Genomic DNA, 142,944 nt, shown 5'->3' on the forward strand with positions numbered 1-142,944 from the left:
TGTGACTTCCTCCCCTCTCTTGCTGCAGCCCTAAGTGCTGCTCCTGGGGGATAAGGGACCTCAAGAAAGCTTGAGGGGGGACTTGTGATGGGGGAAATCAGAAAAAGTCACTCTCCTCCTTGTTATCTACAGAAATTCCCCAACGTATCCAAGCTGTTGGGAGTATGGAAAAAAGTTTATATTGCATTTTTTTAAAATGTAAGCTACTTTGAAGACCTTAGGGCTGCAAAATGGTATATAAAGCAAGCCCAGTCACCACCACCCCTATTATCATTTAGGGCAGGCCTTAAAGCAAAGTGATGTAAGAACACTGGTCCGGCCTTTGAGCCACGCTCCAACACCCCAAATCCACATTAAGCTTGAGTATTCTGTCAGTCCTTGGAAGGTAGATCCCCAAGTCCCTCACAGCAAGCATTGGTTGAAGTAACTTTTACTAGAAATCTATACAGTCCAAGTGATCTATACAAATGCATTGGCAGAAGTGACTATTCAAAAGAGGATAGTGTTAATTATAGGGGACCTTTCCAGGATAGTGTCCATTACATGGGAACTGATTAGTTTAGACTAGACATAGTACAGGATGAAATCATTTCATTCTCTGAGGAAAGATACATTCTGAACTGGCTGTAGCTTGCCATCAAGGACGCTTGCTGTAGAAGTGAAAGTAAATACCTTTAGTAGATAGGAGACTATCCCCCCCCCCCGCCCCCTTTGGCTGAGTGCATTGCAGTTCAACATTTTACACACTCGTGGAAACCCAGTATAGTGTACAACAGAGATCAGCACAGAAAAGAAATACACACTTATGGCATGTAGGCAATCGGGCGTACTTGACGTATTCAGTGTAAGCAAAGAGCAAATGTAGTTCACCCACAGAATAAATGGCTCCAGACAACAGAAAGTGAACAAAGTCATACATCAAATAGGAAAAACATGTTTTTATTACTACAATGTGTGTGGCAGATCAATAGAACACAAGTGATCTTCACTCAGCCCTGAAAAACCGGTCTACCACACTTCGGCTCTGTGAGAGAACGTGCTGGGCCCGACAGCTGAACAGATCCACAGGCACCTAGCAGGCCTTGACCACACTCCATATACAGGTCAACAAATGGCAGTTCCTCAGGAACGCTTGTCAAACCGTCCACTTCAGACACCTGCATATAAGAGACAGCAGGAGTTTCAGCCTCTAAAGAAGTTAAACTGTGAATATTGCCAAACATTCATATAGCAGAGATGGGAAAAACCTCATCAAATCTCCACCTCCTCCCTTAGGGTAACTAGTCTTATCCTAACTTGGCAAAAAGATCTATCTATCTATCTATCTATCTATCTATCTATCTATCTATCTATCTATCTATCTATCTATCTATCTATCTATCTATCTATCTATCTATCTATCTATCTATCTATCTATCTATCTATCTATCTATCTATCTATCTATCTATCTATCATTATTATTATTATGGTTGTTTCAGGGTCCATTCTGGACTGATTATTTCCTTGGGGAAGCAAGCCTCTGCCCAGAGAGTGCTGTTATTTTTATTAAGTAGTTGCATTTTTGGAAAATAAAAACTGAAACAAAGTAAGTAACATTCAATTTAAAGTGCCACAAATGCTTTCTGGCCACTAGAAACTAATTTTATGGGGACTAGAAACTAATTGTGGACAAAATGGAGGAGAGGAGAACAGTATAAGCTGCTTTGGGTCCCCTTAGGGGAGAAAGTGGGCTACAAATGAAAAAAATAAAATCATAATAATTCATTTAGATTCCACTCTTCTAGACAGACTGGTGTTCACCCAAAGTTAGTGTTATTATACCCACAATACTGCAGGGGAGTTGGGATGAGAGGAGTGGCTTACCCACAGCCACCTGGTAAGTTCATGGCAGTAGTGGGATTTGAACCAGTGAACAGTTCAATTACTTAACCACTAAACTACTTGCCCGCCAGAGTGCCTGCTTCAGATAAGCCCAAAGAAGTTTTGTTGCAAGTTGCAAGCAGGCCTAATGGGCATCCTTTCATAAGACTTCAGAATACCAGAAGGGAATATTAGTTACAAAATGAGAAAAATTAATTTGTCCTAAAGACATTCAAGCGTCCAATCAGACTGCAATTTAAGGGATCTGCCCAGTATCTTCAGCTGCTAAAGGAACAGAGTGAACAACAGCTATCATTTATCCTGAGTTTCACAGACAAAAGAACCCAGCTGGTTTTGATTTTATCCTGTTATTTTGTAAAAAGTATATCCAAAGCACACTTTCAGCAAAAACTGATGACACCTTCCAGGCATGGTCATCTGGATGAGATCTCTAATCGCCCTAGGTGACAAGGCAGGCAGCTTATTTACATGCACATCTCACCTAGTCTCTTGATGCGTTCCCAAACATTTCACACAGCAGTAGCGAGCCCCGCAGGACACACAAGTGTAGTTTGAGGGGAAGCCACAGACGGTGCAGAAGTGACGCTGGGGCAAGTTAGAAGGAGGGGCACAGGCTGTGAGATAGTTGGGCCCTTCGCTCACATTCAGGTTCTGCAAGAAATGCCAAAGGGGAGAGGTCAGAAAGACAGTGGTGAGCAAGATAAGGAGGGGCTGTGAGTCAGTGGGAGAGCATATACTTGGCATACAAGAAGTTCCCGGTTCAGTCTCCGGCCTCTCCAGTGATACAGATTACCACTGGCCTTCATTATTATTGCTTATTTAAACTTCAATAACTCCCAGGAAGTTTAATCTAATTAAAAATGAAGAGATTTGGTTTTCCCCATTCTGCAGAGTATAAAAATTTTCCTGAAATTGTTAGTAGCGCTAAGGTTCGTCAGCTCAAAGACGAGCTGGAAGGGAGTGGCTCTAGTCTCTCAATGGCAGACAGTTAATTCAGTGTCAGCCCTGACTGTCTGGGAAAGGATAACAAAGATACACACAAAGCAAAAATAGCAACGTTATAAGCTCCACCCAGAAAAAAAGAGGAAGATCAACACTTGCCTGTTCCTCCAGCAAAGCCTGGAAGTTCTTACGGAAACGCAGCTTGAAATGATCCCCACGGGTTTTCTTTTTCTTCTTCCCTGTGAAAAGAGCAGTGAGAAAAACCAAGTGGCATCAGCGAGTTAGTTGGAAATCAGCTGAAAAGTTAAAGCACCTTTAATGAGAAGATAGCTGAGCATCGTTCATAAAGCCAGCTGGACCGGCAACGTCCGGAGAGAGTCTAAAAGGGGAGACTTTGAGACTGGTCCATTTCTATACCAGGGAAAGAGGGGAAAGACCTGCCTGGGTTCAAAGACTGCATACCTCAGCCTTGTGTATTTTCCCAGCGTTCTCTTGGTAATTCTCTTGGTAATCCCTTTCTCTTGGTAATTCACCTGCCCCCATTCAATTCTTCAAAGATTCATTTGCGATTGGCCTCTCTGGCACATTTTTATCCTGTTCATCTTCCAAGGAACTCAGGGTGGGATACACCATTCTCGCTTCACCCATTATATCTTCACAGCAATCTTGTGAGGTAGGCTGGGTGAGAGTGTAACACTCGCCCAGGATCACCCAGCAAGTTTCCATGGTAGACTGGGGGATTGGAACCCAGGACTCCCAAATTCTAGTCTGATCCTCATAGTGATACAGCACACCCGATCTTGTCTGACTGGTGGTGGAGCTGCAAGGCATCCAAGTCCGCACAAGTCACCAGCTCCCACCCCAAAACTTACCTGTTTCAGCATCGTCGTCAAACTGCGGCAGCCGCTTCACAAGCTGGGGCATGTTGGCGTGAGGGTCGTCCTGGAAGTTGTCATTCTCCAAGGCTTCGAGCTGGCGGTTCAGGCGCCGTTGTCGGGTGGCCCGGTCCAAGATGCGGCGCTGGCTGGGATCCTGGGACCGCGCTGAAAGGAAAGGCAAGAAAGGGGGGTGATGCCAACCAGAGGAGATGGCATCATTTTGCCAGCTGATGTTTTCAGCCCTCTGCAGCATTGCCAATCATTCAACTGGCAACACCCCCAAGGGCAGCAACCTGAGGCAACGTTCTTTAAAGAGAACTCACAAGGCTCAATATACATTTTTTAAAAATTTATTTACTGTAAAACTGCCAGATTTTCCCTCTGCTCTAAGGCTTTTAAGAGACTCAAATGCTCCGTACGGTTTTTGATAGGAATTTGGGCAACAATGGATATTTCAGTTGGACTCTTTCACTTGTCCTTCTTTTTCCTAGAAGGCCAAAGGATGCAACCTGATACCAGCTCGATCTGGCACTATTTTATCTATTCCAAACTGCCTGGCATTCAGCACAGCACGTAGACAGGAGACTTTGACCTGAAACACACACACACACACAGACACAGGTCTTTTTTTATTTCATTTTTTAACACCCAGCCTGATGAAGAGTTCTGGAGAACTCAGAAGCTTGCACACTGCCATGAAGCATCGTGGTTCTTTATAATAAAAGGCATTATCTGGCTTATATGTTGGGATTTTGGACCAGCATAGCTCCCTGTAACCTTCCCCACACAAGTTTACGTTGTCCAAATGCCCCATCGTGTGGTGGGAGCTGGTATCACCCACACCACACCAAACACAATAAAGTTCTGGCATGCAAAGATCAACTTTCAGGGCCAGAAAATATCTGAGGGCCAAGCTAGACGTGCAGGTTTCCACAGCCATACAGCAGTTAAAAAGTAAATGGCAGTTAAAAAAAAATAAGAGACCCACATAAAAACAAAAAACACCTGATTTTGAACATAATTACAACAGCTAGGATTTTATACGTGAGACTCTGGAAAATGGCAGTTACCCCAACACAAGAAAACCTGATTGAAAAAATACTTGAGACAGCTGAAATGGACAAACTTTCGAGTTTATTGAAAGATGTTGATATTATAACACATAATGAGATTTGGGAGCCATTGTACACCTGGATACAGAAGACGATTGAAGAAACCTAGCTTATAGTCAAGATGAAGACCTTTATGGACAATAACTAAAAATAAATGGAAAAATAGAAAATAGCTGAGCTGCAGAACATAAAGAGGTATCTGTAATAAGAATCATGAGTTTGAAATATATTAGACTGAATGGTGCAAGGCGTTAACTTTACAAATATATGATTTTTTCTCCCCTCTCCCTTCTATTCTGTATCACTTATCTGTTATAAAAAAATAAAAAGTTTCTAACCCCCCCCAAATAAGACCCCCCCAAATGGCCTCAAGCCATTTCGCCATGTCACAATTGCACAGGTGTGTGTGTGTCCGTTTTTACTGCTCCATGTGCACAGAATATTCCACATGGAGCAGAAAAAAACAGAAGAAAAAAATCCCCTCCCCTGCTACCGATCCCCTCCTTCCCCCATGGAGGCATTCTGGGGCCATTTGGGCTCTCCTTTATTTTTAACAGCTACTCCCCAAAACTGATGTGTAGCTGCAGGGAACTCAAGTTGGGTCTGGTCCTTTTGTTCGGTCCTTTTTTGTCTCTCCTTTACCTATTGCCCATCAACATCACCAGGTGCCTGCAAATTCTAACATTATAGGACAAGGAGGAAAAGCTCCCTCTATCTGCTTTCTCCCACCCGCGTGTAATGGTATAAACCTCTACCATGTCTCCCTTTAGCCCAGTTCTGTCTCAACTATAAAGTCCCAAACTCTCCAGCCTTTCTTCATAGAAAAGGTGCTCTAACCGCCTGATCCTCTTGGCTGCCTTTTTCTGTACCTCGTCCACCTCTGCAATACTCTTTTTGAGATATGATGTGCAGAGTACACAGTATTCCAAATGAGGCCACACCACAGCACTATACAAAGACACTAAAATATTGCAGCAGCACCTTTAAGACTAACCCACTTTACCGTAGCATAAGCTTTCGAGAATCACCGTTCTCTTCGTCAGATGCATGGAGGGTAAGAAGAAACTGGTCAGATCTCTCTCTCTCTCTCTCTCTCTCTCTCTCTCTCTCTCTATATATATATATATAGCTGACCAGTTTCTTCTTACCCTCCACGCATCTGATGAAGAGAACAGTGATTCTCGAAAGCTTATGCTACGGTAAAGTGGGTTAGTCTTAAAGGTGCTACTGGACTCTTTTTGATTTTGCTACTACAGACCAACACGGCTAACTCCTCTGGAACTAAAATATTGGCAGTTTTAGATCCTAGCTTAATAATCCCTAGCATGTGTGACTTGGGAGTGTGACACACGGGAGTTTGTCTTTTTCACCGATGCCACAACTGAGCCAACGTTTTTGTTGAGCTATCCACTCCAACCCCAAGATCTCTTTCATTCTTGGTCTCAGCCAGTTCAGACTCCATATTTATATATATTTAAAGTTATGATTTTTTTTTGTTCTAACGAGTATCACACATTAACTCTGAACTTCATTTGCCATGCGGTTGCCCCATCACCCAATACTGATAGATCGTCCTGTAGCTCTCCACAATCCATCTTGGTTTTCACCATCCAAAATAATTTGGTATCATCCAGCCAGTACCCTGCTCATCCTCAATTCCAAATAATTTATAATGAACTGGAAACTCCTGATTGACTTTCTGCGGGAAATGAAAAAAATGAGCTCATGACCTGTGGATCTGACTTTTAAGAGGATAATTTGGAGAAATTAAAGGAGGGAATATATAGAGAAGGTTAATTTTATTTATCAAGAAGATGATAAGAATATTGTTTATAATGATATTGTTGTAGAGAAATCTGAAAATGGTCTATTATATATGTATTTTCCTTCTCTTCTTTTCCTTATTATTTTTTGTTTCTTCTCTTTTTTCTCTTCTTTTATATACATATACATATACATATACATATACATATACATATACATATACATATACATATACATATACATATACATATACATATACATATACAGTTCCATCTAATGAGATTTTAATCTTTTAATTAAAATAAAAATGTATTACCCCACTCCCAAAAATAAATTAAATTGCACCTAGTCCCAATATCAATCCTTGTGGAACCCCACTGCTTACTTCCCTTCATTGCAAGAACTGTCTGTTTATTCCTACTTTCTTCTTCCGGTTGTTTATCCGATTCTAATTCCAGAAAAGGACCAGTCTCTTATTCCATGAGAGCTAAGCCTAATCATGTGTCTTTGGTGAGGTACCTTAGGTTTTTGGAAGTCCAGGTATATAATGTCTACTGGACCACCTTTATTCTCATGCTTCTTAACCTGCTCAAAGAACTCCAAACAGTTGGTAAGGCAACTGTTTGTAGCAACTGTGGTTATTTTCTTGCCTTGGGCCTTCTGTCTAAAGGTAAACTCTCTTCTTATTTACACTCTTTGTTTAGCCCAAAGTTATGTAGAACTTTTATGCTCTCACAATTCAACTGTCCCTTTTCAATGGTATTGCTGGGTCATCCGTTAAGCATCCCTTTTTCAGACCGGTTGTGCCCCTGTCCTCTCCAATCAGTTGACTCTCTCCTCGCCCCCAGATTTTATTATTGATTCTAACATTTACAACGTATCATATTGACATTTCATTTGAATTACAATATATTTGAGAACGAATTACAGATAATAGGTCATATTATCAGAGCCAATTAAACATACCAAATTTAAGCTAGCACAACAAGTTGCAAATGAGAGAAATATGAGCAATAACATTCTGTTAATGATATCAGTATGTACTTCACAGCTTAACATTGCACACAACAGAGAGTAAACTTAGATCACTTATACTCTCTTGTACATATTCTCTTGCATTGTCCTTATGTGTCTCAGTCTAGGCTAAAATGGATTACGCCATGCTTTGATAAATAGACTATGCCTCTAGCAACATTAGAGCAAAAGGTTCAATACCTCTTAAAGAATTCTGATCCTAAACATACTTATTTTGTTACTCAATTTCTAGAGGTTGCAGAGAAGTGTCAAACAGAGGTGTTTTTAGATACGGGCTTTATTGAAGTTCTTCAGTTCTACTGTTCAAGACTTTGCTCAAGGCTAAGAACAGGGGAATGAAAAGAAAGATTATTTTCTTTCGGCAGACTTTGTTCCTTAAGATGCTTAATAATTATGTCTTTCATAACAGTTTCTACTAAGGAAAGATGGATTAGATCTAGAAGAAGGTGGATTGAAAATCGGTGGGAGGAACATTAACAATTTGCGATATGCAAATGACACCACATTACTAGCAGAAAATAGTGAAGACTTGAAATGACTACTGATGAAGGTTAAAGGGGAAAGCGCCAAAGCAGGATTACAACTGAACATCAAGAAGACAAAAGTAATGACTACTGAGGAACTACACAATTTTAAAGTTGACAATGAGGAAACTGAAGTTGTTCAAGATTTTCTATTCCTTGGCTCAATCATCAACCAACAGGGAGACCGCAATGAAGAAATCAGAAGATTGAGACTCAGAAGAGCAGCAGTGAGGGAGCTAGATAAGACCCTTAAAGATAAGGATGTCTCTCTGGGAACCAAGATCAAGATAATCCAAACTATGGTATTCCCCATTGCCATGTATGGATGTGAAAGTTGGACGGTAAAGAACGCTGACAGGAAAAAAAATGATTCATTTGAAATGTAGTGCTGGAGGAGAGTTTTGCAGATACCATGGACAGCCCAAAAGACAAATAAGTGGGTATTAGATCAAATCAAGCTGGAATTCTCCTTAGAAGCTAAAATGACAAGACTAAGGCTATTGTACTTTGGTCACATCATGAGAAGACAAGATTCTCTGGAAAAGTCAATAATGCTAGGAAAAGTGGGGGGCAGCAGGAAAAGAGGAAGACCTAAAATGAGATGGCTTGACTCAATAAAACAAGCCACATTCTCCAATTTGCAGGATTTGAGTAGGTCTGTTAGAGATAGAACGTTTTGGAGGTCTTTCATTCATAGATCCAGAGGAGTTAGCCGTGTTAGTCTGTAGTAGTGAAATCAAGAAGAGTCCAGGAGCACCTTTAAGACTAACCAATTTTATTGTAGCATAAGCTTTCGAGAATCACAGTTCTGACGAAGAGAACTGTGATTCTCAAAAGCTTATGCTACAATAAAATTGGTTAGTCTTAAAGGTGCTACTGGACTCTTTTTGATTTCATTCATAGGGTCGCCATAGGTCAGAAACAACTTGACGGCACATAACACACACATATCTAGAATGGATATTAGGCTAACTGGCCTGTATGCCCTCCATACCCCTTTTTAAAAAACTTTTTTTCATTTTTAACAGCAAATTTAACAAATATATAACAAGTTAACTTTTTCACAACATCAAGTATAACATTTACAATATTTTTTTGTTATTTATGATTTTAATTCTTTGAAAGCTTTTTGAAGGATAAAGTTCTGTGTTGTGCAGCATTGGGTTTTGTTTGATTGATTGAAGAAGTTTTGGCTGATCATTTGTTTTGTCGACTTAAGCAGTGTTATTAGATATTCTGTTAATTTTGTTAAATAAATGAACAATTTCTCATTGGCAGTGATGAATTCAGAAAATGGATACCAATTCTCTGTGAATGTCGTTGGTTTGGGATAAATCTCAGCTTTGATAAGACGGTCTGTAACTTTTTCAATTATGAAGTGTTCTCATATTTTACTATACCGGTTTGTTAATGTGGGTGCTTTCTGTGATTTCCATTTCATGGTGACTGTTGTTTTGGCAGTATACCTCTTTTTAAAACCTGATGTGACATTTGCCATTTTTCAGTTCTCTGGCACAGAGGTCAGTTTTAATGACCTCATATACTTACATCTTGCTACTTTCCTTCATTTTATCCTTACAATAACCCTGTGAGATAGGTCAGGCCGAGAGTGTGTGACTGGCCCAAGGTCACCCAGCAAGCTTCCATAGCAGAGCAGGGATTCAACCCTGGGTCTGCTAGACCCTAGTCTGACAATTCAACCACTACAGTTTAACATTTGAGGCAAGAGCTGTGACTCCATGGCGCAGAATCTACTTCATATGCAGAAGGCCCTGAGTTCAATCCCTAGCATTTCCATTTCAAAGGGTTAGGTAAGCAGGCAATGAGAAAGACCTCATCCTGAGACCTTGGAGAATTGATGCCAATCAGAGTAGACGAAACCAGCCTTGACTGACTAACAGTGCAATCCTAAAAAGAGTTACTCCAGACTGGAGTAATTCTTTTTAGGATTGCACTGTAAGGCTAATTCAGTGATGTATCCAGTGATGGACCATACTGAGCCCAAGTCAAAAAGAAGCCAAGTTTAACATATCCACATTGCACAAGGTACATCGTGTCACATACAGACAGCTGGATCTGTGCTCTGGAACTTGACAGGGGTTAGTCAGTATGACATACCTGGCTCCTCACTCCAGAAAATGTTCTCCATTTCAACTCGGGTTTTGGATTTATGCTTATTTTCACATTTTCTGGAGCCATCCCCTACTGTATCTGTTCATTGAATGTATTAACAGTTGATCATATTGTATTTCGCTCAGTGAATGTCTGAGCTGTTGATTACATTGTATCCATTGCACTGTGTGATCCCTTGGGTCTCAGTGAGAAAGACAAGCTATAAATAATAATATGTTTGCCTTAGAATTATTTGTGCTCTGTTCCAGCATTTCTTCAACTCAGCATTGGGTTTCTGCTGGTTTTAAATCTTTGCAAATTTAAAGGCTTTTTATTCAGATAGGAGGACTGTATTGTAGGGAAGGGGTCTCAGATGCCTTACTAACAAGTTAGGGACTATAGACTTCACCACTATGTTGCCTTACGTACTATTTGCTGCTTTAAGTATATGCTCCTATGCGCTACCCGTGCTTCAAGTATGATCCTTACGGGTAGCTCTGTGTTGTCTAATGTCAGTCCTGGAATTGCTTATGCTCTGTTCCAGCATTTCTTCAGCTCTATATCAGATTCTTGCTAATGCTATGTCTTTGTAAACTTGTATTTATTTCCACTATGGTGTTGTTTATGGAAATGGCCTTGATATTGATTGTACTAATCTCACACTATGTAACCCGCCTTGAGTCTCAGTGAGAAAGGCGGATTATAAATGACATAAATAAATAAATGTATATACCCTGTTACATGTGTATTGAAATGTCTTTGCAATTGACAGCACAGCACTGACCCACACTGTGTAATCTGCCTTGAGTCTCAGTGAGAAAGGCAAACTATAAATAACAATAATGAGAATAACATTAATAAGAACAATAATAACAATAACAATAACAAAGAGGCCTTATAACAGAATGAATAGTCATTCTAAACAATTGCCTTGAGATCCTTTGGAATGAAGGAAAAAGGGAATGGGTGCTCAAGTTTGTAATAACTGTGTTCTTCTTGAGTGGCAAAGAAAGGATACTCCTTCCAGGCTCCAGCTAGGGTTGCCAGGGCCAGGTTGGGAAATTCCTGGAGATTTTGGGAGTGCACCCTGGAGAGGGCAGAGTTTGGGGCGTGGAAGGACATCAGCAAGGTATAATGCTGTTGAGTTCACTCTCTAATGCAGCCATTTTCTCCAGGATCTCTAGGGCCTGGAGATCAGTGGTAATTCCGGGAGATCTCCAGCCACCACCTGGACACTGACAACCCTAGTTCCAGACCTTCCTCCCTCCCCCTTCCCGGCCTTCAAAAAACGAGTACCTGATACTTTCTTTTCCACCATGCTGCAAGCAAACAAAAGGATCGCAGTCTTCAGTGGGTACAAAAGGAACACGGGCTCCCACTTAGATCCCCCAAAGCAAAATGTAGCCGGCTTCCATCACAGAGATGCCAAGGGACAGAATCCCTGCAAAATCTGGGGCAACAGAAGCGTTCACGCTGTCTCTTGAAGTACCCGCTTTACATGACCCTCGATGCTTTCCGTACTCCTCTGCCAAATAAGGACACAGCTACTCCCCGCAAGGAGCCACCATCTGGCCAGAGGCAAAGAAACTTCCGCCTGCTCTTGCAAGCCACGCCCCCTTTTAAACGTCATAGCACGGTCACCCTCCCGAGACTACGAATGGAATTGTTTTAGCCCACCCGGCACTACTTCGCTGGGTCCTGAGCTCCGCCATATTTAGAACAAGCATTTTCTAATAATGGTTTCTGCTGTGTTGGACTGTAGTAGAAGAGCAAGATTCGGGTCCAGTAGCACCTTACAGACCAATTCAATTCAAGGTGCTACTGGACCCGAATCTTGTTTTTATAATAATTGTGTGCCCCTCCCCTCGTCCCACTTCTGTAAAATAAAGAGGCAGAGTTTGAGTTGAAACGGAGACAGGGTTAATTTAGCTTGTGCGAATTTTTTCCTGCTCCAGCGCTTTGAAGTCACAAAAGAGAGTTCTTCTGAACATGTGCAGAGTGCCTAAAGAGTACTCGGGCGCTATGAAAGGGGGGGGTGTTATCAGGATAGGGGGTTTTCAGTGAGAGTTACTCCAGTCTGACTTTTGATTTCAATGGGCTTAGACTAGAGTAACTCACTTTAGGATTGCATTTATCTGTGTTATCTACAGTTCATCTTTTTCATTGAGACTCAAGGCGGATTACACAGTGTAAATCAATACGATCAACAGCTTGGACATGAAATATACAAAGAACAATGCATTGCAGAAATGTGAAAAGAAACATAAACTCCAATACACGAATACAGAGTTGAAATTTTACTGAAACAGGACGTAAGAAAAACTACCCAGTAGGAGCATATCTACATCAACAGACAGCCCCATCCCTTTACCAAAGCATCTCCTTGAACCGTTTCTTTACAGCGCAGGCAGTCTGTTATTTGCAAAGAGAAGAGCCCAATCTCTATGCAAAGTAAGGAAAATACTAATTCCTGCTAGAGCTGCCCTCCGATTGGGCGGCGGCCAGCGCCACTTTCCCACGGCTTCCATTGATGAAACAAAAAAGGGAGTGGATTCTCTAGTTTGTAGTGACTGCGTTCGTCTCGGGCTGCAAATAAAGCAGGGAACGGTGGATTTGGGGGGCTTTGTCGGGAAAGGAGAGAAAGAAGGATAAGCCCATCCCAAAGACCCCAAACTCTATGCAAAGTTCAATAGATAAAAGTAAGGAAATTCTAATTCTCACGAAGGGGCTTTTATTGAAATGCCCTTGATATTAATAATAACAATAACTGCGCTTATATACCTCTCTTCTGGACAGATTAGTGCCTCAACCAGAGTGGTGAACAGGCTAGTGTTATTATTATCATCCCCACAATACAGCTGGGGAGCTACGGCTGAGAGGAGTGGGCTCTCCAGGGCCACCTACCGAGCTCATGGCAGTAGTGGGATTCGAACCAGTGGAGTGCTGAATCGCAGCCCAGTCACTTAACCACTGTGCTACCGTGGTTGACTGTACTAAATTCACACTATGTAATCCGCCCTTGAGTCTCAGTGAGAAAGGCAGCCTATAAATGACAGAAAGGAAGGTAGGTAGGTGATAGGGAGGGACGCCACCGCGAAACTCGCGTTTATTTATGTATTGCTAAAATAAATAGCTTCCCTTCCTGAATTTTTCACAATAACATTTGTTTGTTTTTGTTTGTTTGTTTGTTTGTTTGTTTGTTTGTTTGTTTGTTAACATTCAAACCCTGCTTGGAGGCCATATTTTTTGGACGCCAGAGGTCCTTATTCCTGAAATCCCATATGTGGTCAAGGGACAAAAAAAAGGAAGACTTGCCTGTATCGTGACCTCATTTCTTCCGTGAATTTTTTTTTAAAAAAAAATCTGGGTCTGAGCACTGGATCCCTCCCCCCTTTGATCCCCTCCCGCTAGCTCCCCTCAACGTCCCGTCCACCTCTCCCTCCGGGTTTCTTGGCAACGTGGCAGGAACGGAAGCACGGCTTGATTTCCACCCCTCTAAACTCCTAAATTGAGATTCTCCCCCCACCCCCACCCCCCGCACCACTTTCTTTCGCTATCCAGAACTTTCTAGATGCCCGATTGGCCCGGAGGGGGGGGGAGCCCTCGCGTCGTGATTGGCGAAACTCTGCTAGAGTTGCTCTCCGATTGGACGGCGGCCAGCGCCACTTTCCCACGGCTTCCATTGATGAAACAAAAAAAAGGGAGTGGATTCTCTCGTTTGTAGTGACTGCGTTCGTCTCGGGCTGCACATAGAGCGGGGATTGGTGGATTTGGGGGGGGCTTTGCCGGAGGAGAAGAGAAGGAAGGATGAGCCCACCCCGACGCCGAGGAGGAAAAGGAGGGGGGTGGCCGCTCCCCTCTTTTCTCCCCCTTCCCGTCCCAGCTGTAGGGCTGCTCCAAGGAGGAGCCTCCGAGCGGTCCACCCCCGCCGATCGCGAGAGCTCAAAAAACCCGGGCGGGCCCCGCTGCCTGCTTACTCCGTGCCCGCTCTGCCTGCACCATGAAGTGGCCAAGGACGCTCGCGGTCGCTTCTGCCATCGCCGCCGCCGTGCTGGCCAGTCTGGTGCTGGGCACAGCGGTCGCCACCGGAGAGCAAGACTCGGTGGATCCCGGTACGATCGCGCGAAGGAGGAGAGATTCTCGGGGGTGGCCCTTGCGAAGGAGACAAGGAACGGGGGGGGGGGTGGCGAGAGGATGGCCGGCTAGAAGCGAGGGGACCACGGAGGGGAAAGGCGGGGGGGAGACTCGAACCAGGCGAACGGGACGCTTTGCGCAGAGCCTGGCACGGCTACTGAAGGTCTATAGATGTGTGTGCCCATTTTAGGGGGCGTGGAAAAGTAAGGAAGGGGGCCGTAGCAAGTTCTCAGTGGCACCGGGAAGTAATGATCTGGTTTGCTCTTGGGAGAACAGGAAAATACTATTCACCCTTTATATTTTATATATTTATATATCCTTTGTATTTTACGCTTAATATGTATCCCTTCATCTGCGTTGGTGGGGGTGGAAAGTGCCGTCAAGTCAGAGCTGACTTATGGCGACCCCTGCTGGAGTTTTCGAAGCAAGAGGCTAGCAGAGGTGGTTTGACATCGCCTGCCTCTGCAGTCCTGGTCTTCTTTGGAGGTCTCCCATCCGATCACTAACCAAGGCAGACCCTGCTTAGCTTCTAACATCTGACAGCAGATCAGACTTGCCTGGCCTCCTCTATGTTGTCTCTATACAACAGCCCTGCAAAATAGGCCAATGTTAGCATTTGCTACATTGTAGATGGGAGAAGAGTTTAGGGTGAGAGAGCAAGAATTTTTAGCAGAGGTGAGATTTGAACTAATGACCTCCCAGATCACACCTCACCCTTGGTGGTCTGCTAGCTCATTAGGTGCCAGATTAAGCTAAGGTGGACAGTGATTCCCAAGTCAGTTCTTATCCCCTGCTGCAACCTTTCCTGGCTTCAATGAGAGCCATGCATCTATCAATGCTGACAAATCAATTCTCCCTCCTCTTTGAGTGGTTGGTGCTGAGAGGAAGAGCTGCTTTGACCTGCTCAGTTTGGCTTGTCAGCCCCCAACCAGAGGATGAGCTAGGAGTTCTTCAGCACCAAGAACTTGTTAAGGCCTGCCTGGATTTCCCTATGCAGGAATTTGTATAAGAGCTGAGAATGCACAGCTGCAACAGGGTGGGGGGTGGGGTGCTGGGAGGCTTTGAGATTTGGCGCCTTCTGTAGCCTGTTATGTGCTGCTGGCGGGGAGACAAATGGGGAAAACAGCTGGTTGCATCAGGCTAGAAGGTCAAGGGACGGGCAGAAAGAAATAGACCAGTCGACAGGATAAGCAAGAAGGAGTAATCAGGACTGTGGGGGGGACACATTTTGGCAAAGAGCACCTGTTGCATCTGGGCTCATTCTTGCTTGCAAACCTTTGTCCTCCAAATTCCCAGCAGGAGTAGAAACAGGTTAGTCGGCTGGAGAGAAGGTGATGCTCTGCACATGCGCAGTGGAACTTGGGTATTTCATGTGTCCTAGCACCAAGCCATGCTGTTGACAATAGCCCTGAAGGCTAAGCTCTGGCTACTCTTGGTGCACCTTGCACCATGGGAGTCAGTCGAAAATATTGGAGTGAGAGAGGGAAAGCAAAAGATGGTTCCTGAAAGGTGACAAATTGTAAACTGGTCATTTGAAGGGCTCGGTACTTGTCCAGGTGGTAACTTGACCTGTCTTGATTCAACTTGCTTTAGAAAGTCTCTTTTTTTTAAGGTGAAGCTGATGCAGGACCGAGGCTTTGTGGCACCACTTCAGTATATACCAAGCCACTGAAAGGATGATGCAATTCTGCCCCGGGATTGCATCACTCCACAATTTTCTGTCCCTGTTTTGCTCTTAGTGCTTTAGAAGGTTTGAGGAAGTGTATTATTTTCATTTTAGGAAGTCTCCTGCCTTCCCCTCGCTGGTATTTGCGATAGAAAAGTTGCAGAGTTGGCGGCATGCGACATTCAAAAAGCCTGACATGGTGCTTCTGGAAAGATGTGTGTCAATGGTGACATTTCCCTAAGTCAGCAAGAGCGTCCTTGTTAGATCGGATTGAGGCCCATCAAGCCCACCTTTCCGTACTGAACAACAGTCAACTAAATATATCTGGGGGAAATCTCAAACAGATAAAGATCACACTCCCTGCTTGTGGCTCTTGAGGATCTGGAATGGATTGCATACTTTCCCCTCTGAGAGGCTGGTGGTTGCATGGTCTACCCTTGAGGCAGGAAGGTTGAGCTGCATGCCTTAATATCCCTTCCAAGGCTCCTCTGGGAAGTCTTCCATTGTCCAAAGAAGAGCCCTGTTGGATCAGACGAGTGGTCCATCTAGTCCAGCATCCCTGGAGGGCCAACAAACAAGATATAGACCCAGAGTTTTCCCCGATGTTGCCTTATGGTGCTGAGTTACAGAGGTTGACTACCTCGGAATTGTCTCCCAAAGTCAACAGCTGTGAAAGCAGCCAGCTATGCTTTTGGCCAATTCACACATGTATATTTAGGGGCATACCTTATGACCTTTTAACTGTACACTTGGAAATGTATACCTAGCCCCAGTTGTTGCTTATACAATGTGATGGTAGAAAGTGCTGTCAAGTCACAGCTGATTTATAGCAACCCAATAAGAGTTTTAAGGCAAGAGACATTCAGTGACTCTGGACTTCCTTAGTGATCTCCTATCCGATTACTAACCAGGTCTGACCCTGTTTAGTTTCTGAAAGTCTCTCTGCACAAGACATCTGACAAGTGAATAACATGTGTCGGGAGATGGAATGGTAGCCAGGAAGGGTAGTTTAAAAAGACAGAGCTGACAGCAGGGCAAGGGCTTTGCAATACACTGGAGCTGTGTGAAAGGGCTATGAAATGCTAGAAGGGAAACTTCAGCCCTTTATAACCTCTCCAGGTCTAAGCCTAACTCCATCCCATTTCCATTCCTTGCTGTCCTATGGTTGCGATCCCAGTTTTAGACTGGAGAGGTGAAATTGACAGAACCTTCAGGGAGGTGAAGATGAAATTAACAAACCCTCTGAGGAGCGATCTCTGCCAGCTCTGTATTTTTAAACTATGCTTCCCAGCTAACGTTGCATCTCCCTACACTTAACGAACATGCACTGAGATGTCTCATGTGGAGATACTCTGAGAGCTGATGAGATTGGGCTGGCCTCAGCAATCCAGGTGAGGGCTTATAAGGTGTATATAGCCGTATACACAGATCTCAGAGCATGGATGGAGGCACATGAGACAGCAGCTCTGCTGGAGCTAAGCAGGTCTGAGCTGGTTAGTATTTGAACATGTGAAGCTGCCTTATACTGAATCAAACACTTGGTCCATCAGTGTCGGTATTGTCTACTCAGACTGGCAGAGGCTCTCCCAGGTCTCAGGCAGAGGTCTTCCACATCACCTACTTATGTGGTCCTTTCAACTGGAGATGCCAGGGATTGAACATGGGACTTTCTGCATGCCATGCAGATGCTCTGTTGTTGAGACATGGTCCCTCCATTTGGATGAGAGTCCACCAGGGAATGCCATGCAAGCTATCCTAAACTTCATGATATAAAACCATCCATTAGGTGGGCAGGATTGCTTGTAATTCTGGGCTCGGGCATGCCACAGATATAAGCCAAATTAGCCTGGAGGATCCTCATGCTCTTCCTTCCCCTTTATAATTTAGTCCTCTGTTCTGCCTCCAAACCAGGATGAAACTGGGGTTTGGGGTCTTGGTTTAGAGGACAAACTGTAGTTTGTGGTTTGGACAGAATGTCCATCTATGGCGTTTTGTTAATGTGGAGGTATTTTATTATTGAGCCACATGCAAAGGGAGGGAGAGCATTCCCATAATAACAAAACCACCATTTGTCATTATGTCCGAACTTAGCCTTAGAGCCAAACTACAAGTGACGTCTTACACAGGTTGGACACTAGTCGGCTTCCCTCAAGTTTTGATGGGAAATGTAGGCGTCCTGGTCTTGCAGCTGTAATGGAGAGCCAAGCTGTAAAACCAGGGCGCCTACATTTCCCATCAAAACTTGAGGGAAGCTGACAAGTGTCCAACCTGTGTAAGGCGTCACTTGTAGTTTGGCTCTTAGTGTATGTCCAGAGCAAACCCAGGTTTTCTTCTCTGAGATGTATGAAAAGGACCTTGGAAATTGGGGTCAAACTGGTGCTTTCCCACCTTTTCTGACCTTCCCAAGCATCACCTAGCAAAGTGATCTTCAGCCTTTCCAGACCCAGAAGTCAGTGACCTGCTTGCAAGCATGTGACAGGAAGTCACAATGACATCAGAGTCATGAGATGGGGAGACGAAGAACCAGAGATAGGATTGCACTGGCGTCATGACACAGCCATGGGCAGCAGACCAAAAGAGCTGAGGACGGGAAGCGCAAGCCAAGAAGACTTATCCTAATGAGGAACAAGACAATGGTTAGAGTCCTCTCCGCCACTGAGTGACATGTATGCAGCAGGTCCTTCCAGTAGGCAGCAAAAATTGGGGGGAAAGGCAGGTCTATAGGGATTAATGGGTTTTTAACCCAACAGTGTCCCAACTCGTGGCTTTCTGTGCCTGGTTTCCAATTTTGCTTGCCATCCAGATAAAATTATAGCTAGGTGCATACCCATTGCCCTCTGTATACTTGAGTGCACTGTGACAAGTGGCTGTTTATGTAGGATATCTGGAAACCATTCAGGAGATTGGGCTGTTCAGCAGGTGGAAACTTTTTTGGTGGCGTCTTCTGCGTTCATCTTGCACGTTGCCTCTTCTGGATGGAGAGAAGTGAAGCGATTCAGCTGGACCGAGGTTTAGCTGTTCGTCGAACCTTCTCGATTTGCTTCGTGTTTAAGGATAGGTCTGGTATCTGCCTTGAGTATTCCAGGGAGATGAATTCTACTTCTGCCTATAATGATTTTTACAGAAGTTGCTGGATAGGATTTCAGGTGGCTGGTGACTTCCGGTATTGCAAAATGTTATCCTGCTGGAAGAGGAAGGTTGTGGACCGTGGAGACAGCTGTCCAGCTTTGGAGAAGAGCCAGCTGTCTATGAATAGAGCACTGGCTGTTTCTTGGCTGGGAAAGATCGGGGTGGGATTCTGGCCTTCCAACCATGCCCCCTTTGGGAGACCCATATCATGCCTTAAGGTCTATGGTACAGGATGCTATTAACTCTTCCATCTTTTTTTTTAAAATGAAAGCAGAATGCTTTTTATTTATCTAGAACATTTTGCCCCCTTCTCCAATTAAGGACCCAAAAGTCACAATGATATTTAAAAACAAGTACTCCAATATATTGTCGAAGGCTTTCACGGCCGGAGAACGATGGTTGTTGGGGGTTTTCCGGGCTGTATTGCCGTGGTCTTGGCATTGTAGTTCCTGACGTTTTGCCAGCAGCTGTGGCTGGCATCTTCAGAGGTGTAGCACCAAAAGACAGAGATCTCTCAGTCTCTCAGTCTCTACACCTCTGAAGATGCCAGCCACAGCTGCTGGCGAAACGTCAGGAACTACAATGCCAAGACCACGGCAATACAGCCCGGAAAACCCACAACAACCAAGTACTCCAATAGTTACACTATTTGAATCCTTCAGCTGGAGCAATTCTAAGCAGGTCTATTCAGAATCAAACTGCCACTGAGTTCAATAGGACCTAAATCTGCATAAGCATGCGTAGGATTGTGGCCATAATTTAAAACAATCCACTTTCAACCCTTTATGACTATTGTTCCAAACTCCCTGAAAACAATTCTGCTATGCACAGCTTTCTAAAAGTCAAAAGAGGGTGAGCTGTTGTAAGCAATTCAGGGATCTTGCTCCAAAATATAGGGGCCACTTTGGAAAAGGCCATGGTAATTTTAACTAGGAGATATACAGGAAGGGGGATCCAAGAATCTAAGTTGACACATGTATTTATATTATAGACTGTGAGTTCAGAAAAAGGTATCTTTCGCTGAGTCATTGGAGAAGAATGTGCTTTGTATAGATACTGTGTTCCTGGCCTGAGGCAACTTGAACATGGCTTGCTTGTAATTGGAAGATGCTTTAAAATAGGGGTAGGCAACCAGCAACCTAAACACTCAGTCTGGCCTGAGGGTCCATGACGCACTCCTGACTCTCAAGATCCTGCCCATAGGAACTTGCCTGGATGTTAAGAGCAGAATTGGAAGGTTTGTTCTGTGCACCCACACATTAAAACCCTAAGAACCCGGCCTGTTCTGTGTTGGCACCTTGCCTATACAATTTCTTCCCTGCAGTAGTGAGCCAGGTTCCTATTTTTTGTTTTAAGCACCAGATGTTAACGTTTTTGTTCTCCCAGACACATGATGATAATTGGGGTGTTTCAGCATTTAGTGTCTGATTTGTTTCTTTGCTAGTTGTAAGTCTCCTTTTTAGCTGCAGCTTCTACTACTGCTAGGGTTGCCAGCCTCCAGGTAGTGGCTGGAGATCTCCCGGAATTACAACTGGTCTCCAGGCCACAGAGATCAGTTCACCTGGAGAAAATGGCTGCTTTTGCGGGGGGGTGGGGGGTGGACTCTATGGAATTATGCCATGCCAAGGTCCTTTCCCTCCCCAAACCCCACTTTCTCCCAAGTTTTTCCAGGTTTCACCCTGAAGATCTCCAGGAATTTCCTAACTTGGAGCTGGCAACCCTAAGTTTCCTGCTGATTTACTTGCTGTTGGCTTTTAAAATTCAGTTTAATCTTCTATGATATATTTGCATTTAGGGGTTTCCCCCCTTCTGGGAGGAACTTGGTTAGGAGGTGGCCTCAAGATAGTACATGATTTCTCCCCCATAAGTAAGCTATGGACAAAGGGCTCTTTAACCTCCTTACAGGGAATGACAGCTGAGGCCTTGGGTGGAGCTCTCTGCTGACTTGTCTCAGCAGCTTACTCCCCTTTGTGCGTAGGAATGAACAGCTAGGGGCATCAAGGGTCTCTGCCTCCTTGGCTGTTGCTCTTCACACTGGGGAGAAAGAGGTTTGAAGAGCCCTTTGCTCATTGTAGGCAGCCGTACTTAACTTGCCATTGTGCCTCTGGCTCTTTAAGCAGAATGCAGCCACAGAACTGGAGGCATCTGTTAGCAGAATTTGGAGGTTTCCTTGTTCAGTAACCCAGCTTTAAATACATGTACCAGCATTTTTGTTTGTATTTATTCTCCTCCACCTTTATGGTCTCCTTGTCTGCGTTCGATTGTATGCTTTTGGGGGGCAGAAACCTCTGTTTTTGCCTGTGTAATGCTAGGAAAAGTTGCAGGCAGTAGGACAAGTGGAAGACCCTGCATGAGACAGATTGACTCCATAAAGGAAGCCACGGTCTTCTGTTTGCAAGACCTGAGCGAGGCTGTCAGTGATAGGACGTTTTGGAGGTCGTTAATTCATAAGGTCATTGTACGTTGGAATTTAGTTTCAGGTGGATAGCAGCATGGACTGCTGTAGAACAGCAAAATTTCAATCCAGTAGCATCTTAAAAGACCAACAAGTTTTCAGAGTATAAGCTTTTGACGATCTTTATTCCTATTTGTATCTGAAGAAGGCAGCTTCGACTCTTGAAAGCTTATACGCTGAAAATCTTGCTGAACTTTAAAGTGCTACTGGACTGAAATCTATAAGCTGGAAGTGACTTAATGGCACACAACACGGAGACTATGCTCTAAGGTACTGTACAGGCAGATCTTCCTGCCTCGGTAATAATCATGACAATATTCTAGTGTTTTCTTGAGACAAACACTGTTTTGTTGTCCGGCTTCCTTGCTCCCGTGGCAGACGTGACCGAGTCCCTCCTTCTCGCTTGCCCATCTTCCAAGCTGATGGTATGACTTTCCTTTCCATGTTCAGCTTCTCCCTTGCAAACTGCAGTTGGAGCGGTTGCTGGCAAGTTCTCAAATATCTGGCGATGGACTGGAGACATGTGGGGAAGCCTTTAGACAGATTTTCCTATGTTTGAGTGTTGAGACATAGTAGCCTGGAGAACTCTGCCAGGAGGGTTGTGTCATGAGGTGTCGGGCCAGGCAGTGACATTGAGGGCCAGGAGAGGAAAGTCTAATTCTGAAGAAGTTCAGGATTCATGAGCTGTGGGTGGGCTTTTAGGTAGCCACAGAAGCTAGTTGGTTTCAGCTGGAGGCTATGTGCTGTACAGTAATTTTGGAATTTGCGACGGGTGGAATGGAATTCTGTAAGGAGGGGCGGAATTGGCAGCTGATCCTTAAGAGGGAAGCTGTGCTAAAGTGTTGTGATTGCTGGAAGCTGCAGGCCCTTTAACTTGGACCCTCCAGATGTGAAGAGCCTAGTTGTGATGAGTTAGTAACGAGAGGTGGGCATTCTGCACACACCCAGAGGCCCATGACGTTTTCTTTTTTTTTTAATAAAAATTTTATTGGATGAGGTAATATACAATCATTACTTAATACAATATATTTATCCAATTTAACTCTTCTACATGTCTATATACCCCACCCCTCCCCACCCCCTTTTCTTTGTTGACTTCCAACAACACTCGAGCCCCCCGTTTATTCATAGATATTATTATTGTTACACTATATTGCTAATATATTGCTAATATTTATACCATGGTATAGATCTTAATATATTTTCTTTCGTTAAAGTCCTTTGTATAAAATTTAAAGTCCCTCAAAAGACTACAATTGCCCTTTAACATTGCATTTCTTTTCCAAATATTTCTTAAACTTCTTCCAATCTTCCAAGAAAGTTTCTGGATCTTGCTCTTTCAGATTTCTAGTTAGTTTGTCCATTTCAGCCATGTACAACAGCTTCCTTGTCCATTCTTGGAGGCCCATGATGTTTTCTATACATTCCAAAAGTGAGAAGAATATTGAAAATGGGATTTGATCCTGAACCCTGGCTCAGATCTGAACTACCTCCTGTTTTCGTGCTCTATCTTTAAATATCCATCCAGCCGAACTCAAATTGCAAACCTACCATGATTCAGAGACAAATCGCTATGCAGATCTCAGGGTTATCATGTGTGGCTTGAAGGTAAAAGATACAGAACTGAAGTTGAAGGTGATGCTTTCTTTGGGAACAGTCTAGTTTGGGACTCAGTAGCTTTTGATAGTCAGAAGCCTGTAGGCTGTAGCTCTGTTGCTCTCTGACCTAATCCAGTTAATGAGATACTCCTGAGATATCTCATAGCCAGTCTGGATGTGATGCAAAGTTGGCTATGTGGGGCAATCTTAATATACCCCCACCCCCCCAAGCAACCCTCTAGTCCTTATGGTTAAATGATGTGGGAGTATAATCTGAGAAGGACTTAAGTGGCGACAAGCTCTCTTGTTTCAACAGCCTTGCTTTGTGGCAGGCGGTCATACCGTTACACAGTGTGCCAGGCTATTGGGGCAGTGGAAGGGTAGAGAAAGACTAGAAGCGTGGCTCTTTCACCTTTCTACCCCCCTTGCCAAAAGCACCAGCTTAACTGGCAAGAAGAACCTTCCCGGACGTGTCAGGTATCTTCGCCAGAATAGCTGCCTTGGCCTTCCCCCAAGACGACATTCCTAAGCGACTGAAAGGCCCATTGAGGAACCGAGTGCCCTGCTGCTGCCTGGCTCTTTCGCTGACCGTCTAAGCCAAATAGAAAGATGAGTGGGATCTGTTTAAAGGGGGAAAATAATCACAGTGAGGCGCAGCCCAGAATATCACGTCTGTTTCTGCTGAGAAAGAATCCCTTGAGCCACGTAGCTGTACGGGGTCTAGGAAGTACAGCTTGGTCACAGAGCTGCCTGAGAGACTGAGAATAGCAAGGAGTCCCCCTGTCAATCTCCTTGCCATGGTGGGGGGCAAAGCCTGTATGCTGCTGTGTTGCTTTACACAATGTGGAGAGAGAAAGATGGGTTGCAGTCAGCGGTGAACTAAAGAAGCTCTCTGCCCATGTCCTGGTTTCTCGTGATCCTCAATTTGGATTTTTGCACATGTTCCAATGTGTCTCAGAGCTAAACTACATGAGACGCCTGATGTGTTGCGTTCCTGCAAGTTTACCTGCGAAGTATAGTCAGGCCCTGCTGCTGGGCTCCCAGAGGAAAACCTGAGCAGAGCAGATTTTTGCCTATTGTCCCTTGCAAAAATCTGCTTCGCTCAGGTTTTCTTCCAGGAGTTCAGGAGTGGGGCCCGACTACACTTCCCAGGTACACTTATGGGAACCTGACACGTGTCAAGCGTCTCATGTAGTTTAGCTTTCAGTGGCTTGCCTACGGGCCAAATGTATTGAATGTGTGGCTCTGAAACAGCAGCCAGAACAACACGTGCAGTAGAGTCAAAGATTTGGAATCCCATTTACTAAATTGTCCCCTTATAATTAAAGAATCCCTTGCAACTAGAAGCGCAGGGAGGGAAGCTAAGCTAGATGCGAGCTTAGAACCTGCATGGAGTTTTGTATGTGGCTATTCAAAGACTGACTCTCATATTCACTTAACATCTGAAGTGGTACCATCTCCCTAGGATTTTCAGTGCAATCCCAAGCAGATTTACTCCAGTCTAAGCACATCGATTTCAGCTGAACTTGAACTGGAGTAATTCTGTATAGGATTGCACTGTTTGTCACATTCTGGAGTGGCAGGAACTGGGATATACCAGGATCTGGTGAGTTTTTTGCCTCAATTTGTAGCTTTCACTGAACAGGCCTCACTGTATATGGAGAGACACCTGCTGCTTTGTTAACATGACCGAAAGATTTCATTGTGCCGCATCCGTGCATAAGGACTTTGCATGCATGCAGAGGGCCAATTACAGTGCTACAGAATCTCTGGAACTCAAGAGATTTAACCACGAGTTTAGAACTAGAGGTGTCGGAATTAGGGATGGATTCTGATAGAGGAGTAGAACTGGTGCAGGGATCTCTTAAGAAAATCTGTTCTCTCTGGTGCGGTCCTGGATGGCTTTGCCTCAGGGTTGTCAACCCTGATCAGTTTCCCTGGAGAAAATGGCGGTTTCAGAGGGCGGATTCCATGGCGTCGCATTCCTGCTGAGCTCTCTCCACTTTCAAAACTCCGCCCTCACCCAGGCTCCACCCCCCAAATCTTCAGGAATTTCCTAACCTTGAGCTGGCAACTATTCTTTTGCCTATTTGTGGTACATGGAGCATAATTCATTTTAACAACCCTGTCACATTCTCAGTCCAGATGGTAAAAAGACGGCTCCTCACCACAGTCTTGGTCTGTGAGTCTGGAAGTGAAACTCCCCAGCAACTATTGTAAATACCCAAGGCGAGAAAGGGGTGGTGATTTTCAGTTGATTAATTCAGAACAAAAGGATTTAGGCTTGTGGCTAACCCTCAGACCTTGGAAACTCAGGGCCAAGCTACACATGACGAATGACACTTGAACAGCAAGTGTATTTCTCCCTGTTCACTTGCCCTCCACTCAATCCACTTGCCGTTCAAGTGTCATTCGTCATGTGTAGCTTGGCCCTTAGAAAGAAGTCCTAGATCAAGGCCTTCCCACAGCTGGCTTGGTTTGGACCAAGGGGGCCCTGGGGACAACAGAGAACAGATTGTCCTCCCGAAAAGGCTGATGTTGCAGTCAGTGCTGCAGCTGTGTGGATTCCCTTCCTGGCTATGGGATGGTGCATGTGCATGGAGCAGCAGCCCCGTTCTCCCCCAAATCTGTCGCATCTGCTTAATCACACAAGGGGGGGGGGGAGTTAAGTGTTTTCATTTCATTCCCCTTGCCTTCTTAGTTGCAGCCTGCTACGCTCATAAAACATGTGTGCCCTTGGAAGGGAACATGAGCGCGTGAGAGTGATCACATCATATTTGCTCCTAAGGATGTGGAGACTGGGGAAGGGGGGGGTCCTCTCTTTTTCTGTTTTCACAACATGCAACAGGCACCTGAAAAACATGCCACCTGACTCCAGGCCCAAACCAAACATTCTCTGGTTAATTGAGTGCATGAAATCAACAGAGTTGCTGTGTTCCTCCTCTCTCCCCTGGATCCCCCGCAGGCCCCCTGTGCCTCCCCCCCCCATCTAGAATAGAAGCCGCCTGCTTTTCAGAGTCTAGCAGCACCTGGATGCCTTGAGGACAGAGAAACGTCTTTTCAACCCCCTCCTGGCCAGGAATGTGATAGCTTGGTATGGTTTGGTGAGGAGCAATGGTATGAGATTGAGTTAAGGCTATATGTTGTAAGAGGAGGCTTTAGAGTCCAGCACATGTCGTCCCCCAGCTGAGTTGCCAGCCTCCAGGTGGTGGCTGGAGAGCTCCCAGAATTACAGCTACTCTCCAGGTGATATACATCAGTTCCCCTGGAGAACATGGCTGCTTTGGAGGGTGGAGTCTCTGACGTTGTATCTTAATAAGGTCCCTAACCTCTCCAAACTCCACCCTCTCCAGGCTCCACCCCCAAATCTCCAGGAATTTCCCAATATAAAGCTGGCAACCCAACCCCCCACCCTAGCACAGAAAGCAGAATTTGGGCCTTGAACTGAAAACTATAAATTTCAGCCCAACAAGATCACAGAATCCAAACTATTTTTGATTTTTATTTGCAGAGTTTTCCCAGGGGATGGGGGATGGATGGGTGGGTAAACTTTCACACAGCCTCAACTGGCTTCCTAGAAAGGCAAGTCTTGTTGGCAAGTCTGTGGCTGGAAAGCAGAAGTCTAGTCTGAAACCCCAGTTTGAACTGAGATGAAAAGAAAAAATGCTCTTTAATCTACATGGGTGTGAAAAGCTAGCAATTAGGGTTGCCAGCTCCTGTTGGGAAATTCCTGGAGATTTGGGGGTGGTGGTGGTGGTAGTGGAGCCTAGATAGGGTGCGGTATGGAGAAGGGGGAATTCAGTAAGGTATATATATATAATGTTATAGAGTCCACACTCCAAAGCAGCCATTTTCTCCAGAGGAACTGATCTCTGTGGCCTCAAGCTCACTAATAATTCTGGGAGAATGCCTCATTCTGCATGGAGGTTGGTAACCATACTATCCATTGATTTCATGCCATCTTTTACGATTGTCCGGCCTATTCTCCAAAGATTTCAAGGTGGTATATTTATCCCATTCTTTTCACAATATCCCTGTAACGTAGACTACCTTATGTCAGTGGGATACTGGCCCAATGAGTTTCATGAGGATTGGAACCAAGATTGTTAACATAGAACTGTTCATCTGGAAAAAGGTTTTCAGGATTTCTTTGCCTCAGTCAAAAACTTTTTAGGAACCTGGGTGACCTGGAGTCTGGGAATCTCGTACAGCTGCTATCCTAGCTCTGATATACATGGAAAGATGTCCTGATCTTCTGTTCTTAGTATATGTGTTTTTGTTGTTTTGTCTCCCGTTATTTAGGAAAGCTGCTGGTATTGACAGCTGCCACGGAAGAGACGGAAGGGTACCAGCGCTTCCTACGGACAGCCAAGTACTTCAACTACACTATCAAGGTACAATCAGCCTCCTTTCCTTGTCCTTGCCTAAGAAACTATATGCAAATCACCAATCTCCTTTTATATTAAAAAAATGGATGGATGTACACAGGGCTTTTTTTCTGGGAAAAGAGGTGGTGGAACTCAGTGGGTTGCCCTCGGAGAAAATGGTCACATAGGTGGTGGCCCCGCCCCCTGATCTCCAGACAGGGGGGAGTTGAGATTGTCCTTGCGAAAAGGCTGGTGTTGCAGCCAGTGCTGCAGCTGTGTGGATTCCCTTAATAAGGGAATCTTAATAAGGTTGTATCTTAATAAGGTCCCTAACCTCTCCAAACTCCACCCTCTCCAGGCTCCACCCCCAAATCTCCAGGAATTTCCCAATATAAAGCTGGCAACCCAACCCCCCACCCTAGCACAGAAAGCAGAATTTGGGCCTTGAACAGAAGGGTGCTGAAAACTATAAATTTCAGCCTATAAACTATAAATGGTCACATAGCTGGTGGCCCCGCCCCCTGAACTCCAGACAGAGGGGAGTTAAGATTGCCCTCCGCGCCGCCAAGCAGCGTGGAAGGCAATCTAAACTCCCCTCTGTCTGGAGATCAGGGGGTGGGGCCACCAGCCATGTGACCGTTTTCATGAGGTTCTGGAACGCCATTCCACCGTGTTCCTGCTGAAAAAAAGCCCTGGATGTACGTGCGTGACCCTGATGAGATCTCACATTTAAGGAACAGTAAAAGAGGTTACAAAGAATGGATTTCCATCAACTGCAACCACATTGCTGTGTGCACTGAAAGCAAAACCCCTTTTAACCGAACTTGTCTAAAGCAGCCTTATTTTAGACCTTTACTCCCCTGCCAATCCAAAATAAACACACTGCGTATCTAGATTTATCCGGCCAAGTATAACATTGTCTCTTCCCTCCCCCTTTTGCTTGTGAGCATACCAATATTTTTACTTGTGGGGGCAATCAGACAAAAAAACAGTTGTCTCCTGCTCAGTTAACTTTTCTCCTTGACTTTCAACTCTCAAGGAGCTTTTAATGTCAGCATCCAATCGTTCCCCGCCCCCCCGAAGTAGTACTATCCTCTCAGGAGGACTATACCACCTTGCCTAAGGGGTTTTCTCCTAGGTAGGATTATCTGAATCAGGGTAAGAATTCTTTCTGGAACCTTGCCTTCCTTACCTGTTGCTCTCCTGCCTTTCAGACCCTTGGCCTAGGAGAGGACTGGAAGGGAGGGGATGTTGCCCGGACAGTCGGTGGAGGACAGAAGGTCCGCTGGCTGAAGGTGGAAATGAAGAAGTATGCCAATGAGGAGGACATGATAGTCATGTTTGTGGACAGGTGAGCTTGGAAACAATAGTCTGGGTCCATCTTTGGGAAATGCAAGGCTCAGAGAAGGAGTGTGATGAGTCTGGGATCCTTTGGGGTGAATCCACAATGCTGATGTTGTGGTTTGGATTCTTTTGTCTAAGTCTACAAATACCTGTCTCAGTAATGGGATTGCAGAATGGCAATTGTCGTGAGCTACCTTGCAGAGATTTTTGTAAGGATGACGCTTTATTTATTGATTCGTTCATTTATCCATCCATTGAATGAAAAATGAAATCGTGCCCTCAAGTTGTAATTGACTTATGGCAACCCCTGGTTTCATGCCAAGGGGCTAACAGAAGTGGTTTGCCATGGCCTGCCTCTGCAACCCCGGTTTTCCTTGGAAGTCTCCCATCCAATTACTAACCAAGGCCAACCCTGCTTAGCTTCTGAGATCTGATGAGATCAGGCTCTCCTGCACTGTCCTGGCCAGAGCACCCATCCATTATTTGACCCCAAACTAAGGACAAGTTAGATGTGGTATGTCAGTGTATGGTTTATAGACATATAAACAATATTATATATAAACTTCAGATGCCTTTGGTAGGAGAGATGGATAAAATTATTGTAAATGAATAAGGAAATAAAATATTACCTGGGTAGGCAAAGGTAAATTGACCCCATCTTGGGACAGTTGTTATCTGTTTGTTGTTTTTATGATGAACTGTTGTTTTATGGTTTTAATATTTGTATTATATTTTTATAATCTGTTGTACCTCGCCCTGAGCCCGCTTGTGGGAAGGGCGAGTTAGAAATGTAATTAACAACAACAACAACAACAACATGGGGTTTATAATGCACTTTTAGAGTTAGGGTAGCAGCCACAACCTGGGGAGATGGTGCATTGCAAAATGATTTGAGTCTGAGGTTTCTTTAGTCCTCATGAGGGATGCGATAAGGAGAAGACAGTTAATTTTTTGCCAGGACGTTTGTAAGAATTTGTCTTACCTTAGTGTGTGGTAACTGGGAAGACCTGGGTACAGATCTCCTGGCTCAGGACAGAGGCTTACTTGGTGGCCTTGAGGAGCCACTAAATTTCAATCTAGACTACTTCATGGAGTTCAAAGCCACTTTGAGTCTGAACTGGGGAGAAAATTGGGATATAATTAAATAAATGCATTTGCTCCTCAGTTGCTTTTGCAGACCCATGTGGCTCTTCCCTCTGAGCTGTAACTTTGCTGCTGACCTTCCTTTGGGCCTGTTCCACTCCCCCTTGTTCTGCAGATTTGGATTATTCAGGGAGGTGCCTTTCCCCTTCTCCCAGATTTAGGGTACCCAGGGGAATGACAAAATTCCTCTAGGCAGGAATCTGTCTTTTTACTATTCTGCATGACGCCTCTACATGGATGGGTCTTTGCAAACAGGAGCTTTTAATCAGACATATGAGCGGATTGACCCTGGGGAACTCTCCACCACAGGGCTTTTGTTCATACGTCTTCCAGAGAAATGCAAGCTTGGTTTAAGTACGCTAAGCCAGATTCTGGATCTGCCCTCTCCCCAGTTATGATGTCATCCTGGCCGGAAGCCCCATTGAACTTCTGTGGAAGTTCCTGCAATTCAAGAGCAACTTGGTCTTCTCAGCAGAAAGTTTCTGTTGGCCAGAGTGGTCGCTGGCTGAGAAGTACCCACCGGTGGCCGAGGGAAAACGGTTTCTTAACTCTGGAGGTAAAATGCATGGGGACGGGGGGTGGGGGGGAATGTGTGCCAGACAAAAGGGTCTGTGATTAATGGTACAATCCACATAAAGAAGTGTGGTGTAGTGGTCAGAATATCAGGCTGAGATCTAGGAAAGCCAGGTTCAATTCCCCACTATTGCAGTTTCCTGGGTAATCTTAGTCCTATCACTCTCTCAGACTGAACACCTCACAGGGTTGTTGTTATGAGGATAAAAACAAATGAAGGGAGAAGGATGTTTTACGCCTTGTTGTGTTCCCTCTAAGGAGAAAAACAGGGCACAAATATATCCTAGGGCTGAATTTTGATTTAGATAAGCATTAAAATTCCAATTGACCATGAACTTAATGTATCCTTAACAGAGTATGGGCAAAGAATGCATGCAAAGAATAGCCCTGTTCATATTTCACAGTGAACATGCCCACATCCTGCCAGTACATATGTACATCTGTAAGAAAAAGCCAATGTGAATTTGCTTTAAAATGAAACCAGAGACCAGCACTTGGATAAATGTGTGGTTTCAATTACATGCTCAGCTGTACATATGTTGAATGTGACATGAGAATTAATACACCCATAAAGATAAAGCAAGTGTACTAGGGTTGCCAGGCCCCCTCGATCTCTCTGCAGGAGATTGGGACCTGGCTCTTACCTGGGGGGGGGGTGCGTGCGCGCAGAGCGCGTGCGTGTGCGCTCCTGCAAGCGCAATGACATCACTTAGCGATGTCACCACGCAGCCTGTTTGGGCGCGGATCGAGCCCGTTATAGGCCCCTGCGGAGCGCAGGAGCGTTCCTGCGCTCTGCAGGGGCCCACAACATGCCCAATCCATGCCAAAATGGGCCCAATCTGCACCCATTTTGGCACGGATTGGGCCAGTTTAAGGCCCCTGTGGAGCATGGGAGCATTCCTGCGCTCTGCAGGGGCCCACAACAGGCCCGATCCATGCCAAAACGGGCCCGATCCGTGCCCATTTTGGCATGGATCAGGCCCATTTTGGTATGGATTGGGTCCATTGTGGGCCCTTGCGGAGCGCAGGAACGCTCCCGCGCTCCACAGGGGCCCCAATCCAGGCCAAAACAGGCCTGATCCTGGCTGCTGCTGTGCGCAGGGGCGCTCAGCCCCACAAGGGGGTGGAAGTTGAAGGTGCACGGCCCCCCCCCCCCCGCTGGCCAGGTAGGTGGGGGCGGGGGTGGGAGGGTGGGGGTGGGGGATCCCCCACCCCCACCCCCACCGGGGGTCTGGCAGCCCTAAAGTGTACACTGTACATGGATTGTATGTGCCTTCCCTCTAACTTGTGAACAGGGCTGCTGTGCCCTTTGGTAACACCCACCTGGATACTTGCTGTCAGGGTTGGAATCCTGATGATTTGTGCTCACCTTGAAACAAAAATAAGTTTCAAGATCTTAAGACTGAAAGGATAACATGCATGAAAAATGAAAACGCCTGAAAACAACAAAATTGAAACCCAGTCCCCCGCTCCCGTGTTGTGACAGGCTTCATTGGCTACGCTCCCACCATCAATCGCGTTGTTCAACTATGGAAGTATAAGGATGATGACGACGACCAGCTGTTCTATACTCGCGTTTACTTGGATCCGGCCTTGCGGGTGAGTAGTTGGAGCAGGGGGTCTCTGTTGCTTCCCCTACAAGAGAGGACTTCTGCTCGGCCTATGAAAATACTCCAATTCACATACTTGCCGGTGTACTTCTTAGCACAATTGATATGTGGAACTGTCATATATGCCTCCTGCATGTCTGTCATGAATGTATATGGGTTCTGCCTCTGGCTTCTGGGAGTGTGGGAAGTTCTTTATTGCTCAATGCCAGTAGGTTATCTTGCAAATGTTTACTTTCTCTTGCTTGCTTGCTGAGCCAGCTTGCAAATGTTTACTTTCTCTTGCTTGCTTGCTTGACTGCCAGCCGAAGCTGACATAATGTGCTCTTCTTGAGAACCAAAGATAAGTTCATCTTTCTCACTGCCCACCCTGTTAATGGTCCTTATCCCAAAGGCAGGAATATTCCCTATAACATTGCTAGCCCTACCCACATCACTTCTGACAATTCCACTGTCTATGCACCTTGTACCAAATGGATCTCTAATAAAGTTACTTCAACTGGAACACCTGTGTGTTAACTGTGGAGAGCTTGGGGACTTAACTGCCAGGGACTGACACAGGAACTCACTGCCACAGGTTGTAGCAATGCCTAATAGTGGCTTTGAAAAGGGAATGGACAAATTCTCTGAACAGAAGTCCATCAATGACTCTCCATCATGATGCAAAGGATCGCCTTCTCCTGAAGGTGAACCAATGGCGATCTTCACCAGAGGTCTTGCTTCAGTGTGCATGTTCGAAAGATAGACGGGTGAGCTCTAGAGACGGGGCCTTCTCAGTGGTGACTCTGTTGCTTTGGAGCTCCTTTCCCAGAAGGCTTGCCTCGTGCCGAAGCTGTATTCTTTCAAGCGCCAGACATTTAAAAAAAAAAATTTCAAGACTTTTAGACTCCCTGCAGTTTGTTTTAGCTACCCCATCTCATTATTGTTGATTTTAGGCATTGGTTTTGTTTTGGGGGCCTTATTAGGATATATTTGTTATGTTTAAATTGGATGTACGTTTTTTGCTTTACTTGTACACTGCTGTTTTCTATTTTTATTTGATGTTTTCTCATTTTATATTTATCTTTTATATTGCAAGTGTCTTCAAATATATTTATAGAGAGAGGCGGGATATAAATAAAAACCCAGATATATGATCTCGGGTGTTTTTCTGAGTCCATGCAAGCCATTGCAGGAAGATGGACCAGTGGCCGGATTCAGTATAAGGTGGCTTTATATGTTCCTAATTTCTGCTCTTTGCTCCTCTGTCTTTGTAGGAGAAATACGGGATCGCTCTGGATCACAAGTCAAAAATCTTCCAGAATCTGAATGGTGCCATTGGTGAGTGATCAATGCTTTCCAGAATAATGTTCCAGATGTTTACAAGAAAGCACATTGGTTTATCATTGGGTTGCCCGCTCTGGGTTGGGAAACTGATCTCTGTTGTCTGGAGTTCAGTATTAATTCCTGGAGATCTCCAGACCCCACCTGGAGACTGGCAACTCTACAAACCTCCTCCTCCTGAACTTTCTCATCACCAAGGCCAGGAAAAATCTCATCCAACCTCAGTGGGAGGGGAAAATAAGACTGTTTGGAGTTTGCACATGGAACACAGCCTCTACCAAATTGTAGCACCCCCCTTAGGTACAGTAGCCAGGGAAAAGGCTCTCTCTTAATGGCATTAACAGGCGTTGTGATAGCAGCAGCCAACTGGCCAATCGTTGCTTTGCTGCCTCTCCTATTTGCATGTTTTCAGTTTTCAAACTCTGATTGCAAAACAGGTGCGCTTCAGGCTTCAAATGTAATTTCCATTTTCTTGGCATCCCTTTGGTAGAATTGTAAAGCCAGAAAGGGGCTCATGGGAATGACCAGGGAAGCAAAGGGTCTGTTTCCTCCTTGAGCAGAGGGAATAAATGCATTGGATCTAGTTTTGCACCCCATATCCTTTTCTTCTTCTAACAGATGAGGTCGTTCTGAAGTTCGAACAGACCCGAGTGCGTGCCCGAAATGTCGCTTATGACACCTTGCCTGTTGTCATCCATGGGAACGGCCCCACCAAGGTAACACTCTTTTTACGGGGGGGTGGGGTGGGGTGAGGAATTCCTGTTTGAATAAGAACCGTCGCCCTGGTTTTCCTGCCCAAGTCCCCTCTGCAGAAATGTATTATTGTTAATGTCCAGTTTTTAACTTATCTAAACAGCATCATATCAACTCTGAAAATAATAATAACATTATTATTAATAATAATAACAATGACGTTCAATTTGTATACCGCCCTTCAGGACAACTTAACGCCCACACACAGCGGTTTACAAGTATGTTATTATTATCCCCACAACAATCACCCTGTGAGGTAGGTGGGGCTGAGAGAGCTCTAAGAGAACTGTGGCTGATCCAAGGTCACCCAGCTGGCTTCAAGCAGAGGAGTGGGGAATCAAACCTGGCTCTCCAGATTAGAGTCCTGCCACTCTTAACCACTACACCAAACTGGCGTTGTTTTTAATCTTATAATTCCATTCTCTGTACATTTCTCTACATTAATTAGGTTAATTGTCCAGTAGTTTTCATGGTCTGCTTCCCACTTGTAAGCTACAGTGTTTACAGAGATAACATTGGGGTCTTTTTTTTTACCCCAACTGCACATTTAATGTGGAATAAACAAAATGTACAGTGACACTAACAAAATTACATATTCTTATTTTCTCCCTGGGGTCTTTGCTGGCAGTCTTCTCCTATGTTGCCAAAAGGAAATACTTAATAAAATAAAGATTATCTTCTCCCCTTCTTGCAGCCGGTATCCGGCTCAATAAAAGCCTCATTAAAAAAAAATCTCTGACCTACTTTGGGGTCTGTCACACACCGGATTAGTGAAGTACATTTCTTTAGTTTGGTTGACGGTCTTATTCGTAACAAAAATGTAACCCTTCCACTCTGAGTTCCACATTAAATATGTGGTTTTTAAGAAATATGTTTATAGTCCTCACGTTTGGAAAGATTTTAGGGAAAGTACCGGAGTCGTGGGAATCCAGTTTTGGAGCTATTTGAAGAAGCTATCCAAATGTTCAACTTGCTCACTTCCCCTCTCCTCTGTCTACACCACAGCTGCAACTGAACTACTTGGGAAATTACATCCCTAATGTCTGGACATATGAAGGGGGTTGTGAAGTGTGTGAAGACGGACTCTTGGATCTGTCCGGTTTGGAGGTGAGTTGGGGAATGGTGAAGAATTTGGAAAGAGGCCCAGTTGGTATTCGCAGAATGAAGTGTAACACAGTGGCAGAGCGCCAAGGCGGTAGAATAACAACAACAATGTACTTACATACTGCTCTTCTAGATAGATTAGTGCCTCACTCAGAGTGGTGAACAAAGTCAGTGTTATTATTATCCCCACAATGCAGCCGGGGAGCTGGGGCTGAGAGGAGTGGCTTACCCAAGGCCCCTTGCTGAGCTAATGGCAGGAGTGGGATTCGAACCAGCAGTGTGCTGGCTTGCAACCCAACCACTTACCCAAGGGCACCTGCTGAGCTCATGGCAGAAGTGGGATTCAAACCAGCAGAGTGCTGATTCACTACCCAACCAGTGGAGGAATTTTATTTTCAGTGTTCCCCTAGATCAATCACCCCTCTAAGTCGAAAAACTAGACCGGCAAACAAATGCTAGGAAAATCTTTTCTCCCTGATGTGCTTATTTTTATTTGCAGGGCATTTTTTTTCCAGAGGGCATGTTAAAAGTGTGACTCTCCCCTCCTGCAGCCCATTTCAACCACCTCATGTGGTGATGGACTGAACAGCTTTGCTTTACTAGGAATCTCTGCTGTTCGATTCAAACGACGTTATCGTTCAAACGTTACCATGTTTTGCAGTCAGGTGACTTATTGACTAAATAGTTCAATCGTATTTGTAACCCACCTTGAGTCCCGGTAAGAGAGGTGGGTTACACATGGTCTTAACCTTTAACGCCTTTAGCAGACTTGGACTAACTTACCTGTGGGACGGCCTCTCACCTCACATTCTCTGAAGGATGCTCTGTTCAGTAGATAAACATTTTCTGGTGATCCCTGGCCTCAAGGAGGTTTGTCTTACCTTGACCAGAGCCAGGACTTTTTCAGCCCTGGCACCAACCTGGTGGAATTCTCTGTCTGTGGAAACTTGGGCCCAGCAGGGCTTGCTATTGTTCCACAGGGCCTGTAAGACAGAGAGCAGTGACAAAAGGCACAGATTGGACACTTGTCAGCTTCCCTCAAGTTTTGATGGGAAATGTAGGCAGCTTGGCGGAATGTTGGACAAGTGACAGTTGAAAAGTCCACTGGACAGCAGTCAGAGAGCCAAGCTGCGAGACCAGGATGCCTACATTTCCCATCAAAACTTGAGGGAAGCTGACAAGTGTCCATTCTGTGCCTTTTGTCACTTGTGGTTCTGCTGAGATATTCACCCAGGCTTATGGTGGTTGATGTGGGCGAATTTCCCAGCTGGCTTTCTGTTGAGGGGGACTTGTGTCCCCCTCCTGGTTTTGTTTTCCACCTAACAGCTGCTACCCCTGTTCCAAGATATTTATTCGAGATTGGGATTGTGCAATATGAAGCGCTCGCTAGTGAACAGTTTTAGCAAAATATGAAATACTGATGATTTTACTCTGTATTATATTGTTGTTTTATCTTTTTATGTGTATTGCTTATTGTTGTAATCCACTCTGAGGCTGTTTGCAGGGAGAGGGGACTATAAATTCAGATAAATAAATACATCGATAAATAAGGCAGGTAAACAAATGCATGTGTAGACCAGGCCTTCGTTGCAGGGCCGGAGGTGTGGGAAGCTTTAAGAAAGTGGAGTGTGCCCTTTTGGGGGTTCTACTTGGAGGCTTTTGGGGTGCACTCATCCTTCCTGTGTCTTCTCCTTTGCAGGATGAATCCTATCCACGCGTGCTCCTTGGCGTGTTCATTGAGCAGCCAACTCCCTTCCTGCCTCAGTTTCTTCAGCGTCTCCTGACCTTCGATTATCCTTACTCTCACCTTAGTCTCTTCATCCACAACCGGGTGAGCAACCCGTCTCTGCCTACTTTTGCTGTACCTGAAACTTAGATTTTTTTTTTTTTGCAGTGGCTCTGAATTTGGGTTGCCGGTTTCTGATCTGGCGTTCCCTCCGCTTTCCCTTGTACTGAATTACTGATCTCTAGTCATAAGTAGGTGATTGTGTTTGGCTGCCAGCCACAAAAAGCTTTGCATGATGATTTCTGCATAGCAAGCTTCTGTTTGAAGACTCAGAGACAGGCTATGTTGGGGACCCAAAGTGGTTTACAACATTATCCCAATCTACTGTTTATCCTCACAACAACCTTGTGAGGTAGGTTAGGCTAAGGATGTGCAGGTTTCCCAGCAAGCTTCCGTCACAGAGTTGGGATTCAAACCTAGCTCCACACATCAGACTTCAAAACTCTAATCCAGTGATGCCCACTGTGGTGTCCTTGGGCACCGTGGCACACACCAGTCTGTCTCCTGGCACCCACCCGTTTCTTCCCCAAAGCAAAGAGCCAATTCTAGATTTTTTCCCACCTCATTAGACCAGAAGGTGCTTCTAATGTGCTGGAGAGAGATCATCTTTGTGTCTGCACAAAACAGCGGTCTCCATCAAAGGAGGGTGCTTGGCTTGAACCTCCCAATATTTTGGGACTGATCTCAGCCCCTGTGACAGCCATTTTATGATATTAACCATTCCCCTGTGTAGTAGCACTCACTCAGTGTTCTCAGAATTACAAAAGCAATAGCAGGCTCAGCAAGGTTGGCAACCTCTCCTCGAAACACTGCAGCATGCTGGCCTGTTAGCAGCTCCACGAATACAGAAGTTTGGCCTGGTTGTGACCTCGGGTTCCCAGGTGCCCGCTGGTGCCCATGCTCTTCAGGGAGCACAATGACATTACTGCCTAAAGAGATGTCATTGTGTTGGCTGCGGGTGTGCTCCTGGGCTTCATGCAGGGCTAATTCTGGCACAGCGAAGCCCAGGAGCACACTTGGGGCTGGCATGATGATGTCACTTCCGGGAAGTGACGTCATCATGCAAATGCTAGGAGTGCGCATGCAGATCATGGACAAGGCACAAGGTAAGTGCCAGGTCCCCTACCTCCCACTGGGAGGCTAAGGGGACCTGGCAACCCTATTGCAACCAGAGATTATTTATTTGTTGTGGTTTTGTTTCTGGGAGGTTGCTGGCCCTGATTCAGACATGCTCCTTTGTAAAAGTAGGATCTTCCCCCACTCTCCAGACACACACCTACACATGGTTCCTTGGCACGCTCAGCGAGAACTCTTGGCATTTGCTCTTTAAGGCTCTTAAAGGCTCAGCGCCCCTGTCCTGTATTGGGTGAATCTGGCAATCCTAGGGCATGTTTTCTCTGATGAGTCTGACTCTTTTTCCCAGGAGGTATATCACGAGCCACACATCCAGGCTGAATGGGAGCAACTTCGGGAGGCCTTTGACAGCATCAAGATTGTGGGGCCAGAAGAGGAGCTGAGTGAGGGCGAAGCCAGAGATATGGCCATGTAAGTCCCAGGGGAGGGGAGGGCAGGGCAATAGTGGGAGAGAAACCCTGGAGGAATGGAATCATGGCCTGTGGCTGACAGAGATGGAAAAGAAAGTTCTGGAGTATTGAAAGCCTCTGGTCCGATCCTGTGGGAGTCTTCATAGAGGTAATTTCCCAGTCTTCAACCTGGGATACGGAATGGTTTGCCTGTAAAAGTTTGCATTGTGCAAATGAACGAGAGTCCGGGGATGGGCTGCGGGGATGGTTAAACAGATGGGGAGCCGGATGTAACAAGATTCCCTACCCTGTCTTTGCAACAGGGATCTCTGCCGCCAGGACTCCACCTGTGACTATTACTTTAGCCTGGATGCCGACGTGGTTGTGTTGAGCCCCGAGATCCTGAAGATCCTTATCCAGGAGAACAAGTGAGAGGTTTAACCCTGACCCCATGGTATCACCTGCAGCCTGGGGTGGATTGGCCCTCTATCTTAATGGGGATGTTCCCTGGAAGGGTGCTGGTAACCAAGGACGAGAGAAGCTGAGCACCGGCAACCCGGCCGCGGTTGCTCAGCATTGACCCTGCCAGGCCATGGTTACAGGGGGCACAGGCTTGCCCATTGAGCACATTAACTTAAAGGGCTGTTCCCTGTGGGTGTTGCTTAGCTTGGCTTGCTCCAGGGTTGTTTTAACAGCCCGCTCGGCCCCTTCTTGCAGCAGCCTCCCCCTGCCCCAGTCCTCTCACTCATATTTCTCGTTCCCGTGACTTCCCTTTTGCTTCCTGCCCTCCCTCCAGGAAGGTGATCGCTCCCATGATGTCCCGGCATGGCAAGCTCTGGTCCAACTTCTGGGGGGCCCTGAGCCCTGATGAATACTACGCTCGCTCAGAGGACTACGTGGAGCTGGTACAGGGGAAGAGGATGTGAGTTTGGGTGGGATCAGGAGAAAGTTCTTTTGCAGCAACACGATTTCTGTACCTGGGACTTCCAGATTTTGTCTAGAGCGACATTCTAACCACTACACGGTGCTGCCTTTCCTGGACTTGAGAGTCCTCTCAGTTGAGTCTTCTGCATATATCATGGCAGCCCCTGCTTCTGGGACTGAACTGTTGCTTTCCTCTTCTCTCCATGGCAGAGGGGTGTGGAATGTCCCTTACATCTCTCAGGCTTACTTGCTGCGTGGGGAGACGTTACGCCGTGAGCTGACCCAGCGCAACGTCTTCACCTTGGATGAAACGGACCCCGACATGGCCTTTTGCAAGAGCGTGCGGGAGAAGGTGAGGAGCAATCCCCAGGGAGCCCCGTTCATCCAGGCCCGTATGGATTCTGCGCTGAAAACTAACAGACTGTTGCAACTTTGGTAGATGTAGGCCTTTATTTGCATCGTTTCTTCTGCTGGACTTCGGGAGTAGGGTTGCCAAGCTGAGTGTGGCAACCAGCAAAAGTGCTGGAGGCGGGGACAGGGGGGCATGCACTCGGAAAAGCAACAGACAACGGGGCTTGCTGGCAGGAAGTCTGGCAACTCTACTCAGGACTGAGTCACGTAGCTCCCCCGTTGGGAGTATCTCCTGGCCTTTCTCTTTTCAGACCTATTTTCATTACCATAAGGACTAGAAACATTTAGAAAAACAAAAATTTTATATATCACTTCCTCCCAGGGGTCATTTCGTAGAAAAAGAGCTGGAGGAACTCATTAGCATAACTCATTAGCATATACCATGCCCCTTGTCATCACCAGAAGTGTGTAATTAGCATAACTGATTTGCATATGCCACACCCCCTGACATCACCTATCCTGGCTGTTTTGGACCCAATCCTGGCCATTCAGGGCCGAAATTGGGCTCAAAATGGCAAAAAAGGGGCTGAAAATGGCCGAAAAAGGGCCCAAAACGGTCAGGATTAGGCCGCTGCTGAGCGGGAGAGTCATCCACCACCTGTCAGAGGCCCAATCCGGGCTGTTTCAGTCCCATTCCAGGCCAAAACGGGCCCCAAATGGCTGAGGGTCAGGTGGGCAGGGCCACCTGTCATGTGACCTCTTTGGGGAACTGCTGGAACTGCGTTCCGGCGCCTTCCCCCTCAAAATGAGCTGTGCTTCCTCCCATTTACGAATGCTGGACTGTAATGGGTTTCCAACCCGCCCCCCCCCTTTCCTCTCACTCCAAATTTGAGCATCTCGTCCTTTTTTAGGGTATCTTTCTTCACATCAGCAACCGGGACGAGTTTGGACGTCTCCTTTCCACCGCCAGGTTCAATACGTCCCGTTTGCATCCGGAGCTGTGGCAGATTATGGAGAATCCCTTGGTGAGTAGCAGGCCAATTGCACAGCAAGGATGACCCCATGATGTATGGGGGGTAGGAGGACATCCAAAAACCACAGTAGCCCCTGCCCCTCCATCTTCAAACACTGTTTCATCTTGGATGCCACATTCTCTTGGACACAACACACAAATGCAGCATCTGCTAAATTTGCAGAAGTCTGGCCTCTTCAAATTTGACAGTGTTAGGTAACAGTGAGAACTAGGTGGGAAATACCTGCCCCCCCCAGTCCCAGAGTCTTAGGCCCACATTCCCTTCACATGTTTCATCGGTGCCATGTCACGAGGAGTAGAAACCTACAAGGCTCTTCACAGCCTCAGTCCAGCATACCTACGGACCGCCACTCTCCCTTTTGCCCCTTCCCGGCAGCTTCGCTCATCCGAACAGGGTCTCCTGCAGGTGTCACCCTGCACATGGGTGAAATTAACAAGTGGCCATACACGTGCCTTCTCTGTGGTGGCCCCTACCCTGTGGAACGGCCTGCCTGAGGAGGTCAGGGGAGCCCCACCCTCCTGCCTTTCCACAAAGGATGCAAAAACAAATTATTCAAAAAGGCTTTTTACTCAGCTAGAAGGGCTATATTGTAGGGAGGGGGGGTTCCGATGCTTTGCTAATGAGTTAGGAATCATATACTTCACCACTATGTTGCCTTACGTAGTATCTGTTGCTTCCAGTATGTGCTCCTATGTACTACCTGTTGCTTTGGGAAGGCCCCTACTGGGTAGTTCTATGTTGCCTAATGTCGGTCCTACAGTTGCTTGTGTTCTGTATCAGCATTTCTTCAACTTCGTATTGGATTTTTGCTAATGTGATGTCTTTGTAAGCTCGCATTTATTTATCCTATGCCATTGTTTATTGAAATGTCCTTGACACTGTGCTAATCTCACTCTATGTAATCCACCTTGAGTCTCGAGAAAGGGGGACTATAATTGACATAAAATAAATAAATGTTTGATGACGGTTATAACCGTGGTGTCTTTTTCTCCTTGGCTTGGCTCAGGACTGGCAGGAGAAATACATCCATGAGAATTACTCGCAAGTGCTGGAGGGGGAACACCACAAGCAGGTGAGGGCACCATTTTTTTTTGCGGGATAGAGATCTCTCGCTCAGTCTTTCTGTTCAAGTTACTCCATTTCCCATCCCCTTCTCCCCATTGCAGCCGTGCCCTGACGTTTACTGGTTCCCGGTGTTCGCCGACCAGATGTGTGACGAATTGGTGGAAGAGGCTGAACATTTTGGCCAGTGGTCCGGAGGGAAGCATGAGGTGAACACAGCGTAGGACTGTAATCTGCTGCAACGCTGATTGTGTTTCTCGCCTTCCTGTCTCCTATAACTCACTTTCTGCATGGCGGTATATCATGCCTTAGAGGGTTTGTTGTTTGCACTGTTCTCTACTTCCATAATTCTAGTCAGGGCTTTTTTTCTGGGAAAAGAGGTGGTGGAACTCAGTAGGTTGCCCTCGGAGAAAATGGCCACATGGCTGGTGGCCCCGCCCCCTGATCTCCAGACAGAGGGGAGTTTAGATTGCCCTCGGTCATCTAAGCTCCCCTCTGTCTGGAGATCAGGGGGCGGGGCCACCAGCCATGTGACCATTTTCAAGAGGTTCCGGAACTCCGTTCCACTGCGTTCCTGCTGAAAAAAAGCCCTGATTCTACTCCTATTGCATTGTTTATTGGTGGCCTTTGGTGTCTGCTTGAATTGTTTTTATATTTTGTAATCCACCTTGAGACCCAGTGAGAAAGGCAGGCTATAATTGTAGAGGGTGTAGATCAGTGGTAGACCATCAGCTTACCAAGCGGAAGGTTCCAGGTTTAATCTCCAGCATCTCCACTTACAAGGACCAGGTGGTTGGTGATAAGAAAGGCCTCAACCTGAGAACCTGGAGAGCACCTGCCAGTCTGGGCAGACAATGCTGCTCATGATGGACCAATGGGCTGATAAGGCAGTTTCATATGTTAATAAATAAAATCAATGCTAGAATATCTTTCTTTCTTCAGTGGTAACATTTCTTAAGACAAGGTTACCGAAGCCTGCCAGAGGGTGTCATTTCTCCCTGTGCCCCTTGGCACAACTTGCTCCTGGGCATCTCTAGCATCCCAGACTGCCCCCTGTGCTCCTCCCACAACACTCAGGAATAATTTTCAAGCTTCTAGATAATTTCTACAGATCTGCCACTTTTCAATTTGGCGAGTTCATCTGGTTGACGAATGCCCCCAAATTCCATCCCACTGATAAAATAAAGCGTCCTTCGTTGAATGTGGCTGGAGCTCTTTGCGCTGACCTCAGTTTCCCTTCTGCTTGGGCTCCGCATGTTCGGGCGAATCAATTTATTTAGGAAATTTATTTGCTGTCACCCCTGAGTCTAGTTGAAGATAGCTAAAGTCCTGTGTGATGAGCTGTTAGGAGGTTAACAGGCCTATTATTTGGAGCAGGAATGTCTTTAAAATGCCTTTTACCTTACTGATTTTTCCAAGTCCCTGTCTGCTCTAGGACACTCGGCTGGCTGGTGGCTACGAGAATGTCCCCACTGTTGATATCCATATGAATCAAATTGGCTACGAGAAGGAATGGCTTCATTTCCTACAAGAATATATAGCTCCTGTCACAGAGAAACTCTATCCCGGCTACTACACCAAGGTACCAACTCCAGGCAGAGGGAGCCAAAGACTAAAGATAAAAGATAAAGATAAAAAAAGCAGCACGGGGAGGCAGGGGAGGACTGGATAAGTTGGTCACCGTAGCCCAGTTCGCACATCACAGTGAATATATGTACTTATCCATTTACTTTATTTAGTCCCCTATGGAGATCCAAAGCAGCCTGCGTCATTCTTCTCTCCTCCATTTTTTCTTCACAACAATCTTGGGAAGTAGGTTAAGCTGCAAGCGTATGATTGGCCCCAGGTCACTCAAGCAAGCTTCCCTGGCAGAGTGGGCGTACATCCAATGGGTATTCTCTTAAGAATAAACTGAGGGCCAGTCCCTTGATAAATGCAGGTTTTAAATAGCACGTTCAGCTGTACATGCATTGAATGTAAGAATTACTCGACACACATGCAAAGAAAACTCTGGTCATGGATTGGACATGCATTTACTGTAATGTGCGTATGGAGCTAGTGAGAGCCTAAAGGGGAGATAACCTAGGCTGAATCCACATTACCTCCACGCGTCCCAGTGTTGCACTAAATGTTCGCTAAACACCCGAAAGTATAGCGTCTTTCTAGCGTGATTCAGAAATCGCGCTTGAAAGACGCTATACTTCCAGGTGTTTAACAAACATTTAGTGCAACACCAGGACGCGCGGAGGTAATGTGGATTCAGCACAGGTTAGAGTAAAGTAGTTACTTAAGTAGAGATTTAAAAAAAGAGATTAAGAGCCCCGTGGTGCAGAGTGGTAAGCTTCAGTACTGCAGCGGAAGCTCTGCTCACAACCGGAGTTCCATCCTGGCGGAAGCCAGGTTCAAGTAGCCGGCTCAAGGTTGACTCAGCCTTCCATCCTTCCGAGGTCGGTAAAATGAGTACACAGTTTCCTGGGGGTAAAGTGTAGATGACTGGGGAAGGCAATGGCAAACCACCCCGTAAAAAGTCTGCCAAGAAAACATCATGATGCGACATCCCTCCATGGGTCAGTAATGACTCAGTGCTTGTACCTTTACTTTTTAAAGTACAGACTAAAAAGTAAGTAGAAAATGTGTCTAGTTCTCTTGATTTAGGGAAACTTGCCAACAGCTTTGCAAGCCAGTCTAAAAAGCAACCACCAAAATTTTTTACTATGTTGGCTGCTCACACATTAGTTAATTGTTGGTGAAAGAAACCACAAAATCTCTTGTCTGTTTGCTTATAGCTTGCTTACTACAGAAGAAACTGGGATCTACCCAATTAAGAACCCCATTTTAGGGGATGTGGGTTTTCATTTGCAAATTTCTCCTTCAGGGTTGCCAGCCTCCAGGGGGTGGCTGGAGATCTGGATCTCCTGACAACTGATCTCCAGGCGACAAGAGATCAGTTCCCCTGGAGAAAAATGGCTGCTTTGGAAGATGCTCTCTGGCATTATACCCTGCTGTGGTCCCTCCGCTTTCCAGGCTCCACCCCAAAAATCTCCAGGAATTTCCCAACCTGGACCTGGCAACCCTACCAGACAAACACTGACACACACTCTCTCTCTCACTTCTCAGGCTCGGGCCATCATGAACTTCATGGTCCGCTACCGTCCTGACGAGCAGCCCTCACTCCGTCCTCATCACGACTCATCCACTTTCACCATCAACATCGCTCTCAACCACAAAGGGCTCGACTATGAGGTAAACATCCCCTCAAAAGGGTGGCTAAAACCTTTGGTAATGAGGGCGTGTAGGAAGGTGCGACGGGAAAGGCTCTTGCAAAGGTGTGTTATCTTTGCAGACAAGAGTAGCTTATTCTTTCATGAAGTGGGGCACTAGGAGGGCACAGCGTGTGTGTGTTCCTTGGAATGCCCTCCCTCACATTCAGTATCAGCGGAGAAAGTTCATTGGACCCCACTGTTGACCGAGGGCGTGTTCAGTCGTGTATTTAGTCTGCAGTTCCTCCTAGGAGCTCACAGGGATATATATGGTTCTCTCTTCCTTCATACTATCCTCACAACAACCCTTTGAGGTCAGTTGGGTTGAGAGGGACTGGCCCAAAATCACTCGGTCATTTTTCTGGCTTTCTGTTGAGAACATACGAGCCCTGCTGGATCAGAGCAAGTGTCCATCATGTCTGACAACATCCAGTTTCCTGGCCTCGCAGATTCCCTGGAAGGCTCAGAGCGGAACTACAAGTGACAAAAGGCACAGGTTGGACACTTGTCAGCTTCCCTCAAGTTTTGATGGGAAATGTAGGCAGCTTGGCGGAATGTTGGACAGTTGAAAAGTCCATTGGACAGTAGTCAGAGAGCCAAGCTGCAAGACCAGGATGCCTACATTTCCCATCAAAACTTGAGGGAAGCTGACAAGTGTCCAATCTGTGCCTTCTGTCACTTGTAGTTCCACTCTCAGATAGAGGCACAGAGGCCCACATCTCCCTGGTTGCTGCCCTCCCCACAGCAGTTGGTGAACTGCCTCTGAACATGGAGGTTCAGTCATAGCTAATGCTGTTTATCCATGAATTTCTCTAATTCCCTTTTTAAAAATCAGCCGAGTGATTGGCCATCGCTGTATCCCATGGCAGACAGTTCCTCATGTTAATTACATCGTGTGAAGCAGTACTTTCGTTTGTCCTGACTTTTGCTCATCAGCTTCAGTGGGTGTAAATTTTAGGATTTGGGGAGAATGAGATGAACTCATAGAATCATAGAGTTGGAAGGCACCTCCAGGGTCATCTAGTCCAACCTCCTGCACAATCCAGGAAATTCACAACTACCTCCCCTCTCCCATAACCTTAGTGACCCCTGCTCCATGCCCAGATGGCAAAACACCGTCAAGATCCATAGCCGAATAGCCTGGGGAAAATTGCTTCCTGACCCGAAAGCGGTGCTCGGCATTACCCTGGGCATGTAAGAAGGGGCCACGAGAACTAAGCACTGATGTAACCCTTCCTGCCCTCCCTCTCACAACCTGCCTAGGTTCACAGAATCAGCATTGCTGTCCGATGGCCATCTAGCCTCTGCTTAAAAACCTCATGTCACTCCAGTCCTAGTTGCACGCACTGACCCCTAGACCCTGCTCGTAGCCTCCCTGCTCTTGAAATGGGATGACAATGGAAGCCTATAAGAATGGAGCTATACAGCTTAGAATGTGACCAAGAATCCTTTCCAGGGTGCCAGAGCAGAGGATGAAATGGAGGTGGGTTCTCTACGGGCAGAACGATTGAAAGTCATTACAGTAAAGCACTCTCCTTACGGACTGTGTCTCTGGCTATTTCAGTGTGATGTAAACAATTGTGTCTTTCTGCAGATTCTCAAGATAAGTTGAAAAATGTGATTTTTTAAAAAAAATTACCATTCATTAACAAAGCCCTGATTTTGCCCACTTGCTACCGAATTCCCTGGGCACAGAGATTCGTAAACCAATTCTCAAGACTGTTATGTCCCTTTCTGTGTTCCCCCACAGGGTGGTGGTTGCCGGTTTATCCGCTACAACTGCACCATAGAATCCCCCCGTAAAGGATGGAGCTTGATGCACCCCGGCCGCCTCACTCATTACCATGAAGGATTGCCCACGACCAGCGGCACCCGTTATATCATGGTCTCCTTTGTGGATCCCTAACAACAGTATTGCCCCTCTTGGTCCTGGGGTGCAGAATGGGCCACGGTGGCCAAAGCCAGAGACTTGCAGGGGAGAAAGGGTCCGCTCCCTGGCTCCACTGCCACTTTCCACAGTGCCTTCGAAAGGGAGGAAGACAGCCAGCCACCGCCTGGCACAGGCACAGGCAGACACAGCCTGGACTTGGGTCACCACTCGTGGCTGGACCCACTGCTGCATTCCAGCTGCCCAGCCAATGTGTGAACCAGGCTGCCCTGCACCTGGACTGAAATTGTTCTAGGCTGGTTGCCTTTTCTGTGAACTCACCATGACCAGTTCTCTTAACAGGGCTCCCCCGTCGAGATTTGCCTCTATGGCTCCACCCATGTTAAGCATCTCTCGGCTTAGCAATAGGTTTCTTAAACTGGCGGTCTTCCAACTGGCCCAAGGTGACTCAGCGAGTTTCAAGGTAGGAATGAGATTCAAACCTAGCACCCAACTCCTTCATGAGCGCAAGTCCTACTGCCTTTCTTCGTTTGAGGAAACTGAAGAAAGGAAAGAACAGGAATGTGTGCCGTCGACCCAGAGAGCAACCAACATGTGTGAATCATGAGTTCTAACAGAGGGGACAGGCTCCTAATCTTACAGGGACTGAAATAAGGTTGTGAGATCCAACAAGATTACTGGAGCCGGTTGAAACATGGAAAGATTCCAACCTTCTGACAAGTGCCTGTTTCTGTTGGAAGGAGGAGAGCTATATCCACTTACGTCCTTCAGATTTTTTTTATCACTCTGATGTAAGCAGTGGGTGCTACACGTTTATCAGTCGCAGGGCCAGAAAGGCCACCCCAAAGTGCAACTTAAGAGCGTGAATGGTGCCTTTGCAATAGTGGGGCGGAGAGATGCTCTGAGGCGCTTCTGTATTCCTTGGTAGAGCCGAACCAAGAAGTACTCGGAGGCAGCAGGGAGTTCTGGCGAGTCTTTTCAACAAGGTGTGTTGCTCAATCTCCCATAATCCTGTGGGCTTTTGGCCCACAGCCTGGTCCGGCTGGCAGGGCAGACGTGTGTCAGCAGCGGCAGCTTCCTGTATAAAGCGTGCGTTAAATTATTGGCACTGCTGTTGCACAGCTCACTGAATAAATCTACATTTTATTCAAGGCTATTTGTGGGTCAATGGTGCTCAGGAAGTGGAAGGGGGGGAAAGAACTAACTACGTGGTGGAGGAACATACATCCCTGGTACTATAAAAGAGCCAAGTTTCTCTTACGGGTTAAAGATCTCAAGGGATGGGGAGGGGGGAGGCTGAAGTTGTAGACAGGCAACTGAGAAACACGATCGAAACCTAAATAGCTGCTCTAGCATGGGCAGAGGTAGCCCTCCATGGTCACAAGTGGCTAAAGGTCTTTCAAGCCGCTGTGTTGAAATGTCAGATGCCTTTCACAAGTTACCACCCCAGCACAAGTTACTTCACCTAAAGTGAAGTGGTGCCATCTACCTAGGTGCCATCTACCATCTGAAGTGGTGCCATCTGCCTAGGATTTTCAGTGCAGTCCTAAGCAGAGTTATGCCAGCCTAAGCTCAAGGATTTCAAACAGCTTAGACTGGAGTAACTCTCCTTAGGACTGCACTGAAAATGGCTTCTTTTTAGAATGTACATGAACCAGGTGCCTGTTAGAAATCCCGAGGGAGATAAAGCGACATCCTAAGAGGTACCTTTTGAAGAATTACGACCAGCAGCACTCATCTACCATTGTTTCCATCATCATTTTTTTTTTGAAAAAACGAACAAGCCATTTTTTTCCCTTATCAAAACAAAAAGACATGACAATCCAGGCAAATATGATACAGAATAAATTAAACGCTTTCTTCCTCCACCCCTTCCGAGGCTACCGGAGCTCTGTAGTGTTCGCTGGGGTGGGTGCAGAATCATCTGCACTGGGAGTGCAGACAGCATTATAGTAATAAATACAAACTGGTCCGTGGCCAGGGGAGGGGCAAACTCCTTAGCTGCAGAAATCTCAGGCTGCCCCATCCAAGGCGGCATGGGTGTGGGCGGGTGGGGCGGAATCTGCTCGGAGGCTGTGGAACAGATGCTAGTGAAATGCACACTCTGGGACCGCTTCTGGACCAAGCCAGCGACCCTTTCGGGGAATTGGAGGCTAAGGGGGAGACGGTCACAAGTTGGAAAGGAGACTCCCCACTGAGGTAGACAGGGCCTTGAGCAAACACCAGGAAGAGCCCGTGAAATACTGGCAGAGATGGCACCAAGACGGGACCCGGCAGGTAAAGGTCACAGTGCAGTGCGGATCCTATATTGGCAAAATGCAAAAGGAAGTTGCTATGCAGCATCGCCAGGTCACCGAGAGGAACTGAGACAAAAAGGCATGGCACGCAAAACGGTGAAGGGCACTCCCGGGAGGCAGGAATCCTGAGAGCCTGCAAGCAGCACCAAGCTTGCAGCATTTGGCTTGGCTGTCGCTCCAAACTTCGATGCAGGAGGAACGGCTTGCACATGCATGCGTATGCACACCCAAATTGCACCTTGCATCTCAGGCAGTGTGTGAGGCAGATATTGCACCTAGCTGCATGATTCTACTGGGGGGGGGGGCGGGAGTGGGAATCGCGCCAATCTATATACAGTGCTAATCTCTGTTGTGATACCAGATGCATTCAGGAAGGACCAGTCCATTAAGTCATTAGGAGACTTCCCGGTGGACTCTTGCCCTGGAGTTCCTCTGGCAGCCATGTAGCAGCTAAGACAACTCCCTACCGTGCAAAGGCCACTTGGTTCATGCTTGGCCAGAGGCAATGACAACAGGTGTGGGCTCTTTTATCATCGCCACTACTGGCTGGATCTGACTCAAGCAGCTCCGGCAGCCCTGCAGCATCCACTCGGCTTGACTTGCCCCAGGGCCAATTTAAACCCTCAAGAACCACCCCTGGGCACACCATTGAAAAAAGGGCACATGCACCCGTTCGGCTTGATAAAGGTATCAATCATTTCCCCCTCCCTGAACACGGGAGAGGAAATGAGGAAGCAGGAGCCAAGACTCTCCGAACCTTGCATTGTCTTACCTCTGTACTCCATGCCTGGTGATTTCGTCACACCAGGGGTGGTTTTTACACCCCCTTCCAAAAATGGCTGAGTTGGTCAAGGCCTGCCCCGTGGTTCCCTGCCCCATCAACCCAGGTAGGAAGCTCATTGTTCCTCTTGACTACTTCCCAAGTAAGGCAGTATCTAAGGAGTCCGGACTAGTTCTTGGGGATAACCGAACCATTAGAAGTTCCGTGTGAAGTGCGGTAGAGCTGGAGATGCTCGGCAGTTGTGGCGATGCTATGCAGAGAAGACATTCATTTGGAGGCCGTGCTCTGGCACCTCCGGTGGCCAATTTATGGCATTACAGTTACTGTTATCTTTGGTCAGGAAGAGAACATCGCTCTACCTCCCTCTAGCAGCCGCTAGTCACATTACAACCACCATCCACTGCTGCAGCTACACTCTCCGACGTCTCCGGGTGGCAATCCTTCTACATCCAGCTGCACAGTCCTGACAGGCTCATGCGTAAGGCTGCACATCCGACGCTCCCAATGGTCACTTTGTGTATCTGCACTCATAATCTCAGGCAGAACTGTACTTGCTCTTGAGGTGGCTGGTGCGTATCAGCTGAAGTTGGCGGGCGGCCTGCAGCACGCGGTACCGCTCACGGAGATTGCGCCGTCGCACGTGCTCATTTGTGATCTCCTGCACGTAGCGAGAGGGGAACCAGCCCTTCTTGCCATCAGCTAAGCGAAGGCCCTCATACCAGCCTGAAAATGGAGGACGGGGGAGGGAGGGAGAAAGGGGACTATTAGCATATCACTTTTTAAACCCTCCTGAGCTGCCAAGTAACTAGATCTTATTGGTGATATTTCACGTCTTGTATCATATGTAAGGGGCAGACAAAAGCACCAGCCGGTAACTCAGAGAAGATATTAAAAGGAAAATACTTTCGTTAACAGAAAGAGTAAACACACCAACCAGCGTTTGCCCTTTCTGAGTTTTCCAGTTGTGTAGAACTTTTAAGACGACTGCAATAAATAAATAAAATATAAAAGGAGTGGGGGGTGGAAATATTTCTGAGCCAGAACTTGGCCTCGGCCCCACTTTCAGCTCTAGACGGTAAGGAAGCTGTGAACTATGGAACTCTGTGCCACAAGATATCAATACGGCCATGCGCACGAATGGCTTCTTACAGAAAGAAGAACAGTGTTAAAATCTAAAAGGCTCATTCAAATCACCAGAAGATTAGTGACACATAAGCAAACAATTGTCTTATTCAGCAAGGAACTCTTTTTTGGAAAAACAGATTTCAGACTAGTGGGGGAAAGGCAGCCCAGGAGAAGCCAGATATTGATGGCAGTGGTCTATAATATGAGAGCTGCTATGAACATGGTACAGTCCCCCTCACACCGTTTCCATTTTCCTCAAAGGATCTCCCAATATTTGTGTTGTGACTCTTAATACTAGCATGGTTTGATTGGAGCAGTGATGTTGCTGTGCTTCCCAAAGGTGTACACGCATGCACAATTACCTTCGTTGGTCTTGCGAAGCACATTGACAATGTCACTGGGTTCTAGGCTTAATTCATCCGCCTGGGCAGCCACGTAAGACTCGATGCATTGCACCTGGGGGCAGTCTGGGAGGAGAGGGAAATATCAACACCAGTTAGGCGGAGGAATAATAATTCCTTATCACGTGCAGAACAAAGTGAAAACTTCCTTTTCATCATTATTATCATCACAATTATCACCACTGTCACAAAGACCAGCCTACTATCAAAGGAATTAAAAACAACAACAACATTCAATTTATATACCACCGTTCAGGATGACCTAACACCCATTCAGAGCGGTTTACAAAGTGTGTAGTTATTATCCCCACAACAACGATTACTTTGTGAGGTGGGTGGAGCTGAGAGAGCTAGAAGCTGTGACTGACCCAAGGTCACCCAGCTGGCTTCAAGTGGAGGAGTGAGGAATCAAACCCGGTTCTCCAGATTAGAGTCCCGTGCTCTTAACCACTACACCAAACTGGCTCTCGGTTTGCTGAGAGATCCCAGTCCCAGAACCTTTTGCAAGTATTCTAACTACTGAGGGCGAAGCACCAGCCATGGAATGTTGAGAGCAGGCGCAGCATAGAAAGTGGGAGGTCCAGCAAGGCCCAGCAAGCTGACGGGGAAAGCTACAGAGAAGTTTTGGGGCCAAGGACAGCGGTGAACACTTGGACAAGAAGGGGGATCAGATTGGCCAGTGAAGCTAAGAGTTGCCTGAATTTCACATATTGATTAATTTTCTTTTAAATGAGAGCATACACTTAAACCAAGCCTCATTCATGGAATCTGAACTGGTGAACACAGAGCCAGCGTCAGCACTCGAGACACTCTGGTTCAAATTCCCTTTCTACCGTGAAGTCCGCTAGGTGCTCTTGGGCCAGTTGCTCTGTTTCAGCCTAACCACCCCTACAGGGCTGTTGTGGGAAGAAAATGGGGAAGGGGAAAACTATGTGAGCTCCAAGGAGGAAAGGAAGAATGAAGATGTACACAGCTGATAGCATCACTCTGGCCTAGGCAATGAGAAAGAGGAGGGTGCATTCGGGCAAGAGGTGCATCCCTCATCGTGGAGGAAACAAAGCTAGCTCCTGGCATGTCTGGGGTTCTCCATACAGAAGCTCAACAGTCCTAGCACCACGCCGTCCGACTCGAGCTAAGCACCAGAGTGCGGACACATTCTGCAGGAGGATGGAGGAAGGAAGCCGAAGGTCTCACCCCAATCCTCGTAGATGGTTTCCTGCTTGCCGTTGGGTTGGGATTCATGGCGGGGGAAGGCACCGATCCAGCGATGCATGTCTGACCTGAAACCAAAGGCATAAACCACGGAGGTTTGCAGGGAAGGGCCACGACTCAGTGGCACAGCATCTGCTCAGCACACAGAAAGTTTTCCTTTGAGGGTAGGATGTAGGAGGTACCAGGACCTTTGACCACATGAAAGTGCCTTATACTGAATCAGACCATCGGTCCATCAAGGTCAATATTCAGACTAGAAGCAGTTCTCCAAGGTCTCATGTCGAATTCTTTCACATCACCTACTGCTGGATCCTTTTAACTGGAGATGCCGGGGATCAAACCTGGGACCTTCGGCAGGCAAAGCAGAGGCTCTTCTGCTGAGCCACATTCCTTCCACATCCTCCGTACCCTTTGAGACACTCTCATTTTGGACCTCACCAACCCCAACCTGACCACTCACTGTGTCGGGGCGCGGCAGAGGCGGTCGCTGTTCCGTCCTTGGTGGTTCTCTACTAGCGTCAGGTAGAAGCTGTTTTCGGCACTGTTGGCTGCAGGAGCGTCATGGCAGCTCTGAGCCTGAACTAGGGAGCGGTGGGCATAATCCAGCACGACAAAGCGTTCTGAACTGGAGAAGAAAGGCGAAGGACGCATGTGAGGAATTGCAACAGATTCCAGGATCAGATATCTGGATGTTTAACATTAAAAAGCAGCTACAGGGATGGAGGAAATTGGATTTGAGTTGGAGCTGCCACACTGGGGCAGGAGGGATTTATTCCCTTATTTCTCCATTTATTTCTTCCTCGTTTCCTCAGGAGGGACTGCTCCCCAATTGCTGCTCCAGAAAGGGAGAAATTTCAACCTCTGCCAGGCAGAGGTTGAAATCCTTCCTTCCCCATGCCACTGCTTCATTCCTTATCCCACTTTGGCTAATTTTTAAAATGTTGGGCGATCCAGTCACAGGTTTCTGACATGCAGTTTGACTTGTAGAAGAATGTTTTAGCAAATGGGCTGTCAAGCCAGCGTATGCACAGACCCCCGTTCCCCTCCAGAGCCAGCAGTCTAAGAATTTGAGTCCCTTCTTTCCTAGTGATGTAAGCAGGACTGTGTGCCAATGACATACTGTTGCAACAGAAATGCAGAAATTATCGTTGGAGACAAGCCCGCACGCAGGCCATCTCGGCTTTCATTACTTTTAGAAGCAAGCTTTTCGCCCGTAAGAAAATCAAGCATAAAAGCATGTGGGCAGCCAGCGACTGATGAAATCTTGGAATGCTCAGCTGACATGGTTAGCATGAGCCAGAGAAATCAACCAGCCTCACAAACGAAGAGCTATATCCTGCAAAGGTTACTGCAACAACTGGATTGCAAGAACAATTAACTAACTGTCGGCTGCCCCAGTAACAGAGAGACCTTCAGGATATATGAATTTTACAAGCAGGGGAAAAAAAGTACAAGAGGCAGGGGGAAACAAGACGAGCATTCAATAAGCTCCGAACAGTAAAAAGTGTATATTACAGCTCCTCCTACAATTCAAATGGACTAAACACAGCCACATGCAGTTTGACTTGTAGTTAATTGCAATGCTACTAATTGCATCTACTCCCCGCTCCCCTCACCACCTATATATATATGACCAGTTTCTTCATACCCTCCTTGCATCTGATGAAGAGAGCTGTGGTTCTCGAAAGCTTATGCTACAGTAAAGTTGGTTAGTCTTAAAGGTGCTACTGGACTCTTTTCTATTTTAAACACACCCAGTATCAGAATTTGCATTCATCTAAGGGCTTACATGTTGTAGCTCCCACTGTGCTATAACCATGATTTACAATTGGATTTTCTTGTGTGGATGAGACAATACCATTGCAAATGAATGCTACAATGCAATAAGCAACCAATGTCCAATGATGTGCAGATGCAGTCCAACATATTTAGAATGGATCAGATTCAGAATTCGGGTTATCCATCACATTTCTCTGCCCCATGGCCAACTGCCCCGTAACCATTCCTCACCCATCTTAACCCTTCTTTCACAGGTACAAATATATTTGTGCTTTGGCCCCAAGGCCAAGCGTACCTGGCCAGCACTCAGTCCCCACCTCACTCCCAATTTAGGATCAAACCAGATGTGTGGTGGGAGTTCCATGTCTAGAGCTCTCCCTGATTATTTTTTAAGTCAGTTCCGAGGTTCATGGAGAGTTCTGGATAAGGGCACATCTGGTTTGGCCCTTTGGCACAAGGAATAGCCACTCACCTCTTGCGTTGGGTGATGAGGAGCAGATCGTTGAAGAGGAACAGGTAAATGGAGACTAGTTTGGGCTTGTTGCCGAAGATGGTGCCCCGATGCACCACTTCCAGCAGCTCACCCTGCTTCAGTAGCTGCCGGCTCTGAGAGATGAGGGGAACAGCCTGGATTATGGGGAAAACCAACAAGGGGAGTCAGAGAAGGTCCCTCAAAGGGCCATCTGTTCTTCCTTTCTGAGGTACAGACCTGGTCCAAAACCTATGCCACTCAAGTCACTATGCACACCTACAGAATGAACGTCCTGGGTCACACATACAAACTGGTGGTTTTAAAAGAGCCTGACAACTGGCAGGAGGGTTAGGAGCAGGGACATAGTGGGGAGGCACCATCATGAACATAATGATGTCACTATGGTAGGTAGCTCTAGGAATCACTGGAAATTCTATGATAAAAACATAGAGTTTATGGTGATTCCTAGTGTCACCCACTGACATTTCCGGGGGGTTCCTGGAAATGATGCCATGCTCATGGTGATGCTAGGTTTTTAAACATTTTTCTTCCACTGCCACTTGGAGCAGCAGCAGCAGCCAACAGGAGCTCAAGGTGGAGGATTCTCTGTCCCCAATGGGAGAGGCTGGCATACCATAAAACCAAACAAGGCCACCAAACTGTAGGGGTACCACCCTTTCCTATGTAAATAATGCCTTGGAGAAAAAAAGAGATCCACTGTGTGTGTGTTTTTGGAGAAGACATCCATGTCTAGCCAGCAAAGAGACTGACTGACCAAAGCACAGACACAGTTGGTCAAAGGGTAGGAAAGCAGAGAAAGGAGAGGGGAAATGCCCACAATAAAAAAAACCTCATAATCATTTCATGTGTTATTGCTATGTTGCTCAGTTTTCAATTTGTCCAAGGCAATGAGCAGGGAAAGAGGGAATACAGTCCAGGCAACTTGGAGCAAACCCAGAGAAGGAAAAATACAAGTCCAAATCCTGACCTTAAGCTTGTCAAACTCGATCTTGCTGGCAATGTGGATCAGCTCCTCCATGTGACGCATGCGCCCCACCTCTGAGTTGCATTCCTCTATTATCTAGGTCAGAAATTGGGGAAGGAGGAAAAGAGGCCGGAGACTCAGATGCTTGTGGGCAGAGGGAGATTTCTGCTTTACTGCCATGGAAGGAGAACACTTGGGTATTGTTGATGCATTATATTTTCTAATAACCAAGGGCTGATCCCCATGAAAATCTGTAAAATAGGGTCTGACCCAGCTACAATTCTGGGCTTGTAAACAGGGCCTGTATTTTTGTATTGTAAGGCACTCTGAGTCCTCATTAGACATGGGCACGAATCACAAAAAAACCCAAACCATGCGGTTTGTGGCATTTTCACAAACCAGGAACCACGAACTCCCATGAACTGGGTGAGTTCATGAACCAGTTCGTGGTTCGTTGGGTTTAAATGCCCCTTTCCAGCCGCTTAGCAGTGGCAGGGAAAGGGGCATTTAAACCCCCGGATCAGCTGCTTGTCAGGGAGATCCCCAACAAGCAGCTGATCATTTAAACAGGGGCTGTTTAAATGGCCAATCCCAGCAGCAGGGAAATGGCTATTTAAACTATGGGTGGTGCTTGGCTGGCTGGCCAAGAGTTCCTGGCTGGCAAGCCAAGCCCCACAGTTTAAATGGCCATTTCCCCACTGCTCCGAGCAGGGGGAACTCCCAGCCGGCCAGCCAAGCCCCAAAGTTTAAATGGCCATTTCCCCGCCGCTTGGAGCGATGGGGAAATGGCCATTTAAACAGCGGGGTTTGGCTAGCCGGCTGAGAACTCCTGGCCGAGCAGCCAAGCCCCGCTGTTTAATGATGAGCTGCTTGTCGGGGATCTCCCTGACAAGCAGTTGATCCACGGGTTTAAATGCCCCTTTCCCTGCTGCTTTGCAGCGGCAGGAAAAGGGGCATTGCTAAAAACAAACCAAACGAACCAATAGACCAGTTCGTGGAAGTTCGTGGAAACGAGCTTCCACGAGCCACTGGTTCACGGACCATGAACCAGGCTGGCTCATGGGGTTTTTTGGTTCGTATTTAGGTTCGTGCCCATCTCTAGTCCCCATCAGGGCAAAAAGTAGCATATAAATGCTTAAATAAATGCTTATAATGTTATAAGCAATGGAGAGAAAAGGCTGGAATTTGGGCAGAAATGATTACAAATACCAGGTAGAGGAGGAAGAAGATAAGGTGTGGGGAATTAAATTTAGCCCGAGTGGGAAGGAAGCAGAGCAGACTCAAAGGGGCAATAGGACTTCCCCTTCCCTCAAATCCCCTTCTCATTATTACTAATGGCCGTTGTTCACTTGCAGCTCACCTTTGAAACGGAGGTCAAAGCTTTCATGGCGTTCTGCTCTCGCACGGAGCCTTCTTCTGTCCGGCGGAGGATATTCTAGCAGGCAGAATAAGATTTGATGAAGAAGGTGAAGGTGGGACGAACCTTTATTTATCCACCCCAACAGGGACCAAAAACAGTATACAACATTCTCCTGTTCTTAATTTTATCCTCACCACAACCCTGTGAAGTAGGTTAGGCTAAGAATGTACAAGCGGTCCAAACTCACTCAATAAGCTTCCATGGTAGAGTGGGAATTTGAACCTGGGTCTCCCAGATCCCTGTCTGACATTCTACCCACTACACCACACTGGCTCTCTTGGGTGGCTAACTTCCCTCTTATGCACTAGGGATAATGATCTTCAACCTTTCTGCCTTCAAGGAATTCCTTGCCTCATCAAAATTGCCAAAGAATCTTTCGGTGTTGCATTGGTTTCCAGGAAGGCCCGCTACTCAGTTCATAATGTTGCAGGATAGGGTTCCCAAATTGTCTTGGCAAATGCCAGGAGATGTTGCAAAAGATGCCTCGTTGAAGTTTGGGGAAAATGTGATATCACTTCTGTGTGATGCTCTAGACTGCTTCTCCTAGTCCTGATGGTCTACCACAAAGACAAGGGGAAATTCCTAGAGCAGCACTATGTGGAGGCCATTTTTCCTCCCATTCCTCAATTCCTTGGGGGCAGGAAATTGGGGCTGGTAGTTCCTCAGCTCAGCTGAATAAATGGATGACTTAGTGCTAGGCGAGACATGGAGACCCTCATCACTGCCGTGTATGAGCTGAGAGTGCATCTTCCAGCACATTGAACACTCTTTCTTCTCCCTCATCATCGAGGAACTTCTGATAAGCTTCTAAAGACCACTCCAGAAGCTGCAAAAGGTAGCTGTAAAAAAAAAATCACTTTCTTCCAATTTACTGTAGTCCAAAAGATGCCCCTCTACCATGGCCAATCTGGCCACCAGAAACCATGCCATAGTAACATCAAGTCTAGACTACTGTAATGCACTCCACATGGGTCTGCCCTTGAAGTCAACTCAGAGACTCTAACTGGTACAGAACAGCTCAGCTTGGTCATTATCAGGAGCTAGATGGAGCGTGTATATTAAACTCATTCTGCAGTCACTCTACTGGCTACCCATCAGCTACCGGATTCCGTTCAAGGTACTGACTATTACATACAAAACACTTCATGACCATGGACCGTGGAGCCTTCATGACCGTGGACTGTGGCTATCTACAGGACTCTCTCTCCTGCTACGCTCCACCACAACAGCTTTGCTTATCTACCACAACAGCGTTGCTATGCTCCACCACAATTGCTATGCTCCACCACAACAGCTTTGCATATCACATCCTGCAAATTGGTGTGATCAACAACTGTTTATACACATGCTTTCTCTACTGTGACCTCCACCTTGTGGAACGGCCTGCCCGAGGAGGTCAGGAAGTCTTGCACACTCCTGCTATTTTTCAAGCTACGTAAAGCACAACTGTTCAGGAGGGTATATTTTTTATAAAGGTAATAACAAAATGGCTCAGGAACATGCTTTTATGAAAAGAATAGGGCTATGAAATATACCACTGTGGATAGTATATTATCTGCTTGCTGTATGAGTTATCCTGCTTTCAATGCTTTATTCTGATATCTGTGTCATATCACTCTCTGCACCGTTTAACATATCACACCTAATGCTTTATGTTTTGTTCCAGGCTACTGTAATCCTAGTCCTGTTACGCTGCTGTCTCATCGTATTGACTGAAATTGATTCACTTTGCATAATGCACCTTGAGGCTCACTGAGAAAGGCAGACTAACAAATCAAGCAAATAAAATATAAATAAAACTATTATACTACATAAAATATAAAACCCAGGGATTCTAGCTGTCAGCTACTGGCTCCCATGCCACGTCAAGATCAGAATGAGGCCCCCCCCCCAAGCCCAAGCCCTTCCCAGGTGGCCGTACATGGGCAGGCTATTGGTTTAGGGCTGCTCCCCACCTCTATGAGCATCTTGATCCGTGTGATCCTCTGGAAAGGAAGCAGCAGAAAGGACATGAAGGGGAGCCGCTGACATTCCGGCAGCTCTTGCAGGCGGGTCACGACAACAGCAAACTGGGGGTTCTTCTCCCTGAAGTGAGAGAGAGAAGGCAGGCAGAGTCAGTGGGTGATGCTCAAATAGGAGCAGAAAGGCTGTGAGGATCACTGCTTGGCATGTACAGTTTAAAGATCTCTTGGGGGGGCTGGGGGGGGGGGGCACCGCCAGGTAGAGTAATGAAAACGAAGCTACATAGACCAAGGGACAGACTTGGTGTAAGGTGGCTTCAGGTGCCAAGAAACTGGATGTGGAATTCTGTCCCCAGTGCCAGCTTCTGTGATTGCAGGATATACAGTATTTCATGAGATGCGTACACATGCATGTGCTGCCATACCGGCAAGCTCTTTTTATTTATTTCAGTATTTTTAACCTACTTTTCTCTCCCGTGAGGACCCAAAGCAGATTATAACATCGCTCTCCCCACTTCCATTTTATCCTCACAACAAACACCCGGTGAATGATTATCCCGAATCACTTGGCAAGTTTCCTTGGCAGAGGACGGGTTCAGACCTGGGTCTCTCAGATCCTAGTCCCACACGCTGACCGCTACATCATGCGGGATCTCTGTATATCTATTTCATTTCCATTTTTGCCCTTCCTCGGGGGAATTTAGAACAGTGTATATGGTCCCCCCCCCAGCTCTATTTTATCTTCACAACAGCAACCCTGCGAGGAAAATAAGGCTCAAGCCAAGTGACTGGCCTCCAGTCAAACCAGTGAGATACATGGGGATTTCAGCTCAGGTTTCCTAAGCTCTAACACTCATGAAGCTGCCTTATGCTGAGTCTGACTGCCGGTCCATCAAGGCCAGTATTTGTCTGCTCAGACTGGCAGCTGCTCTCCAGGGTCTCAGGGTGAGGTCTTTCACGTCTCCTAAAACCTGGTCCTTTTAACTGGAGAAGCTAGGATTGAACCTGGAACCTTCTGCGTATAAAGCAGTGGCTCATCCACTGAGCCACAGCCCCTCCTCTGAGAGCGGAACTACAAGTGACAAAAGGCACAGGTTGGACACTTGTCAGCTTCCCTCAAGTTTTGATGGGAAATGTAGGCATCCTGGTCTCGCAGCTTGGCTCTCTGACTGCTGTCCAATGGACTTTTCAACTGTCACTTGTCCAACATTCCGCCAAGCTGCCTACATTTCCCATCAAAACTTGAGGGAAGCTGGCAAGTGTCCAACCTGTGTCAGGCGTCACTTGTGGTCCCGCTCTAAGTCCAGCATTCTAACCGCCACACCACATCTGTTCCTCAGGGCTCTTCTACAACACAGCCAGATTCTCAAGATGCTAAATTTGGTGAAACAGATCCTGAACTTCAGTCATACCAAATACACCCAGCCCTGGGAATTAGGAGACAACACATCCGGGTCCCCTTGATCACTGAGCGGTGACTGTGAACCCGGCCTTATTTAGACCAAGAACGGGAAAGTTTTCAATTGTCCCCGTTTCTGTGCAGAAGCCTTTCTGTTGTGCAGGATTCAACTGAACGCTTTTCCTGTTGTGCTTTCACTCACATGAGGGTGCTATAGGTCTTCTCTTGGTACAACTGGTTGCGCACGTAGTCAATGTAGACGGAGAAGCTCTGCTTCGAGTGTTCTTCCACAATGTCGCAGACATCTGAGATCTGCAGACTCTCGGCAAGGCGGCCCTCCAAGTCATGCAAGAACCTGAGGAGGGGGAAGATTGGCGTCGGGAACAACCTCAGAAGGGACACACAGATTTCGCTTTCCTGACAGGGAAATGAAATCCCACACCTCCATTTTCACCTGCAAGATGGGCTGAATTCTCAGCCTGCACGGGTTCATAACTGATCAGAAAAATCACATGGTACAGCCCCTCCAGAATGCCCCTGCAGGGCTGTTCCATGCAATCACTCAAAATCTGTATCTCATTCCGTAGTGAATACTAACAGATGGGAACATAGCCCCACAATTCATTGGTCTCCTTTTTATTTTTAAAGGGTGATCTCCAGGGCTGGCATAATCAATGGGGTCAGAGGGGACGGGGAAGAGATGGAGCTGACCTTTCGCTGACCTCCTTGACCTTGCGGATGTTGGAGAAGAGGATACGGTGCTCGCGCAGGAGGATGGTGGCTGCCAGATCTCGAGACTCCATGAAGTGCTCGATCAGCAGGGTCAGCGAACGGAGATAGGAGGCCTCTGACGTCACAACCTCAAAAAGACTCTGGACACGGGGAAGAACAACCATGGAGCAGCTGGGTTAGTGGTCAGAGAAGGGCAGGGGATAAAAGAGAAGGCAGCTAATACTATATCGGCTATTAACTCTACTTTCTCAAGAGCACAAGAATCCCTATGCTGATGGAAGACCAAGACGATCCAGAAAGGTCCCAAAAAACCAAGAAGTTCACATTCATTTTGTTACAGCATAAACCTGTTCACATGCTTGTTTATTTCAAAACATTTATACCACGCTTGTCCCCAAAGGGCTCATGGCAGATAGCAACAGGAATCAACTAGTTACATGAAAACCAACCAAATATATGTAAGTGTGCCTATTCACATTTACACACAACAGGAACCCATAAGGATTTATGGGGGATGACCTCCTCCTATTCTGCTTCCATTCCAGTCTTTGCTATCTGCCCAGTCAGCCGCCCTCTCCATCCTTCTGTTGCTTCTCCCATCAGATCCCTACTTTAAAAACAAATCATAAACCATCTTTGGGATGTTGGGATACCCCAAGATGCCAGCAAGGTTTTAATTTTTGAGACATCTGACCAAGTGCAGACATCGCAGGGTATGTGTGTGTGTGTGTGAATGAGAGAGACAGAGAGAGTTAAGACCCCAATTTTACAGTTCAGTTTTTGTGCAAACCTGGGGGATGGCTAACTTCCGCACTGCAATTTTTTTGTCGTTACCATGAGGCCACCTATCATTATAATACATATGATAAAATAAAAATCCACTCTACTAAAAACTAACTGCTCCGAAAACAGCAATTCCCCCTCTCCAAAATTAATACACCCAACATACCTGAACATATAAACATGGCGACTCCTCGCCGATTATCCTCAATATTACAAAAAAAGCCCTTTTTTAAAAAAGACCTTGCTGAAAGATGGGAGGGTGCTTTGCTCTCTCTGTGACCATTTTGGGGCATGAATAGATCCAGAAGTATTACTCGACAAGGGATTGGATATACTGATTCATTCCCAGTGCAATCCTTTCAAGAGTTACTCCGGTCTAAGCCCATTGAAATCAATGAGCTTAGACTGGAGTAACTCTGTTTAGAATTGCACTGTTAAAGCCTCAGTTTGTGCCTGCCCTTCCTCCCCTGTGTTGCCCCCAAATCTCTTGGCATGTGTAAAGTCCTTTAGGAGTTTCTCTGCATGTCCTGGGAAAGATTTCTTCTGCGTCTGATCACATCCAGAAAGCTCAATTTGCAAGGCACATAGCAACTGCCCCCCCCCACTCTTCCGTGCTTGCCAGAGAGCTCAGGGAGAGACAAGATCTTATCTCACTTGAGCTCAAGTCTGCAGGAGGCAAGAAAAAGCACAGTCTTTTCCAAATTCCAGTGGGAATGAGGTAAGACCTTGCCCATCCCTCAAGCACGCTGGTGCATGTTGAGGGCTCAAGGGAGAGACGTTTTCTGGCACTTCTGCTGGCGCTCAGGGAAATCAAGTGGGAGAAGAAGCCTGGCCTTGTTCACTTGTAGATTTTACTTTCTTCCCACCCTTCCTCCACCTGGAGGAAGGTCCTTTCTTCCTCTGGTCCCCTCTTCCACTTAAGCTTCACAACCACCCTGCGGGGTAGGCCCTAGATCATCCAGTGAGGTTTAGGCAGTGGATGGGAAGGGTGGGGCCAGGACCGGAGCCCATTATGCTGGGTTGCTGTTTCTTTAGGTTGCTTGGACCCCATCTCTCCAGAATCCACCTCAGGCAGCTAATAACACATTTCACTAGCGCTTACCAGGAAAATAGAGAAATGCAACAATACAGATTCTTTAAAAACCATTCAGTTAAACCTCTCTTATTAGCGGTAAATCTATACCGTAAAAATATTAACATGAACATCTGACAGATTAAATCAGCAGTACAGAAAAGGAGACCAGAAGCAGCAGGCCTCCTTGCTTTCCTCTCCATTGCCTGGCAACCTGCTGGCAATATTTTTATTTTTTAAAAGTGGTGCTGCATTGGAATTGGCATCATGTTGTTGGCGATGCTCTAGGATTAAAGCACAATTACATGGTTTCACCATAGAGTTCTGACTGAATCCTAGACATCTCATCAGCATCACATTAGCAATGTGACATCACTTCTAAGTGTTCGTTGGAAGTGACGTCGCACCACTGGCACATCATCATTACTCCTCCAGCCCCCTGTCCTCTCCCAATGGAAGCACAATAGACATAGAAGAAGGCTGTAAGAGCATCAGCAGGTGAAAAACATAGACCAAGGATAAACGTTATCAGCTATGGGATAACTGTTCTAATTAAACACCTGAGGGGTGGAGGGAAATCAATGCCTGTTGCCTAAATGGTAATGAAGCAGGAGTCAAATGAACCTTCAAGGGGGTACCACTAGTGAGAAGTCCCTGTTTCTGGTCACCAGTTGTGTTACTTCTTTGGGCAGAGTACAGAGATCCTAAATTTCTTTCATTACAGCCCATGAGAGCTCAGAGGAGGGGAACATGACTTGCTGGACGGACAGCGGCACTTCCCCTGTGACTCAGCATTTTTATAATGCTCCGACAGCCCAATCTCAAGTATGTTTACTAAGTTCTGCTGAATCCAGTAGGACTAGATCAAGAGGGGTAGCCGTATTAGTCTGTAGCAGTAGAAAAGAGCAAGAGAACAATACTCCAATAGGCCTAATCTCTAATCCCTGGGTTTGGGCATCCGTTTGTAAACGGTCCCAACCTTTTTTATGCACGCCGTGGCTCAGTTCCAGTTCTAGCGTTGCCAATTAGATGATCTCAGGTAACAGGGATTGGGAAAGACCTTCTTTTGCCCAGAGGCCTGGAAAGCTATTGTGCTTGTCAGAACAGACAATCCTGAATCGGATGGACCAACAGTCTGACTCAGCGTGAGGCATGTTGACCGGTCACCTTCTGATCCCTTCCATCTTCTAGATAAGAGCAAGAAAAAGGGTGACTTGCCTCAGAGGTCAGACCAGCTGAATGCTGGATGGAAACGCTCAATATCTGGCTTTAAGTCCTTGCTCGTACAGGCCTCGTTGTGGGTGTGGGAAGCGACAGCCAGTATCAAAGGCAAGACATGAAGAGAGAGGGAAAGGCCATGTGGTGTCCACTGGGTCACTTACCTCCTGCATCTTCCTCTCCTCAGAGCTCATGTTTCCCAGAAGGCCGCTCTCCCGCACAGCAGGCAGCTCCTGCCACAGTGTGCTGTGCGGGATGGGACCCCGAGGCCCAGCGGGACCATCGCTGGGGGACGGTGCCCCGTAATCCGAGCTACTGAAACTGCTGTTGCGAGGGACTGTTTGCCTTTTGATCTCCTTGGAGATGACGGCCTGGCGATACGTTTGGTACAGGGGCTCTGCAGAGGGGGAAAGACGCAGGCACAGTGTTCAGAAAAAAAGAGAGAGGAAAGGTGTTGCATTACAGAGGCAAGACCCAAATATCCATCAAGTCCAGTCCAGCACCAGGAGACGGGATCATTCACAGCGGTACCCGAAAGCAGGTGCAGCTGGGAGACACTTTCGCAGCAGTGCACATGTGCCACCAAAGGGCATTTAGAAGAGAATACCAGCACGTCGCTAAGGGAGGGAAGGGCATAGACTTGCCACCTGTTTCTTACTTCAGGGTTCTCTCTTTCGTATTAAAATACAGTGTTCATTTTCAAGTTAAATAGACAAAAATCCATTATAAGGAGAGTATATGGTAATCAAGCAAGGCATTTTTGGAAGAAGCAGTACGCTGTCCCACCTACTCTTCATTTGTGGCCCGTGCGGCTGTCTCCACCTCTGCCCACCCCCCCGGCCGGGAGCTGGACTAGCAAGTCCTCCTTGCCTTCTGTCCCCCAGCATTCATTGAAAACAGTGCAGCAAGCCATGCGTTTTGCTTAAGCGACCTCGGCACTCAGCAGATTTGCCAAAGCAACTGAAACGGTTGCTGAACTCTCGTGTGAGAACGAGAATCTTGCAAGAGTTCGGAAAGTTCTATAGGGTATGTGTCGCTCTCGGCAATGTTTTCAGAGAGGGCTGGGAAAGAGAAGTAAGGAGGCTTTGCTTTTGGTGAAGCTAGAGGTAGATGGAGGTGATGGTGGAAAGCGGGCTCATAGCTCACTGGGGAGACTCAAACACCTGGAGGGGCAGCAGACAGGATGGTTGAGGGAGACAGCATTTTGCATCTCGCCTCAGTCAGCAAGATGACTCGAACTGCGTTCCCTCCTACCATCAGATTTTATTTCCTGCACCCAATTCTCACTTACCGTCCTGTAAGCAGAGTCCCCAGTCAGGGCCCTTTGGGGACACCACCGAGGAGCACCTGCAATAGGGGGGGGGAATGCAATAGTAAGTAACCAGCAACAGTAAAGACCTTCGAAGGTGGGTTAGACTAATGGCCCAGCATTTGTTCTCAAAGGCTGCTTCCACACCAAGATCCACCCCCCCCCACATGAAACACTTAAGCGCCCCAAATATAATGGGAGCTTCCCTACAACTCGTGGGCCTCCTCGGGCTTTCTTCAAGCTGGAAAAGGAAGAACTTCAGGGTAGTCAAGGGCAGGATGTCGATGTGTCTTTGCTCTTATTTTTAGGCTCCATGGATGATTTTAAAAGTTCTTGATCACTCTCTTTGCAATGTATATTTAATTTTTTTTTTTACTACCCAACCTTATCCTCGGCTGAGGACTGCGGTAACAGGGGTAGAAAAGTTCATTCTTTCCCTATCTGTTTATATCCAGTGCTCTTTCTCTAACCGCGTCCCTTTCCATTGCTTTCATACTGTATTATTTGATAAACTGTTCACTTGCATCAGTTAAGTCCTTGGATCAGTGTCTTCCTAGCAATCCTTCCCAAAGGGGTGGTAAAGACCCAGCTTACCAAACCCTTCTCTGTAAGCAGAGAAGACTGCTAAGCTATCCCCCTCCTGACCCTTCCCCATAGCTCCTGTATCAATAGAAAGTGGAGAGACGGTCTCACACAAGTGCACCTGCCAACTTTTCTTCCAATATTTGATGGGAGCTAGAGGGGAGCGGATGCCAACACACCTGTCCTTTGGAGTCCCTGCGTCAGATTCACTTGTGTCTGTTTCACAGCCACCTGGAGAGAGAAATTCTGCAGAATTAGGGCCAGATTAGAGAAAATGTGCCCCGATTTCTTCCCTACCTGTGTTGGAGGGCAAGAAGAGGGAGAAGGAAGGACCCATTCTTACCACCCACCCAGTATGCTAATCCCTCCCCAAACATCTATGCAGGGGCTTAATGTTTGAAGTATGCTCATGTATGATACATTTTGTATAAACCCAGGTTGGATGGCTGATTCCAAAACTGTAACTAGGAAAGCAACAATATAGTCAGCACACGCATACGTCAGGTTGGACATATGCTTGCCCATTTGTCTGTTACACCCTCTACATAGATGTTCGAAAGCATTAACTCCCTCCCTCTAAACCCTCCCTTCCGCCAGCGTTTAGGGGAACAATCAGGAAACATGTAATCTAATCCAGCCCAGAATTAAGCTTGGTAGAATGGGAGCAGGGTGTGGGGGAGAGATCAGGGAAAGATTATTTTGTCTAATGTTTACAATAAAATGTAGGTAAGAATTATTGCAGCATGGCAAAAGACAAGCGAGTGCCCCCTTTCATTCCATGACACATGGTGGGTAACTCAAACAAGTGAGCCAAACCACAGATTTAACCATGGGGAACGTCACAAATATCTCAACAAATATTATCAAGGGGAGAGAATCCCTTCTTGATGGCCAAATATATGGCTTGAAAGCAAGCCTATATGGCTTGCCTTCAATTGGGGGTGAAACGAAAGGCGGTTGTTTTGTGGATCAGAAGAGCCTGCTGAGAGACAGTGCCATATCCCTCTAAACCCCATATTTGTCCGATATTTCCTTCCCTCACGGAGTGTAGTTGGTACCTTGACACGGACTTTCATCCAGCGACGCGTTGTCCAAGGGTGGCGGGGGCTGAGTTGGTGGTGGGGGCAGCCCCTGCGGCAGTGGAGGTGGTGGCTGGGATGGCGGCGGCGGCGTTGTGGTGGCAGGAAGCGGGCAGGAAGGAAGCAGGTGAGGCTGCTGTGGTGGGAGGGGTGGCGATGCCTGGGAAGAAGGTGGGGGCGGTGGGGGCTGGGAGGGAGGTGGCAGGAGGAGGCTTTCCCCAGCAGAGATGGACGAGATTTCATTGTGAATGTGGTTGGACTCAAGCGGGAACTGCAGCGAACCCCTGCGGGGAAAGGAAAGGGGTCCCAAAGAGCTACGAGGTGGTTTCACTGGGGCCTTTGGTGGGATGGCTGGGGGCACAGGCTCACTGTCAAAAAAGGCAGGGGACCCCCCCTTGCTGCGGCGAGGAGGCTTGGGCATCAACGGGGGACAACGCGGGGGCAGGGGCTCAGCAGTGGAGCGATACCCGGTCAGCACCACACTGCCTTCTGCGTGCCCGTTAGCCGAAGACGGGGCGTCAGGGGGCTTCTTGCTCCGAGGAGAACGGCGAGATTTGGGGGCCCGACCGCCTTTGGCGGGTGGTTTGGCAGGTGGGGGGTTGAGTGCCAAGAAGTGGTGGAAGAGGGGCCCTCCCTCGTCAGCAGAGGACGAGAGATCCGAGGCAGGCCCTTCCTCGCTGTCCTCTCGCCGTACTGGCTGCGAATGTGCCGGAACCCACGTCAAAACCATGCCAGGCCGCTGCTGGTGGCAGACGCAGGGACAGCCAGAGGGGCAGGGAGCTGGAAATTCAACGCCATTCTGCTCCACTGCACCCGATGTGGATAGCGGGGTTCCATCAGTAGGATCTGCAGAAAGAACAAAATTAAAAGGAGCAGGAACTTTGACGGGCCACATGTAAGATTCAAGGAGCTGCTTTTCTGTACGGCAAAGGTGTTCCACCATTGCTATTATCTACCCTGGGCCTTTTGGATAAAGCCTATATAAAACAGAAAATAGCTGTTTCACAATCACACCACAAAATGAAATAATCTTGGCATGTTCAGCATCCTAGGAAATCTTTTGTGAGAGAGAGAGAGAGAGTGTGTATATGCCGTTAAGTCACGACTGACTTATGATGACCACAGCACGGAGCTTTCAAGGCACATGAGAAGCAGAGGTGGTTTGCCATTGCCTTCCTCTGCAGAGTCTTCCTTGGTGGTCCCCCACCTAAATATAGACCCTGCTTAGCTTCTGAGATGGGACAAGATCTGGGTATACCATGCTGCCGTCCTTCCGCTAGGAAATCTTAACTTTCATTTTAAAAGTAAAAGGTATGTTTTCTACTCCTCCTGGCTACCTTTGGCTTTGAAGCACACAGGCAACATTGAGTACAATTTTAGAAGCCAGGACTGGGTGGGGATAATGTTCAGATGTCAATGAGTGGAAGCTTCAGTGCCTTGCAAAGATCAATTTGTCCCTACAAATGATTATGCAAAATAAGCAACAGTTTTCAGACTGACTTTTGCCCGGCGCAGAAATACAGGTTCCATCACAGTTCTCAAAGCAATACAAGGCTGACAGGGCCAGCGATCATCTTCCAGCCAAAGGCAAGACAGAAACAACAGCTAAATACCGCTCACTTACTCAACTGCCCTTGAGCTTCCTTTTCCTCCACCTTCTCCTCTTCCCCGTTCTCTGCTACAGGGACGGGTGCTTGGCTGCCACTCAAATCCATCCGAGTTGACTTGTTGGCCTCTTCCTTCTCCGGGGCCGCATGGTCAAAGCGCACCACGATCTTCCGAACAGCCCCTGAATTCTGCAGGATATGAAGCTGCTGCTGAGCGTTGTGAGAGGGTTCGGAGACCTTGTGGCACTTGTCGTTCACTGGCTCGGCCAGAGATCCCTCCAGTGGCAAAGGTGGCGTGGGGCCACGGGCCAGTTTGCTCGAGTCTGGCCTGGGAGGCAAATAAGGCCGCGGCCTGGTGGGTGGGCGAGGTTTGATGATGCGGGTCGGTTTCTGGGATGGAGGGGTGGCCGGAGGCAAGGGGTCCATGGAGGACATCTTCATAGAGAGAGAGTCACGGGTCGCAGTACCATGATGTCACGTCCTACAAGGACAGATGCACAATATTAGCAGAAAACTCGAGGTAAGATGGGGCTAGACCTACCCCTCCCGTAGCTTAGATATTTTACCACCTCGTGACCTTACCTCCTCTTTCTACTTCATGAAGACCAAGCTTCTCGAAGAGCACTGGATGGACCTATTTATAAGCTACTTGAAGAAGGGGAATATCAGCCTACCACCCTTTGCTCAAAGCATCCTAACTGTAAAAGCAACTTCCTGACCTACCTAACTAGTACATTTTTTATCCTGCCATTCTTCCAAGGAACTCAGAGAGATTGTTTTCTCTTCCCCATTTTCTCTTCACAACAACCCTGTGAGGTAGGTTAGGCTTAGAAAAAGAGACTGAGTCCATGTATACAATATTTTGAATTTTTAAAAAATGCAAATAATTTCGGTGGCATTTAATATGCTATACTGTGTTTAATGATAATACATGATTAAAATTCCAGTGTTTTCAATGTTACAAAGTTTAGCTGAATATCCAGATATGCTGGCAGCCCTAACTATTTGACTCCATGATAGAGTTGCTGTCCAAATAATACACTTTCTGTTGTTTACTACAGAATTTGTTTTCTGTCATTAACTTTTATTTTTTCTTCCATCTCAGATGACAAACATTAAAGATACATGTGCTATGGTAGCATAGTTTGCAGCAATCTGCAACTCTTTCTCAAGAACTTTGTCTCAAGTTCTCAAGCAATGATTCTTACAGAAAAAGAAGATATTTAAATTCCATAAATATGCCGAATAGTACCATTTTATATGCTGAGTAAGTTATGAATAATGTGTCCCTTGTTGTTAAATCAGTAAAAAAAAGCTTTATAGTGCAATCCTAAAAAGAGTTACTCTAGTCTAAGCTCATTGAAATCAACACGCTTAGACTGGAGTAACTGTTTACGATTGCACTGTGTTAAATGGTAAAGTAAGTATTCCATGTATTTCAATTTCCCCTCAAATTTCAAGTTTTTATTTCCTGAGAGGGGGGGGGAATATTTCCTTGCACCCCTATGGCTTCAAGCATTTTCTGTAGGGAAAAAAACCATTTTTTTTCTCCACGGCTTCAAAATTTCCAGAACTGTTAAATCTCCACATGGGACCCTTATCTGTAATCCGAAGACCCCCAACCCCATACAGGATACTTTCTTGCTGGCTGGTTAAATCAGGCATCCCCAAACTCCACCCCAAAGCAGACACACGGTCCTGCCAATGTTTACCCGGAGCCCTGCTCCACAATATCATTCATCACTGTTCCGCATAAAGAGTGCACATCCTGCCCTCCGGGGAAGTTTGCGCACAGCCGCCAGAGCACGATCTCTGGCCAAACGGCATTCTCTGGGGTGCGGCTCACACTTCCAGCTGGGAAGGATATCGCAACAGGCTGGCCCAGCCTGCTCAGCGGTTGCCTCAGAAAACTGGGAATGAAAGAGAAAAGATTTGGAACAAGCAGAAAAAAACTACGCTGACCCCAGTGTGGGATTATGGGGGGTAGAAAGGAAGGACGCTGTTGATCCCTTACACTTTTCTCTTTTGTGTTTGGGCACAAGAGAGTCATATACAGACATGGGTAAATTTCGAGCAACAGCCACTACACTATAGCCAAATTTATAGCTTTTTCTTCCTTCCATTTATTTATTTCATTTTATGTTATTTATGTCATTTATAGTCCGCCTTTCTCACTGAGACTCAAGGCAGCGCCAAAATATCAGTTTTTGACACTGACCCACAGTTACTTCTCTGCCCATTGGAAAAGAGCAAGAGTCCAGTAGCACCTGTAAGACTAACAAAATCAGTGGTAGGATGAGCCACAGCTCACTTCTCGAGATGTGTATCTGAAGTGAGCTGTGGCTCACGAAACCTCATACTCTACCACTAATTTTGTTAGTCTTAGAGGTGCTACTTGACTCTTGCTTTTTCCCACTGCTACAGACAGACTAACACGGCTACCCATCTTGATCCTTCTCTGTCAATGACACCTTCTGAGGGGAGGGGCTGTGGTTCAGTGGATGAGTTTCTGCTTTGAACGCAGAAGGTCCCAAGTTCAAGCCCCGTTAAAAGGACCAGGCGGTAGTTAATGTGAAAGGCCTCTATCTGAGACTAGAAAATACTGACCAATGGCAGCCATGTGTGAACCCAGATCCCATGACCTTCATATTTAGAGCTACACTGAGAATTGCGGGTCATTCGCCATTGAGAACAGCAAAAAGAAAATCAAGTTCCTAATCCTTATGATTGTTACTACATGCCTGAAATGGTTCCAGCATCATTTGACATAATCTCAGATGCTGTAGGGGGGAGAACTGCAGTAAATGGGGATTATGGAAGCTGGATTGGAGCAGCTGGCAGACAGTCTGTATGTTGGATAGAGCATGTCAGACCAGGCCTGCACTAAGACACACACACTCCACCCAGCCAGGAAGGCTCCTGGCTTCAGCTTCTCACCCGCTCTCAACCTACAGTGCCATCCTGAAATTGGTTGGCCAACCTCCAGGTGGTGGCTGGAGATCTCCCAGAATTACAACTGATCTCCAGATCGCCAGCTCATTTCCCTCCTACATCTCCTTCCCCTGATCTCCAGATCTCCCCTGGAGAAAATGGGTTGCCTCTATAGAATTATACCCTGCTGAAGACCCTCCCTTTCTAAACTCCACCTCCCCCAAGCTCCACCCACAAAATCTCCAGGAATTTCCCAGCCCAAACTTGACAACCCTATCCTGAAACCACCTCCCAGGAAGCAAGTGAAATAAAACAAAAAAAATTGCAGCACCTTAAGTAAGCACACTTATTTCAATATGCCCACTTTGTCAGATGGAATAAACCTGAGTAGGATCCCGAGTAGACTTGCTTCAGAATGTATTCCTAACCTACCAAAAATTGGGAGTGCGGAGTGGACTCTGTATACTTCCCTGAACCCTTCTGAGAAAGAGTAGGATAAAAGCAGGGAAATCTATGCCAGACTATTAGTATTTATTAATTATCATTATTGTTAATGCATCCGCATTAATATATCATTATTGATATCGCTATTGACAGTCTTAATAAGAATCAGAATTAATATCAGCCAGGCATGGCTCACCCATCCTCTATGGTTTGGGGGTAGAGAGTGCCCTCAAGTCATAATTGACTTATGGCGACCCCTTGTGGGATTTTCATGGTAAAAGACTAACAGAAGCAGGTTGCCTCTGCTACCCTGGTCTTTGTTGGAGGTCTCCATCCAATTACTAACCAAGAGTGACCCTGCTTAGCTTCTGAGGTCTGACAAGATAAAGCAGTAATATATTAATATGCCATATTAACACCTATTAGCTAATTTTCTTTTTCTTTCTTTCTTCCTTTCTTCCTTCCTTCCTTTTTCTTTTTCTTGATAAAAAAATAGGAGAGCTCTCTGTGTTTTACAGAGGAGATTCAGATATGCAAGTTTTCACTTCAACCAGGACTGGATGTCACTGCTCGGTGTCCTTCTCGTCAGCTCTATATAAAGCGTTCTGGATCCACAACTGGGAAGGGCTGGAAAAATGCTACTCCTCCACCCACCCCCTCCTCCACCCCAGGAGAATTCCCATGCTGACTGTTCTGTTTAAATTCAGCCTAGATTTCAACTCCAGAAAAGCATGCAACACCCGACCACACAGACACACCCTAGCACAATGCATGCACAGGCACACAAAGAGTGTTTTCCCTGAACAACCGTTCTAAACTACGTCCTATTATTCTAGCACCTTCACCCTCTGTGTCCGTCTAATGCCTCCCCAAAACAGGAATGCTAGACATGCAAACTTCATGCGCTCTCATACATGATGTGAATGGTCTGTGATTACCCGGTCAGGCAGGGGGTAGGCAGGGGAGAGACTCACACCAGCTGCCTCCAGACAGACAGTTGGAGGATGTCAGCTGCTGGCTGGATATTTTGGGCCCACCATGTGGGTGGAAAGAGATGGGCTCTGAGCCCAGATAGGGGATCAGGAAATTGAGCAATGAGGGAGGGAAGGGAAAAAACAAGGGGGGGTCACAGAGAAAACTTTGGTCGGCAACTGACGGCCCATGAACCAAACCTGGCCTCTGGGCTGTCTTCGCTTGCGCTGCTATTCACCCACGGCCTGTTAGTGATCACAGGAAGCTCATTTCCTCATGAGTAGCTCTGATAACTGTGGCATTCACTGCCACTGCGTGTAGTGATGACCACTAATTTAGGTGGCTTTAAAAGGAAAATAGCCAGTCTTGTGGAGAATACGTTCATCGGTGGCCATTAGCCACAGTGATTAAATGGAGCCTCCATGTTCAGAGGCAGTATACACATTTAATAGTCATGGGTGCCCCCTCCCCTGCAACATGCACATTTTTAAAAATCCACATAACAGGACCAATCGTGCTTTTGTGACACTGGAAGAAAATCCATGTTTTCATGGGCAAAAAACAAGAAAAGTTTCTTTTAAAAACTAGGGCAGCGGGCATCATGTTTTGGAAGCCCCCTTTGTGCCCAAATTTATTCCAATGGGCCTGAGGGGCCATTTGGGTGAAGCAGAAAGAGAAAGATTCAATAAATTTTCTCTACTCTGGAAATCAGATCTGCCTTGTCACCAATACCAAAAGAGCATTACAGATGAAGGATGGGGAAGGAAACACATACCCATTGCTATGGCAACCCTTCTGACTTACAGCGGGTATAGGGTTGCCAGATCCAGGTTGGGAAATTCCTGGAGATTTTGGGGGTGGAGCCTAGAGAGGGTGGGGTTTGGGGAGGGGAGGGGCCTCAGCGGGATATAATTCCATAGAGTACCTCCTTCAAAGCAGCCATTTTCTCCAGGGGAACTGATCTCTGTGGCCTGGAGATCAGTTGTAATTACGGGAGATCTCCAGCTACCACCTGGAGGCTGGCAACCCTAAGCTGGTACCTTTTCCCCACCTCAACTGAGGCTTCAGGCCTTAAATCACTGCTCGAGAGACCAAAATTCAACAGGCAAGGTGTCCTACCACATAGTACGGCAGTGCAGTCACAGAGAAAGGCCACACACACCAGTTGAATAGCTCCCTGTCAAGCCAACAGTTAACAACACGGAAGAAGATGGCAGCCCTCATTTCTCTGGGCTGTTCTGTCATACTTCCTTTCTTCTTTTGCATGTTCTGTTTCATAGACTCTTATCTTCGTCCACCTTCTACAAGAAAGATCTTGTTCTTCATTCTGACGGCTGCCTGGCTGTCTCCTCATCCACTCTTCCTCTATCTCCCATTTTGCACTACCCACTTGTTTCATGATACTGATAACTGAGAGGGAATAAACCCAATGATGAATAACAAACATGCTCACCCATTAACCTGCCAAATGCCCCTTGCCACATCCTCCTCCAGGGGTCTGGCGGCTCATGTCTCTCCTACCTTCCCTCCCCTAGCCTTGACAGGGCTGCAAGCTGCCTGCCCCACAGCTGAGGATTAATACTCCTTCTAGAGGTTTCCCGGGGGGAAAACCAACCTAAAGTAAAGGATCAAGATGGGTAGCCATGTTAGTCTGTCTGTAGCAGTGGAAAAGAGCAAGAGTCCAGTAACACCTATAAGACTAACAAAATTAGCGGTAGGGTATGAGCTCATACCCTACCACTAATTTTGTTAGTCTTATAGGTGCTACTAGACTCTTGCTCTTTTCTAAAGTAAAGGAGGAAAAGAAAATCACAAAGAAATAAAAAAAGATCTTCTATGACTCCCTTGAAGGAGAAAGAAACCAGCTCTGTGGCATCCACAGCCAGAAACCGGCTTGGCACATCAGTAAACTAACTGAGGCACTCACAATTTGTTACGAAGTGACTAAACAGGGCCGGACCTTGGGCCCATTTGAAGTTGTTCTGTCTACTGTATTCAAAGAAGATATCTCCTAGATATCAGAAAAGTCTTCTCCCGAGAAAACTCTTCTCCTGAGATCCTTTAGCTAAAAGATGCCAGGGTTTAAGCCAGAGGCTCTTTGCAAGCCAAGAATGGGTTCTACCACCAGGGTTAACAACTCCAGTTTAGGAAATTCCTTGGAGATTTGGGGACAGAGCCTGGAGAGAGTGGGGTTTAAGAAGGACCTCAGCAAGGTATAACGCCATACAGTCTACACTTCAAAGCAGCCATTTTCTCCCGATCTCTATAGTTTGGGAAATTGCCAGGCCCTACCTGGAGGTTGGCAACCCTGTCTGCTGCTGACCTGCTAGCCCAATAGTTGGCAGCCTTTTATAACTGAAGGCCCAAACCACATCACAGTTTGCAGCAAGAGATCAACAAAGAGCCAGAATAAGAAAACCCGTTTGTGCAACTGAAACGAAGCAACTCAACATCGCTGATAATTGACTTGTTGACTAACCGTTGATTAGTCCTCAACAAGTTTCTGTAGCCCAAATACTGGTTGTTGTGAGTCCTTTATTAGGAAGGGGCACACACAAGGTCTCAAAATAAATAATCAATATATACAAGGACTACCCTGTGAGATTGTTTCAGCACACTGGCACAAATCTGCGCATGATTCTCGCTTGGATTACTGGCCACTGTCCCCTTCTCTCATTTCCCTTTCTGTGAAGCATCTCTAAAAAGCTTTTCAGCCCCATAAAAATCTTTGCCCAACCATTCCCTCCAAGCGCTGGTCATTCTAGCATCCCACCTATTCCCTCCAGTATACCTCAACTTAGATATTTCATGTTCTTTTTTTTACAGAGCTATTAGCTGTGGTGTGGTGGTGGAGAGTGCCGTTAAGTCTTCGCTGACTTATGGCAACCCCTGCTGGGGTTTTCAAGGCAAAAGACTAAAAGAAGTGGTTTGCCATTGCCTGGCTCACAATCTTGGCATTCATTGGAGGTCTCCTATCCAATTACTAACCAAGGTGGCCCTGCATAGCTTCCAAGATCTGACGAGATCGGGCTCTTCTGGGCTATCCTGGTCAGGGCCCATTAGCTGCAGACCCCTGTTATAGCTCCCCCCCACCAAGATATGGCCACTCCCCATAACGGGAAAGTGTGATACAAACTCCTGAAGCTGTCTTATACCGAGTCAAGCTATTGGTCCACATGCGCTACTCTGATGGGCCACTTAAGGTCCTATACCACAGACTGGAACTTGAGCATGCAAAGCATGCGCTCAACCACCCAAAAACTTCTCTCTTGGTTAAGTAGAATGAAAATTGATGAGAGGTGAAAGTAACTTGAATCTTTTGCCAGTACTGCCTATCATGGGGGGCTTGAAGCAGAAGAGGAGAGGCGGCACTTACCAGTACTCTACTCCAGCCTGTATCAGCTTCTTTCCGCCTCTGGAATCGCTGTGTTTGTGACACGCCAGATTGCAACCTCCCTGAGGACTGTTTGGAGCAGAAAAGCGCATCCTAGCTCCGTTCTGGAAGAAATGCAAAACAGGCCCTCCGCCCGACTGTAATCTGGGCCATGCCCTAGAATCCTGGATTGTTCCAGGTACTTCGTGGGTGATCTTGGAATAGGAGAACGGCTTGGCTTTGTTTGGGTTACGATGCTTTAAGTTCACGCCCCACTCTAGAAGGCTGCAGGTCGGCAAACGTCAGACAAGCCTGGAGTGACTGAGTTGGAATATCAGGTTTAAGGGGCATTCCGGAGCTTGGTTATATGGAATTAAAGGCCCTGGCTTACGTTTTACAGGGTGCTGAGATCCTGTCTTACTGGGAGAACTGTTCCTTTAAATAAGGATAGAGGATCTAGCTCATGTCAATTTTATTCATTTTATTCATGTCACAACAACCAGATCAGAACCAGATAGCCCAGGCTAACCTCATCTCGTCAGATCTCGGAAGAAGCAGGGTTGGCCCTGGTTAGTTCTTGAATGGGAGACCACCAGGGAAGTCAAGGGTCACTGCGCTGAGGCAGGCAATGGAAAATCACCTCTGTTCATCTCTTGCCTTGCAAAACCTATGGGGTCACTGTAAGTCTGCTGCGAGCTGACGGCACCTCACACACACACCAAAACTTTCTAAACTTTCGTGCACTTATCCCCAAATGCCAAATCATTGGCCCAATTTAAAATGCATGGACTCCAAAATGGCAAACAGTGTCAGATACACCCCTACTTCTGGAAGATACTGAACACAGACCTACACCTTAAGCAACACTATGCCTTTTGTACAGAAGCATGTAATATCCCAGATATCATTTTGCAGAGAACATGTTTCTAGTCCTCACTGGCTATGAAATTAAACCTATGATAAATTGCAATGCAGTCGATCGTTCAACACCAAACCGTGGAACACTAGATGCAAGAAGGAGTCCCAGCTTACTGCCAGGGGTCACCAGTCTTAGAAGACAAGAGGAATGAAGGACCCAAGCAAAAACAGAGGGGCCCAACAGTACCTGGAGTGATTCTGCCAGCCTCCGCCACTCCTTTCCAGCAAAGAAGCTGCTTTCTCAGACCACGGGCTGCCTGGAGAAGGGGCTAGATCCTTCCTGACCACAGCCCCTTCATGGATCCTAAGCCCCAAGCCCTTTTCCATAGTGAAGGGAAGTGCGTCTTTCCGGAGGCAGGAAACAAGAAGGCTCAGCTGGGATTTTGCTTGCTATGAAGCAGAGGAAATGCTAACAAAAGTATCGCGCTGGAGGCAAGAATCACACACTCATCCATTTCACCACCACTGTAGAGAAGGGGGACCCTGCAGCCCTGCCCAGATAGCAAAGGGCTGCAGAGGAGAGGCAGACCCAGCGCTATGCGGTTCCAAATGCTGCTTGAACCCATCGCCCTTTGAAAGGCTACATCCATAAAAGGCCAAACACATTCGACATCTGTACTGCCATGTTGGCAATCCGGATGTTATCTAATGGTCTAGTGCTGTGTAGTGGTTAGAACATCGGATTACAGCCTGGGACAACCTGGTCTGAATTCCCCGCTCAACCATGGAAGCCTGTCAGATGACCTTGGGCCCTAACTTCTCCTCCCAAGGTTGTTGTTGTGAGGATTAAGTGGAGGAGGGGAGAACTATGTGAAAAGCCACTTTCCCCGATCAGGAAGAAAAGCAGGATATTTTAAAAGATTTAGCCCTAAAGAGCAACCGCAGAGCCACCCCCCTCCAAATAATATGGAGCAGGGCTGCAAAGGATACCGGGCCAAAATGCTAGTTTAATGTTTCCCCTTGCACTGTTTCTTGATTTTAAAAAAATCTCCCCATTCTGTTCTTAAGCCCTGATACAGGAAACACATATTTTACTTCGTTTTAAAACTCAAAGTAGTTGGTGGGGAGATTTTTTTTTCCACCAGAGAACTGGTACAGGTAGGGAACGGCTAACCCCTCCCCTTTGCCAACACTCTGGCTCAGATCTGTAACAATCCATTCTGTAGCTTTTTAGGACCAAATAACACTCCGCAGTACCACTCACAGGATCCCATCTACAGTTTGATCCTAAAGTCACATCCTACTGCTTGTGGCAATTCAATCCAGAATCACTGAGCCAGTTTGGTGTAGCGGTTAAGAGCAGCAGGTCTCTAATCTGGAGAGCCAGGTTTGATTCCCTACTTCTCCACTTAAAGCCAGCTGGGTGACCTCAAGTCAATCACAGCTCTTTCAGAGCTCTCTCAGTCCCACCCACCTTATAGGGTGATGGTTGTGAGAATAATAATAATAATAATAATAATAATAATAATAATAATAATAATAATAATAATAATATACTTTGTAAACTACTCTGAGTGGGCGTTAAGTTGTCCTGAAGGGCAGTATATAAATCAAATGTTGTTTTTGTTATTAGTTGCCATTCAAGCTAAAAAAAATTATTTATTTTACTTGATTTATACCCTGCCTTTCTCTGAAATGGAGACCTAAACTAGCATACATAATTCTTCTCTTCTCTAGTTCTTCCTCACAACAACTATGTGAGGCAGGTTAAGCTAAGAAAGTGCAATTGGCCCAAGCAAGCTTCTGTGGCAGAGTGGAGATTCGAACCCAGGCCTCCTGCATCCACTGTTCCTTGACACCTCAAAGAGATCACTTCTAGCAAGTCCAACACTAGTTAAGTGATCCAATAAAACATGCCGTTCCCTCCCCCTCCCCCTTAATGTGTGTGCAGGCATCAGTATGCACTTAGTTGCTTTAAAAAATTAAGCATAAGTATCCAGCTCATTTAGAGCACATCGCTGCAATCCCTGGCTAAATCCCAGCTGCGGTCTGCAGTAAAGGGCTTTAAACACACATTACACTTAAATGGATATCTTGAGGAACTGGGCTTTCCCAGCAAGCCTTAATGCCGTTAAGAACGGTCGTGCTGGGCAGGAACATTGGCTTATCTGTGCAGCATCCTGTCTCCTATCAGCAACCAGCCAAGGAGGCTCAGGAGCAGAGCATGATGGGAATATCCATCCCCCCAGCATCTGTTCACCAGAGGTCAGGCTTCGTTGAAATCAGGGCTCAGACTCTAGAACCATCTTTAATAGAGGCACTCCATTCCTGTACTATTCACTGAAGAGTATGTCACATTTCTCCTAATCAGAAATCCAGAGCCAACCCTTCAGCAAGCCTAACCACAGGTATTTATGGGTCTCGGGCACAGACTGTCCAAGGGCCCCTCTATCAGATTCTTTCTTCCCTGCTCCATCACCCCCAACTGTGATCACCCCCCCCCACTTAATGGGAGCGCTCTTCTTCTCCTCCCGCATGGCCACCTTTTCCCCAAGTAATCACAGCTCCCCACTCCACCACCCACTTTATCTTTTTGCTAGAGGGAGCCGAGTTCAGTTTACTCGCACTGCTTTTAGACCCTCTGACATAGGAAGATCTAAAAGGAGCAAGGAAGAATAATTCATCTTTGCCAGAAGTCTCTGTCCAGACTGATTGCAAGGGAAGAAAGGCAGAGCATGACTCTTGGCGCCCTGCTTCCTGAGCTGCCTCCCCTTTGCCAGGCTGCATAACTCAGGAGGAACCCCAACATTGCCATCCCTGAGATTGGCATATCTTGATTAGTCAGGAAAACTCCCAGGGCGGAATGCCTGGCTTTCTCCAGTAAATTGTATCTGGGCTTCCCAGCATCTGGCCATGCAAAAACTTGCTTCTATATACTTATTGGACCCTTTTGAAAAGACAATTTATATTAGTCAGCATTACAATATCCAGTGGCAATGAGTTAAGGGACTGATGATGCTTCATGTAATGTTATTTCTATCCTAATTCTCCTGCCTGTCTATTTTAGTGGCTGATCCAGTCTCTATGAATTCCCCTTTAATTATAGTACTATAAACACTTCCCCCCACCCTGGGGAGCAGCATTTTGAAGTTATTTATATTATAAAACCTAATGTGAATCCATATCCTGCCCCAGATCTTTGCTGGAACCAAAAGTAGGTTACAGACGGCGTTCAGTTCCCCTTTGATGACTGGCCACAATCTCACAACTTCTTTGCTGTTTCTCACAGGGCTTTTGTAAGCTTGGAGTGGGGAGAAGTTCCTATAAAACATGGGCAGGGCACAAAGTTTAGTGGCAGAACATACGATTTGCAAGTATATGGTCCCCGTTTCAACCTGATGAGCAAAGACTACTGCCAAAACCTGTACATGAAACTGTTGTATACCAAGCCAAAACATCACCCAACCTCGCTTAATACTACTGACCCTATTTGCATGTTACAGTAAACGCACATACATCTTGCATGAAAATGTATGTACATCTGTTTGCACAAAACATCAAATGTGCATTCACTTCACAAATGAAACCAAGGACTGATACCTGGATAAAAGTGGGGTTTATATCACACATTCAGCAATCCTTGAGTCATACTTAACACGAGGATTACTCAGTGCACATTTCAAGCAAGATCAAGTGTACACAGATTGTATGTACATTCACTATGACATGTGGACAGGGCTACTGTCTGCCCAAAATGACAGAGGACCTGTAGGCAAAAGAAAAGACTTTCAACTGGAGATGCTCAGAAATAAAGCTAGGACCTTTTGAGGACAAAGTGTGTACTCTGCCTCTGGGAATGGAAGGTAGTGGGCTAGATAGAACAGAGCTCTGATTGCACGGAAGGCAGCTCTTTATTTAATATTTCCTCCACAGGACCAGTTTGGTGTAGTGGTTAAGAGTGGTACGACTCTAATCTGGAGAACTGGGTTTGATTCCCCACTCCTCCGCTTGAAGCCAGCTGGGTGACCTTGGATCAGTCACAGCTCTCTCAGAGCTCTCTCAGCTCCACCCACCTCACAGGGTGATTGTTGTTGTGGGGATAATAACAACATGAGTGGGTGTTAAGTTGTCCTGAAGGGTGGTATATAAATCTAATGTTGTTGTTATTGTTGTTAGAGAAAGATGCCCATGGAGAGGGTAGGTGTGTGTGTGGATAAACAGACAGATAAGCTCTGTTTGGAATAGTCACCCCTAAGGAGTTTTCAAGAGAGGCCTATGAACAGATACACAGATTCAACTTTCTACAGTAGTTCTTAAGAGGATCATTCCTGGGAGGAAAAAAAAGACCACGGGGATAGCTAATTCCAGTTTTCAACTTCAGGTTTTTGGCATTTTGCAGTCCCTCCAAAAGTCCTCCAGTGAAGGTAAATATGATGCTGGGATGGAGCCTCACATCTTTGGATTGCATGCAATAGAACTTAAACTAATCCAAGTAAAAGAGTGCATTAAAAAAAACTCTTTGCTTGTCAACAAAAAGTTGTAATGTTCTCCTAATTCAATTGTTGGATGCATTTCCTTTGTTTTATGCCAGCAATATTTAAGATACATTTTTTTGGTCCTCAATATCAGGTTTTAAGAACCAGTATTTAACAATAGTTCAAATTTTTTAAATGCAAAATTCATGTCATGTGTTCCTTTTGGCACCAGATTTGGTCCAAGAGTAGAGTGGAAACTGACAGAGCTTAAGTGGCATCAGGCCTTGGCTCTCCAAACCTATTTTGTCCCCAATTTGGGTTTATTGATCCGTGGTCACTCTACCCCTAAACCTTGGTGATTTGTCAGAAAAAGAGCATCTATGAGTAGGCTATACACTTCCTATCTCAGTATCGCCGTAATCTCTTCAACAAAATCAAGTATTGGGATTGGGAATCTACATGGATAAACCCTGGTGTCCAAGTAATAAGCTAACCCTTCTCCTCTGCCGCTACCATCGCACCAATCGAGGATACAGCGGTGCCGCCTGCACATTCGCCCTACAGCAACTACACACCAATCTGTCTGCAGGGACGCTACAGAAGCTTAGCGTGCTGCCCAATCCGCAGAGTTCAGCTGCCAGCCCACACCTCTCTTCCTCTTTAAACATCAGGCTATGCATGTATGCAAAGGGAGAAAAAATCTCTCCCATTCATTTTCTGCAGCCAATTCACACCAGCTTCAGCGGAGGGAGTACATTCTGTTGGAGAGGAAAGAAGACTCAGATACTTGGATTCCCATGCAATGAGTTGTCAGATTTACCCAGCTCAAGGGAGGGATTCATTCGGAGACTACAAAGAAGCTTTTTCTTGCACAAAGAGTTTATACCAAAAATTTAAAGGGGAAAGGGACAGAAAGAGAAGAATCTATTCTTGCTGGCCACAAGAGGTTACTCCCAGCTTAAATGAGGGTGAGCAACAGAGCCATAGTACTCATTGACTCTAAAAAAGACTCTCCCAGTTTTTCTAAAGGGAAGAACTCCGCGCAAACTTACCCCAAGGTGAAAGATAGACACAAATTTACTCCACATTCAGATTATTGGACCAACTTACTTTGCTTGAATTAAAGGAGGAAAAAGGGTCCTTCCAGATAAGGACTACTGACTGCAAATAGGTACTCCTGATTTATTCCAAGGGGGGGGGGGAATTAGACCCTGGAATTCCAGTGGAAAGTAAAAGTACAGAGGAAGTCACCAGTACAATAGACACCAAAATTGCTGCTACTGCTTCATACCAATGGGACGGAGAAGAAACTGCCCTGCATGGTTCATACCATGGGATTACTTGGGAGGGGATATCAAGTCCAGCAGCTGCAACAGAGATACTACTGGTTTACACCTAGGAATAATGAGGAGAGTCGGATACATCGTTCCCATGAATTGCTATCTGATTTGTGCAAGAAGCTGGCACATTGCACCATTTAGCTTTGGGGAAATCTCTCTTGCCTCCAACTGAGTGCAATCAGATTGCTAAATGAGATTTTTTAAAAAAATTCTGCACATGCTCAAAAACACGCTTTTTAAATTGCCTCGCACAGCCCTGCTCTTCCCCCTAGACCTATTCTCTTCCTTGCTCAAAAGCTCGAATGGCCATGTGTGCTTTCACAGCATCCTTCTGTTTGTTCTTTCTCTTAATCTGTAAATCAAACGGTTTGGCTGAATCATGAGAAATTGGGACCACATGAAGGAGGCTAGTTTGGAAACCCACAGCAAGCCCCAAATTCCAGGAAAACCTCCCACTTTGATCCTCCCCATCTTTTGTCCTACATGCTTTGTGCCTCTTTTCTTTGGGGGTGGGTGGGAAATGTCAACCCTTTTCCAGTGAGTTCCTCTTTCTTTTGGAGGACATTCCTGCCTTTCCTCCAGGTGTCTGGGGATGGAGAAGGGGGCGGAGCTCCTGTTACTACGGTCTACGGAGAAATGAAATGAGATTTTCCTTTATGCTCTTAAAACATTGCCCTTTTCAAACGTCCCCAGCCCACGTTCTCTAGCTGCTAATTCTTCCAAGCTTTTTCCTGAGACGAATACCTAGGTGGATCAGTTCCCTAGCGAGTGATCGCCACAATCTGTCCCTGAAAATCCTCTTTGACGGATCCGTTCTGTTGGAAAGCAGTCAACGGAATCCTCAGATCTCCTGCCAGAAGAAATCCACCACTGCCCCAGCAACACACACACACACCAGGAGTGTAATGGAAGACACGGAAGAGCAAGATCCGGGTCTAGAAGCACCTCAGAGACCAGCTAGATTTCCAGAGTATGAGAGTTCAAGAGTCAAAGCTCCCTTTTTCAGATACTTTCTTCAGATTTCAGAAGATGAGGAAAACTCTCATCAGGCTCAAACCTCGACGAGGAATCTAATTGCACACTGGCCATGCGGTCTGCCACATGTCAAGAAGCAATGACCCCCATCCCTTGCAAAGAGATTCTCGGGGAGGTCTCTTGGGTGGATCAAATCCCCCCTTTGTTCAGTCCCTTTGTTATACCTCCAGCCATTCCTGTGGCCAAAAAGAAAGAAAGAAAGAAAAGATTGCTTACCTCAGACAAGACTTGCAGACCTCGTTCAGAGCTGTTTCCCCGCAGGACCCATCCATCTTCCACCTCTCCTCCTGTGCTCCGAGAAACCCAGAAGCGATCAGGCAAAGCAAGCCCCGTTCTCAGAGGCTTTGTCAGCTCAAAGGAACACCTCTTTTTTTCTTCCCTCTCTGCTTGGATTGCAGCTTACAACAGCACAGCTACAGTTGCCCTCCGCAAGCAAGGTTCCCTAGCCCCGCTACGCCCGCGGTTTGGTTCCCCTCCTGCCGGTAAAGGCATCAAACCACTCCTTGTTTCCAAGGGAAGAAAAAGAGTTGGCTGCCAAAAAGGACTGTGGCTCTTTTAGAGTTCCTGTTCTGGGAAAAGGGAATGCCTGAGCTGGTGCAGAGGGGCACAAAGGCAGGAAAGGAAGGCAGATGCCTTTGCAAACAGGAACCTTGGCCAGCTGGCATCTGAGTTCATTCAACTGGGAGTGGCAGAAAGAAAGTAGGGCTGCCAACTCTGGGTTTGAAAATTCCTGGAGACTTGGGGGGTGGAGCTCGGGGAGGATGGGGTTTGGAAAGAGGGCAGACCTCAATATAATGCCACAGAATCCACCCTCCTAAGCAGCCAATCCCTCCAAGGCAACTGATCTCTGTTGTCTGGAGATTGGTTGTAATTCTGGGAGATCTCCAGGCTCCCCCTGGATGTTGGCAACCCTATGGGGACAGTAGGGTTTGGGAGGGGAGGTATCTCAGTGGGGGATAACGCCAAAGGATCCACCCTCCAAAACAGCAATTTCTTCCAAGGGAAGAGAACTCTGTAGTCCAGCTATAATTCTGGAGATCTCCAGGACCCACCTGGAGGGTGGCAAGTCAAGATGGGAGCAAAACCATGGGGCTGTTTCAGGAGCCCCGGCCCTCCGACAGCAGAGCAGTAAAAAGAGGCTCGCAGATCCGCATGGCACAATGCGCAGAACTGTGCAAATGCTAGTTTGACTAGCGACGCTGAGGCCATCCAGCATTCACTCAAGCAGCCAGAGTTTATTCAGCAGGGCCGCCCACGCCGGGTTCCAACTTGCTCTGCTACAACGGCAGAGCGTTGCATTCTGAACCTTTGCACAATGCATTGTTATCCCAACCGGATACCAGCCAAAACCAAAAAAAGACACAAGGAAACAGCCGAGCCAACCCTGTTCTGGGAACTCTGTCCCTGGCTACCATAAAGAGGCCTGGCTTCACCTTGGCGAGCATGGCAGGGAAACATCTTGCAAGCACATGGCAAAGATTTCTGTCCTTGCTTCCATGCAAGGGCAAGCGGGGATCCGCTCTGCTTAAACTGGTCTTTGTCTATCTTATGGACTTAAGAGACAACGTTGTATAGTGGTTACAGACTCAGACTAGGATCTGGGAGGTCCAGCTTTGACTCCCCCCTGGGCCACAGAAGCTTGCTGGTGACCTTGGTCCAGTAATACATTCTCAGCATAGGGCTGTTGTGAGAATAAAATGAGAAGGGAAACTTTGGGTCCCTGTCGAGGAGATTGGCAAGAATATAAATGAAGCAAATAAAAATAGTATGTTCCACTCCCCAAGTATACAGAAACTTGTAAATTAAGAGGGGGGATTAATGGATGGAATATGGAAAGTCAGCTAAATGGAAAAAGAGACGAGCGGGAACCGTTGCTACTGCAATTGATTTTTGGACAGCTTATAGCAAAGTGGCTGCCCCAGTGTCAACCATAAAAGCAAAAAAAGCAGCCAACCACACAAGATCTGGATCTGTGCATATTCAGGGGAGCCTCCAATATACAGAAAAATGAGATTGTAAATTAACCTAAAGAAAAAACAGCCATAAAAATGGCCGGATGAGGACTGAGCATGCTCTACTGGGGCCCGAGGATTAAGAACAGCTGAGAGTCAGTTAAAGAGAGAGGGAGGTCAAGCCCTTGGAAACCTAACCAAAAATGGAGGAGGAGAGGGGAGGTCCAAACTGTTGCCCTCTCTTGCTATTTCTTGTCCCCCCACCCCTAGCATTTTTATCATAATTCTTCCTCAATAGCCAGTTTGCTGGTTGCAGGCACTGGCTGCAAAGCCATCCTCCGGCCCCCACCCCCAGTCTTTTGAACTATGTTGTACAAATGTGCACAATCCCTGGCTTAATTTGAGTCTCCATATTGTAGCTCTATGGTACTGCCGATACACAAATGGGGGAGTCACTTATAGATGACGACACACTCTAGCCAACCAACAAAAATTTCCCCAGTCTTATTCATTTTTAGTGGGAGAGTTTAGCTCACCCTCCAGTCACTCTTCCTCAAATCAATGGGACTTTTAAAGGGCTCAACTTTGGCTGGAAGGTGCTCGCACCGATCAATTGTTTATAGAAGCACTTATCCGAGTACAAAGTGGTTTTGCAACTCTTGGCTTCCTTTATCTTCGAGAGCTCCACGGAAAAAATTAACTTAAGGATGTCTGGTGAATCTGATGGCCTGGCAGGGAGTTAAACCTGGACCTCTCTGGTCCAAAGGGTCTGTGCCTTCTACCAAACGAGCCTACCTGTGCATTTTACAGGAGAGCAGGTCGTGAAATATTTGAACCCAAGATCAAAATCAAATGTGCATTGTAATGCGCAGGAAGGTTAAAATCCAATAAATCAATCTTCCTTCAAGATCACCGATTGATTCCAAAACCTCCCACATCCCTTGCCCTACCCCAGATCCCAGTCCACCCCTATGAAATAATTCCCCTCTCTCGCCCCTAGAGGTAGCTTTCCCCCAACGCAGTCTGAAAACATAAAAGTGTTTTTGGAAAATGCAAGCCTCTACAAACACTTTGCAAACTGAGAAGAGTCAAGTAATCAAAAAGAAGCGGTCGCTTATTCAGAATTCCAAGCTGCCCTTTGAAAGGAGAGGTTTTTAAAGTTGATGTATTGTCGAAGGCTTTCACAGCCGGAGAACGATGGTTGTTGTGGGTTTTCCGGGCTGTATTGCCATGGTCTTGGCATTGTAGTTCCTGACGTTTCGCCAGCAGCTGTGGCTGGCATCTTCAGAGGTGTAGTACCAAAAGACAGAGATCTCTCAGTGTCACAGTGTGGAAAAGATGTAGGTTTTTAAAGTCCTCGCTGCGCACAAAAGAGCAACCAAATTGATCAGAAAGTTGGTGCCCCTTCCCTGCAAAGAAAGGGTAAAGGGTTTGGGGCATTTAAGTTTAGACAAAAAAACTTCTAAAGGATGGGGACATGAGAGTATACAGAAAAATGCACTGAAAGGAGAAAGGGGATAACAGTCCTTTTTTTTATTCCTTTCCTATAATAACCAAACTCAAGGTGCCCCACTGATGGGCAGAAGATTCAAGATGAAGCAAAGGAAGTATTTATCCGTGCAGTGTTTGGTTAACTTGCAGGACTCAATGCCACAAGATATTGGATAGCTTGAGTCTAATACATGGAGGGGTGATCAAGCAATGGCTGCAATGTTTTGCCATTTAAATCCAGTGTTCTAAGTACGTCACACATATTTCCTTGTTGTAATCCTTTCCAACAGCCCTGTGAGGTAGACCAGTATTATTATCCACCATATCACAAAGGAGAAGCTAAGGCTGATAAGGAGCAGCTTGCCTAAGGCTCTCCAGTGGGTTTGTGGCAGAGGCTAGAATCAAAGCAAGGGCCTCGCAGATAACAGTTAGTTCCTTCTGCTCCTATGCTGTGCCAGTGGAGAAGTGAACAGAACCTCCATGTTCAGATGCAGTGTACCTCTTGACGCCAGTTTCAATGGAAGGGAAATGGTGGTGGGAAGGGGCTGCTGCCTTTGTATTCTACTTGAGAGTTCCACAGAAACATGTATTAGCTGACTAATGTTGGTTACAGGATGCTGGTAAATCCTTGGTCTGTCCCCGGAGAGCAATATTTACGTGATCAGTCTCACTCTTATTATTCCTTCTATTCACAGAAAGTCAGCTCACAGTGTTGTCCTTTCACTAGGAAATAATAATAGAATATTTTTCTTAATATCCAGGTGATTCTTCATTGTGTACATTTTGTTCTATACCGGGTATTGCCTTGTTGTATTGCACAGTGTTTTCCTGGCTGTTGGCCATGCAGACTACGAATGAAGAGAGTCCCTTTAAGCATGCACAGAGTGCCCTTCACCAGTAAGTCAACACCACCAGTTTCCATGCTCATCACGCTCCAAATGTCTGGGAGTAGGGGAAAGGCCCTCCGCAGTCAGTACAGGCAAGGATCAAGGCCAAGACCATTCCTCTTGTAAATTTGCTGCTAAATGAAGCCACCGCTCAAGTGTCATGGATGGATTTTCTAGTGTCCCCGCCCCTTTTGAAAAATGTCCTGTTTGGGGAGGAATTTGCTTGGAAATTTGCCTGGCAGAGAGCTCATTCGGACATATCCTCCAAATCCTCACTTTCATTTCTGGTCGGCACACGGTTCTTGCTAAAAATACCAAATATTTTTGTTGGATAGAAAAAACACCGCGGGCTCAACTCAGCTGCAAGGATAGGCTCAACTTCCTAAAACCATCTCCACCGACCACTCACAGTGTGTCCTTCTCTAACACTTCTGGTTTTTGTCATCCAGCCCACAGTCTTTAAACAATTATCTTCAAGGGCCAAGATATAAAACCTGTTCCGTGTGCAGAGACAGGCTTCTGCACGCAGAGACAATCTTTCCCTTGCACAAGCGGCCTTACATAAGGGAGAAGGGAATCAAATGCATCCAGAGAATCTAAATATCCCCTGTAGACAGAGATGAATATACTTGACATTAGATAGATTTTGTTTAAAGGTAAAGGTGCAAGCACCAAGTCATTACTGACGTCGCATCATGACGTTTTCTTGGCAGACTTCTGTTATGGGGTGGTTTGCCATTGCCTTCCCCAGTCACCTACACTTTATCCCCAGGAAACTGGGTACTCATTTTCCCGACCTCGGAAGGATGGATGGCTGAGTCAACCCTGAGCCAGCTACCTGAACCCAGCTTCTGCCGGCTCTTATTTTGTTTAAAGCACCAAAAAGTGGGGTTCTTCAGTCTGTGTAAATTAAGAACATATGCATGGTTTCCCTTATTTTGCATAATTTATGCTTATTAGGCCTGTTGTGGGGAGGGGCTGTGGATAAGACCCACCCCCAACCACTGGAATTCTAATTCAAGTACTTTCTTGGCTTCTTTGGTTTACCAGGAGTTGCCCCTTCGAACCAAAACATTGCATCCAAGATGGCTTGAAGCTTGAGAATCTTGGAAAGCTGAATTCCGAGTAATTTGCTGGTTCAAATCCCACCTCCTGCCATGAGCTCAGCAAGGGGCCCTTGGGTATGCCATTCCTCTCAGCCCAGCTCCCCAGCTGTATTGTGGGGATAATAATAACACTGACTTTGTTCACTGCTCTGAGTGGGGCACTAATCTGTCTAGAAGAGGAGGGTATAAGCATAGTTAATTTTATAATAAAAATCCAGTACTTTTTGCGCTCCCACCTCCTTCCGGCTTATGCACAAGGTACACACACACACACACACACACCCATGTTGCAAAATGCACCCATATCTCTGTGTTGCAAAGAGCTTTTGCTGAATTGGTCTCTGCCTTGCGCACATAGATTCTGGTAAAATCAAAAAGAGTCCAGTAGCACCTTTAAGACTAACCAATTTTATTATAGCATAATAAAGCATAATAAAATTGGTTAGTCTTAAAGGTGCTACTGGACTCTTTTTGATTTTGCTACTACAGACTAACACGGCTAACTCCTCTGGATCTATGACCATAGATTCTGGTAGTTTGTCCTTCATTTTAAAACCTAGGGAGAGGGCAGGGAGAGGAGAAGACAGAAGGGATGGTACCTACAAACTGAAGGGTCTTGGTCTATGGGATACAGTAAATACGCTGAAACTAAGCAGGTCTGTGTTCCTGACCATGTTTCCCCATGAAACTTCAGTGGAATCCCTTGTAAGCCAACTTGGCTTCTATGAGTGGTGACAAATAAATATGCATGCCGTTTGTTTGATTTCTTCCCAGCATAGAATCTGGGATTGTTAAAAATCTCTCCTGACTATTTCAAGGAGCCCCAAATGTGCTCACTACAGCAAGCACAGGGCAAAGTCAGCGGTGTGAGGGAGTATGCCCATTTGGGTTATATTTTAGGACACCGGCTATCTGGAAATTAATTAAAAACTGTCCCTGAGAATTCCAGAATGGGAGGCTGATGACTCACCTTCCAGGAAAGGGGAGAGGCCCAAGAGCAGTCTCATAGCTATTGTCCTTTCCATCCCAACGTGCTCATTTCCTCCAACAGCATAGCCTATTGAATGGTAGAGCTAAAGGAACTTCTATGTCTCGAGAGAGAGAGTCTCCTTTTCCTACCTTTGGTAATTATCAATCTACCAAGAAAAGCCAGGTTCAAAGCTAACAAAACCTTTGGCTGCTACCAAATCTCCAAGTAACACTGAAAAAAAAAGCCCTTTAGTGCCATTGACCAGAGCCTCAAAGCAAAATTTCATGGACAGAAAGCGTCCTTTTTTAAAAAAAGACTTTCCCATGTGGAACAGCGCAAGATTCAGGTCCAGTAGCGCCTTAAAGACCTTCTATTTCCAGGGTATGAGCTTTCAAAAGTTCTGGAAATACCTTAGAAATCTAGTTGCTCTTTAAGATGCTACTGGACCCAAATCTTGCTCTTCTACAGACCAACATGGCCACCCACCTGAAACTATCTCCATGTGGGGCAGTACGCATCCTGGTGAGAGAGTTGGCCTAGGATATGGGAGTCCTAGGTTCAAATCCCCCATGTGCTATGGAATCTTGCTGAGTGACCTCGGGCTAGGCACTCACTCTTAGCTTACCCTACCTCACAGGGCAGTTGTGAGGATAAAATGAGGCAGCGAGAACCATGTAGGCCATGCTCAGTTCCTTGGAGGAAGGGCGGATTAAAAAATATGCTAGGTTAGAAAGGTTGTGATGGAAAGAGCCCTGAAGCCATAGCTGACTCATAACAGCCCCAACCCCTGGTGGGGTTTTCACACAAGAGACTAACAGAGGTGGTTTGCCATTGCCTGCCTCTGCAACCCTGGTCTTCTTTGGAGGTCTCCCATCCAATTACTAACTAAGGTTGACCCTACTTAGCTTCTGAGATCTGACAAGATCAGGCTCACCTGGGCTAGCTGTGAAAAGTCACTCATCTATGGGAAATGCTGCCAGAAGTGAGCAGGCCGGTGATTTTTAGCCTGACTTCAACCCAGTTTGCATGGAAGTGGAAAACTTGTGTCTGACCCGTGCTGCTTCAGTTGGCTCTCACTGTTTTCCTCCTAACAACAATAAAACATTTCCTGCACACAGAAAACTAGATGCCAAGGAGAAGGCTGGGCAAGAAGCTTTCCTACTGCCAAGTTCATTTTCAATGCAGAGGAAAATTTTGTATACAGAGGAGGATCGTCGCGCCACCCTCTTGGGAGTCTCACAAGTGGCACTGCCCTGAGATGAAGAGCATTTGAACTCTCAGGCTGAACTTCACTGGTGCATGTTATAACATTTCCAAACAGCTCCTTGTCTGCACCCTTCTTTTTAACGGAGCTATCTGTGCTGGTTAATTACTCTGCCTCATAAATATCGTACAGCAACAATTACCATCTTTCAAGATTTTATCTGCACATCTCCTGACACACTTATCTTAACATCTGAAATCTGAGCACCTCCTAAGAATGGCAGGTGCCCAGACAAGCTGTTTTCACAACGAAGAGAAACTGAAGTACAGACCTGTGCCTGTCCGCATCACTGGAAATACCTGTGGCTTGCAACAATATTAGCCATCTTTCTCAATTTATTTTTAATCTGTCGAAAAAATTCCTATAACTAGAATAATCTGGATCTTACATAGTTACCATTCAAGCCCAGGGAGTTTATGGCAGAGACAGAATTTGAATGCAGGTCCCAATTTCAAAGACTGTACCTATTTGGACATGCTGACAATAATCCAGCCATGCCCAAACCAAGATCTGCAGTATGCCTTCAGCTAACTAAATTAATGACATTTTTAAAGGCTCCCAGGAATTTTTAAAAAAATGCCCACAAACCCACACCTGAGGTTGCCCACTGTATCTCTGTATGATTCCCTGAAGGGCCTTCTCTTCTGCTAAACAGCCTCTGCTGAGTAGATTTGCCTACCACCTCTCTGCATTGGGAGCAACCTGACCGCTACAGAGAATGGGCAATGCCAAAGACTATTGGGGGTGGCAATGTGGCAACTTCCTCAATATGGAGTAATTCAAACCATATAGGTGAGCTTCACCAAGGGATGCTGTTATTAGGCACTGCACAGAAGACTGAAGTCTCCTCCAACCTGACTCCCACCCCCGGTCAGTATCATCTGGCACCCACAAGGCATTATATAACAATGCATAAGAGAATATCATGCTGTGAAAGTAGACGACCAGTCTTCTTTTCCCCCAAAGAAAGCCGCTAGTATGGTTCAGTGGAAAGCTGGGTGCAGATCCTGCAGTCCTAAACAGATTTACTCCCTTCTAAGTTGATTGAACTCAGTGGGCTTAGAGAGCTATAACTCTGCTTAGGGTGGCACTAGGTGCATGCCCTTGGGAGAATCGCAACCTCTCAGATATCACGTGATCCAAGTTTCAAAGAGAAACTGGCTACTTTCAGCATGAATCACTTGCTCTGAGTTCCCATCAAGAAACCATGGCTGGATCAGAGCAGAAACTGTTATAGATACAAGGTGTCCGGTAGGATGTGTGTGTGTTTGTGTGGAATTTTATTCTAAAAGTAAACCTTTTTGAGTGCAAGAGAGAATGGTGTGTCCTGAATGGATAAAAGTAAGTGATAAAAAATATACATTAAAAACCAGATTTTGTTGCTTGATATAGTCAGCTCTTTCTCATCAAGTTGATGTTAATTCAACATGTGCAGATGACCGTAGATTTGGTTTGAAGAGATCATCTGTACTAAATTATTTTAAGGGCTGTTTTAGATTTGAGTTATCCTATGGTATTGTTTATGGAAATGTTCCTGATATGGACTGTACTAATCTCACACTGTGTAATCTGCCTTGAGCCTCAGTGAGAAAGGCGGACTATAAATGAAGTAAATAAATAAATAAAACCTGATTCACAATGAAATCTGAATTTAACATAACCATGTTAATGTCCACACACACATGATCTCTGAAAACTGATGCCAGGACTTTCTATCAAACACAATGAGTGAAAGGCTGATGTTTTCTATGTATAAACCAAGAAGCTTCCCTCCCAAATCTGACTTCCAAAATTCATGCATCAAAGTATGACACATCAGGTCACGTACATTATATCTTCGTACAAACCATCAACATTTAGACTGGCAGCCCAAGAGAATAGGTATTTTATTTTCCAGCTCAAAGGAAAAGAAAATGTTCCGCCCAGATTCTGAGAACGTGCAGCCTGATCTTGCCCAAGATTTCTTGCAAATTCACCCATGCTGTTTCCTACACAAGCCTTGAAACAAATAATCTTGATCTTGACAGAGATAGCCAAAGAGAAATTTGTCTGCAATCTAAGCAGATATTGCTCCCCAGTGTGTGTGGATGACCAAAGATGGTGTGTTTTGCCTTTGTTAGAAAAAGATGTTATTTAGTGGCCAATGGATACTGGTGATGGTAATCACCAGTACACGACTGTTTGGAAAATGCATGAATTATAAAACTGGAAACTTGTACAAGGTTGCTTTTTCTCACAGCGATTTCAGAAGGCTGAGTTACATATAACATGGAAAGCCTGTGATTGGATTCCCTAATGTGTAACTAAGGGACAATTCACACAATACGAATATCATGTCTCCAACGTACAAATATCAATGCAGGCAGAAGCAGTTGCAGCCTCTCTTTCTCTCTCTCTCTTTCTCTCTCTCTCTCTCTCTCTCTCACACACACACACACACACACTTCTACTTCTGCACCATGTGCCTTGGCAAAAAACAGAACACAAAATAAAAAGCTCCTGGCTCTTCCCAAAATAAAAACCTTATAGCTTGTACCTCATGTCTGATACAAAGTCCTCGTGGCAGCCCAGAGGACTTTGTATCGTAAGAATCAGCCTAGAACCTCAAGACGGAGCTATGGCAGGGGCAATGACGTTGATCAAATCAATCCATCAAAGTTTATTACGGTCATAGACCAGAATGATATGGACAGGAGCCAGGACACTGGGTGTGTGTGTATTGCTCTTCCCTTACTTACACAGCTTTTGTGAAGAGAAACGATGTCCCCCACAGCCCACCCCACTGCTGCTTTTAACAAAAGGCAGGCCAAAAATGGGTCTCTGTATTTTCCCCTTTACCAGGGCTAAAAGCTGCTGGGTAGCGCAGTTTTGGTTACGGAACCAGCGCAGGGCGGGAGGAGGAAGAGTTAAAATACTCCCTTCCTTAGCACGAGATCCAGAGGAGTTGGCCGTGTTAGTCTGTAGCTGCAAAATAGTAAAGAGTCCAGTGGCACCTTTAAGACTAACCAGCTTTATTGTAGCATAAGCTTCCGAGAACCACTGCTCTCTTCGTCAGAGGTGGGCTGGACTCTTTGCTATTTTCCTTAGCATTGCAGCTTCAACCCATATCGCTCCCTTCCCCTGGTTTTTGCAAGTATATTGCATTTATTCAAAGACCCCTTATCCTTGGTCTGTCACAGTCAGTATCGTTTACTCTGACTGACTCTTCGGGGGCTCAGGTAGAGGTCTTTCACATCACATCACCTTCTACCTGACCCTTTTAAATTGAGACGCCAAGGAATGAACTTGAGAGTTTCTGCATACAAACGTGATGCTGCACAACTGAGCCACAGCCCCTCCCTCATATTGCATGTTGAAGGATCCGATAAGGGAGCCTTGCCATGTGTCATTCAGTCCGAAATCTCCTTGGAGACCCAGGTTCAAATCCCTTCTCTGCCACACGGCTCGCTGGGTGACCTTGGGCCAGTCAGACAATCTCAGCCTAATCTACCTCACAGGGTTGTTGTGAGGACAAATGGGAAAAGGGAGGGCTGTGTACCATATCCTAGGTTCCTTGGAAGAAAGATGGGATAAAAAATTAGAATGATGTACAGGCAGACAGGCAGAGAGACTGTTTTAAGGACACCTGTCCTTCAGGGTATAACCTGAGCTATAATCTTGGGGGACACTGCTCTAACCATTAACAGTTCACTCTCAAAGCAGGGATGTCTGCCTCAAGATCGTGCTCTGACAGGGCTGCAGTTTACAACCTTCGGGAATGCCTTTGAAACGCCTCCGAAACAGGGAACTCTACACTTCTCAACACTTGTCTGCGACATGCCAGAGCGTTTGTACAACTGCTCACCCCACCGAAAACCACCTGTCTCGCACACATTCAGTTTCACTGCCAGCTGCTCCTATGTGGAAGTTCTTCCAGATTTCATTTCCCCAAAATATAAAGCTCCTGGCTTTCTAAAAAGGGCAGGCCTCCACAGTGGGTGACCTGGGAAGACGAACACCAGGCCCAGCCACGTACAGCAGCCCACAGGGGTTCGAACCATCAGATTGCCATCTTCTTGGGGGTGTTAAATGGGGGGGGGGCGGTTGTTAAGCAGCTAACTGGCCACCTGATATGGCATACCATCTGTGTTAGCCCTGGAGGATCCTAAGGGGGCCAGACAGAGGGCAATTTATTGGCATACAAGTTCATTTTGCAGTACATTTATAAAACCAACATGGAAATGCATGCCACGTTTTGAGCTTGGGTGTTTCTGAGCAACATGCATGGAACTTGGGAGGGACTTCTGAGTGCCTTTCCTTATGGGCAGAGCTGAGGGTTCTTCCTCAGCCATCTCTGACCGGAGAAACTGACTCAGTTCTTGCCCCAGGGTTTCCTGCTGCCTCATCCCATCTCATAACCCAGAATGCCACGACTTTCCCTTTCATACCCCTAGAAGAGTCTCCAAGGCAATCTCTCGCGGCAAGCCGGAGGAAACCTATCCCTCTCCCCACCCCAGAATCGGCTACTCATTGCAGGCTTGTAATAACCACACTACGGAAAATTGCCGCGAGGCACAAGAGTATGCAAAGGGAATTTCAAAACCTGACACACAGGGCACAAGGAGGTCATCTGAGTTTTAACAGAAATGGCCATCCCAAAGAACAAGCACACGGGACACAGTTTTCAATATCTGCCATAACACCAAGTGACGAGTCCAAAGTTATAGGAAAAGACATTCTCGATAGCTCACAGCATTCAGTGGCAGGAGATGGGTATTTTACAGCCAGAATACAGACTATCACATGATTAAAGACATCACAGTGGACTGATCGTGTGAGCTTCAATCCAGTAAACCCGCATAGATTGGTGTGGTGGTAGAGACTGCCCTCAAGTCATAGCTGACTTATGGCGACCCCTGGTGGAGCTTTCATGGCAAGAGACTAACAGAGGTGGTTTGTCATTGGCTGCCTCTGCACCCTTGTCTTTATTGGAGGTCTCCCATCCAATTACTAACCAAGGCTGACCCTGCTTAGTTTCTGAGATCTGACAAGATCAGGCTCACCTTGGCTATTCAGGTCAGGGCACATAGATTGGTATAGGAGTAAAAACGAACAGTTCTGGAACAAACATGTTTTGCTTGTTTTTTAAAAGATATGGGTATGTGTCACAGCAGGCACCATTAGAAGAGGCATTCTCCGCAATGCAACAGAAAAAGAAGAATACCTCTTCTAAGATGGCAGCGCCCACACACATTTTTGTAAAATGCACGCAAGCACACATGCGCATATTTATAAAAAAAAATTTAAATCTGCTCCTTGATTAATCACTAGCAAGTTCTTGTTAAGTATTCACTTACATTACCTTAATCATCCAAACAACACTCTTGTAAGGTAGGCCACAATTATTTCCTCTTTATTGCAGATGTGGGGAGTAACTCAGACAAAAAGCGGACTGAGGTTATACTGTGAGCTTGTGGCCAAGGTGAAAGTTGAGGCAAACGTGAACTATGAGGGAGACTAAACCTACCCAGAAGGTAACAAATCCATCAAGGCAGAGGAAGGCCAGAAGACACACAATGCAATGTGATGTTTTGTCCAATCGTGACAGTTATTCATTCAAGGCCCAAACTGGAGGGGGGGCAGGCCTGTATTCTTCATAAGGCTGACTAGGCCGAAGCCTAGGGGCCGCACAGGGACCAGGGGCCCGTCATATTTTTTTTGCTGAGGCACAGCCCCACATAAATGACAATTGATTCTCTTATATAACCTCTATAAGATAATTAACTGCTTCCTTATTGAAGTGAAACAAATGGTCTCATATTAAAACAATTATCCATAAATTATATATTTTAAATAAATAATAAAAAAAATATTCACTTCAAAATATTACAGTATTGAACAATTATACCCGCAAAATGTGCTTTCCTGAAGAGTTCAACTCACGCAATAAAAATATTTTTAAAACTGTGAATAGAATTCTTCAGGAGACCCTCAAAATGGACATAGGGCTATGTACTGCAGTCTAGTACCTATCGTACCAGGGTCAGGCTGTCAGCTGTAGTGGGGTGAAAGACCGAAGTGTCGGAGGGGGCCTGAGATACCTGAAATCCTAGGGGCCCGGCCATGGGTTAATACAGCCCTGGAGGGGAGGCACAGTTAACACAATCCAGGGCCTGGACCCTGTTGCTACAAGCCTATTTGGTTTCTTTATGACATTTCAAAACCAAATAAGGTTGGATTCTATGAACTTTCTGTTCCCACTACAGGATGGCTACTGATTTACCCAGTTCCTCTATCTTCCTGCTTTGGGTTGCGGTGGATTTTGTTTACAAGGATCTCTTCACCTTCCGCAGGAGGGCTTGTGAGAGTCCAGGGAGGGGGGTGCTGGTGGAAGAGGAAGGTAGGGAAAGATCCACTTCTGACACCAGAAAACTCATTAGGATGTAACCCATCAAATTTTTTATTTCATGGCTCATGAGATGGCCTGTAAGGAATGGGATCGGGGAGGGATGCCCACATCACAGGTTTGCAGAGAGCTTGAGAAATGATGCTCAGACCCTGTCTTCCCTCTCCTTGGATACACCATCCCCCTTCTGACCTCATTTTATGCCAGAAGACCCTTTAATTCCACTTAAGACTTGACTGATGTTACCGTGCTGGTCTGAACTGCTCAGCCATCACAATCCTTTGAGAGTCACAGTATAGTTACCTGGCCTTTCTCAGTAAGCGCGGAACCAAAATAGTATAATCAAATTATCTGGACTTTCCTTGGGCCCCCAAAGTCACCTGTTTTAAGCCCTGGCACCTCTCATTGTAGAAACGAAACACAAAGTAGTATTTCTTCACATATCTGAGATGCTGGGAGATTTCGCTCCTCTGTCTGGGGGGGAATCCTTGCAGTGACAATACAGATCACAGAATCCAAGCTGCTGGAGAGATTGGACAGCGTGCCCAAAGGGGCTCACATCCCAGTCAGCGGGCACAGAAGCCCAGCCTTCAGAGAGAGGCACTGCGCTTGCTTAGAAATCATCTCCTTCTGATTTGCCGTTCTGAAATCAAGATCGGTCGTGGTTACTTAGTGGGGACAGCAAGAGGTACTCTGTACATGCAAAAAGGTAGTCTTTAAAGGGGGGGCGGGAATATGGGTCCACGTGTTGCAGAAGTGAACCTTGTCACAGAAAACGGGGCTGCAGTTGGACAGGCAGCCAGAGTTGGGTGGGATTTGGATACGCAAGTCCCTCATTGTGGGGATAACAACACTAACTTTGTCCACTGCTCTCAGTGGGTACCAATCTGTCCAGAAGAGCAGCATACAAATGAATTGTTGTTGTTGTTGTTGTTGTTGTTGTTGTTGTTGTTAGATGTTACCACAGCCCACCAGAGGTTTGGGCTGGAAGGTTTTTGGTCCTTCACCGACTCACCGACTTCACTGATTTTTTCTAAGAATCTGAGTCAGTGGTGAATCTCCTTAGTATGTGACAAGTTCCAAGTAGTGCGGCTGTTTGCAACTGGCCAGATGTTATCCTGTCTATGCTGATATCACCTAGATGTTTAGTTAGTCCTTTTGGAATCGCACCTAGAGTTCTTATCACTACTATGTTTCTCCCAGAGATGCTGAACTTTAGATCTTGACATTTTTAAATCTTTCCAGTCTCTTTTTCCTCAATTTAACTGTCACCTGGGATTACCAGGTTTGATCTTCTTACTTTCAACCACAGTAATATTCAGAGTGCCCAGGCAAGCCCAACTGTGTCAGATCTCAGAAGCTAAACAAGGTTGACCTTGGTTAGCAATTGAGAGACCTCCAACAAAGACCATGGATTCACACCCAGGCAATGGCAAACCACCTCCGTTAGCCTCTTTCCATGAAAACCCCACCAGGGGTCGCCATAAGTCAGCTATGACTTGAGGGCACTCTCCACCACCAAGGTTCTTGGCTATACAGGTCTCTGAAATTATACGGCACTGTAACTAGATTTTAATTCTAAATTGTTTTACTTGTTTCAGCATATTCCTTGAATTTTCCTTTTAGTGTAACCGTGCTATGTGATTGGTCAAATGACCATAAATAAAGAAATGAATTAAGGTTCTGCCTGCGGTGATCTAGAGAGCCCAGGCAACCCTCATCTTGTCAGATCTCAGAAGCTAGGCAGGGGTGAACTTGGGTAGGGAAGCAGAGGCAGGCAATGGCAAACCACTTCTGTTCGTCTTTGGCCATGAAAACCCCAGCAGGGGTCGCCATAAATCAGCTATGACTGGAGGGCAGGCACCAATATCCAAGGTATGATGTTATACCTTCTTACATTTGGATTCTGAAATCCATCATCATCACAATTGAGGACGTCCCAGGTTTCTCGCAGCCGACTCAAGTTTCTGGGGAAATCCACGGCGCTCCTTCCCCCTTCCTCGACCCAGCGCCTCCGACTCACCTTCTGTCGCCTGCAGGGGCGCAGGAGCCTGGTGCGATCCGCAGAGCGCAAAGCGACCGGAACCGCCTAGGAGAGGCTCGGCTTTAGTGGCGCCGGGACCGGGCAGAGACAACGCCGCCGGGGAAGCCTCGCTGCCCCGGAGCCGCCCGGCCTCCTCGCTTGATCTCCGCCTCCGATCTCCTCGCAGCCCCTTTGTCCCGCCCGCCCCAGCGCTCACCGCCTGCCGGCTGCCGCGTTCACTCGCTCGCTCGCTCGCCTCCTGCGGCGCGCAGTTGGCTGGGGCGGGCCTCCGTGCGCCCCCGCCCCGCTCTGGCCTGGGAGGAGGAGGCGGAGCCAAGGAAGGCGCGATCTCCGCTTCCCGCGGTTCGAACCGCAGCCTGGGACGTCGTCCTCCGGGCTGCAGAGCTCCAAGCGGGGTCGTTACCCCGCAGCACTGAGGGTGCTCCGGAGAGGTAGCGAAAGAAGTCTTCAAGCGCCAGCCCTCCGAGTCTGCGTCTGTGTGGGATCAGCTCCTGGGAAGGTGGGGGGAGAGCTGGGGCTGGGGAGTACAGCGGGGTCGTTACCCCGCAGTACGACGGGTCCTCAGGAGGACTAGTGAAAGAGCCATTCAAGCGACCGGATTTGCGGCTCTTTGGGGTCAGCGTCTGGGAATCTGGGGGTGAGGGTGGGTTTTGTTAATCCGGAGCGGCGGAGAGTGCCCTCAAGTCATAGCTAATCTATGGCGATCCCTGCTGGGGATTTCAAGCAAAGCGACTAACAGAGGTGGTTTGCCATTGCCTGCCTCTGTAGAGCAACCCTAGTCGTTGGAGATCTCCCATCCAATTACTGGCCAAGGCGACCCTGCTTAGTTTCTGAGATCTGATGAGATCAAGTTCGCCTGAGCTATCCGGATTAGGGCTAATTGGGGCTGACCTGGAATAAAACGAGGTTTTTACTTCGCAGCACAACAGGTCCTCTCGAGCGGTGAAAGCCATTCAAGCCAGAGCCCTCTGGATTTGTACCTCTTACTCAGCACCTGAAAATCCGGGGGCAAGGGTGGAATCTGTTCTTTCATTAATCAGGAGTTTTTTAAAAAAGGTTTTGTGGAGTGCATGTGTCACCAGTGTCATAAAGTGTTTTTCCTCCCCCCCCCCATCGTTTCAATGCATGGAAGTTTGGCAATGAAGATTTCAAATCACTTTCCCCCCCTTTTTTAATGGCTTGCTCGATGCCAAAGCTACCGACTACCAGTCTCACCAGTTCTCCACCTTGCAGTGAAATGGTGTGATTTTTGTGAGCGTTTTCAGTTCTGACAGGCATTTTGGACTTCCACAGTTGCCAGCCAGCCTCCAGGAGTTCTCTGGGCATTTCAACTGGAGGAAACCGCAGCCCTGGAGGATGGCATCACGACCCACGGAACTTCTTCCCAAACTTTTGCCCTGCCCGGTCACCACCTGCAAATCTCCAACAATTCCCCAGGCTGAGGTTGGCAACCTTACCCACTTGGGAGGTACCTGCTTTCTGTCTCCCAATGTGTTTGTCCTCATTCTTCTTCATAGAAGCCAAGAATTCTGGTTCCCAGTCCCACCGTGGGCTGCCATCACAGCTACCCGCTTCTCTCCCACAGATACTGGACCCAGGATCCTGGTCCCCCAAATGTTCCTTTTGCTGTCTACTAGATCTCTCAATTAGATTCCTGCACCCCAGACATGTGGGCATAGACAGAATCAGATGGCCCAGCTGCCCCCAAACCCTTTTCCCTACCCACTCCACTAGATTTTTCCTTCTTGCATGACACATGGGTATTTCCCTTTTCCCAAACTTCATTCGGGGCTTTTTTTACTCAGACTGGCACAGTTCCCAGACTGGCACTTGATCCCAGCTAGAATTGCTTCGCCTGGTTCCCAGCCTGGCATCTCCTCCAAGCTGGAAATTGGCCAGCATCTTCCCTTGATAGGCCACTTTCAGCGGCCACCGGTTTCCCTTTACTGGCCACTAGCACTGGATTTCTCCATGTAACATGCGAAGGCCTCCCCTCCTCCGGTGACTTTAATGATTTTACTGTTCCCGGCACCATCCGGCGTTTATCCTAGTGAAATGCAAAGAGGGGGGCACACCCAGATTGCCTGCTGGCTCCTGTTACCGCCTTCCTCTGTGAATTCTGTACCTAAGTTCAGAAAGCAAAAAAAGAAAGAAGAGTTTGCTCTTGCAGGTGTGTAATGTCCGTTGAGGACTTCCGTATTGTCTGCAAAAGTAACTGGCCCAGGGCTGGCATTTCCATTAGGCACACCTGGGCAACCGCCTCGGGCACCCAGAGGGACGGGACATGAAAACTAGCCCTGGCGCCGACCCGCTTACATCATCAGGGTCTGCAGCAGCAAATGGCAGCCCCAAAAAGGGCTGAACAGGGTCTCTGGCAGGTGCCACCTTGCACATGGGCGAAATCAATAGCTGCCCTTACACGGGCTTTCTCTGTGGTGGCCCCTATCTTGTGGAACAGCCTGTCTGAGAAGGTCAGGAGAACCCCCACTCTCCTGGCTTTCCGCAAATGATGCAAAACTGAATTACTCAAATGGGAGGGCTGTATTGTAGGGATGGGGTCTCAGATGCTTCACTAATGAGTTAGGGACCATAGATTTCACCACTATGTTGCCTTACATATTATCTTCTGCTTTTTAAAATATGTACTTCTACGTACTACCTATGCTTTATGTTGTCTAATGTCAGTCCTGGAATTGCTTATGTTCTGTTCCAGCATTTCTTCTACTCTGTATTGGATCCTTGCTAATGCTATGTCTTTGTAAACTTGTATATACATTTACCCTATGGTATTGTTTATGGGAATGTCCTTGACACTGTATGGAAACGTCCTTGATCCTGATTGTACTAAGCTCATACTGTGTAATCCGCCTTGCGTCTCAGTGAGAAAGGTGGACTATAAATGACATAAATAAAATAAAAGAATAAATAAATAAAAAGTCACCTCTGGCCCCAGTGGACAGCCCATGGCTAGCCTGGCCCTTCCCTCCCTCCATTGGTTGGATCTAATTTACACCCAAAGTCCATTAAAAAGCTCAGTAGCGATCTGCCCTGCAGAAATCTTGCCTTCTTCCTTCCAACAGTAGATCTAGAGGAGTTAGCCATGTTAGTCTGTAGTTGCAAAATAGTAAAGAGTCCAGTAGCACCTGACAAAGAGACCTGTGGTTCTCAAAAGCTTATGCTGCAATAAAATTGGTTAGTTTTAAAGATGCTACTGGACTCTTTACTATTTTCCTTCCAAACAACAATCCAGGATTTAGCTTCTCTCTCCCTTATGTTTCACTTTCTGTTAAAAAGAAGAAGAAGAAAGCCCCCTACCTCCCTTATGTTACATGTGAATAAACTTGACATGAATAAATACATGTTGCATCTAGAAACCCATGAAACATTAGTGAAGCCTTCTGCTAATAATGTCCACTAGGGGTCAGCAGTGGACAGGCTAATGACTGCACCCGTTGCACCAGCCTCCAATTCTAGGGTGATGCTAATGACCGTCATTATTCCTTTTGCCTTAATTAAATTGGCGAGTCACAGAAGGGGAAGGGATGCTCAGCTGAGCTGCCATCTGGAGGCAGGGGATGCCAGCTGGCCCCTTCCTCACCTTGGATGCTAATTTGCCGGCTTCTGTTGGCCAGCTGCTGAGCGCTCCTGGACTGGCCCCAACTTCCTGCTAAAAGATGCTTCTCCATTCATCCTCCAATTTCTGCAAGCCGCTAGACTGCAGGGCAGGCAACAGCGGCAGCTTCTGATTTGGGCCTACCCTGGGCTTTGAGAGGGGGAAAAGGATGATCTCTTAGGAGCTGGAAGTCCAAAGGAGGATTTCTCTCTTACCCAAAGAACTTCTAGGCTCTTCTTCCCTTCTCAGTGTGGGGAGCAGCGAACTGTCTTCTAGGTCCGCTAAACTAACTCTCCATACCAGTTAGCAACTCACACATCCCAAAGGTGAATTTGCACGTGGACATTCAAGAGCCTTAGTAAAATATATATTCGCCTCCCTTCATTAGCTCTCCAAAACAAATATACATCCTACTATATAAAAGGCAAGCCATATTGGCGACGACTCACTTTTTATCCTTGCACAGGCACATTGCCGACGACGCTGATCTCGAGGCCTCTGAAGCGCCTGCTTGCTGCCAGAAGGGAGCCCGCCGAATCGATGGTCTAAGCACTCCTCGCCATGCCTCCCCTCAGGGCCCTCCCGCTCTGGCCTCCAGGCCGCTGCAAAGCACCCGTTTGCCACTGGGAGGGGCCCCACCAAATCAGTTTTCTAGATCCTGTTGTATTTTTTTCACACAACGGGCATTGTTTCTAGTATATGTATTTTACTAAGCTCGACTGTCCACGTGCAAATTATTAACACTCCTTGGCATTATATATATTTACCTTATTTAATGCCAAGGAGTGTTAATAATTGACTGCTCTTGCACTTTAAATTTTTATTAAAGCTTTTTACCGCCAGCTTCCTGATTTAATGTTTCAGCATTAAAGCAGTTTACAGAGAATGTGCTTAAGAGAGAGAGAGCGGATTCTTTAATCTGCACCAAAATCTATTAATTTAGCCTGTAGAAATGGTGCTGTTGGATTAGGATAAGAAAGACCCAGGTTCAAACCCCCATTCAACTTGGAAACTTCCTGAGTGACTGTCGACCAATTGCAAAGCCTATCCTACCTCACAGGGTTGTTGTGAGGATAAAACAGAGAGAAGAGCATGTCTGAGCATCTTTGAGGCAGCGAAGGGCAAAAAACGTGATGTATCAATACAGTTCAACTCAGCCGCATCCTTGATGCTCTCTGCCTCCCTGTGGTGTTCATTTTGTAAAAAAGGAAGTGACGGAACTCGAACTTGCCATGAGATATGTTGTGGAGGATGGTGCACTCTGTATATGCTCAGAAAAACTTCTAGAGATCCTGCAGATGTGGGGAGAGGTGATCAGATGTGTTAAACAGGACACTTGGGCTCCAATACCAAGAATGCTTTCCAAGGAGTCCCGATCCGATCCGATCCAAGCCACACAGTCATGTCCGACCCTCAGCTACTCCATAGATCGTCTCCCTCCAGGCCTTTCTGTCCTGTAGCGCGTCGAGAGAGATCCGCAGAGTCTCGCAGTGAAGTTTTTACAGGGTAGTTCACCATTACTTTCCCCAACCCAACACACTTAGCTGTACGACAGCCACGGATGGTAAGTCAAACGTTGCCACCCCCTTGGCACTTTGAGCCAGTGTGGGATAAGGGGGTTTCCAAGGAGTAAGAACCATTTAATAAAATTGGACTTACTTCTGAGTAAACCTAATTAGGGGTGTTGCCTTAATTTCCAGCACCCAGCATTCAGAAGCAGATTCTTGAGTTTGAAATCTGCTTGTAGAAAATTGTCTAGTTGAATCTTCTATTACTTTAGGCACAAAAAAGGCTTTTGCTATATAACATGGATTTGGGGGGTGCTTTTGTTCTTTGAGCTGGAGCTCTCGAATGATTTCATGGTGGCTCTATTTTAAATGTATCTTTCCGGAAAGAGTTTTTTGTGAAGAATCTTTTCATTGTAAACTATTCCAAACTCTGTTGCAGGATATAAATGGCTTAAATAAATCTGGAGGAAGAGTAATAAAGAACTCATAAATACCTAAAATGAGGGAACGCTGTATAGCCAAAGTGGTATACAGTACACTTTGTGCTTTAAAGAGAATTAAAATCTGTGCTTGGAAAGTTGAATTCTGGAAATAGCTTATATTATGCAAATTGGCCTAATTTGCATAATATATGCCATCTTTTCACTCCTTGCTTTCTTCTGGATATCATTGTTCAGAACGGACGACTTTACAACATAAACCAAACTTTTATGCAAAGAAGACCAATTAGCATACATTTGCTTATGTTGTTGCATCACGTGTTCTTCTGGACAATGAGGGAATTAAATGAAGTCCTCCTTCTTTCCCAACTAAAATTGGTCTCAATGTCGTATGAATTCTGCCTCGGTACTTTCACGTCTATAGCCAAAATGCTCAGAATGCTGATTTCTGTGCCAGGTATCCAATTCCACACCTTTGGCATCATCACAAAAATGCAGAATGCACATCTTCCGAAGTGTGTCATTGTACAGAAAAGATGGGAGAAGTGGAGGGATTAGAAAAGATGCCAGCAGAAGCTGGGAGATACTTACATGGAAATATATTAATATTTGATAAGTTTTAGCCAACAGGGAAAGAGATGCAGAGAGTCTCTCAGACTTAGAGCAGAACCACAAGTGACAAAAGGCACAGATTGGACACTTGTCTGCTTCCCCCAAGTTTTGATGGGAAATGTAGGCATCCTGGTCTCGCAGCTTCGCTCTCTGACTGCTGTCCAATGGACTTTTCAACTGTCACTTGTCCAACATTCCGCCAAGGTGCCTACATTTCCCATCAAAACTTGAGGGAAGCAGACAAGTGTCCAATCTGTGCCTTTTGTCACTTGTGGTTCTGCTCTTAGACAGGCAAATTGGTCCAAAGCAAGTTTGTAACACCAGATGGTAAATTTTGGTCCCAGACTACTAGACAACCATGTTTGTCTTTTACAGAAAAGGCTTAAGAAATCAAGCAGCATCAATAATAAAGTACGTGAACATTAATTCAGTCCAAGCCATACTAGCGAGGATGGCAGCACCATGTGGTTTCTGGATAGACCTTTCTGGCCAGGCTCTTTTGGCCTAGGGGAGAAAGCAGATTTATGATCATTCCTCTCTGCATCCTGCCCTTACAACCAACGGGACCTGTTGAACTGGTTCTACTTCCTATCTAATGCCTGCTCAGTACAAATGTTCAACCAGACTTGAGCGAAAGAATTGCAAGCAAATGCAGTTTGAGCAATTCCTTGAATTGCTCTGAAGTGCACAAGGGTCTCTTTGCTTGGCCTAGTCTTTGGCTTCCATCGCTTTCTAGAAGACATGGGCTTGACCACTGCAGTGCAAGCCCTGGTAACTTCCCAGCTAGACTGCTCGCATGTGCTCTATGTGGGGCTGCCCTTGGAGGCTGTTTGGAATTTCAATTTGAGCCAAGTATCAGCCAGATAGATTTCTGGTGTTAGTGCAGTTTACATCACTAGTTTCATATTCGAACCACTGGTTGTCTTTATATACCTTTGGGGCTAAATTGAAAATAGTGGTCCTTATTTTTTACACATTATATTGTACATAATGGATATCCGTGTTGCATCCAAGCATATAGCTGTTTGTATGAATGTTTGCACATTCACTCCAAGTGTGTACTGAAGTATCCTGATACATCCAAGGTCTAGATTGGGGTGGCCAAACTTGCTTGATGAAAGAGCCATATAGAATAAATGTCAGATGTCTGAGAGCTGCAAGACACGATGCAGTGAAGTGACTTCAGAGGAAGAGGCGGGATTGGGGGAAGTGCCCTGAAAGTGACATCACAGGAAGGGGTGGGGTTTTGGTGCAGTATGCTGTAAGTGACATCATTGGAGGGGGGGGCGCTTTCCTTTCCTTGCTCCCTCTTTTCTCCCAGTGACCTCTGGTGGAGGGAAGGAGCTTGCAAGCTTACCTATTTCCTCTCCTTCCCTGCTAAAATAAACTCTACGGCCACAGCGATGCTCAGAGACCTCGGGGAGCTGCACAATATATCTAGAAGAGTCTAATGTGGCTCACAAGCCGTAGTTTGGCCACCCCTAGATCATATGTACTAATGAACAAATTGAATGAATGCAAGTCTGGGTGTGTGAGACTTGGGACTATGCAGAAATACATTACATGGAAAGTGAAAGCTGCTCTTTAAAGCCGTTTGGTGTCCGATTTCAGGGTCTTTGGAGAAGCCTCTTCTCATAGAATCATAGAATCCTAGAACCATAGGGTTGGAAGGCTCATCTAGTCCACCCCCTGCACAATGCAGGAAATTCACAACTAGCTCCCCTTCCCCACACACACCCAGTGATCCATGCCCAGAAGACGGCAAAACACTGTCAGGATCCCTTGCTGAACTGACCTGGGGAAAATTGCTTCCTGACCCCAAGGTGACGATTGGCATTACCCTGGGCATGTAAGAAGGGCCACCCTTCCTGCCCTCCCTTTCATGATCTGCCTATGTTCATATGGAAAACCTTTGGCTATATGAATTTACTAAAAAAAAAGACCCTCAAAAACTCACCTGATGAGGACTTAATATGATGAGGAATGGAATGCTGAGAAGCCCCTGAGAAAATCCACAAAAGGAATGTTAGGGGCTGGGATTGCAGGCCTCCTATTCATGTCTTATTATTGTCATTCACCGTCTTGAGAATCACTGCTTTGAAAGGCAGGCCATTAATTTGCTAAATGGATAAATTTTGGAGCTGTTGCTCAGCCCAAGACAGGTGTGACTCAGTCTATTTTGCTGCCCATTATCCCTAGCATCTTCCTGTGGGCATGGGTATGTCATGTGTGCTAACGTGCCGGTGTTTCCTCCTCAAATATTTTCCTAATTTTTTTCCTAAATGCATCCCCTGTTCCATACATGTGAATGGAACGAGCGCATCACCAGGGTGGCCAAATTCAAATGTTGGACTTAGGCCAGAAAAGACCTGGGTTTGAATTCTCACTTGCCAAAAAGCTCAGTGGGTGACCTTGGGCCATCCATATCATTTGGCCTAACCTACCTCACAGGTTGTTGTGAGGATAAAATGGGACAGGTTCCATATATGCCCCTTAAGATCCTTGAAGGACATTCAGATGTAAATACGAGGGGGAAAATATGTTCAGTTGGGAAAACAACACAGGGGTGGAAATATGCCCACAGCTACTTGCATCACAATGATGTTTTGGCCTGACTTTTGGCCTTCAGGTGAGGGTCCATGTTCTCCTGGAATTGCAATTGATCTCCAGACTATAGAGATCAATTCCCCTGAAAAAAATGGCATCTTCAGAGGGCAAACTCTATGGTAAACCATCGATTGTAGATCCAGAGGAGTTAGCCGTGTTAGTCTGTAGTAGCAAAATCAAAAAGAGTCCAGTAGCACCTTTAAGACTAACCAATTTTATTGTAGCATAAGCTTTCGAGAATCAAGTTCTCTTCGTCAGATGCATGATCTAAACTGGTCAAATACAGAAGAGGAGGGGAGATAGGGGAGAGAAGGAGACATATATCAGAAGGGGACAGGATGCAATTAGCGGGGAGGCAACCAAAACATTCCTTTGCTAGTAAATGTAAACATCTCCTTTTGGTGTGGAGTCAGTTTGCCGTGTTAGTTTGCAGCAGTAAAAGCGTCCAATTCCTATGTAGTATAAGCCTTCGATAACCACAGCTCTCCCTGCCAGATGCATCTGACAAAGAGAACTGTGGTCCCCGAAAGCCCACACCAGGCGTCACTGGGCTCCCCCAGACCACGCCTCTGTAAAGGAAATCTGTTACCTGTGATAATGTGATAACCATTCATAGTCTCTATTCAGTCCCAGCTTGACAGAGTCAAATTTGCATATGAATTCCAATTCAGCAGCCTCCCGTTGGATTTTGTTTTTGAAAGGTTTCTGTTGAACCACAGCGACCTTTAAGTCTTTGGTGGAATGTCCTGGTAGATTGAAGTGTTCTCCCACTGGTTTTTGGACGTTTCCATTTCTAATGTCAGATTTGTGTCCATATATGTCTCCTTCTCTCCCCTATCTCCCCTCCTCTTCTGTATTTGACCAGTTTGGATCATGCATCTGACGAAGAGAACTTGATTCTCGAAAGCTTATGCTACAATAAAATTGGTTAGTCTTAAAGGTGCTACTGGACTCTTTTTGACATTGATTGCAGGTATCCCCAAACCCGCCCCCCAAGCTCCATCCCCAAATGTCCAGGAATTACCCAGACTGGAGTTGACAACTCTCGTTCTGAGGGATGAGAAGAGCTTTGTCCCCTTACTCAAAGTTTTCCCCGTTGAAACCCCTTTGCTCTGTGAACCAAAAAGGACATTTTTCTTACAATACCAGAGGGCTAGAGCTTTAACTGAGGAAATGGGGGATGACAGGCAGCGCGGTGGGGGGGAGAATATGAAGGTCTTGCTAAAGAAAGGAGGGGAAATTGTTTTACCTCTTAGAGGATTTTTCCTGTCAGCTTGGGAACCCCTGGGATTCTGCCACCCTGGGCAGATGTCTGTACTGCTTGGTTGGTTGGACCTTCCTCCAACTATACTGGAGGAATGTTTTTAATGTTTTGGCGCCTGATTTTTTTAGGAAAAAAAAGTCAACTTATCTCTGGAGACAGAAAAATGTGAAATTACCTGTGGAATTCATCACCACACTTCACATGATAGCTTAAGCTTCCCCTCGCATCATCATGCCTGCTTTCATGTCAGGATTCAGCCCTGGAAGGCAATTCTTAGAGAGCTTTTGAGTATGTGGAGAATGACTCTCTCTCTCTCAGCACTAAACACACCCTCTGCTTCCACTCTCATCCGGGGCTAGAGGGCACGGCATCCTCTTATTTATCTTTTAACAGAAATTAACCACTACTTAAGGGGGCAATGTGAAACTCAGGAGACATCCAGTGGGTGAATCAATTCCAAAATACCTATCACACAAGAATGTGATTCATTTGATTGCTCCCTGAGGGACAGAGAGGCATATGGTAGCTGGTCTTTGGCAAGAGACCAGGCATGACCATCACCTTGAATGAAGATGCAAAACAAAAGGATTTTCATAACTGGTTCCATTCTAAACAGATTTCCCTCGATATAAAGTCTCAGAGCAGAACCACAAGTGACAAAAGGCACAGACTGGACACTTGTCAGCTTCCCTCAAGTTTTGATGGGAAATGTAGGCATCCTGGTCTCGCAGCTTCGCTCTCTGACTGCTGTCCAATGGACTTTTCAACTGTCACTTGTCCAACATTCCGCCAAGCTGCCTACATTTCCCATCAAAACTTGAGGGAAGCTGGCAAGTGTCCAACCTGTGCCTTTTGTCACTTGTGGTTCTGCTCTCACTTAAATGAATGGAGAAGATATTCCTGAGAGGCTGTTTTAGGCTGCAGCAAGAGAGAATAGGATGTTTTGGAGGTCTTTCGTTCATTGGGTTGTCAAGAGGCAACTTGACGACATACAACACACACACAAGAGCTCACACTAAGTTTGATTAAACTCTAGTTTAGCCTGATGTCTGAATGCTGGCCATCTGTGGTTAGCAGGAAGGCCCAAATCAGGATTCTCCAGTAAAGTTACGTTCTGGCTTGTTGTGAATTCTAGTTCATAGTAAACGGTTAGTTGGTATGTCCGAATGCAAGGGATCCTGGTTTCATCCTAATTTGCTTGGCACAGAATGGCAGCTGCGAACTAGTAAAAAAAATTGCCACATTTGCTGACTTTAGCAGAAGGCAAAGCAGAATTCTTTGAGTGGACTTCAATCATCCTCTGAGTAACCATGGTTAATTCAGTAAACAGCAGTTTAATTGTGATTAACAGGGACATCAGAATGCAGCCATCCAGCAAACCAAAAATAGGTCTTGGGGCACCTGAAAGACCAGCAGTTTCATAAATCAGGAGCAGGCAACCTTTTTGGCTGCAGCGCCAAATGAAATGCAAAATATCTCCCTGAGAAGATATTAGGGTGCCAGCAACAAAATGGGGGAGGGACGAACAGAAGGTTGGGACGGAGCAAAGTGGTTCTGGCAAGTCACCATCTAGGATGCGTGCCAGGAGTTGGCTAACCCTGGCATAAGCTTTTGTGGGCCAGCCAGGGCTCAAAAATTGAGCCATTTCTACTTGGCAGTGACAGCATGTACCCTCACATCAGCAGCAGTACGGCATGGCATGGGAGAAGGCAGGAACATTGCCCACATGTCCTGTCCCCATACCAGATGCATACACTGCTGCAACCCCCGTTTTTTCCCATCACATCTATACACAAGTATAGACATGGAGATCGCAGTGGGCTCTGCGCAGGTTAACTCCAAAACTGATTTTATAAAGTCCTTTAAGTGCCAGTGTGGAGAGGGAAGCGGGGGGGGGGGAGTCATGCGGATCTTAGCACTGTCATTTTGAAGGCAGAGCTTAGCTCCTCCCCATATTGGCTGTGGGTGGAGCATTGTCATGGTCACTCCACCTGCAATTTCCCCTTTGAGCCAGATCAATTAATTAATTTGATCCAGGTCAAAGGGATCCAGCCCTGGGAGGTCCCATGAGTGTGGATAGTCCCATTTAAATTGGAGTTTTCCTGTGTCCTGTGCCAGGAAGATACCCCATGTGGAAGCAGCCCTTGTCGATAAATGAATTCCCATATATTAATTATACTTTGCATGGAGAAATATTTTCTTTTGTCTATTCACAGATACACACAGCAATCGTCTGCTTTTACATACCGCAAGCAAGGTTTTTGACGTGCTCAGCTGCAGGATGAACATTGGATGCTATGCTAGGGACATCACATTTCAAAGAGGGTCTGAAAGGACCCAAAGCCATCATCCCCGAGTCTTTTGGCAGAGAATTCCCATACATTAATTATACTTTGCGTGGAGAAATACATTCTTTTGTCTGTACACAGATCCTCACGCAGCATCGGCTTGCTTTCCCATAGCAGCAAAAAGGTGTTTGGCATTATCACCTGTGGAATGAACATTGAATGCTATGCTGGGAACATCATATTTCGAAGACAGTCTGAAAGGACCAAAAGTTTGAGAACTGCTGCCTTGAAGACAATCATGCACGGGGAACTTGGAAATGCTTAGGCCACTGCTGCGGCATTGAAAGATTGCGCCTGGAGCAATTAAAAAAAATAATTAGGGGAACATGATAAATGATTCTCAGGTGAGCTGGCAGGATGTCAGACATGTGGCTTCCAAGATGGCCTCCTGCCCTGAGGAGCTGGACTGGCTGCCAGGATGGCCTGACGTGCGGGAGGTCACTTGAGTTTCCCATTCACCTCAGCTCGAGCGGGAAATGAGCTCCAGGAATGCAGAGGCGGAATGCTCAGTTTGGCTCCCATGGGAAAGAGGAAAACGGGGAACCACAAGCCCTGAGTTCTGCCCATTGGTCCTGGGGTGGGTGACCCTTCTTGGCCTTAGAAGAGTAAAGGAGGCTCAGAGCAACGGGAACATGTATGATGTGACTGTTGCATAGGAGTGAATTCATCAACAGTGATACATATGCAGTGGTTGCACCCCCTCTTCCTCCTCTGGTGGGGATGAAGGCAGGACAGGCTGTACCATAAGATGAACCGAAGCAGATCCCTCAGGCAGGCAGTGTGTGTGTTTCCAGGGAGGAAATCAGGTAGGGTAGCCAGCTCCAGGGTGAGAAATTCCTGGAGATTTTGATGGAGGGGATATAATGCCGTAGAGTCCACCTTCCAAAGCAGCCATTTCCTCTAGGCGAACCGATCTCTGTTGCCTGGAAGTCAGATGTGAGTCCAGGAGATCTCCAGTCCCCACCTGGAGGTCAGCAACCCGATTCCTGTCCCAGTGTCACTCTTGCTGCCGCTGCACAGGAATCAGAGCAGTTAATCCTCCTTGCCTTCTCTCCCACCCCAGACCTAGTATTGATGCCAACTTCCTGCTAGGGCCTGGAGATTTCTCAGAATTGCAGCTACGGAAATCAGATGCCTTGGAGAGAATGGCAGCATTGGTGGGTAGACTTTATGGTATCCTCACTGAGCTCTCCCCCCCCTTCCCAAACTTTGCCCTTCCAAGGCTTTACCCCCAAATCTCTATGAATTTCCCAACTTGGACTTAGCAGCCAGACCTAATCATAGGGTTGCCAGCCTCCAGGTAGTAGCTGGAGATCTCCTGGAATTACAACTTGTCTCCAGGCCACAGAGATCAGTTCACCTGGAGAAAATGGCTACTTTGGGGGTGGACTCTATAGAATTATGCCATGCCAAGGTCCTTTCCCTCCCCAAACCCCACTTTCTCCAGGTTTCTCCAGGTTTCATCCTCAAGATCTCCAGGAATTTCCCAACTTGGAGCTGGCAACCCTACCTAACCCTCTTTATAAAAGGTATGGCAAGCCATACGGGCTCTTTAAGACAAAACATTGGGGGACACCCAAGTGAAAAATCTTACAGTTATTCTCCCATTGTGGTGGAAAAGAACAAGAGTCCAGTAGCACCTATAAGTCCAACAAAATTAGTGGCAGGGTATGAGCTTTCATGAGCCACAGCTCACTCCTTCAGGTACAGCTAGAATGTGAGTCCCTCTGTCCTTATATCTTGGAGAGTGGAGTGATTACAGAAGCCGAATGATAATAGTCAGTGAATGACAAAGGCAGGCGTGATTGAATAGGATGGGGTATGCAGAGGGATAGCGGATACACATGCTCCTCCCCTTGTGGATACGCATGTTCCGCTAGGGAGACAGAGTACGCTTGAATATAAGACCACACAGAAAGTAAATCACTTGAGGGTCCCCGCATAAGATGTGTAGAGAGACTCTAAGTCTGCCCAAATTCTTACAAGATTCCTTCCTCTTGCAAAATTTTGGCCACCATTTTGGTTGCCTAAGTAACTTTGCCAAAGCAACCCAAATGATGACTGTACTCTCACAAGAAGAAGGCATCTTGCAAGCTCTACGGGACACGCATGGTTCACGGCACTCTCTTTTTAAAAAGCTGGGGAGGGACGGTGGTGAAAATTTGCTGCTCCGTGAATTCTTAGTTCTCGCGTCCCTTTTTACGTGCTCAGGGTAATGCCAATCTCCACTTTGGGGTCAGGAAGCAATTTCCCCCAGGCTGGGATCCTGATGGTGTTTTGCCATCTTCTGGGCATGGAGCAGGGGTGTGTATGGCAGCGGGGGGAGGTAACTGTGCATTTCCTGCAATTTGCATGGGGTTGGACTAGATGACCCCAGAAGTCCCTTCCAACCCTATGATTCCATGATTCTGTGAATGACAGAATGTGGGTGTGGACTGGGGGGTGCCTGAAAACTTGGTGGCAGGCAGTGCAGATGTGTGGCAGGGCTGCCACTTTGTCACCTCAGGTGACAAAAAGCCAGCACTTGACTTAAGTTCTCCACAGCCACTTTCCCGAGACAGGTCACGTCTAAAACAGTTTCCCACTAAGAACCCAGTAACCCAACCCCGTACATGCCAACTTTCTCCCCACATATATTTGAGCAATATACCAGCTTGTTTATCCTTCAGCTTAATAAATGCCATCATGTGTCAACAATGCTTTTCTGCTCTCTGCATTGGACAGATGAGGCAGTCTTTATGCAAAACAAAATAAATGGACACAAATCTGTCATAAAAAATGGCAGTGTTCCGAAACCAGCAGGAGGACATTTTTATTTTCCAGGGCATACCTTTGCTGATCTAAACATTACCATTCTCCTTCAAAAGAATTTTGAAGGGAGAATCTAACGTGAAAGTGCAGAATTAGACTTCATCAAGAAGTTCAATGCTATTTCCCACCCCCCAGGCTTGAATAAGGACCTTGGCTTCCTCACTTACTATAGGTGCTAATGGCTCAGCATGAACTCCGCTGTGATGTTAAGTAATTCAGCTGTATATTTTTATGCTCCCTGTACTGCCCTGCTGAATCTGCTTATCATGTCTTCCATTGTATTTCCCATAACTAGATTTTATGTTAATCCTACTCTGCCAATTTATTAGCAGCAGGGAGTGGTTCTCACCTACTTTGAATGGACTGATTACTCTGCCTGGTTCTTGTTTTACATTAACTCCTCATTGTAACTCCTCCCTGCTTCCTTTCTCTTTTATGTGGCTTGAATTCTAAGGGCCAAACTAGACATTATGGAAGGAACCTCTGTGGCGGAGGATGCTGTCATGTCTTCTCTGGCCCTTAAACTGCATTAGATGGAGCTTCTGTGCATCCGATGAAGTGAGTTCTAACTCCCAAAAGCTTACACTGGATTTATTTATTTATTTATACCCGCCTTTCTTCCCAATGGAGATCTCCTTCTCTCCTCCATATTATCCTGATGTCCGGGGATGAGCCTCCCCTCCCTCCTCGCCGCCGCCCCCCCCCGGCTCCAGGGGCCCCACAACTCACCTAGCCGGGGCAGGCGCGGCGGCGGACGGGCGTGGCCGCGGCAGCCGGCCCGGCGGCCGGGCGAAGCGCTGTCGCGGCGCCACGGAGGAGGCGGCGGCGGCAGCAACCCGGGCGGGAGGAAGCGACCCGGGGGAAGCAAACCGGCAGGCTGGGCGGCCGCCGGAGCGGACGCCTCCAGGGCAGACGGCCCCAATGCGGTGGCGGCGACGACGGCAGAGGCGAGGCGGCGCAGCCGCAAGGCCCGCGCTTGCGAGGCCGAGCCTCGCCCGGGGCCGCGAGGCAGCGAGGGGGTGGGAACCGGCCCCGGCGTCGGCAGGCGATAGGCCGGCCCGCCCGCCCACCAGGGAGACGGGGGAAGGGCGCCCAATGGCAGCTGGGAGGCGGGAGGAAGGAGCACCAGGCTTCCCACCCCGGAAAGGCTGGAGGCAGGTGTTGCTGCCGGCATTGGGACAGATAATGAGCCTCACCTGGGGCGCTGGCGATTGGGGAGCGGGGCGGGGCTGCCCCTAGCGAGGGAGGGGATAAAAGGGGTCAGAGGCTCCCTGGCCGGGGAGGAGAAACAGGGAGGCTGTCCTGAGGGAAGGACCATCCCTGGGCCCAGAGGCTGTGCTTACCTGTTGCCAGACACGGTTTAACAGCCCTGGGGCCATCTGAGGCCAATCAAAAGGGAAGCTGAGACCCCTGGAGCCAGCAGACAGGCCGCCTGCCCGGCCTAGGTAGCAGCGGGACAACCCCCCCGGACCCGCCGGCTGCGCTGACCGCACCCCCGCCACAACGGACCCGACGGACGCGGCGCCCCCTGCTGACGGAGAAACTCACAACGTGGTGGAGAATGCAGGCATTCGACCGCTAGTGAAGCGCCTCCCCTACCTACCCACGCCTGCGGGGTGGGCCAGCAGCCGGTCTTTCCTCCGTCCGCCAACGTTTCCGGGACCCACCACCACACCGCCTACACCCCCGACAGCTATGGACCAGGGAGGAGGAGGCGGAGGGGCAGCGCCTGCCAACCCCAGCGGCTCGTTTGACTTTGCCCAGTTCGGGCAGTGGATGGCCGAGCAACAGGGGCGCCTGTTGCGCGACATAACCTCGCAGCAGACGGAGCAGCAGGGGCGGATTCTGCAAGACATCGTGGCCCAACAGCGCGACGCCCAGGCAGCCCTCCTCCGGGATGTCTGCCGCACCTTAAGGGACGCCCAAGGCGGCGCCGGAGCCCCAGCTGGCCCGGGGGGCCCCCACAGGGCCGCCCCGTTCCAACTCACCAAGCTGGGGCCAGAGGATGATGTGGACGCGTTCCTGGAAACCTTTGAGCGCACCGCGGAGGCTGCCCAGTGGCCCCCCGCCCAGTGGGCCTTCATTCTCGGACCCTACCTGACCGGGGAAGCGCAGGCCGCGCTCAAGGCCCTCCCAAAGGAGGAGGCGGCCGACTACGCGAGGCTGAAAGAGGCCATTCTGGACCGCTACGCCATCACCCCCGACACGTACCGCCAGAGGTTCCGGGCCCTGAGCTATAACAAGGGTGATCGGCCGCGGGGGTTCGTAACCACCCTCCGGGACCTGGCCTACCGATGGCTCAAGCCAGAGACGCCGGGCGAAAAGGCCATCACGGATCAGGTCGTCCTGGAGCAGCTCCTGAACGTTCTGCCAGCCAAGGCACGATACTGGGTGGCCTGTAGCAAGCCGGCCGATCTCAAGGAGGCCACGGCCCTGCTGGAAAACTTCATGGCGGCAGAGCCAAGGGAGCCCAACAAGGACGGAGCTACACCAGGGCGCGACGGCCGACCCACCGGGAGGGCCCGGGTAGGGCCCTGTGGACCCCTGGGGGCTGATTCCGCTGCCCTCCCCCCCACCGGGGCCAAACCTAGCAGCAGCGGAATCCCGCCCCGCTGGCCGCGACCACCACCACCCAACGTGAAGGCCCCCGGCGGCCCGGCCCCTGCCAGCACTGCCAACCGAGGGCCCTGCTTTCGCTGCGGACAGCGGGGCCACCTGATGAGGGACTGCCCCCTAATGGAGTGCGATGCAGGGTGGGAGGAAGCCCTACCACTGGCCACCCGCGCGGTCCGGCCCCCGCCCCTACTGGTCATTGTTGAAATTGCGGGCCGGCGGCTGTCGGCACTCCTAGATAGCGGCAGTTCCGTCTCAATGATACGGACCAGGCTCTTGCCCGAGGGCCTGCCCGTCGTGCGGCGCACGTCCGTCGCGTGCCTCCACGGACACGCAGAAGAGTACCCGGTGGTGAGAGTTCCGGTGCGCTACCAAGGACAGGAGTGGGAGTTGGAGCTCGCCCGAGTGCCCGCGCTCCCCTACCCGGTACTGCTGGGCCGAGATGCGCCAGGCCTGGAGGTGCGGTTGCAGACCTCGCCAGCGGAGGCCCTCCCCGCCACCACTGACCCCGAGCCCCGTGCCGGGACCTCGGCATCGCCTGATGATCCCTCGCCTCCCTCCTGGGGTGCCGATCCCGCCTTCCGGGAGGCCCAGGCGACTGATGTTACCCTCGAGTCCCTCCGGGACGCCGTGGCGGTAAGTGAGGGGTGCATCCGGGACGGGCGGAGGGCTGGCCGCTACCCCCGAATTGTCAAGGAAATGGGCCTCTGGTACAGGCTGACTGCCAGTCGGGGGGTTGAGACCCGGCAGTTGCTGGTCCCGCAGGCCTTCCGGGCCTCCGTCCTCTCCTACGCCCACGACCACGCCTGGGCCGGCCATCAGGGGGCCAATAATACGTTGGCCCGGTTCCTGGCCCACTTCTTCTGGCCGTCCGTGGCTGCTGACGTCAAGGCCTTCTGCCGCTCCTGCCCAGTGTGCCAGCGAGCCTCCACCCGACCGGCCCCCAAAGCCCCACTGATGCCCCTGCCGCTCGTACAGACCCCCTTCGACCGCCTGGCCATGGACTTCGTGGGACCACTGCCACGTACGGCCCGCGGCTGCCGGTTCCTACTGGTCTTGGTTGACTACGCCACCCGCTATCCCGAGGCGATTCCCCTGCGGTCCATGCAGGCGGCCGGCGTCGCTAGAGCACTGATGCGGTTCTTCGCCCACGTGGGGTTGCCCCGGGAAATCCTCACCAACTGTGGGACACCCTTCACGGCCTCCTTGACACGACAGCTCTGCTCAACCCTAGGCATCCGCCAGATCTTTACGTCCATCTATCACCCGCAGACCGACGGCCTGGTGGAGCGCCTCAACCAGACCATCAAAGCCATGTTGCGGAAGCTGGCACGGGACAAGCCAAACCAATGGGATCTTCTGGTCGATCCCCTCCTCTTCGCCCTATGGGAAACCCCTCAGGCATCCACCGGCTACGCCCCCTTCGAGCTGTTGTACAGCCGGCGGCCACGAGGCATCTTGGGGGTGGTCGAGGAGCAATGGGCGACCCCCCGAGACGACCCCGCAACAGCGGCGCCGGACTACGTGCGGGAGTTGAAGGAACGCCTCCAGCTCGCCCGGGAGACGGCTCAGCGCAATCTGGCTGAGGCCCAGGAGGCCCAAAAAGAGCGCTATGACAAGGGAGCCCGGCTACGCACCTTCCAGGAAGGCGACAAGGTCCTGGTCAACCGGCGAGTCTTTGGCCCGCAACAAGCCGGGGACCCCTGGAGGGGCCCCTTTACAATCACCCGGGTGCTGGGCCCTCTGACATATCTGGTCCAGTGGGGCCCCTCGCGGCGACAAGCCAAGAGGCTGCACATCAACGACATCAAGGCGTGGCGGGAGCGGGAGCCGCAAGCGTGTCAACTCGCCGCCGACCCCCTGGAGCCCGCCGATGGAAACCTGCCCTGGACCCCCCGGGGGGGGGCCCCCCGGAGGCCCCCACGCTAGACCCGGCGCTCCTCCCGGAACAGCGTGAGCAGGTGGAACAGTTGCTGAGGGACTTCCCCCACAGCTTCTCGCGGATCCCGGGATGCACCACGACGGTGACCCATGCCATACCTACCCCGCCGGGGCGGGTGGTCCGGGCACCCTGGCGGCCCTTGCCCCGGAAGCAGTGGGATGAAGTGGACCGCGAGGTAGCTGACATGCTCCAGCTCGGGGTTATCGAGTCCTCCCGCAGCCCATGGAGGAGCCCTGTGGTGCTAGTGCCGAAGCCCGACGGATCCGTCCGCTTCTGCATTGACTTCCGGGAGGTCAACCGCATCGCGCAGTTTGACGCCTACCCCATGCCGCGGGCGGAAACCCTCATCGACCAACTGGGCACCGCCCGATATCTGACAGCCCTGGATCTGACGAAGGGCTATTGGCAAGTGCCCATGGCGGAAGGTGACAAGGAGAAGACAGCCTTCACCACGCCCCAGGGGCTGTTCCAATTTCGCATGATGCCCTTCGGGCTACACGGGGCGGCCGCCACCTTCCAGCGGCTGGTAGACACGGCATTAGCCCAGTGCCAGGGGTTTACCGCCGCCTACATCGACGATATTCTCGTCTTCAGCCCCGACTGGCCCTCCCACATGCAACACCTTCGCCGGGTTCTGCAAGCCCTGGATGCTGCCGGCCTACGGGCAAACCCGCAGAAGAGCCGGGTGGGCTTCCAGGAGGTCAAATACCTGGGATTTATAGTTGGCCGCGGCGTGCTGAGGCCGGTCCCCGAGAAGGTGGCCACGCTGGAGGACTGTCCCCGTCCGACCACCAAGAAGCAGCTCCGACGCTTCCTGGGATTGGTCGGATATTACAGCAAGTTCATCCCGAACTTCGCATCCCGGGCCAGCCCCCTGACAGATCTCCTCCGGAAAGGACTGCCTACCAAGCTCCCCTGGACGGCAACGGCCGATGAGGCCTTCCGGGCGCTCCGGGGGGCCCTGTCCCACGCCCCGGTCCTCCACAATCCCAACTTCAATGAGCCTTTCGTCGTCCACACTGATGCCTCGGACACGGGGCTCGGGGCCGTGCTCTCTCAGGAAATCGACGGGGTGGAGCGGCCAGTCCTCTTCCTAAGTCGCAAGTTGCAGAAGGCCGAGCGGCAGTATGCCACGGTGGAGAAGGAGGCCTTGGCCGTCAAGTGGGCGGTGGGGGCCCTCCAGTATTACCTCACCAATAACCCCTTCACCCTGGTTACGGACCATGCCCCCCTCTTGTGGATGGCGCGGATGAAGGACCACAATGCCCGCATACTTAGATGGTATATGTCGCTCTTACCTTTCAGTTTTGTGACGAGACACCGACCAGGGCACCTGCACCGGAACGCCGACTTCCTGTCAAGAATGCACGAGGAAGACCCACCTGCATCTGGGAGCGAAAGGGGGAGGGCGTGTCCGGGGATGAGCCTCCCCTCCCTCCTCGCCGCCGCCCCCCCCCCGGCTCCAGGGGCCCCACAACTCACCTAGCCGGGGCAGGCGCGGCGGCGGACGGGCGTGGCCGCGGCAGCCGGCCCGGCGGCCGGGCGAAGCGCTGTCGCGGCGCCACGGAGGAGGCGGCGGCGGCAGCAACCCGGGCGGGAGGAAGCGACCCGGGGGAAGCAAACCGGCAGGCTGGGCGGCCGCCGGAGCGGACGCCTCCAGGGCAGACGGCCCCAATGCGGTGGCGGCGACGACGGCAGAGGCGAGGCGGCGCAGCCGCAAGGCCCGCGCTTGCGAGGCCGAGCCTCGCCCGGGGCCGCGAGGCAGCGAGGGGGTGGGAACCGGCCCCGGCGTCGGCAGGCGATAGGCCGGCCCGCCCGCCCACCAGGGAGACGGGGGAAGGGCGCCCAATGGCAGCTGGGAGGCGGGAGGAAGGAGCACCAGGCTTCCCACCCCGGAAAGGCTGGAGGCAGGTGTTGCTGCCGGCATTGGGACAGATAATGAGCCTCACCTGGGGCGCTGGCGATTGGGGAGCGGGGCGGGGCTGCCCCTAGCGAGGGAGGGGATAAAAGGGGTCAGAGGCTCCCTGGCCGGGGAGGAGAAACAGGGAGGCTGTCCTGAGGGAAGGACCATCCCTGGGCCCAGAGGCTGTGCTTACCTGTTGCCAGACACGGTTTAACAGCCCTGGGGCCATCTGAGGCCAATCAAAAGGGAAGCTGAGACCCCTGGAGCCAGCAGACAGGCCGCCTGCCCGGCCTAGGTAGCAGCGGGACAACCCCCCCGGACCCGCCGGCTGCGCTGACCGCACCCCCGCCACAACGGACCCGACGGACGCGGCGCCCCCTGCTGACGGAGAAACTCACACCTGACAACAACCCTGTCAGGTAGGTTAGACCGAGAGTGTGTGACTAAAAATAGAACAGGATCTCTCTAACCTCCTCTTAAGACCACTCATAACAAGGAAATGTCATACAAGGGAAGCAATAGCCTTGCTGCCCAAATCACTTTGGAATCATGAGGCAACAGAGGCTGCCTGTATATATTCTCTATACTGAGTTGTTCCGGCACCACTTTGTAAAAAAACAGCTGCATTCATCCCCCACAAAAATTCGCTACACATTGGTGAAGGTGGTCTGGCAGGTGGCATTCAACCCTATACAGGTCTTTTTTGGACTGCCAGGTTGCATTTAACCCACCCAGGTCTGGATTGGTCTGCCAGGTGGCATTCCACCCACCCAGGTCTAGACAGGTCTGCCAGGTTGCATTCACCCCATTCAGGTCTTGCTTGGACTGCCAGGTTGCATTCAACCCACCCAGGTCTGGATTGGTCTGCCAGGTTGCTTTTAACCCACCCAGGTCTAGACAGGTCTGCCAGGTTGCATTCACCCCATTCAGGTCTTGCTTGGACTGCCAGGTTGCATTCCACCCACCCAGGTCTTGGTTGGTCTGCCAGGTGGCATTCTACCCACCCAGGTTTTATTACTCTGCCGGGTTGCATTCAACCCACCAAGGTCTTGGGCTGATGAGGGTGTGTGTGTGTGTGTGTGTGAGGTTCCACCTGCCTCAAGATCTTATTCCTTCTAGGCATCATACCTATATATCCCAAAGGGGGGCATTTTGTAGACCTTTTCTCACCGGAAAGTACAAAAACATGCTCTCGTTCCAAGCCGTGCACCTGCCCACGATCATTTATACCTGGTGGCCTAGCAAAAGCAGTAATAATCAAGACCCACTCCCCAGCCTCTGTTTAAAATGGAAGCAAAAGAAAAGGCACAGGAAATCAGGTATGATTTGTAGGACAATTTATTAGTCATAGCAAACAATATACATACATTAAGGCCACATAGGGCCAAAATACTTGAGAATACAAAACTAATGCATTCAACAGTACCAAAAATAAATAAAACATATTCCCTTCCTTGAGTGACAGCTTAGGAATTAGACCGGGAGATAGCTGGTGAGCAACCAACCCTGGGATCTTGCTCTGAAATATTCAAGAGGAAAGCAAAGGGTTAACAGGCAGCCAAACCATGGAAAGGGGTGGATGACTTGTGAAGACTTGCTGTGCTTCCTATGCCCTGGAGGCCCAGAGGGTCAGCCAGGAAAGGCTGGTGGGTGGATTGATTGCCGGCCTTCTGCCAATATGGACAACTACTGGGGAAGATTTGAAGGGGGGCGGGAATTTTCCTCTTTCCGCTCCTGCCTGCTTATGACAGGCAGTCATTCGTTTTCCAGAAACGATCTACTGCACTAGTTGGATATTAACTTGCCATTTTTCCCCTTGGAACATATGCAAATATATGGACAATTTTAGAGCAAAGAGAGGTTTCTTCAGTTCTCCCAACCAGAAGCAGCTGGAGTGCCCTTTCAGGGGTAGCATCCTCCATATTTCCATCCCCCCCGCTCAACTTGTTGCAAGGACTTACGGGATAAAGACATTTTCTTCTCAGCACAGGTCAAAGCTGAGGAAGAGCATTTAGTTAATTCCCACTCAAACAGGGGCGCATACAGAAGTACTCGACCACAGATATTACCATGGGATTAAACTATTGATCGACGAAGAGATAGGCACGACCTGATGCACAACAGCTGCACTTGGATAGCAAGCCAACTGTTAAACTCTGGTCTTCGACTGGCACTGAGCATAAATTCTATTTTCAAAGGATTCTTCTCTGAGCTTTGGGTTTGGCAACAATCTGAATTTCGCAAAGTGAGTGAGAAACATCTATACAAATCTTCAAAACATAAGGATTCCTCCCGTCAGCAAACTTCCCATTTCAGCCTCTGCTGCATAGCGTTCATCAAACATATTACATTTGGAAAATTGCTTTACCATTTGGGCTGGGTTTGCCCTCAGGACAATTCAGTGAAGTATTTCTCCTATTTAAAACAGACGGGGAATACAGGATGAGAGCTGGCTTGCCCAAGCGGACACAGTTATGCCTGTGGCAGGATTTAAACCGGATTTTTCACTGAACCATGCTAGCTGCTTTCCTCTGGGGAAAGGAGACCAGCCATCTTCTTTCAGCACGTGGTCTTCTTTTCACTCATAACACAATGTCAACGGAGAAGAAGATTCCAGTCTCCCTGGGACCTGGAGGGCCGAAGTGATGGCTGTCAAATTGGCGGGAACTTCAGTATTATGTCCATTGTCTAACAACAATTTTCACTGGTTCACCTCAGATATATGTTTTGTATGACTCCTTCCTGAGGGAATTGTCCCACAGTTGCTGTGAATTGTCCTTTGTGTTTCCTATAATCTGGATGGGTTGCACCTTCTGCTGGAATGCCGGCCCCTTGCACTGCCTGATATCTTCCACCTTCTGCTGGAACACTGGTACCTTCCACTGCCTGATATCTTCCGCCTGCTGCTGGAACACTGGTACCTTACACTGCCCGATATCTTCCACCTGCTGCTGGAACACCGGTCCCTTGGTTTGCTTGACATCATCCAACTGAAATCGCGTTTGCTTCTCAATTGCTCTCTGCTCCCGCCTCTCCTTCGCATACTGGGCCTCCTCCTTCGCCTGAGCCAAACTGCAGATCTTGAGAGCCCCCTCAAGGGTCAGCCCCTCCTGTTGGAGGAGCCGCTGCCTGGTTTTGCCACTCCGGCACCCCAACACGATCTGGTCCCGCACCAGAGCCTCCCGTTGTGCCCCAAAGTTGCAGAAACGGCTTTTCCGCTGCAGGTCATTAACAAAGTCCTCGAGCGACTCGTGGTGCTCCTGGAGACGCGTGCGGAAGAGGAAGCGTTCATAAAGCTCATTGCGGTGGGGCATGCAGTAGCTTTCAAAGTGAGCCAACACTGCTTCCAAGTCTTCCTCCTCCTTGGGGTCCAGCTGGAAGGTGTTGTAGACCTGTAGGGCTGCTGGTCCAGCTACCGTCAAGAACAAGGCCACTTTCTGGTCGCTTGGCCACTGGGATGCGCCTGCTGCTTTCATGTAGAGCAGGAAACGTTGTTGGAAAAGGGGCCAGGCTTCCTCCAGGTCCCCATCCATCTGCAGTTCTTCAGGCGGTGCTAAGAGAGCCATTGTTTCATTCAAGGGATAGAGCCTATGCTGAAGAATTAACTGTCTTCCCTCTGGAATATCTCTGGAGGCCTCAATGCCTCCTACACGGGCATTGGACTCCTATTTGTACCTCACATCAGGTGTGAAAGGGTGAGTCACGGGGAACACGGGGCGGGCAAGCAGCCGCTTGTTCCCAAGGTCTCATCTTGGCTCCATCGCTCCAGGGCGGAAGATGATTCGACTGGCTGTGCCCGCTTGGGAAGGGAAGGGACTCACCAACCAAGGCTGTGGAGATCGCTTTACGCAAACCGCCTCTTAAGTGCCATTACATGACACTCTTCCACCACAACAGTCTCCAATTGCAGCCCTGAAGTGACAGCGCCTTGGCAGGATTCCCATTCACGATAAGGCAAATAGTTTTGTGTTGCTACTGTGTCAGCAAGATTTGCAGGTGTAACCCTATGGCTTTAGCCCACTTGGTGGAATTTATGAACGAAAGGGTTATTTCCTTTCCTGAGGGGGAGCCAGAAGAGTAAAGTTTAAACTGAGGAAATAAAAAGGAGGAGATATTTCTGAAGAGAAAGGGAGAGGATAACCATCTGAGGAGGAGGAAGTGTTTTCTGTTTGGAGAGAGATATGGCCTCTGGATATTTACAGCAGCAGCATTTTCGACAGACACCATGGAGGGAAGCCTGTGATAGCCTTTCAGTTAGCCTGAGAGAGGATGAAAGACTCTCGTTGTCACCTTGTTGATTCTCGCTTTAATTGTGTTTCCTAACCTTGAGTATTTGGACAAGCGTGCCCCACTTTGATTCCCTACCCCTCTTTGTCGAATAAACCAAGATTGTATTTTAAATTCTATTTGTGAAAGTAGTCAGGGGGTCTGTGGGTTTGTATTAAAACTGTATTTCCTTTTCTTCTTACCGGTGGGGTTAATCCACATTGGGCTACCTCCACATGTCTTTGGATATTCCCAGAAAAGACAATACAGCTGCAAAAATAATGTTTTAGTGCACTGTCCAATGATGTGTGCCCTAGTTAGGAGTGATGGAAGCCGGCAGGCGGAAAACATTGCTTCTTTCTCCCCTTCTTTTCATTAACCAGCCCAGGTCCCATAATTTCTTCAGCTGGGATATAGAAAATGTCTCCAACGTTCTTAACAGCCTTCTCTGTTTTGACCCATCACAGTGTCTCAGACAAGCTGAGAAAACTTTACCATCCCACACATGAATTAAATTGAAGTGAACAAGCGCGAAACGCTTCGTGAATCCTTCACAGCAACTGAATTTCCAAAAAAGCCTTTCTAGATCAGACCAAGATGTTTTTCTGACCTAGCATGCCAGATGTGAGGGCAGTAGTGAGTGACCCTTGTTAATCTGGTGTTCAGTGTGGTGAAGGAGCAGCTGAAGTGTCTAGAGACTAGAATGGGGGCTCCAGGTTCAAATCCCCACTTTGCCATAAAACTCAGTGTGTGACCTCAGCCCACCTTACCAAACTGTTGGGCAACTGGCCTCAAAATCCCACCAGTGTCATGGTGGGTGACCACATCTCAGCCTATCTCACAGAGTTGTTGTGAAAATAAAATTAGAGAAAGGAGGCAGACAATGTATAGAAGGAAAGCCTTCTCACCACACCTGGCCTTCACAGGTGTTTTCATATGTGTATTTTACCTTGGTTTTAATGGTTTCGTTGTCAAGAAATGTTTTTTATTATGTGCGTTTTTAATCTTTTAGTTGTCTTGGTGGCCCTGATGAGGTCAGAAAGGCAGGAGTTTATATTTTGTAAATAAATAAATAAATAAATACGATGACTACATTGTTTCAAGCTTCGGAATCCAGAGGGGGTACCATTTTCCTGTCCCCCTCCAATCTTGAGTAGGCAAGGAAGCTAGTCTGTGGTTCCCACATGGAGGGCTATCTCACACTGAGGAAGCCCATAACAATCGGGAGAAACTCAGTTCTGTTTGCTGATAAGAGCTCTCATGTGACACCACACCGTTATCTGACTTGTGTGAACTGTGTCAAAGTTATCTCACATTTGTGGGTCCTTCTTAAACTATCAATGATAACAGTATTGCTATGAAGCTCCAACTAATAACAATAGAAAATTAAAATTAGGACCAGATAGGCCAACCCAGGCCCTAATAGACAGTTAACAGCAGGGTTCGGTTGTGAAACCTGTGGGCGCAGTGCTTAGCACCCTTTTATTTGGGACTCAGTGCTTCTGTCCCTGGTTCCGCTGGATACATCAGAGATACAGTTATCTCAACCACGGCTGTGTTTCCCAGGCCCTGCTGGATTATGTAATACTCTGCTATCAGGTAGCTTCAACTTCCCCTCAGGCTGAAGTTTAATTATAAGCCAGGTGAGGTGACCAAGCTGCGCGTGAGGCAGAAGGAGACTCAAGCTGGATTCCATCTTGAGTCTGTCAAGGCCCAAGTATCATTTTTCCCCATAATGAGGAGCAGATGGGGGTGAGTCAAGCCCTCCACATGCTTGCAAAAAAGTCTTCAAAATGAAGGGATATCAAAAAGCCTGTAGACCCTCAGATTAAAGACCTCCCCTTCCATTTTCAACCAGCCAGTTTTCTACTAGCATTACTAGTTTCTCTCTCCCTTCTGGACAGTAGGCAGATAGTAACAAACTGACAAATCCAGTATGTGAATTATGAGCTTTGCTTTTAAAATGCTGCCATATTTTAAATGACAAATTTCTGAGCTCAAACCACAGCATCTCAGTTCTAGCCTTCGGGATCCACATTTCAGTGAGAAATTTAGAATCTCTCAAAAACCTTCAGGGACACAAATCAGATTTTTAAGTAGTGGAATTCAGATGCAGTATTTCAAGTTTGGATTTCAAAATATTTGCTCCCAAAGTTTAAATATGATATTCATGGAGTTGGGGAAAAAGAAAAAAGCAGTGGATTTAAATTTTGATCACATGAAGCTGCCTTATACTGAATCAAACCATTGACCTATTAAAGCTCAGTATAGTTACACTGACCTGTAGCAGCTCTCCGGGATTTCAAAGACTTTCGCATCACCCACTACCCAATTCTTTTTAAACGCTGGGGATTGAAGCCCATGCTGTTGCATATCCCAGCCACAACCCCACACCAAAACTGGGACCCAGAGAACCTCCTGCCTGGTGGGGAGGAGAAACGTTGAGGAATTTTTTACTTTTGCCAGCAGCTCACAACAACCTTGCAAGGTTTCCCACAATTTTCTCCAGTGGAAACCACCATCTTCTCTCTAAATATATCCTGGGCTCTGGTGCCACTCTGTTAAAACAGCCTCCAAGTCCCAGATCACATGTTCCTTTCTAGAGCCTGTCTATCAAGAAAAAAAGCCCCTCCAAACAGATGGGACTTTCTGTTCTATTACAGACAGCATCCAAGGGTTTGAAATAAATGGGAGGCAGGCTGGTAGCATTTGGCTGGTTTCTTCACTCATAAGAGAGGTCTATTTGTATGATCTCTGAATTGGAACATCTGAATTCAGTACAATTCCGTATCATCTGAATTGGACGCCTGTGGATCTTGGCTGCCGAAAGCTCTGCAGCCTGGAAAATGTATTTTGCTGGCCCAAATACCACAAATGTTACTATGGGTGCATTCAGACATCACATACAACTGCTGCTTACTGGCAGGGGTGGGGGGGAAGAATGCATTTACACAGCTTGTGTACTTAAATGTACTTCTCTCCCTTCCCTTATGGTGTGCTAAATACTAACTCTGGACCTGTGACTTATGAATGTAGGCACAGGAGTTCATGTGTTTGTATTCGTATACCATAGGTGGCTGGAGTTAGTGTTTTCCTGTGATTCTCAGAACAAGAAATAAAGAGTGAGAAGTGAGGAGTGCATGTAAACTTGGAAAAAAGATGGGTTTCTGCATACTTTTTTTTCTAAACTATGGTTATATGCAGGGCTTTTTTTCTGGGAAAAGAGGCGGTGGAACTCTCAAGAGGAAAATGAGGGAGAAACACACAGGCCCCCTTACAAAATGGCCATTTCCTCCAAGGGAAATGATCTCTGTCTGGAGATCAGGGCGTGGGGCCACTGGACACAAGAGGTGCCGGAACTCCGTTCCACTGCGTTCCCGCTGAAAAAAAGGCCTGGTTATATGTAATGTCTGAATGAACCCTAACTCTGTGCTGTTCCTACTTCAGATAACATTGCTCATGTGCACAGATTATTTGTGGTACTGAAGATCCAGCCCCTCAGTCCACACAAAATGAGATGGAAAGGAGAAGGGGAGAGGAAAAGAGAAAACCACTACCCCTTTCCTGTTAAGAAACAGTCACGTAAACATTTGAGTTTACTATCGTATTCTCTCCCTCCTTGCCTTGAAAACTCAGGGGCCAAAAACTACTGCTGGAGATTGGGTTAACCAAATTTGTCTGGCAAATGGGCTCCAACATAGTGTCTGGCTTGTCTCCCAGATATCCTTGGAGAAGACATCGATCCAAATGGCTTGTGAGCCTGCCTGAACCCGTAGGCATTGGCAGCACACAAGATCCAAGACAGGACAAGTTCACTTGGAACAATCTCTTGGGCGTACAAAAAAGGTTGAGGCTATGTCTGTCTGTCTGTCACTCTCCTCCATTTAAAATGATACAAGTGATATCCTTCCTCTTTAAAAAAAGCCCTTTCTCAAAAATGAGAAAAGATCTTGTCTCTTGATTGTTGGCAGCTGCTAAAACTGCATTAGCTCAAACTTGGAAGACCGACAAGATCCCCACTGTCAAACAATAGTTGCAGAAGGTTTGGGACCTGTCGATAATGGAGAAATTAACTGATCAGACAACATCTATGAATAATCCCATTTATCAATCTTCATATATAGAAACATGGTCCCCTTTTCTTGAATATGTAACCAACTATGCTACAACTGACAATCCTGTACCAAAAAAAAAGGATTTTCTTTTATATTCATTGCATATGGAATAAAAATCTGTATATTCGATTATTTAGCTCAGTATCTTAAATATTGTAATATAAATCATTCATTTGGTGTTAAAAGTTTATATTTTAATAATATTGAAAAAAATTATAAAAACAAAGAACTATTTTTAAAAGCCTTTTTGAAGGAAGAGCAAGATCCGGGTCTAGGGATCCCAGGTGCCCATCGGTGGCGGGCAATCTTCTGGCGGTTTATCTGCTGGTCGCTGGTGACTGGCGAGAGGTTTTTGGCTGCCCGGAGATGACTCCCCCACACACACACACACCGGACACGATGGAAGTGATGTTGTTGTGCCAGCCGTGGTTGTTCGCCAGTGTTTCATTCCTGCCCGGAGCACGGGAGTGCTCCCAAGTCTGGTATGACTTCATTACTGTTTTGTATATTGATTTTAGTATTGTTGGTTTTTGTTTTTATCGATTTTAAACTGTTCACCGCCCAGAGCCCCTGGGATGGGCGGTATATAAATTGAAATATAAAATAAAAATAATAAACAATGACACTTCCGGAAAGGATGTCATCATGCAACTAACGGGGGGGAGGGGGGAAGACACACAGAAGGCACAAAGTAAGTGCCAGTTTCTCCCCACTTCTGCAGGAAGAGTACGGGGGCCTGGCGACCTTAGCTGGGTTCAATAGCACCTTAAAGACCACCTACATTTCCCAGGTATGAGCTTCTGAGAGCTTTGATTCTTGTAAGTTCATACCTTGGAAATCTAATTGTTCTTTAAGGAGCTATCGGACTCGGATTTTGCTCTTCAGCTGCAGACCAGCACGGCTACCCGCCTGAAAGGAACGTGATTCACCCTAATAATGACTGTTCCTTTCCATTACACGTCCTAGTTCCATAATTCAGGGTTCTCAAGCATAACCACAAGTGATCTTCTGATAGGCCCACTAAGGAATTAGTTCGCATCATTGACTTGTACAGGATACTGTAAGGCTAGAGCTTCCTTGTGCACAGTATTGCTGCCTTTGGAATAAAGTCCACTTGAGGCATGCTAGTTTAGGAAAGCAATGAAAGCCCTTTATTGTCAAGGAATTACATATTAGCAGGGATTTTTTTCAGCCGGAACGTGGTGGAACGGAGTTCCGGCACCTCTTAAAAATGGTCACATGGCCGGTGGCCCCGCCCCCGATCTCCATACAGAAGGGAGTTTAGATTGCCCAGCGGCGCAGAGGGCAATCTAAACTCCCCTCTGTCTGGAGATCAGGGGGTGGGGCCACCGGCCATGTGACCATTTTCGCCGAGGGCAATTTAAACTTAAAAAAAACTCCCCCCTTGTCCCAGCTGACCCAAAGTGACGTCATTGTGTGGTCCTGAGTTCCATCACTGAGTCGCACCACCTCTTTTCTCAGAAAAAAGCCCTGCATATTAGTATAGGAAAGGCAGAGATAACATTCTAGCCAGCTATCCAAGCTAGGATGGAGAGAGATTGTGAGAACACACCCCGCCCTCCTAGCAGTTAAACAAAAAAGCAGGAGTTAGCAGGAAGGAAGAGTAGAATTCTGGGTCAACGAGCAACAGGATGGACTGGAAGGAGGAGAAAGGAAATGGACCTTGCTCCACCGTATGCTCGGTATCCCATTTCTAAATGCATTCATCAAAAGCCACAGCATTGACTTTCCATGCTGAAATTTGTACCGCACTCTTATTTTAGTCCCTCACTCTAATTTTTTAAACAACACCTGTATACCAGATGTGCCCACAGGACATCAGGTGGGAGTTTCCCCCTTTCAACTCCTTCACTTGAGTTGCAGCTTTTTGTGGGTGCAGTGTGGCATTTGAACCCCCAGGTGTCGCTGTGTTCTGCAAGAAAAAAAACCCGCACATTTTTGTGTTCTAGAGCCCGTTTCTTTGCACGCTATGAATGGATCCTCACTTTGCATTCATTTTCTGTAAGAGGTTTGGAAGAAGAAGAAAAAAATCAAACAAACAACAGCGTCAAGGAGACATAAGGAGTTATTTTTTGCTGCAATAGACTACCGCAGCTACTTTTTACTGGAGCGAGTGTAAATAACGCTGCGGAATAACGCTGAGCTGATTAGAGAGGCAAAAGTTTTATTTGAGGAAGTTACATACTTGAGGGAAAGAGGGGAGAGAGAGATCCTAGCTATCTGACTACGTCTTGCAGAGAGAGAGAAGAAGTGTGGCAGGAGAGAGAAGAAGCAGGATATTGCCCTGTTTAGCCCAATAGGAGACAAGACAAGAAAATGACCCCCAGGAAACAAGAGAGGTGCTACTCTCACTGTCCTAACTAAGTGATCCTTGCTGCCCCCTGCATTGTAGGCTCTTCTTCCTTCTTGCTGCTGCAGTACACCAGACATTGCTATTTCCAACACTTTTCTGGAAGAAAAAAAGGGTGGAGCACAAAAGACACCGCCAGATGTTCCACAAAACGTACATTATATGCAGTCTGTGGTTCTGTCCTCTGAGCAGCACTTTTTAAAAAACGATTTCACATGTTCAGGGTTGAGTCTTGAAATCAATCTCACCCTTTGGAACTCGCTGCTACTAGGTATTGAGACAGCCACGGGCTTACGGTTCTTTTAAGCAGGCTTAGGTGCTGCAATCAAGCAGATGAGAGCCAACAAATTAATGCTCAATCCAGGTAAGATGGACATGGGGATGCTGGGCAGTCAAACAAATCCAGACTAAGACATGGGGTATTCTCTCTAAATAAACTGGATGTGCAGCTGGGGGCCTGTCCTAGACCCTGCTAGGTGTTCTGGGAAGTGCTTGTGGCCCTGGGTGACTTTTCCCAACAATGTCCAGTGTGCCGAGCTACATACTGGTTTCAATGGGCTTAAACTGGAATAACTCTGTTTAGGATTGCATTGATAAAGTGCTTTACCTGGGGCTGCCTGTGAAAAAGCAATTGAGGATGGCAATTAATGTAAAATGCAACAGCGGACCCTTCAATAAACATTTGCTCACATGGACCGCATAATACAGGTTTTGAAAGATCAACTCTGGCTCTCAGCACAATTTAAAGAACTGATTTTAACCTTTACAGCCCTGCATTGCCTGAGACCAGGATAACAGAAAGAACCCTCCTCCAATAGATTCATATGCGTGCTCTTCAAGCTGAAGAACAGGCTCATTAGCATACCTCAGGTTTTCTCTGCACTGACTACTTACAATGGAAGCCTCTCTCCAGGGAGGCTCATTTAGCCGTGACTGGTTTTGGCAGACTAGCTGAAATCTTCCTTTTTAGGCAGGCCTTGGGCTTAGCAATCACGCATTTTGCTATTTTTAAGACTTGAAGCTGATATTTTAGCTCTGCCGTAGCTGTAGGATACGGTTGTGGGCTTGGCCAGCACCATCACTGTGGAAAGCAGAAGAACATGATGTACCAGGCAGTCTGGGGGAGCGGTTACAGCAACAGGCTAGGATCTGGGAGACCCCACTCTACCAGAGAAGCCTGGGGGGAAACCTTGGGCCAGCCACACCTCATCCTAGCCTACATCACAGATCTGTAGTGAGGATAAAATATTGTAAACCACTGAGTCTCCTTTGGAGAGAAAAGTGGAGTATAAAGGAAGAAAATAAATATGATATTTACTTACAACATTTATAAACCTGCCTTTATCTCAGAAAACAAAGACCCACGGCAGGTAACACCTTGACCTGGATAGTGCAGGCACGCCCAATCTCCAGATCTCAGACACTTTGGCCTTGGTTAGTAATTGGATGGGAGACCTCCAACAAAGACTAGGGTTACAGAGGCAGGCAATAGCAAACCACCTCTGTTATTCTCATGCCATGAAACCCTACTGGTGTTGCCATAAGTCAGCTATGACTTGAGAGCAGGATTTCATTTCAAGGCAGGTAACAATAATAAAGTCAAAACAGAATTTAATTAAAAAAAACACCATTAAAATAGCCAGCAAGAACAACACTTTTAGGAGTCCAAGCAGCTGCCTTCCAAAGACAGTGTTAGAAACACTTATGAGAAAAAGCCCTTCTAAAACTATCATCTCGGATCCCCTCTTAAACTGCAGAAGAGGTAGATAAAGCTTCTAACGTTCCATAAAATAAGAACTCAGAAGACATGAAGCTGCCCAATTCTGAGTCTCTCTCTACATGAGACACCAGGGCGCATGTCTGTTAAGTGTCAAGAGACACAATATTAGCCGGGAAGCATAGTTTTGAAAGATAGAGTCAGCCAAGATTCCTCCGGAGGGGGCGGATTCTCTCACAGCCCTCCGCCGCTTGTGGCATACTGGACTATCTCCCCTTCTAGAGCTTTTTCCTTGCCACCCTTGCTTCTTAAAAGTTTGAATTAACCGAGCCTCGGCTGGGCAAAGGCTCCAGAAGAGGAGATGCCAGAGGTGGCGGAGGGCTGTGAGAGAATCCGTCCCCTCTGGAGCGATCTCTGCCGGCTCTGTCATTTAAAACTACGCTTCCTGGCTAACACTGCAGCTTCCGACATGTGAAGAATGTGTCAAAAGTATTGCGTTAGAGAGACTCTGAGTCAGACCGTTGGTCAGTTAAGGACAGTAATATCTATGCTGACTAGCAGCCACTGTCCAGGCTTGTTCAGGCAGGGGTCTTTCACATGACTTACTAGCTGATCCTTTTTTAAAGCTAGAGGTATCAGGAATCAAACCTGGGACCTTCTGTATGTCAAGCAGCTGTTGTACCACTGAAATACAGCCTTTACCTACAAAAAAGATACCTATGGGCAATTTCTTGTACCTGTGACTCTCATCTCTTACCACCTCATTCCAAAGCAGTGTTGTACAGGGCTGGAAGAAGATTAATAAATGGAAACTTAAACCTCCGCCAAATGGAAGTGCTGTGGATTGGGTACAAAAGTGACAAGAGAATAGGTGTGTACAGCCAGTTCTTGATGGGGCTGCATTCCCTCATAAACACCAAATTCACACTCTGTGGGTGAGGCATATTGTGGCGCCTGGATTGTATCTGGAAGCTGAAATGGCACATTGCCTAATCTGTTTAAAATACCAAACAGAAAAGAGCTCCCCCTCCAGGAGCTAGGCCACCTGCACCCCGTTCCGACAGATACAGGTTGACTTTTCAGACCTGCCCTCTCAGCATGGATACAAACACTTACTGGACATAGTGTACCAACTAACAGGATGGGTGGAAGCATTCCCAACTTGGGCAGCTACAGCAAAAACAGCAATTAAAATGCTTTTGAAAGAGAGAATTCCTCCTTTTCTGTTGCCAACTATCATTGAATTTGATCAGGGCCCACATTTCAAAAATCATGCAAGACCTTTGCTCCACCTTTCAAATCACTCGAGAGCTCCACACACCTTAGGGTTACCAACCTCCAGGAGGTGGCTGGATACCTCCTGAAACAACTACTGATTTCCAGGTCACAGAGATCAGTTCCCCGGGAGAAAAGGACTGCTTTGAAGGCTGGATTCTGTGGTACTGTACCTCCCTGAGCTCCCCACTGAGGTCCCCCTCCAAACCTCAGGCTCCACCCCTAAAATTTCAAGGAATTTCCCTGCCTGGAGCTGGCAACCCTACACACCATGGAGGTCACAAGCTTTGGGACAGGGTGAAAGAATGAACAAAACCCTTAAGCAAATGTTTACAAAAATTTGTGTGGAGACAAAACTAAAATGACCACAAGCTAATCTTGCAATTTGTGCAACATGGCTGCTCCTAGGCTTTTCCAAGGTTGCAGAAATTCCTAGAGATTTGGGGTGTGTGTGTGTGTGTGAGGGGGGTCTTGGGAGGGCAGGGTTTGGGGAGGGTCTTCAGCAGGATATAATACCATAGAGTCTACCCTCCATACCAGCCATTTTCTCCAGGTGAACTGATCTCTAACACCTGGTGATCAGTTGTAATTCCAGGAGATTTCCAGGCTGTACCTGGAAGCTGGCAACCCTACTGTTTTTTCTCTATCCCATGTACAGAAGTGACTGAAATGGCTTTTCACTGGCTTAGATAGATAAACCAATTAAGGTCTTGTTTGAATAAGGCAGACCCATCACACATGCCTGGATGATATCCATCTATCTAGTCAGGGGTCATTTCGTAGAAAAAGAGCTGGAGGAACCCATTAGCATAACTCATTAGCATATGCCACACCCCTTGACATCACCAGAAGTGTGTCATTAGCATGCCTGATTTGCATATGCCACACCCCCTGACATCACCTATCCTGGCTGTTTTGGACCTAATCCTGGCCATTCAGGGCCGAAATTGGGTTCAAAATGGCAAAAGGGGGCTCTAAATGACTGAAAGTGGCCTTTTTGGGCCCTTTGGGGCCTGGTTTGGAGCTTAAATGGCCCAGATTGGGTCAGTGCTGGGCAGGGTAGGGTTCCCCCCCCCCAATCCAATCCAATCCAATCCAATCCAATCCAGGCTGTTTCGGTCCCAATCCAGGCCGAAACGGGCCCAAAATGGCTGAAAGTCAGGTGGGTGGGGACACCTGACATGTGACTTCTTTGGAGAACTGAGTTCCTGCGCGTTCCCCTCGAAATGAGCCCTGTATCTAGTATATTTTTATTCCACTTTTCCTCAAAGCTCAGCCGCATAGTTCCCCTTCGCCATTTTATGCTTACAACTCCTCTGTGATGTGAGACTGAGAGAGAACAATTGGTCTAAGATTGCCCCGCAAGTTTTCATGGCAAAATTGGGATTTCCGGCCCCCGCCTTCAATTACAATCACTTTCCAGATGGTTGAAAATATAGCAGCCTAACTAATCAGGTTTTGACAAAGCAAGCCTGCAATACCACCTGCATTGTTTATTTCCAGGTTGTATTCCATGAGCTGGTTTTGGCTTTTAAAACTGTTAACATCAAAGGTCTAAAGTACCTGAAGGACAGCCTCCCTCCGCCCACACGTACTCACCTGTACTCATGAGACCATTAGAGACCAATCTGACAGAGAAAGTAGTTGGAAAGACTCTGCTAGATTGTTAGCTTGTTAGCAGCAAGTGAGTTATATTTGGGTTGACTTTATTTTCTCCTCTTCCTGAGGATTTGGCCTGAGGTATTTTTAGCAGGAGAGGAAGTTGGGAAGACTTGCTAATAGCAGCTGAACATTTAGGCTGATTTTGTTTTCTCCTCTGTCTGTAGGTACACCACCTTGGGTAATAATAATAACAATAACAGTTCATTCATATACCACTCTTCTGGAAAGAATTAGCATCCACTCAGCGCAATGAACAAAGTCAGCTTTATTATCCCCACAATGGAGCTGGGGCTGAGAGGAATGGCTTACCCAAGGTGAGTTCATGCCAGTAGTAAAGAAGAGTCCAGTAGCACCTTTAAGACTAACCAACTTTGTTGTAGCATAAGCTTTCAAGAATCACAGCTCTCTTCGTCAGATGCAGTGGTGAGATTCAAACTAGCAAAGTCAAAAAGAGTCCAGTAGCACCTTTAAGACTAACCAATTTTATTGTAGCATAAGCTTTCGAGAATCACAGTTCTCTTCATCAGATGCATGGAGGGCAAAAAGAGAAACTGGTCAAATACAGAGGAGGAGAGAGGAGGGGAGGAGGGATGTAAACAACTCCTTTGATATGGAGATGCAAACAGCTCCTTTTGATGTGGGGATCAGTTTGTTTGTGTAAAGGTTCAAAGGAGTTTGCTGTGTTAGTCTGTAGTAGCAAAATCAAAAAGAGTCCAGCACCACTACCAAGACCATACAATTCCACTGTAGCACAAGCCTTCGATAACCATAGCCCTCCCTGCCAGATGCATCTGACAAAGAGAACTGTGGTCCTTGAAAGCCCATGTCAGGTGCCACTGGACTCTCCCTGACCCTGCCTATGTAAAGGAAATCAGTTACCTGTGATAATGAGATAACCATTCATAGTCCCTATTCAGTCCCAGCTTGACAGAGTCAAATTTACATATGAATTCCAATTCAGCAGCTTCCTGTTGGATTTTGTTTTTGAAAGGTTTCTGTTGAACTACAGTGACCTTTAAGTCTTTGATGGAATGTCCTGGTAGATTGAAGTGTTCTCCCACTGGTTTCTGGACGTTGCCATTTCTAATGTCAGATTTGTGTCCATTTATTCTTTTATGTAGAGGTTGGCTGGTTTGTCCAATGTACAGAGCAGAAGGACATTGTTGGCACATGAGGGCATATATCAGATTGGAGGATGAGCCGCTGTAAGAGCCAGAGACAGTGTAGTTGATGCCATTGGGTCCTGCAATTGTATTCCCTGGGTAGATATAGGGGCAGAGCTGACATCTGGGTCTGTTGCAGGGCCTGGTACCTGTGCTGGTGACTCTGCTGGCCGATTCATGATTGTAAGTGAGAAGTTGTTTAAGGTTGGGGGGCTGTCTGTAGGCTTGCCTATAGGCTTGTGATTCTCGAAAGCTTATGCTACAATAGAATTGGTTAGTCTTAAAGGTGCTACTGGACTCTTTTTGATTTTGCTACTACAGACTAATACGGCTAACTCCTCTGGAAACTAGCAAAATGCTGCATTACAGCCCAACTATTTAACCACTACAGGATGCTATACCAGGTATGGCCAAAGGTCAGCTCACCTGCTCAGGATGTATTTGTTTGTCCTGTTTATTTAAATTTTATTGTTTTATCTGACCTTTTTGAAATGTCAGCTGTTTGGGGTCCTATGAGGAAAAAATGGCAGAGAAAAACCATAATAAATAAATTGACAGGTTACAGGAAATTTTATTTATTTATTTATAGTCCGCCTTTCTCACTGAGACTCAAGGCGGATTACATAGTATAATCAGTAGCAAGGACATTTCCATACAGTGTCAAGGACATTTCCATAAACAATACCATAGGGTAAATAACTACAAGTTTACAAAGACATAGCATTAGCAGGGATCCAATACAAAGTTCAAGAAATGCTGAAACAGAACATAATCAGTTCTAGGACTCACATTAGGCAACATGAAGCACAGGTAGTATATAGGAGTACATATTTAAAGCAACAGATAAAATGTGTTGTCGCATGTCTGTTTACTTTTGGTAGCTGCATTTAAAACTCTGGAGCTCTTTTCTCCAGGAGCTTTGTTCACGGCACCCTCTTACACAGAGTTACACCGTTCTAAGTTCCTCTCCCTAGGTCGAATAGGGACTATAGCTTACTATGGCTGTGGCTCTTCAGTCCTGGTATTTGCTTTTTTTCTGTACCTTCTACAAAAATGTCTGCATAGCTAGCATCCATTTGCTGCATTTGAAAAAAGCGGGGGCCTGAAAGGTTATACTGGAATAAATTCTGTTCAAGACACCAGTTCATTTGCCCTCCTCCAAAGGAGACTGCTTGGATCTGCAAAAGAGGTTGCAGTCTCAAATGAAATCACAGCCCAGTAGCAACTTAAAGACCAACTAGATTTCCAGGGCATGAGCGTTCAAGAGTCAATGCTGCCTTCTGCACATACATTTAGAAGTGGAACTATGTGTAAGTTTTTATCCAACCAGAACGTGGGAAGGGTATTTCTGCAAACTACGGACGACTGAATGATTCAAGAGGCCTTTTAAAATCAGATAGGGAGGCTGTACTGTAAGGAAGTGGTTTCAAAAAGATGCATCAGAAATAGGGTTGCCAGCTCCAAGTTGGGAAATTCCTGGAGATCTGGGGGGGGGGGGTGAAACCTGGAGAAAGTGGGGTTTGGAGAGGGAAAGGACCTTGGCATGGCATAATTCCATAGAGTCCACCCCCCAAAGGAGCCATTTTCTCCAGGTGAACTGATCTCTGTGGTCTGGAGACCAGTTGTAATTCCGGGAGATCTCCAGCCACCACCTGGAGGCTGGCAACCCTAATAAGAAAAGGGACAGGGACTATAAACTGTGCTACTGTCTGTTGCTGTATGATCCTACTGGGCAGTTTCTGGGTTAGTTAATATGTCAGTGTTAGAATTGGTTTTGCTCTGTTCCAGCATTTCTTCAACTCTGTATTGGATTTCTGCTGGTTTTAAATATTTACAAATTTGCATTTTGTACCCTATTACATCATTTATTGAAATGTTTTTGAAATAGATTGTATTGACTGACACTGTGTAATCTCTCAGTGAGAAAGGTGGATTATAAATAATAAATAAAGGGTGCAACACATAATATTGTAATTAGTTTCACAGATCAGGGGTGTGAAAAGCATAAAGTCAGCATCTGTAGGGAAGAATCCAATGTCCTTATTAAAGCCCTGGATGTTCATAAGAGGAACATTGGATTCTTCTCTTATGACAGATGCTGATTTCTGCTTTTCATACCCAAGATCTATCAAGCCAATTGCAGTATTATCTCACACCCTTATTTTAAATACCCCGCCCACCTTCTGACTGGATAAAAACCCCTACATACCTCCATTTCTAACAGTGCAATCTTAAGTATTTACTCCAGTCTAAGCCCATTGATTTCAAATTGTAAATGTATCTGAAAAAGGGAGCTCTGACTCTCGAAAGCTCATACCCTGGGAAACCTGTTGATCTTTAAGGAGCTACTGCGCCCCAACCTTGCTCTACAGACAAACATGGCTATCCCTCTGAAACGATCCGGATGAAACCCACAGGCAAGCCTTCCCGTTCTCGACTGAAGCTGCGGGGCGACCATTCGCCCAAGCTTTCGCACACGTTGGATAAGGCACTTCCACAATCGTCTGCAAAGGGATTTTTCTTTTTTGCACACGGAAAGATCCCGTTGCGAAAGTGCTTTGAACGCGCAGCATCCAACCGGCGGGAAAGCAAGAGAAGAGGGAGCCCTAGAGAGGAAGGAAGAGACTCAACCGTCACTCCTTCTCCGGAGTCTCACGGAAACCCGAAGTGCGCGCTGCGCTCTTTCCTTCCCTTGCCTCTATGCAGGACGAGCGCCAGCCCCGCACAGAGCGCATGCGCCTCCCGGTCGGCGTTTCAGGCCAGCGGGAGGCGGGGCGGGGCCTCGCCGTCCGCGGGCGTCGATTGGCCGTCGGGGCAAGAGGCGGGGCGGAGGGGGCGTGCCGCGGCGCGAGGAGGGCCGGGGAGGCGTGGCCACGGGGCCCCCCTGTCAGTCGGCGCCGGGCAGCGGCAGGGGGTGGAGGCTGCGGCAAGAGCGGCGGTGGCGGCGGCCGAGCTGGAGCAGCCGCCTCCCTCTCCCTCCTCCTTGCGCGCTCCCCTCCTCCCGGCCCCGGCGGCGGCGGCCGCGACCGCCACGCTGAGCCCGGAGCCGCAGGACCCGCCGCCGCGCAGGTGAGGCGCCCGGCCTGGCCATAGCCCGCAGGAGGCCGCCCCAGCCAGCCGCAGTCGCCCGTTTTCTCTCCCGGCCGCGGGCTTAGAGCGTGCAGGGAGGCAGCGGAGGTCGCCAGTGGGGCCGCGCAGGGCCTGGTGGCTCCCCTGAGGGGGCTTCTGGAGGGGCGTGGAATGGGAGTCTGGGGGTTAAGGAGAGAGATGGGGGGTCTGGGAGGGGGCGTGCGGGCCCCTCAGCAGAGAAAACGTGGAGGGGGCCCTAGGGCGCAAGAGCGAGGGGTCCAGAATGTTGGGGTTGCCAACCCCCAGGCAGTTCCTGGAGGCCTCTCAGAATTATAACTGATTTCCAAGCTGCAAAAATCAATTCTCCTGCAAGAAATGGCTATGGAGGGGACCGCAGCATCCAACCCCTTTTCTCCCCAAATCTTGCCCCTCTCCCCCAGCTCTACCTTCGAAATATCCAAGAATTTTCCATCCTAGACTGGGGGGGGGGTCCTTTGGTCGAGACGGTAAAGGGGAGTGGAGTGTCGTGGGGCTTTCTGGAATGGGGTTCAGCAGAAGAGGGATTAGAAGGAGGCGCTTTCCCCCTGAAAAGGGAGATGGGTGTTGGGTGGGTGAGAGGTTCTGGTATGGG

At 47.3% G+C, this 142,944-nt stretch overlaps 4 protein-coding genes across 7 annotated transcripts in view; 2 read left to right on the top strand and 2 right to left on the bottom strand.

Moving 5' to 3' along the window:
* Positions 1-918: 918 nt before the first annotated feature.
* Positions 919-11,837, bottom strand: ZNHIT1 (zinc finger HIT-type containing 1). Its single transcript, XM_054994641.1, has 5 exons — positions 11,546-11,837; positions 3,697-3,867; positions 2,984-3,063; positions 2,364-2,533; positions 919-1,157 (listed from the first exon to the last, which is right to left on the bottom strand). The coding sequence occupies exons 1-5, from the start codon at positions 11,565-11,567 to the stop codon at positions 1,136-1,138; spliced, it is 465 nt and encodes a 154-aa protein (XP_054850616.1). The 5' UTR covers positions 11,568-11,837; the 3' UTR covers positions 919-1,135.
* A 2,364-nt stretch (positions 11,838-14,201) lies between these two features.
* On the top strand, positions 14,202-48,424 carry PLOD3 (procollagen-lysine,2-oxoglutarate 5-dioxygenase 3). Its single transcript, XM_054993635.1, has 19 exons — positions 14,202-14,361; positions 27,534-27,625; positions 28,813-28,949; positions 30,478-30,641; positions 32,145-32,257; positions 33,522-33,585; positions 34,207-34,304; positions 35,347-35,448; positions 37,145-37,276; positions 38,655-38,776; positions 39,078-39,182; positions 39,551-39,676; positions 39,889-40,030; positions 40,941-41,054; positions 42,070-42,135; positions 42,230-42,334; positions 43,561-43,707; positions 45,243-45,368; positions 47,136-48,424. Exons 1-19 carry the CDS (start codon positions 14,250-14,252, stop codon positions 47,289-47,291), a joined length of 2,223 nt encoding a protein of 740 aa, XP_054849610.1. The 5' UTR covers positions 14,202-14,249; the 3' UTR covers positions 47,292-48,424.
* Positions 48,425-49,029: 605 nt separating this feature from the next.
* ARHGEF15 (Rho guanine nucleotide exchange factor 15) lies at positions 49,030-101,216 on the bottom strand. Of its 4 annotated transcripts, none has more exons than XM_054995655.1 (16): positions 100,994-101,216; positions 69,505-69,968; positions 67,860-68,726; positions 66,981-67,032; positions 66,202-66,257; positions 65,075-65,307; positions 61,817-61,977; positions 61,308-61,460; positions 59,701-59,830; positions 57,686-57,760; positions 56,329-56,421; positions 55,341-55,495; positions 53,550-53,714; positions 53,072-53,157; positions 51,839-51,943; positions 49,030-51,074 (listed from the first exon to the last, which is right to left on the bottom strand). In XM_054995655.1, exons 2-16 carry the CDS (start codon positions 69,926-69,928, stop codon positions 50,887-50,889), a joined length of 2,943 nt encoding a protein of 980 aa, XP_054851630.1. In that variant the 5' UTR covers positions 69,929-69,968; positions 100,994-101,216; the 3' UTR covers positions 49,030-50,886. The 4 variants fall into 4 exon arrangements, with proteins under 4 accessions (XP_054851630.1, XP_054851631.1, XP_054851633.1 ...); XM_054995656.1 differs by lacking the exon at positions 100,994-101,216 and adding an exon at positions 85,132-85,207; XM_054995658.1 differs by lacking the exon at positions 100,994-101,216 and adding an exon at positions 78,313-78,384.
* Positions 101,217-142,148: 40,932 nt separating this feature from the next.
* The window catches only part of LOC129338498 (vigilin-like), a 52,247-nt gene continuing 51,451 nt past the window's right edge, over positions 142,149-142,944 (top strand). Inside the window, exon 1 of the mRNA XM_054992789.1 lies at positions 142,149-142,313. The gene's annotated coding sequence lies outside the window, so the exon portion shown is untranslated. The remainder of the gene's footprint in view (positions 142,314-142,944) is intronic.

This window comes from Eublepharis macularius, chromosome 12 (assembly GCF_028583425.1).
Source record: "Eublepharis macularius isolate TG4126 chromosome 12, MPM_Emac_v1.0, whole genome shotgun sequence".
NCBI classification, from domain to species: domain Eukaryota; kingdom Metazoa; phylum Chordata; class Lepidosauria; order Squamata; family Eublepharidae; genus Eublepharis; species Eublepharis macularius.

Bases quoted from the DNA above. Each gene is read 5' to 3' on its own strand.
- ARHGEF15 (XM_054995655.1), bottom strand. From the start codon at position 69,928: ATGAAGATGTCCTCCATGGACCCCTTGCCTCCGGCCACCCCTCCATCC. The intron at 59,831-61,307 runs GTGAGTGAAAGC...CTCTCACTTCAG, and splicing joins AAGACCTATAGCACCCTCAT to GGAGAAGAACCCCCAGTTTG. The intron at 51,944-53,071 runs GTGAGACCTTCG...CTCTCCTCCCAG, and splicing joins AACCATCTACGAGGATTGGG to ACTGCCCCCAGGTGCAATGC.
- PLOD3 (XM_054993635.1), top strand. From the start codon at position 14,250: ATGAAGTGGCCAAGGACGCTCGCGGTCGCTTCTGCCATCGCCGCCGCC. The intron at 38,777-39,077 runs GTAAGTCCCAGG...TCTTTGCAACAG, and splicing joins GAAGCCAGAGATATGGCCAT to GGATCTCTGCCGCCAGGACT. The intron at 40,031-40,940 runs GTGAGGAGCAAT...GTCCTTTTTTAG, and splicing joins GCAAGAGCGTGCGGGAGAAG to GGTATCTTTCTTCACATCAG.
- ZNHIT1 (XM_054994641.1), bottom strand. From the start codon at position 11,567: ATGGTGGAAAAGAAAGTATCAG. The intron at 3,868-11,545 runs GTACTCGTTTTT...CTTTCCTTTCAG, and splicing joins GGTGGAAAAGAAAGTATCAG to CGCGGTCCCAGGATCCCAGC. The intron at 2,534-2,983 runs GCAAGTGTTGAT...CATTTCTTGCAG, and splicing joins AGGCTTTGCTGGAGGAACAG to AACCTGAATGTGAGCGAAGG.